This window comes from Carassius gibelio, chromosome A4 (assembly GCF_023724105.1).
Source record: "Carassius gibelio isolate Cgi1373 ecotype wild population from Czech Republic chromosome A4, carGib1.2-hapl.c, whole genome shotgun sequence".
Lineage (NCBI taxonomy): Eukaryota > Metazoa > Chordata > Actinopteri > Cypriniformes > Cyprinidae > Carassius > Carassius gibelio.
This window is the reverse complement of record NC_068374.1, coordinates 32,576,351-32,720,529: the sequence shown is the minus strand read 5'-3', so window position 1 is coordinate 32,720,529 and position 144,179 is coordinate 32,576,351. Positions and strand designations below refer to the sequence as shown.

At 37.6% G+C, this 144,179-nt stretch overlaps 5 protein-coding genes and 2 long non-coding RNA genes across 16 annotated transcripts in view; 2 read left to right on the top strand and 5 right to left on the bottom strand.

The window, feature by feature from the left end:
- LOC127977605 (small subunit processome component 20 homolog) overlaps positions 1-18,741 on the top strand; it is a 23,917-nt gene extending 5,176 nt beyond the window's left edge. Inside the window, exons 16-62 of the mRNA XM_052582567.1 lie at positions 1-142; positions 309-371; positions 451-609; positions 699-775; positions 903-982; positions 1,066-1,339; positions 1,419-1,598; positions 1,725-1,815; positions 1,908-1,993; positions 2,427-2,552; positions 2,663-2,829; positions 3,112-3,320; positions 3,471-3,614; positions 3,816-3,895; positions 4,283-4,515; positions 4,602-4,746; positions 4,914-5,001; positions 5,772-5,915; positions 6,001-6,054; positions 6,145-6,297; positions 6,407-6,562; positions 6,662-6,802; positions 7,299-7,436; positions 7,518-7,657; positions 7,746-7,834; positions 7,912-8,222; positions 8,654-8,793; positions 8,983-9,139; positions 10,083-10,181; positions 10,255-10,422; positions 10,492-10,658; positions 10,736-10,877; positions 11,478-11,594; positions 11,707-11,877; positions 11,957-12,085; positions 13,112-13,222; positions 13,316-13,395; positions 13,471-13,540; positions 14,595-14,777; positions 14,860-14,991; positions 15,073-15,205; positions 15,288-15,475; positions 15,561-15,632; positions 16,406-16,669; positions 16,828-16,954; positions 17,792-17,937; positions 18,398-18,741. The exon at positions 1-142 is cut by the window's left edge and continues 9 nt beyond it. Coding sequence (XP_052438527.1) covers positions 1-142; positions 309-371; positions 451-609; positions 699-775; positions 903-982; positions 1,066-1,339; positions 1,419-1,598; positions 1,725-1,815; positions 1,908-1,993; positions 2,427-2,552; positions 2,663-2,829; positions 3,112-3,320; positions 3,471-3,614; positions 3,816-3,895; positions 4,283-4,515; positions 4,602-4,746; positions 4,914-5,001; positions 5,772-5,915; positions 6,001-6,054; positions 6,145-6,297; positions 6,407-6,562; positions 6,662-6,802; positions 7,299-7,436; positions 7,518-7,657; positions 7,746-7,834; positions 7,912-8,222; positions 8,654-8,793; positions 8,983-9,139; positions 10,083-10,181; positions 10,255-10,422; positions 10,492-10,658; positions 10,736-10,877; positions 11,478-11,594; positions 11,707-11,877; positions 11,957-12,085; positions 13,112-13,222; positions 13,316-13,395; positions 13,471-13,540; positions 14,595-14,777; positions 14,860-14,991; positions 15,073-15,205; positions 15,288-15,475; positions 15,561-15,632; positions 16,406-16,669; positions 16,828-16,954; positions 17,792-17,937; positions 18,398-18,553 — 6,622 coding nt within the window. The 3' untranslated portion in view covers positions 18,554-18,741. The remainder of the gene's footprint in view (positions 143-308; positions 372-450; positions 610-698; positions 776-902; positions 983-1,065; positions 1,340-1,418; positions 1,599-1,724; positions 1,816-1,907; positions 1,994-2,426; positions 2,553-2,662; positions 2,830-3,111; positions 3,321-3,470; positions 3,615-3,815; positions 3,896-4,282; positions 4,516-4,601; positions 4,747-4,913; positions 5,002-5,771; positions 5,916-6,000; positions 6,055-6,144; positions 6,298-6,406; positions 6,563-6,661; positions 6,803-7,298; positions 7,437-7,517; positions 7,658-7,745; positions 7,835-7,911; positions 8,223-8,653; positions 8,794-8,982; positions 9,140-10,082; positions 10,182-10,254; positions 10,423-10,491; positions 10,659-10,735; positions 10,878-11,477; positions 11,595-11,706; positions 11,878-11,956; positions 12,086-13,111; positions 13,223-13,315; positions 13,396-13,470; positions 13,541-14,594; positions 14,778-14,859; positions 14,992-15,072; positions 15,206-15,287; positions 15,476-15,560; positions 15,633-16,405; positions 16,670-16,827; positions 16,955-17,791; positions 17,938-18,397) is intronic.
- Positions 18,536-21,143, bottom strand: LOC127977674 (ADP-ribosylation factor-like protein 1). Its single transcript, XM_052582666.1, has 6 exons — positions 20,991-21,143; positions 20,504-20,641; positions 20,343-20,424; positions 20,146-20,257; positions 19,288-19,466; positions 18,536-19,194 (listed from the first exon to the last, which is right to left on the bottom strand). Exons 1-6 carry the CDS (start codon positions 20,992-20,994, stop codon positions 19,164-19,166), a joined length of 546 nt encoding a protein of 181 aa, XP_052438626.1. The 5' UTR covers positions 20,995-21,143; the 3' UTR covers positions 18,536-19,163.
- A 2,973-nt stretch (positions 21,144-24,116) lies between these two features.
- On the bottom strand, positions 24,117-32,936 carry LOC127977653 (troponin T, cardiac muscle). 3 transcript variants are annotated; one of them, XM_052582640.1, is made up of 15 exons: positions 32,889-32,936; positions 30,468-31,701; positions 30,363-30,383; positions 29,929-29,946; positions 29,799-29,822; positions 29,247-29,273; positions 29,111-29,132; positions 28,944-29,001; positions 28,444-28,560; positions 28,285-28,362; positions 28,093-28,206; positions 27,890-28,002; positions 27,722-27,812; positions 26,152-26,192; positions 24,117-24,384 (listed from the first exon to the last, which is right to left on the bottom strand). In XM_052582640.1, the coding sequence occupies exons 8-15, from the start codon at positions 28,995-28,997 to the stop codon at positions 24,339-24,341; spliced, it is 654 nt and encodes a 217-aa protein (XP_052438600.1). In that variant the 5' UTR covers positions 28,998-29,001; positions 29,111-29,132; positions 29,247-29,273; positions 29,799-29,822; positions 29,929-29,946; positions 30,363-30,383; positions 30,468-31,701; positions 32,889-32,936; the 3' UTR covers positions 24,117-24,338. The 3 variants fall into 3 exon arrangements, with proteins under 3 accessions (XP_052438600.1, XP_052438606.1, XP_052438614.1); XM_052582646.1 differs by lacking the exon at positions 32,889-32,936 and having other exon boundaries at positions 30,468-31,971; XM_052582654.1 differs by lacking the exons at positions 26,152-26,192; positions 32,889-32,936 and adding an exon at positions 25,897-25,934.
- Positions 32,937-34,619: 1,683 nt separating this feature from the next.
- Positions 34,620-85,678, bottom strand: LOC127977609 (non-muscle caldesmon). 6 transcript variants are annotated; one of them, XR_008158269.1, is made up of 17 exons: positions 85,521-85,678; positions 62,225-62,321; positions 51,993-52,136; positions 50,275-50,581; positions 50,151-50,186; positions 49,824-50,057; positions 48,743-48,840; positions 47,545-47,815; positions 45,736-45,876; positions 43,755-43,798; positions 42,052-42,127; positions 41,807-41,938; positions 41,583-41,678; positions 39,892-39,960; positions 39,575-39,618; positions 37,917-37,953; positions 34,620-35,954 (listed from the first exon to the last, which is right to left on the bottom strand). XR_008158269.1 is itself a non-coding variant. In XM_052582581.1 (16 exons), exons 2-16 carry the CDS (start codon positions 62,296-62,298, stop codon positions 35,941-35,943), a joined length of 1,773 nt encoding a protein of 590 aa, XP_052438541.1. In that variant the 5' UTR covers positions 62,299-62,321; positions 85,521-85,678; the 3' UTR covers positions 34,620-35,940. The 6 variants fall into 6 exon arrangements, 4 of the variants coding, with proteins under 4 accessions (XP_052438541.1, XP_052438548.1, XP_052438562.1 ...); XR_008158270.1 differs by having other exon boundaries at positions 39,575-39,593; XM_052582581.1 differs by lacking the exon at positions 39,575-39,618.
- Positions 85,679-87,136: 1,458 nt separating this feature from the next.
- LOC127977599 (uncharacterized) lies at positions 87,137-89,584 on the top strand. The gene is made up of 2 exons (XR_008158266.1): positions 87,137-87,363; positions 89,229-89,584. It is a non-coding gene; the product is annotated as an uncharacterized LOC127977599 (long non-coding RNA).
- Positions 87,646-96,061, bottom strand: LOC127977580 (troponin I, slow skeletal muscle). Of its 3 annotated transcripts, XM_052582526.1 has the most exons (7): positions 94,404-96,061; positions 92,407-92,438; positions 91,125-91,172; positions 90,679-90,810; positions 90,434-90,523; positions 89,598-89,759; positions 87,646-89,335 (listed from the first exon to the last, which is right to left on the bottom strand). In XM_052582526.1, the coding sequence occupies exons 4-7, from the start codon at positions 90,682-90,684 to the stop codon at positions 89,249-89,251; spliced, it is 345 nt and encodes a 114-aa protein (XP_052438486.1). In that variant the 5' UTR covers positions 90,685-90,810; positions 91,125-91,172; positions 92,407-92,438; positions 94,404-96,061; the 3' UTR covers positions 87,646-89,248. The 3 variants fall into 3 exon arrangements, with proteins under 3 accessions (XP_052438486.1, XP_052438503.1, XP_052438495.1); XM_052582543.1 differs by lacking the exon at positions 94,404-96,061 and having other exon boundaries at positions 92,407-92,953; XM_052582535.1 differs by lacking the exons at positions 92,407-92,438; positions 94,404-96,061 and having other exon boundaries at positions 91,125-91,725.
- Positions 96,062-99,237: 3,176 nt separating this feature from the next.
- Positions 99,238-102,675, bottom strand: LOC127977596 (uncharacterized). Its single transcript, XR_008158262.1, has 2 exons — positions 102,464-102,675; positions 99,238-99,479 (listed from the first exon to the last, which is right to left on the bottom strand). It is a non-coding gene; the product is annotated as an uncharacterized LOC127977596 (long non-coding RNA).
- Between the last annotated feature and the right edge of the window lie 41,504 nt (positions 102,676-144,179).

Sequence of the window (144,179 nt, the reverse complement as noted above, 5' to 3'; positions counted from 1 at the left end):
TACGGATCTTTCAGCACTGCTGTTAGGAGATCTGTACTACACCAGACTGGCACTGAACGGCTGCTCAGCTCAGCTGTCCCATGATTCTCTGCTGGAATTATACCAGATACTTCATTCCAATTTTTCTTCCAACATCTCAAAGGTGTGAGGTTTAGCCTAATGAGGGTTGTTTTTGTTAAAGGCCCCGGGTATACTTCACTTTCTACTTTCAGATCTGTCTGGCGCAGATCTTTATTAAGAACGTCTGTGGACCTTGATGTTGTGAAAATACAGATTCTCAAGGTTCTGTTCATTTTTGCCCTCCACAGATCCGTTTGCTGACCCTCAGAATTATGTCAAACTTTGAGGCTGATCTTCCTAAACCAGCAGAGGTAACATTTTTATGAGATTTTTCTACAGCAGTGGCTGTGAAAAGCACATGCACATATTTATTATCTCGTTCCTTTTTAGGGAGAGGAGAGCTCAAATGCGCAGACGGTGTTCGCCGTGTGTCTGCAGGCGGAGCAGGTCCCGGCCACAGTCCAGGACTACAGGGAGAAACTACTACACCTTCGTAAACTCCGTCATGACCTGGTGCAGCCCTGTGTGCCTAAAGGACCTTTACATGAGGTAGATAATGCCTTTTACTCAATGTCAAATATAGAAATATCTTTGAAAGCCATTGTATAGATGTTTCAGTGTGTGTTTTTTTTTAATAGGTTCCTCTTCGTTATCTTATTGCAATGCTGTTTGTCAATTTCCGACCTCTCTGGGATGCAGTTATTGATCTGTTGGTGTAAGTTTTAATGTTTTATTTTTGATCTTCTGACTTTAAATCCTCATATCCTCACCCTGTATCTCCAACAATATTCTCTATTTCTCTATTATTTATGTCTTTGTTTAATATGCTTTCATCTGCTCAGGACCCACGCTAAAGAAATGGACAACAAGTCATTCTGGAAGGTCTATTATGAACACCTGGAGATGGTTGCTGGTCTAGCTGGTGAGTTGTCATTGAGTTGTTACATTACCTGTCACATTTTCCCCCAGTCTTCAATTTAAAGATGCTTGAATCTTTATTCTCAGAGGAAGAGCTTCAGGCAGATGATGAAGATGATGAGGAGGGAGGCAGTGAACAACAGCAAGCAGCAAAGCAGCTTCGAGGTTCGGGGACCAGTGTGATCGAAAGCGGGGATGTGGGAGTTTTGTTTCTGGAACAGCTGGACCAGATGTTGAGTCCCACTGAGCGGACTGATTTCACAAACTTCCGCAACCTGCTTTGGCGAGCAATGGCCCAGTTTCCCGACAGAGTGGAACCACGTAGTCGAGAGCTCAGCCCATTACTGCTACGCTTCATCAGGTGTGTACGAGATTTGTGTGATCAACCTATTTGTCTTTTTAGAAAGTTCTCCATAACAGCCTTTCCTCTGCCTTCACAGTAATGAGTTCTACCCAGCTGACCTGCAGGTGGCTCCAACACAGGACCTCATGAAGAAGAGCAGCTCTTCATCAGAGCAGGAAATGGATGAAGAGGTAGATGCTGACATGGAGGAAGATGAAGAGAAGGTGGAGGATTCCAAACAACCCAAGAAAAAGATCCCAAGAAAAGCAGCAGCGAAGTAACTCATCATCCATCTTTGTCGTCTAGTTACATACTCCCACAAACTAGTGATGTGTCCCAATTCGCCTACTTCTACTATGCCCTAAAAGTATGTCCTCATAAACATGCTTTTATTTCTTTCCAGGCAACTCATTGCTCACTTGAAGGTCTTCTCCAAATTCTCTAACCCGAGAGCTTTATTTATGGAGGCAAAATTAAGTGAACTGTATACCCAGGTATGGTTTCCCATCTTTCTATGAAAGCAAATTTTGTTCATTAAAACTTTGTGAATGGCCAGCTGAGACTAATTCTTTCTGTAAACCCAAAGCTTCTGTGCCATAAAGACCAACAAGTCCAGAAAATAGCACTGGACTGTTTGATGACATACAGAGACCCTAACATTCTCCCTTACAAGTAAGTCTTCTAACACAAAGCACCAAAATGCACTGTCCCTTCTCTTCTTGCTTTCCACATTAGATTTTTTTTCTGTAATAACTCCGTATTATACAGTAATTAGGTCAGTTTATGAATAGAATGCTTTATATCCAGAGCAGTGACTGATGGTATCTTCCAACAGACTTCTTTGGTTACCGTATAACTTTTACCTAGTTTTAAACCATTTATCAGAGCTTTTCTCCAACCTCAAACTTGCTGTGGGGATGCTTCAAACTAATTCAAACACTTTCTAGTTGTGTAGAATTTTTTTATTACTTATATTTGGGGGGTTTATTGAAATGATGGCTTAAAGCAGTACTGTGAAGTCTTTTTTAAACATTGCTGCAGTGGCTGTGTTCCCCAGGGCTTTGTTTTAGGTCCGTGATAATTGTTGATTTGCCATTATTTACAGAGAGAATCTGGAGAGACTTTTGGATGACAAGCATTTTAAAGATGAGATTGTCCATTTCAACATCTCAGAGGAAGGTTCCGTGGTACTTCCGGCACACAGACCCCAACTTATTCCCATGCTTATGAGGTGTGTTTAGATGCGCAATGCGTATTAATGATATCATTGAACCCCTGCTGTTTCTTCTCTGAATGTGAATGTTATGTGTATGCAATTAGTATTTTTATTTATTCTTGCAGGATACTATATGGGCGGATGTGCCCTAGGGTTGGTAATAGGTTTCAGGGTAAGGCGAACACAGCTTCACGCTCCTCCATAGTGCTGCGCTTCCTGGCAGGCTGTCAGCCAGAAGAGATGGGCATGTTTATAGATCTACTGCTGGAGCCTGTTTGTCATCATTCTGAAGGTACCGACTTGAATTTAAGCTTATTAAAATTATTACATCCTAATATACCCCTTTTATACACCTATTGGCAGTTCTTTAGATAGTAGAGCTATTATATTATTTGATTTAATAATGAGGACCATCTTTACAATATTTAGGATGTTTATAAATTAACTTTTTTATTGAAACAAGCTAAACTTTTTCAAGCTACTTTTTCAAAAAAGTGCAGACAGATAAAAAGCAAGCACTGATTTTGAAGATGCATCTACTTATAACAGAAAATGCATCATTTGTTGCTTGCAGGAGCGTGTCTGGCTGCAGTAGAACGAGCTGTAGCTGAGACGAACCTGTCTGCTGTTCTCCCTCTGGGTCGCCAGCACAGCCTTCTCAACACCATAGAAATGCTCATTCATAAAATGGGCCATCTCATCCACATGTACTTGCCCAAAGTTCTGCAGATCCTGCTGTGCATGACGGCCTCAGTGTCATTTATACTGGATCACAGAGAGCAGGTAAATATTAAATATTCCTGGAGTTCCTCTACAGAGTCAGCATGTTTTTTTTTTTTTTTTTAAACACTTTTCATTGTGTGGTGGTTGGATCTATTTTTGGGCGTGCTGATCTCAAGAGCTTACTGTTTTTGATTTTTGATGTTCCTTTAGCTCAAACCTGGTTGCATCAATCCTCTGAAGAACTTGCGGCGTCTGGGGATTCTGCGCATACAAGACTTCTTTGATGGATTTGAGTCTTACAGCTTCACTGCAGATGAGCTGGACGCTGTGTTTCAAGCCGTGGTGTGGCCTAAGGTGTGTATATAATAGAGAAAATGACTTCAGTAGCTTTAACAAGTCAGTTAAAATAAGAAAAAGTGTGGCTCGTTGTAAGTTAATTCAAAAGAGGCTTGGAAACTTGTGATTTTTTTTTATTTTTTTTACCATCAGTATTTGACACTTTTGAGATTCATAAATGAAGACTGGAGTCAGTAACCCAGCTGTTTTGTTCATTAGGTGTGTCTTCTGTCCACTGAAAGCCCGTATGCACCAACGCCCCTCTTGAAAGTCATCCGTGTGTGGGTCCAAAATCCTAGGTGAGTTCATTAACCACAGGTTTGTGGATTTGACACAGCCTACAGAAATCGTTTCTAGTTTTGAATAATATTTTCTTTATAGCTGGATGGAATTTGTTCTTTAATTTTTTGAGTTTTGTAACATCTGGTTGAATCGAACCAACACTGAACTGACTTACCCTGAATAATGTGAGCTTTCTTGAAAGTGAAGTCAGTTTTTATGACATTTCCTATTTATTTTTAAGCTGCTTTGTGACATTTTGTTTTTTATAAAGCATTATATAATCAAATGGGACTTGACTTGAGTAATAAGTGTTAAAACAATGCTATCATAGTTTGTAGCTGTTTTGAAATGTTATTGCAATGCAGTCTTATTATAATCTAAATGTTGCCTTTTCTCCCTGTCAGATATTTCCCTTTGCTTGCTAAGCAGAGACCTGGCCACCCTGAGTGTGATGTCCTGCTCAATGTGTTTGCTCTGTTATCCTCCAAAAACGTGTCTGCCATCACGACGGCTGTGGTGATGGACATAGCCGAGAGCTTGCTGACCACTCCAGACTATGAACTCAAGGAGAATGAATCAGAGCTGATTGTGAATAACTGTGTGATCCCCGATCCCATTCAGAGCTGTGACGTTTCAGGTAGACATCAGGGGTTTTAATGATTATTCTAAAGTATCCACTATTTTTTGTGTTATTTAACATCTCTGTTTCTCTTCTCCGGGTAGATTCTTTGACTATCGGCTGCCGTCTGCTCCTTCCTCACATCCCAGCACTGCTGCAGTACCTCAGCGGAGTCGTGCGTAACTCTGAACGCCTCAAGAAGAAGCAATTCAGATCTCAAGTCAGCAAAGAGCTCAACATCCTCTCAAAGTATGTCCCTATAATCTGTTTATACGCACACTTCTTAATCGGCCGTTCACACGAAGAACTATAATCATAAAGGTTTGGTAATCATTATTTTTCGAAGAAAAGAAGTCCACATCATGTGACGTAAACTAAAAAAAAAGTTTGATTTAATGGTTTTCATTCTGTTCCAGGATCAGTAGATTTGTGGCTGAAAAAGAACAGAGTTCAACACTCATTGGTTTGCTTCTGCCTTACCTTCACAAACCCAGTTCTGTTCAGGTACGTTATTAATAGGGTGACCATATGCGCGGTTCATACGGGACACGTCCCAGCCAGGATTTTAATAATGCCTAAAACATCTAGAGCAGTTTAACCAATAACATGCAGGTATTGTACATAATGGACCAATCGTGGGGCTGCGTGTGAGAAGGTGAGATCAAGACGGGAAAGATCAAAGCGATGCAAATATGCGCACATGTTTGTTCGTTCGGTCGATTGACTTGAAGCGTCGCTGCGCACAAATCCCCCCCAAAAAGTGCGCCACAATGCTTCAAGTCAAACGAATGAACAAACACGTGAAAGTGATTCGAAAGCATAAGTAGCCATCTGCTCTGCTCTTTATAGCTCTCATGAATGTTACACAATGATCAACCTGCACAGTGCAAATAGCCAAAACCTGGATATTTTAGGCAATATTAAAATCCTGGCTGGGACGTGTCCCGTATGAACGGCGCATATGGTCACCCTAGTTATTAATAATTCCAAATCTTTAACCTGTATCATACAATATTATGGTTTTTCTAATGTTTTTAACATTTCAAATAAATGCTGTTGAATTTTCTATTTATTAAAGAATTCTGAAAATCATTCGCGTTCACAGGCACAAATGATATTTTAAAATATATGCACATTAAAATGTTATTTTAAATGAATGCATAATAATATCTCACAAAATTAGTTTTTACTGTATTTTTGATCAAATAAATGCAGCCTCGGAAATCAAAAACATAATAAAATCTTTTATGTGTCATGTTTGTTTTTATTTTCAGGAAACGGAGCTGGACATCCTGGGTACGGTGAAGAATCTGTTGAGACAGTGTTCAGAGCCCAGCGTGTTCCTCAAACCTCTCAGCAAGCTTTTCTCCATCATCCACAACAGACTTCCCCGTCAGGCGCTGTGTGAAGCGTTTCTAGTCAGTTTCTGCATCTCTAGTCACTTTAGCACCACTTGAAATCTTTCCAAACTCTTCCTGACTGCCTGAATATGTCTCTCTCCAGACTCTGTCAGACATGGATGCTGAACTGAAGTACATCACAGATGTTGTGATTCAGGTGAGGGTTCATTGAAGCAATCAGACACAGATTTAGTTTTATTTCTTCCAGTCATGTTCAGATTTGACCGCCTCTTTGTTTCTTCTCCAGCTCAACGCGTTTGATAGCCGCCATCTGGACGAGGTTCACTTTGACGTGCGTCTCGTGGCGTTCCAGAAGGTCACCAAGCTCATTAAAGAGATGAGCACTCTGGATATGAGATACCTGACTGCTATCATGCACAACTGTTTCCATTCATTAGAGGTGACTGTTCTTGTGATGTTACTATTACTCTCTAAATATCTGTTTGTGTATATTTTAGTTTCTTGACTAGCATTGAGCTTTGAATGCCTCTGGTGTGTTTCCGAGACAGATCGGTGACATGTCTCTGGCAGACAGCGCCACCATGTGTTTGTCAGCTGTAATAACGCAGCTCTCTGAAGTCGGATGCCCAGAGGCAGAATACAAGGAGATCGTGCAGTACACCATACTGGATGCAATACGAAAGGGTTTGAAGAGCAAGACTGAGGTGAAAACCAGAGATATGTTAACTTACAATTGGTACTTCAACGCTGTGTGGCCATTTTATGTGAATTTCACACATTTATGCCTTTCTTTTTTTTCACAGAGTGTGAGAAATGATTACACTACGGTTCTGGCCTGCCTGGTGAAAACCTTCCCAAACCGATCTGAGTTTCATGATCTGGTGCAACTGACGGACTATAATGATCTCGAGTCCGATTTCTTCGAGCATATGAAGCACATACAGGTATAAAATATATATAATATATTATATATACATACATACATGCATACATACACATACATACATATACACATATATATATATATATATATATATATATATATATATATATATATATATATATATATATATATATATATATACACATATATACATACATACATACATACATACATAGTTATATATACATACATACATAGTTATATATACATATATACATATATATATACATACATACATACACACATACATACATATATATATATATATATGTATATATGTATATATATATATATATATATGTATATATATATATGTATATATATATATATATGTGTGTGTGTATAGATACATTTTAATAAAACATACTTGTTTTTTTTAAACATTTTTTTTATTCCTTTTTAATTGTTATTACAAAATCTGTGCCTTTATTTAACCCTCATTTGACATTGTCCCATCTCAAAACACAGAAAATGGAGAAGTCTGTTTGTTTTTTCAGGTTTACAGAAGGGGTCGAGCACTCAGGAAGTTCGCCAGGCAGCTGACGGAGGGCAAGATTGTGATGTCATCACGCTCCATGCAGAATTACATCATGCCCTATGCCATGATCGCTCTAGTTGATGAAAAACTGCTGAAGGTGGTTACCTAGTCAGGTCATATTTTGTTCTGTCAGTTCTGTTGACTGTGCTGAAAACAAATCAATTCTCTGTTCTCTCAGTATGAACCCATGACAACAGCCGCCGTGGAAGTTATTGGAGCCGTGTGCAGACGCTTGACCTGGTCCAAGTACTTATACTACCTCAAACACTTCGTCCATGTTCTACAAAGCGGAATAGCTGAGCAGAAACTGGCTGTCAGGTACACCTCCTGTGCATTTATGCTTTTTCTGTGATGTTTTTGTCATTATGACATTGAATGATTTTCCTGACTCTTTTCATTGGCATAGCTTGTTGCTGACTGTTCTTGATGCGTTCCACTTTGACCATGAGAGTCTCAGTAAAGAAATCGAGGCGGCCAAGAAAAAGAAGACGGAGGGTAAGAGTGCCACAACAGCCGCATTAAACTTCCTGTTCACCCACATAGAACTCAACATGACCAATATAATCTATTAGCTTCAGAGCCCAGTGTTGTGGAAGAGGCCGAGGACGAGGCAGTGGAAGCCATGGACACGGATGAGAGTGATGCTGAAGATGCCATGGAAACCGCTGAGGCTGGAGCGGCCGTTTCCACAGCAACAGATGCTGAGACGGAAGGCCCTGCCAAACCAAAAGAAGGCAAAAAGAGCCAGATGAAGAAAGTTCCCCCTGTGGTCAGCAGTGGTCTTCCACAGAGTGAAAGGGATCTAGAGACGCTCATTTCCACCATTCATCACACGGTCACTCAGAGCGTCCTGCCCAAACTTCACAAGTGCCTCACAGCAAAGGTCTGAGCTCATATACTTCGAGTTGAGTTTGAGGTAGAGCAAGACTGAAAGTTCTTAGTGAAGTGTATTGCTGTCTAAAGTTTACAACTAATATAACTAACAATTGAAGACTCACAGATGATTACATCAGGGTTCGGTATTCCCTTGTTCTGTGATGAATCAATAGCCCAAAAATAGATGGCACAGACAAGTATTGTGTGTTATACATGGTTTCTGTGGGTCTTCTAAAGCAGAAAGACTTAAATTCATGATGCCATGGCATTAAACATTGCATGCATTGCTAAGAAATTCTTCCTCAGTATTTTTGTCTTGTTTTCCAATATAAATATGCAAACATCCTTAAGTCAGAATATATTTACTTGAGATGCAAAATGAAGTAAAGAAGTCACTTTTTGAAATATTTATTGAATTATTGATGTTTGTTTCCGCAGGTTAAACGAGACGACGAGCACAAGATGGTGAAGTCTAAGGAAGTGAAAGATGAAGAAGTGGCCAGAGTGCCTATTGCATTCGCCATGATTCAGCTCATGAAGTCTCTGCCAAAGGATGTGATGGAAGCCAACTTGCCAGGGTTTGTTTGCACTACCGTTTTCGAAAATAAAAGCGAGTGTGTGAGGGATTGATCATCAGTTGCACTGCAAATATTCCACCATTTCTTTCATTTTGAGTGTGCATCACTGCAAAAACATTTTTAGTTAATGCAACCTCTGATCAGAACACACAGTTATTGTCAGTTTGGTGTTTATATATATTTATGCAGCATCTTCCTGAAAGTGTGCGTCCACCTGAGGAGCCGTTTCCAGGAGATCCGTGATGTGGCTCGAAATACTTTGATGAAGATCATAGAGTCGCTTGGGCATCAATATCTTCATTATCTGCTCAGCGAGTTGCAGGCGGTCTTAGTGAAGGGGTATCAGGTAAAATATTGTATTTATTAGCACTTGTATCATACATGTACATAGCAATCTATCATACAAGAAGAGAGTATTTCCCAAATGATAAGTGTGGATGACGAATATGGTTGAGGAGAAAGTTTTAAATTCTAGAGATTTAGAAAATGTAATACACAAGACATTAGTAATGTAATCTTTGGATATGTGATGCTGTTTTCAGACAGTTTGGAAATAGATTTATGTAAATATCTACTACTTTTACATTTTGTATCAAAAAGCAAAAAAAAAAAAAACTTAAATTTAAAGTAAAAAATAATAGATTCCTCTAACACTTTAAATGCACTTGAGTGTGTACAGTATATTTGAATCATTTTCTAAAATGTTTCAAAAATATTCTTTGAATTAAAACGTTATACTTTTATAAATATATTTAATCTTAAACTTTGATTTATTTTTGATTAACTAAACCTGTCTCTCACCAATAATATAGCATATATTAATATAACAATTGTGTTATAATATTTAAAAAATATTATATTTGAAAAAACATTTTTTTTATTGAAGTTCTATTTTTGTTACTTGATTTTGCATGAATGAACATGTCATAAATAAATTATCTATTTTAAAAATACTAAAAAGCTTTTTGCCAGAAAAACAATTTTATTAATATTATTTAAATTTTTATAAAATGTGATACATAAAAAAAAAAATCACAGCCTTTTATAAAAAAAAGTAAAAAAAAAAAGGTTATGCTATAATTGCTATGCTTATGACAAAGAATTTCAGCCTGCAAAATAAAATTGATATACAAACTTGAACTGCAAGACATATCGAACTGAATGCTGATCATAGAACATTTGTGTCTTTGTCTTTTTGAATTAAATTTGAAATGTGTTTTTGAATAACTTGAAAGACTTGAACCAAACGAGCACCATGTCTTTGACCCGTATATTATCTGTCCTTTCAGGTCCATGTTTTGACCTTCACCGTCTACCATTTGCTCACTGTCCTAAAACCTTCCTTGAATGGAGGGGATCTCGACCCATGCATGGACATGCTCATCACGGTAAACGGCACTTACATTTTCATATTTTCAAACAATCATGCTTTTATCCACTAACTCTCCGCACCCTTCCTAGATCTTCAACAACGAGTTGTTCGGGGCTGTAGCTGAGGAGAAGGACATCAGAGGAATCGTTTCCAAAGTGATGGAGGCCCGTCACAGCAAGAGCTCCGACTCGTACGAGCTTCTCGGCCAGTTCTGCAGTCAGGAGCGCGTCATTCACCTCATCCTGCCACTCAAAGAGGTACATAACCAATGAGCTGCATCTACACAAGGCTTTATCAAGAGACTAATCAGGTCTTCCGCTTTCTAGATGCTTGAAAACACGGCCAGTCTGAAGGTGTCAAGGCGAGTGCATGCTGTGCTCAGGAGGATTGTGGCGGGACTTTTGCTCAATGAGAGCATGAGCCCTCAGTCCATCCTACTGCTCAGCCATGGACTCGTCAGTGAGAGTCTGCCGCTCATCACCAGCAAAAACAAGTGCGACACACACACACACACACTCAGAGATGCATTAGAATTGGTTTGATCCGCTCTAATTTGAACAATTCACCCAGAGAGAAGCGACGTCCCCCTCCAGATCCCCGCCTGCCTCCTCCAAGCTGTTTACTGCTGCCGGCCAATCCTAAGAGAGGAGGAGCGAAAGCAGCCATCAGCAGCAGAACTAACATGCACATCCTGGTGGAAGCAGGGCTCAGTGTAAGAAAATAACACACTGGTTTCTGATTGAGCACTGGGAGAATGTATGAGGTTCAATCTCAAGCAGAAATTGCAATTGTACATGAATCTGTATTACCGGTAAACTGTTTGCCAAGTAACAAGCAGCCACTTTAGGTTGTGCTGTGAAAGACATCTCTTATGATCACTAAGGTTGCATTTATTTGATCAAAAATGCAGTAAAAACAGCATAATTGTGAAATATTATTTTAATTTAAAATAACCGTCTTCTGTTTTTATTTATTTTAAAATGTAATTTATTCCTGTGATACAAAGCTGTATTTTCAGCAGCATTACTCCATTCTTCAGCGATCCTCCAGAAATCAGTATAATATGCTGATCTGCTGCACAAGAAACATTTCTGATTATTATTAATGCTGAAATAATTTTTTCAGGATTCGTTTGATGAAAAGAACAGCATAGAAATCCTTTTCAAGTCTTTACAGTCACTTTTGATCAGTTTACTGCATTCTTTGCTCAATAAAAGTATTAATTTATTTAAAAAAAAATGTCTTACACACTTTTAAAACCACTGAATATTTCTCAGATATCGCTTTAAGCACCACAATGTCTCTTTCACAGTTGCTTCACTGTAGTCTGAAGAGTTCAAAGATCAACTCCTCTGTCCCGTCAGTAAAGGAGATGCTGGATCCTTTCGTACCTCTCCTCCTGGACTGTCTCAACTCCATGCATGTGAAGGTCTGTCCTGCCCGTCTTTTTGTTTTATTGTGCGTAAACGTTTTTCCTGCTCTGCTGTTTCTTTATATACCTGTGATTGCATGAATACAGCAAGCTGTCTTGTGCACATCAGGTGATAACCGAGGCTCTGCAGGCCTTCATCTGGATCCTGAAGTTTCCTCTGCCGGCGGTGGAGCAGAATTACGATCAGATGACCAAGCAGCTCTTTGTCCTGCTGAAGGACTACGCTAAAGCTGGAGCCGGCCGCGGAGAGAACTTCCACCTGGTTCAGAACTGCTTTAAGGTGCGAGAGACACTAATCTCACGTTCTCATTTTGAAGTCAAAATGTGAATCATCCAGCAAGAAATATTCTGTTTTATAGGCCATAACTGTGCTGGTGAAGAGCATGACAAAACCTGTAACGCAAACACAGCTGCAAGTGCTTCTGGGATATGCTGAGGAGGACATTTATGATAACTCGCGGCAAGCAACAGCGTTTGGCCTCCTGAGGGTAATTTCACCTGACTGAGGGGACTCCCATGGAGCCTGGAAATATATAAAAAGAAAAATACATTTCTATAGTGAATGCACATTTTAAGAGTTATGCTCAGGTTAATTATCGTTAGCTCAAAAACCAAAATCCTAAAAAATGTCTTACTTGAAATTACATAAATATGAACTGAAATAAAATATTTTAAACACTTATTTAAGCTTACAATTTCAGCTAGTTGCCAATCTAACTGAAACTGAAACCATAAACGCATTTCTATCCTAGAAATGAATTTTAACTGAAATATGAAAAATAAAAAATTTGTTGCCAAGGTCAACATTTCTTATTTTAATTTAGTTTCACTTGATGTCGTGATTGAACTAAAACAAAATGATTAAAATAAATGAATTTTATTATACAAATAAAATATATTTTATATAAAATTATATTAACCTCTTATTAAAAACTATAACCTCGAATAGTTATTAAAAACTACATTGACATAAAAAAAAAACCTCAAATAGAAAAATGAAAACAAAAGTAAAAACAAATGTAGAATATGAATAAAAACGAATATCTCGATTGTATTTAAATAAAATTTTTGCCAATGATTGTATAATTTTTATTTGGTTACAGTACTTAAATAACGACAACTAAATAAACAAAGTAAAAAATAACATTTAATAAAAACTACATAGATGTAGACTTTGAAAAAACAAACTAATAAAAATAACAAAAAAAACGCAACAAAATTACTAAAACTTTTGCCGGAATTAAATGAAATCTGTGAAAAAATACAAATACAATTAGAATTCAAAAAAATAAGGTGTAATAGTCTATCAGTGATACTAAAATAACTCTGCTAATGCTCTTCCATTAGGATCTCATTGGCTAGATATCGCTCTTGCTGTAAAGTAAAATTTGATGCAAGTTCTTTTTGTCAATGAGATTGATTAATGAATGAGTGTTAATCAGAAAGGTTTTTAGAAATGCTCCTCCAGTAGTCCTGGAAACAGCATGGCACTGAACGCTTTGTTCGTCTTGCAGGCGATCCTCTCCAGGAAACTGGTGGTGCCGGAGATGGAGGATGTGATGAAAAAAGTGGCCAAGTTTGCCATCGACGGCTCAAACGAGCAGGTCCGCATGCGCTGCAGACAGGTCAGTCGGGGTATCCACTCTTCATCATCATCATCATCATCATCCAGGATTCTGCTTGTCAGATCTAATGTCTGTCCTCTGCTGTGACCGCAGATCTATCTGAAGTACCTGATGGACTATCCACTGGGCAAGAAACTCAGGAATCATTTTGACTTCATAGTGTCTCAGCTCACGTAAGTCAAGAGCAGCTGATCTCTAACAGGCAGATGTCAACCGATCCTTTCATGTCAGGTTTGTTTTCCCCTCAGTTATGAATATGACACTGGGAGACAGTCTGCCCTGGAGCTGATGGCTTTCATTTTCCAGAAATTTCCTCAGGTACTGTAACAACAGACCAAAACGGTCGTGCAATTCTAATATTAACATTGTTGAGAGAAACCTTTACATTGTTATTTAGTATCATTGAGATATTATAGTAGGTTTTATTATTTTATATTAAACTTTTTTTTGTTATTGATATGTAATTATTATTTTTTTTTACTTTTTTTTGTAACTACACGAATATGAAAAACTTTGCCTTTTACTAGAATTTTTTTTTATTATTCATTATTTTAATTCCAAGGCACAAGTTTTTTATTTATAATTATTTTAAAGATCCTGAACATTTCATACATTAATGCACAGTCCTTATTGTGCAGAGGAAGTTATTTTAAATATAAAATATAAAACACTTGTTTTGTCTCTGGAAAGAGGTTCTTTGTCAATTAATCAGTTTAATTACTAATAAATTCCACTTTATTGTTCAATAAATAAATCCTCGGTCCATTCTGGCATGATTTGGTGTATTCCTGTTGGGTAACCCAGGTGAAAAACAAGTGCACTTCCATAATGTACTTAAAGTACTCTATTTTCGTGCACTAATTTTGTACTTAATATACTAAAAATGATACTTTAGTACTTCTTAAGATAAACTTAAGATCATCTAAGGGTTCTCAACAGTGCTATTTTGAGACACCATGCATATGAACTAAAATGCACTTTTAACATACTATATTTGTATTTAAAAAATATATTCGCTACCACTTGTAGTACACTTGAATGTACTAGTGTATGAAAGATACACTTTTAAAACACAAAGATAGTATGTTAAAAGCACATTTTAGTTTAAGGTGTCTCAAAATAGCACTGTTGAGTACACTTAGATGATCTTAAGTTTATCTTAAGAAGTACTAAAGTATCATTTTTAGTATATTAAGTACAGAATTTGTGCACGAAAACAGAGTACTTTAAGTACATTATGGAAGTGCACCTGTTTTTCATCTGGGAAATGAACCTCCCATTATATTTTTTTTCCCTGAATATCCTGTTTGACTTACATTATGCAAGTAAACATGCAAAAGATGATCCTATACTTGGTGTTGTTTGTTCACAGGCTCTCTTGCACGAGCACTGCGGTTTGTTTTTTGTGCCTCTGTCGCTGGCCATGTTAAACGACGATTCTGCAGCCTGTAAGAAAATGGTGGCTCTGGCCATCAAGTCTCTGCTGAATCAGCTGGATCTACAGCATCAGAACTCCATGTTTAACCTGGTCAACACCTGGCTTACCGGCGAGAAGGTGAGAAGAAAAACAAAAAGGTGTAAACGTTCTGCAGAAGAGTGTTTTGGTCTTAACGGTTTGCATCTTTGGGGTTTCGTAGCCGGCTCTGCGGCGACTCGGCGCTCAGGTTTGTGGGCTGTTTGTGGAAGTTGAAGGGGAGAAGTTCATCCGGAGACTGGATGTCCTGATACCTCTCATTGAGAAAGAGATCCACACTTCCAACTTTGAGGACGTGAGTGCAGAGCTTTATAGTATGTGGATGCATTTGTTCGAGTCTCTTTGCATTGATAATGACCACCACGTGATTGATCAGATTGAGGAAGAGGAGGATGAGAAGGCTGCAGACAGACTGCTGTTCTGTTACCTCACGCTCATCGTCAAACTCATCAAAGACTGCGGCTTTCTGGAGCTCCACAAACCTGCAGACCTGCTCAGCAACATCTGGAGTATGAACACATACAGATGGATAAAGTCAATTTTAATAAAGGATCCTGAGATGCATCATGTGCTCTCTCTCTCTCTCTCCAGGTCATATTGATTCCCATCTACGTTACCCTCACTGCTGGGTCTGGCTGACGGCGTCTCAGATCTTAGGTTTGCTGTTTGCTGCTCATAAACCAGAGGAGCTCTTGGCCTTATGGAGCTCTCAGGAGAGCACGAGTAAAACCACGCAGCCCGTGGCCAGCGCTTCTCTCACTGAAAACCTGTCTCAGAAGGCAAGAGTCCCAAGAACCCGCACTTCAAACGCTCATTTCATGAAGACAGACTGAAATAATGAATACTTTGTTTCTAAACTTGTAGATGAGAGAGCTGGTCCTGTCCTTCTGTTACCAACTGCAGTCCAAGTTCTTGGATATTTCTGCTGGAGAGCAGGTATGAAATACATTTGAATTATATGTATGTAATAATGTACATTTATTTAACTAAATATATTCTGTAAATATTTCTAATTTATAAAAAATTAAATCAGAAAATGTTGATCATGTTAGTGGATTAATTTGAAAGTTTTAGCTTTTTTTTCTTATTTTAATTTGTTTTCTAGACTTTCTGGGTAGCTTTTAATATTTAATAATATTAATCATAATAATATATATGATTTATTTACATGAAATTATATTAAAAAAAATTCATAAAATTATTAAATTACATTAAATTATATTTGTTTTCATTTTTTTATTACCTAAAACCCTATATGAAAGAATTATCATAAACATACTTGTTTTTGAAAAAAAAAAAAAAATTATAATAATTTTATGTTAATATCTCAGTATACCTTTATAACCTGCATTGATTAAACCATTTGTTTTCCTATTTTGTTTATTTTTTAGTTTTGTTATCAAATGTGTAAACGCATGGTTTCAAATTAACCTTTTTTTTTTTACATTTGAACTGTATAAAAATAAAATTTTATCAATTTTCAGGTTTCAAATTACATTTCTTGACAAGTAATGTTAGAGCTTGTGACTAAAAATGTGGGATTTGTTTCTCTTTGGTTTAATAAAATGTTCTGATTACCTGGCTTTGGATTGGCTGGCTCATCTTCAAAGGGCGGCGTCTTGGTGGGAGAGCATGTGATTCGTAGTTAACTGTTCAGAGCAGCTTCACTGGTGATTTGATGGAGCTGTTGTTATGTGTTCCTTGACCAGGTGGTGAAGAACTTACTTTACGTGGCTAAGGTGATCTACCTCCTCTCACCGGAGTCTGACACCGTGAATCCAGCTGAAGAACAAGAGGGTGAGGAGAAAGAAACGACTGATAACACGGAGGAGAACGAAGAGGAGGAAGATAAGAAGCAGAAGCTTGAGGATGAACAGAATGAGAACAAGCCTCCGTCTCTTCTCTGGGTGATGAAGAAGCTTTCATTACTGGCCAAAAGAGAAGCAGCAGACACACCCAAAGTGCCTTTGAAGGTGGGTTTAAATCAGCCTTTCTGTTTAAGACTTCATCTCTCTGAATGAGACAGATACATCCTCTGATTTGAGGATCTCCAGCTCAGGGATGAGAGAGGTAAGCAACTGTTTGCAAAGGTAAACAAGTTTCACCAGTTCCTTTTTTTTTTTTTTTTTAGAGAACTTGTGTTTTTAAGTTCTTGGGAGCCATAGCTGTGGATCTCGGGAAAGATTGCCTTGGGCCGTATCTGACCACTATCATCGCTCCTCTCTACAGAGAGCTGGACAGCACGTATGCAGACCAAGGTCAGTCCTCACACCAGAAACAGAAAAACCCTGTCTGGGAAGAAGAGGTTTTTTTCCCATCTAAAAAAACAAACAAACCAATGCTAAACAAATATATTTCTGTAAAAAAAAAAAAAAAAAGTTGTTGATGCACAGTATATTTCAGTATCACTTTAAATCGTTAACCATCAGCTGTATCATATTTGATATGCATAACTTATAAAACCCTTGTTATTAAATCTTGAAAATCCTGCTGTGCACAATCTACTACAGGCCTTCTGTCATTTGACTGATAGTTTATACTCGTCGGCACTTAAAAGGCCTTTTGGCATAATTGAAGCATCCACCTTCAGGTCGTAGTCTGAAAATCTTCACTGATTTTTCTGAAGTAAACGTGAACTTTTATATAATGTTACAACTTGGCTTTATTTGATTATACAGCAGTTTAAAACTACAGATCCTTAATCTATGCATATAAATAAAATCTAAGACACATAATAAAGATCTCCCTGAATAACATTACAAAGCAAAATTTAATTTGGTAAATTTTGCCCATATATGTATAAGCAACTGAGCACACTAGGGACCATTAGAGCCTGATGAATCAAACATGATACTCAACCAAGACACATGCAAACTTTTTATAATTATGAAAAGAAAAAAGATTAGATAAATGAGATCTATCTACCTAAAGACCTATTTCTTGTTTTTGCAAGGTTCAACTATTTCCTAATTCCATATAGCAAAACCGCTGACATTTTTGAAAGTAAAATTAGAATTTGACAACTTCCTCAACCATTGACTATGTGGCTGAAACTGACATTTGACTGATCTCTCATTCTGTCGGTCTTGTTTCAGACCCCACACTGAAGAATCTGGCTCAGGAGTTGATCGAGTTGTTGAAGAAGCTGGTCGGTCTGGAGCGATTCTCTCTGGCTTTCGCCGCAGTGCAGAAGGAAGCCTCTCAGAGACGAACCTCACGCAAAAAAGCCAAGGCCATGCAGGTAAGAAGCACTGAGATGCTCAAAACTGAAGTGTGTGATCGGTTCCTCTTCTAGTACCATATTTTTCAGACTATAAGTCACACTTTTTTTCATAGTTTGGCTGGTCCTGTGACTTATAGTCAGGTGCGACTTATTTATCAAAATTAATTTGACATGAACCGAGAGAAATTAACCAAGAGAAAACATTACCGTCTACAGCCGCCAGAGGGCGCTCTATGCTGCTCAGTGCTCCTGTAGTCTACACTGAAAACATAGAGCACCCTCTAGCGGCTGGAGACGGTAATGTTTTCTCTTGGTTCTAAATAAGTGCGACTTGTAGACCAAAAAATACGTATTTAGAAACAACTATTGTTAAATAAGCAATAATGTTTAATTTCCAAGTTACACATCTTTATAACAGAATTAAAAATGTTAACTTCTTAAAACATGCATTCTAACTTTTTTTTTCTTCCTTTTGAAGGCTGTTGTAAATCCTGACGTTGCTGCCAGAAAGAAGATAAAGAAGCAGTTCAAGAAAAACGAGGCCAAAAAGCGGAAAATCTTGTTTGTGCGCACAGGACATAAAGCAAAGAAACACAAAAGCACATCACTGAAAGACTTGGCTATAATCAGCTGATCCAGTTGCTGCCGTTTAATGTTTTTTTCTTTTGCTAATTAATACATAGCCAAATGTATACACAGCAGAGCTGGGAAGGTTTGTGCATGGGAGAGTAAGTGTTTCTTGTTCTCAGTGGTGACAGACTGAATGCATTTTTACAACTTGTGCAATGTTTTTAATAAATAAAAACATGCAAAAACAGCCCAGCCATTGTTTGAGGTTATGCATTATTCAATACATGTTGACTGCATATTTATTTCGCAGGCGTGCACATCCCCTGTACTTGTGCAAATATAAATGCCATTACAAATTCAATGCATTACAAATGACAGTTAGTCATAAATATCTACCCACATAATATCAAACAGAGCTGCAATGATTATTCCGAATCAGGCTAAATGTAAAAAGCTAACACCTCTGAAATTACAATTGTAGTGGATGGGGTTTACCGAAAACACAAGCATCAGTAGAGAGGGGGAGAGTTCATTCGATGCGCTCAACATCTCTGTACTAAAATGGGGAAAAAAGACGGCCTTCACAGAACAGGAAGAATGCAGTCACTGGTCCAAAAGACACCCAATAAGAAGTCTCTGAAGTTCCTATTTACAAGATGTTTCTGCGAATGCATTTACTGCCGGCTCTTCAGTGACTCAACCAACCTGAAATGTGAGGGAACATGGGAGTTATTAGTAAATATAACGCAAAGGATTTGTACTTAAATTTAAAAAAAAAAAAAAAAGAAGTAAACTCACCATTCCATTGCTTCGTCCAGGCCTGTGCCTTTAGTAGCAGACGTCTTGAAGATCTGCCACTTCCTGTCTTTGAGCGCAGGTAAACCAAGAGAGTTGGCCACTTCGGTCGGCGTCATGGCCTGCTCCATGTCCTGCTTGTTTGCAAACACCACCAGAATGGCTTTCTTCAGCTCCTCCTCCTGAAAGACAAGACAGATGACTTCATCCTTAAAAATTAAAGGGTTAGTTCACCCCAAAATTAAAATTATGTCATTAATGACTCGCCCTCATGTCGTGCCAAACCCATGAGACCTCAGTTCATCTTCAGAACACAGTTTAAGATATTTTGGATTTAGTCTGAGAGCTTTCTGTCCCCTCCATAGAAAACGTATGTACGGTCTACTGTCCATGTCCAGAAAGGTAAGAAAAACATCATCAAAGCAGTCCATGTGACATCAGAGTAAATACATTTTGGTCTAAAAATGACGACCTTATTCAGCTTTGTCTTCTCTTCCGGGATTGTATGCTTACAACAAATTCTAACGGACCCTCTGATGTCACATGGACTACTTTGAAGATGATTTTAACCTTTCTGGACATGGACAGTATACCGTACACACATTTCCAATGGAGGGTCAGAAAGCTCTCGGACTAAATCTAAAATATCTTAAACTGTGTGATGATGAATGGAGGTCTCACGGGTTTGGAACGACATGAGGGTGAGTCATTAATGACATAGTTTTGATTTTTGGGTGAACTATCCCTTTAAGGTTCTTTATTGGCATCTTTTGTTGCCATCCATTGAACATTTCCATTCCACAAAGGTACTTGAAACACAGCTTAATAATAGGAAGTTATGTAACAGAAACCACATCTGACCTCTAACATGGCCACCAGCTCAGATTTGGAAATGCCCATCCGATCACGGTCACTGCTGTCCACGACATAAATCACTGCGTCTGTGTTGGAGTAATAACACCGCCAGTACGGCCTGTGGAGGAAGAAGATATGAGTTATAGCTTGGTTTCTTTTTTTTTTCAATCTGTATAACACAAAGGAGAATGAAAACATCTTGCCTGATGCTCGTCTGTCCACCGAGGTCCCACACTTGAAACTTTAAGTTCTTGTAGGTCACAGTCTCCACATTAAAACCAATTGCTGTTTTGAAAAACAGAAGATTAGTTCCCGCTGCATCTCGTGTATGAAGCTGCTGACATAAATCATCATAAACACGTACTGGGAATTGTGGTGACCACTTCTCCCACTTGAAGTCTGTACAATATGGTGGTTTTTCCAGCTCCATCCAAACCTAGAATGAGGATCCTCATCTCTCTGGTGCCGAACAGGCCTGAGAAGAGGCTGGAAAAGAAGCCCCCTGTCAAAAGATTACAGAAGAAATTAATAAAGAAAAACATGGAGTAATGCAATTTACATCAGAATCATACTAGATGCGAATCAAATATTGAAATTGCATCAAAATACAACACTATTATCCAAATATAATCACAATGGTAAAAGTAAAACAAATAAACAAAATTGAGCTTTTCAATAAATTATTTTGTAATCTGTTATGCAAACAAACAGACTAGCATCACCAGTCGAACCAGTGCGTGATTAACAAATTTCACTTTGTAAGCACACAGAAAAGCGTTCGTGGTAATAACGTTTTAAAATGAGCTGTCCCTTATATCCAGCAAAATATAACTGAATTCACGCAGACATACCCATTGTTGATGAAATGCTTTAGAAGCGCTGTCTGTCGGATGGCAGATCCGTGAAAACACTTCCGTACTCGAGCTACTGAGTGACGTGTCACACATACACGTGAAAGAGCCGTCTGACTGTCGATCCACCGGGCGCACATTCGACACTCTTGAAATAACTTTTATCATCAAATAATGGATTGTAAAATAAATAGTTTTCGAAATATAAATGTATTATCCAAATATTTAGAATTTATTATTATATTTTTACGCACACAAGATCTATAAATAAGGGGAAAATGGGTCAAATATGCTTCGCAGGAACTATCGTGTTCTTCCGATTTGTTAAAGTAACATACATATACAGTGAATAAAATGTTAGTCAGAGAACTGAACTTACCGCCCTCCTGTGGTGAATTGCGTGAGTTATAAAACTGCGGCTATGACCAAATATACAGGGGAAAAGGCTGATTTAAATTTTATATTTTGCATTGATTCAAGTAGTAAAACAAATCATCTCTATCATCATGCAGTAAGACAATCATGCAGTAAAACAAATAATCTCTTTTGTTCAGTAGAAATATTTTATATACAATATTCTAATTTGCAATATATTTTCCATTCTCTAATATTTTTGCATCAATAACTCGAGCCAGGGCAAATAAATGATTGATTATCCTGTGCGACAACAAAAACCAACACTTTTTATCCTTCACAATAACATATTGAGAGGACTGTAAACTGAGGAAAAAAATACTTGTTAAGAATGTTGCTTTCTATCTTATGGCTAGTTTTATAAAATGTTTATAAAACTTGATAATAGTAGTTAGATGCTGTTTCTACTAGCCTACTTAGTGCAAGTATTGTAAAACAGTATGCAATATTCAGTGTAAATGATAATTTTTATTAAAATAATTAAATGGATGCTTTTGGACAATAAAGTCCTCTCTACATCTAACCCTACCCTTAACCAATAAACACCCGTGAAGGACGTTATTTTCCACTTTTTTAATATATGCTTTATTTTTATTGAAAAAAAGCTTTTAAATACACATATTAGATTGGTATTTTCTATTAGTAAAAATAAAATTTTCGAAATCAATGATTACATTTTAACTAAATTTTTACACTTTTAAAAATGATCTTTCTTGAAATCTGTAAATATATTTCAACATGTTACATTTGTTATTTCAGAACATTTCTGATATCAATAATTAGGAGATAGATTTCCGATATCTAAAATGACTTTTTCTTTTTACTAAAAATCACATTCATGATAATAGAAAATACTGTTGCTAGTGACATTTGAATTACTGATTTCAAAAATTTGCATTTGTACAAGTAGCAATTCAGTTGTTGGCAATTGAATGGCAGCCATGATGACATTTAACTAGGAGGACGCAAATCATTTCAGGACGGAACAAAATCACAAAAATATTATGGTACAATTATTACAACTTCTTAATAAAATGATCAAATAAATAAATTAATTCAACATATTTTTATCAGTTTTATATTTAAATAGACTCTTTCCTCATAAGTAAGAGGCAACGGATCACCAGTTATCAATCAATAAAACATTTATTGTTGAATGTTTAAAACATCAAATTGGGTGTGTGATTGATTCAGCCTATAAGTGATTAAAATCTCACTCCAACCAGGTGGAATACAGTAGACTATTACATTGTGAGTATAAAATATCAGCTGGTTCACAACAAGCACTAAGTGATTTAGAGTCAAGTTAACAAATAAAGGCAGTGTGCAAATAGGCACGATTTGTGTAGTTCTTCACCACTGATATATTATATTCATCACTATAATTTATTTAACTGACTGTGGCAAATATATGAAAAAAAAATTTGTAGCCTATTTGTGAAATATTTAGGGTTGCCACCTTCAGCGAGGCAAAATAAAGGTGAAAAAAAACCTTTAAGCAAGCATTCAGCTTACAACAGCACATATTAATATTGATATTTTAAAGTCGATTATTTATAATAATTGTTATTATTTAATAATGATTGAATGAATTATATTATTTGTAATTAATTTGCTCAAATTAGAGCTACATTTATTTGCCTCATTTTTATCTAAATAATTGTGCATAAAAAAAAATGTAAATGCAAAATTGTATATGACATTTTTGATTATTATGTATATATTTATAATTAATATCAATGATAACATAATTTCTAATCTATTAATAAATCTGTCTACTAATGTCTTAAATGTAATAATTATGTCTACCAAACTTATAATACTTATAAAACTATAAAACTTATGATAATGTATGGAATATTATATTACCAGACCATCCACATTTTTTATAAAACAATAGGCCTATACCTTGAAGCATCAATTAGTAAATCAGTCAAAGCACGGATGTGTCTGTCACCTCAAAGGTACATGGTTCACACAAAAAAGAATATTCTTTCATATTTTACCCAGGTTGGTCTAAACCTGCATAGTTTTCTTTCTTCTGTTGAGCACAAAAGAAAATACTTTGAAAAATGTGGGTAACCAAACACCTTCGGGACCTGGTAACTTTAAAATAATAATAAATAAATAAATTATATATATATACATATATACTATCAGTCATTGGGAACCAGAAACTCTTTGGTTATATACCCACATTCTTCAAGGTATCTTCTTTTATGTTAAACAGATTATTAAGGTTTATTAAGGTTTGGAACAACTTGTGTGTTTAAAAAAGATGACAACAATTTTATTTTTGGGTGAACTATCCAGTTCATTCAAAAAAAGAAAGTTTGATGTTTATTTGCTTACCCCCAGGCCATCCAAGATGTAGGTGAACATTATTTCTTCTGTAGACCACAAACTGAGATTTTTTATACTTTTTTAGGCATTGCTGTTTATCACTCTTATAATGAAAGCAGATGGGAACCAAGGCTAAAACATACAATAAAAGAAAAAACCATACACAAACAAAACCAAATTAAGCTCTGCGGCTCGTGACGATGCATTGATGTGTAAAGACACAAAACGATCGGTCTGTGCAAGAAACTGAACAGTATTTATATTTTTTTTTTTTTACCTCAAATTCATGCGATGTCCGAACTCTCCTGAGTGGTTTCGTTTAGTTTAGGAAAATAATGTAAAATAGGTATGTGAGAAACAGTCACCATAGGCAGTTTGGCTCTTTTAATGTTGCAGGGATAAAATGAATGATACAGTTTAATGATGAGTGCAGAATAATTGTGTGTCTAAGACAAAAAAGCAGAAATAAAACATGACGAACTTTACTATCTCTATATGTGCAATCAAACAGAAAGATGGTTTTGTAATGACTACTAATGCATATGTGACGAAGTCTTCTGGATCTCTGTATTGCCTCGATTCGCTGCACGTTTACCTCAGCCTGCCGCCAACCTTGCCCTTGCCACGACCTTTGGCACTGAAAAGAAAAAAAAGAATCATCAAACCATTCAAACTGGCTGCATATCAAAACAAACATCATCTACTAAATCAGAACATAACATTATGCTATTGAAGTTATTTACATGATTTTGCACATTTCTAATCATAATGCATTTCAGTTTTAACTTGCAAATTTCAGACTTGATTTCAGATCACAGACTCTGAGCATACCCTAATTAATATTCATCAGCTAATCCATGAATATTAATTAAAACAACATCAAATTAAAAATGATTCTTGTCCTTGCCACATTTGTGAAGTCAAAACAAAATAAAAGAAAACTTATCTGAATGTCAGTTTACAAGATTAGAAGAGACACGTTTCATAAACATGCAAGAAAAAAGCACCACTCATTCACATGCTGTCTATGTTTCAGTCTTGTTCTGGCCTAATGTGTTTCTTACCATCTCGTTCAGCCTACAGAGTCCATCTCAAGAGGTAGAATAATCATTTTGGACTTACCGTTCCATTGGAGACTCTCTCGTCTATGTCCAATCAATGTATTAAAGGAACAGTTCACCAAAAAATTTAAATTTGCTAAAAATATACGGTACTCACCCTCAGGTCTTCAAAGATGTAAATGAGCTTGTTTCTTTATGCAAACAGATTTGCAGAAATTTAGCATGGCATCACTTGTGCACCAATGGATCCTCTGCAGTGAATGGGTGCCGTCAAATTGAGAGTCCAGAAAGCTGATAAAAACATCCCAATAATCCACAACACAACTCTTTAACTTTAAACTGCTGCTTTCAGAAATAAAAGTCCTCTATTCATAACATTGCTTTCTCCAGTGAAAAAGTAATCTGGTCTGAATCAGGAGAGAAATAAGCAAATCCTTTTTTTTTAAGGATTTTGATGTGAGAGTGGATGGACTTTTTCACTGGAGAAAGACTGGTATTTTGGCTAGAAATGACGGTTTAAAGTTAAAATGTCTTGATGGATTTGTTGCATGCAGATTTTTGCTACACAAGACATTCGACTGGAGTGGTGTGGATTATCAAGATATTTTTTATCAGCTCTTGTTCTGACGGCACCCAGTCACTGCAGATGATCCATTGGTGAGCAAGTGATGTAATGCTTAATTTCTTTAATCAAATAATCTCATCTACATCTTGAATTTGGGTAAACATTTATTATCATATCAGTTTATGTGGGCAAATTTATTTACTGTGTGTGTTGGTGATGACAGTGAACTACGAACTGAAGGAGCCACTTGAACTGGTCCTATTAGGATTGAGTGTAAAAATCCTAAACGTTTCCCCATTTGACGCTGGGATTGAGCTGGACCACATGCTCCGACCTCGCTCTGGTCAATATGGTATGGTTTCATCAGGCTTGGGAACTGAAAGGAGCAGGGTCTGTTAAGCAGATCAAACCAAAACGGCTTCGTCTTGGTCTGTTTAACAGCAACACTTCCTCTGCTTCCTTCTTCCGAACCAGACCTCGGTGAAACCAGGGGAAAGTGACCAGTGTGGCTCAGGGTACTTACCTCTGGTGATCTCTGACTCGAGCCAGTAGCTGAGTGATCTGTAAGGGACACATACAAGCCTTGCTAAGCACAAAAGACAATTTCAACAGGACCAGCTGATGGGGAAACCTCCTGCTGCCTGATTACAGCCACCAGCATGTCACCTGCCTTCACCAACAGCATCGACCGACCGACCGATCGAGAGCCCAGACCCGACACAAATCTGACCGACAACAGTTACTGACAGCAGGCTACACAAAACCACCGGTTACTTACAACTTTTGTTGTTCAGTGATTCGGGTCTGGAGAACATTCATCTGGAAGCAAGTCACAGTTTTAGACAGGCAGGCCATGGACGCCTGTTTTCACAGCGCTCAAGTGGCAACTATTTTACCAGCTAAGTCTTTTAAAGTCAACATGAAATATTCACAAATTATTTTAATTCCATAATGTGAATATAGTGGTGGATTCAAAGTCCTCATGGGAAGTTCATTTTTATGAAGTCTTAATTACCGTATTTTCCGGACTATAAGTCGCACTTTTTTCATAGTTTGGCTGGTCCTGTGACTTATAGTCAGGTGCGACTTATTTATCAAAATTAATTTGACATGAACCAAGAGAAATGAACTAAGAGACATGAACCAAGAGAAAACATTACCGTCTCCAGCCACCAGAGGGCGCTCTATGCTGCTCTGTGCTCCTGTAGTCTACACTGAAGACATAGAGCGCCCTCTCACGGCTGGAGACGGTAATGTTTTCTCTTGGTTCTTGGTTCTAAATAAATGAGACTTATAGTCCAGTGCAACTTATATATGTTTTTTTCCTCATCATGATGTATGTTTGGACTGATGAGACTTATACTCGGGTGCGATTTATAGTCCGAAAAATACGGTATGTTGTGAGATGTTTACAAATAAATTTGGATTGTAGCAAGATGGCAATGCACTTTTTCTGCATAAAATTCAAACATTTTTAACTCTGCATATATGAAATTATTAATAAAGTATGCACATCTGGTGTTTTTTTTTTCACTTATTTTTTATCCAATTTAAGAAGGTGCTGTAAACTGAAAGATGCATTTTACTGTAGTTGTACAATAATATAATTTTGTATGCAAGTTAGTTTTACTGTGAAATTATGTAATTATTATTAAAACAATTAACATATTATATAATTTATTAAATTATAGAATTATTATAAAATCATTTAATACATGTTATCAAATTTGGCATTAATTCAGACGCTGCATCCATTGCACCTGACATTTTTTCTCAACTCAGAAACTCTGGGCTTAAAGAAAGTCCAAAGTTTAACACTTAGAATTACGACTGCTGATATTCATGTGCGTTCAGCTTGTAAATGCAATCTTTCCAACATGACTTGAACATGCCATATGGCATATTTCAGAGTAAAATTTATATTTACAAAGAAAACAGGTGTAAAGTACGACTTTTACCTCACAAAAGTATATATTTATTGGGAATTTCCTGAATTTTAAAAAAGTGATTTCTATATGATAGGGCTCGGATGTTGTCATTTTTTGTTCACAATAACACAAAAAAAGTGTATTAAAAAAGTAAATTAAAGTTAAAGTGATTTACATCTTGTCAAACTATCAGAATTTTTACAATATTTTATAATCCACTTTATGTCTCGTGCATAAAATATTTGTCCACGGCTGAAACCGACATAAATAAATATATATTTTTTTAAGTTAAGGCAATAGAGCAAAATAAAAGAATTGTTTGCAACCAAAATGCAATGTAAAAAAAAATATTGACACTGATTCAAATATGTAATTTAATAAGCATTTATGCTATATTTTTTAGGTCATGTCAGCACTTACGTCATATTTCTGTCTCTTCAGCTTCTCGCTGAGGTCGAACTTCTCGGCCTCCAGCTGCATCATCCACTGCCAGAGCTCACTGGCCTTCTCTCTGCGAGAACCAATCAGAAGCTTCGTCAGTGGCCATCTCTGATCTAACCAATGAGATCGTTCCCAGCGCCGACTTACTTCAGTTTATCTTCAGACAGGTGATCAATGTTGAGTGGCTTCCTCCTCTCGGCCAGGATCTTCTTCTTCTTCTCTCTCTCCGTCTGTTTCTTCGCCCCCTTGCGGCCCTCGCCCTGTTTGATTCACTTTTACTCGGTACTGCATCGGTAGTTTTGTATTTCATAATGCATGATGATAATGTAGGTTTCTAGTTTAATTCAAACCTTCTGCTGGATTCCTCCATACTGGTGCGTCATGTTGGTAAGTGCTTTCTTCTTCTTAGCATCATCATCTTGTTTCTTTCTCTGCTCCTCTTGCTCTCTTCTCTCCTTTTCTTCCTGAAGAGAAGCGATGGAAAGAGTTTCACTTATTTTCTCCTACATTTCAGTTGCAGGATTCAGAGTTACGGCACTCACGGCCAGACGGGCTTGTCTCTCCTTCTCCTTGTCTGCACGGATTCTCTGCTGCTCCGCTCTCTCGGTGCGACGCTTCTCCTGCACAGACACAACACTGTCAATCACAAGTCAGGACTCAACATAATTTAGCCGTTTAATGCTGTTCTAGAATAGACTTACGATTCTGTTGACCAGAGCGATCAGCTCCTCTTCATCTTTCTTCCTCTGGATGAAATGAGCCTCGATCAGAGACTGAAGCTCAGATAAATCCTTCTCCTGACGCTTTCTGTGGATGTCCTGTTATGCACGCACACACACACACACACACACACACACACACACACACACACACACAGTAAGGAAGAAAGAAACTTGTACAGGTTTGGAACAACTTAAGGGTGAGTAAATGATGACAGTATTTACATTTTTGCGTGAACTATTCCTTTAAGACATTTTAACACTAGATTGATTTCAAAATGGAAAATTAACTATTTAAATTTCGGACAATACTTTTTATGCAGAATTAAGCATTGACATAATAAAGTCGTGATGTCATATATAGCATACTATTGAAAATACTGTAGGTTTACAAAAGTTGTTGTAGTATGCAAGATGCTAGTATTCCATTCCAAACACTTGAAGCGAAAACAGGAAGTGATGTCATTCAAATTCAAACTCACATCAAAGTCCACCTTCTCTCCCTCAGGAATCTTTGGAGCACTGATATTTGGCATGAATCTGTAAAATAATGGTTACCAAATGAGGACTGAGTGTGTACAGTCTTTACATGTGAATACATGGAGATGAACACAACTTTAGAAAGAAAGATATTAAATGAAGAACATACTTTGGCTTTGGTTTTGTCTCATCTGGGGATACAAATAAACAAAATAGCTCATCGCTATTAATTTGACGCACAAAGTACATTACAGACTCACGGAGAATCAATCAAAGCGTACGTGTGTGATTTAAAAAGCAGTTACCTGTGGCCTCCTCCTCCACGGGAGCTTCTGTCAGATGACGAACAGACAAGATTTCACAATAAGACTACACATTTGAAATGTTTCAAAGAAAAATTGACAGTATTTGGGAATAAGAAACGATCCAGGACTAAAGAAATTTGATTCTTTTGAACAATTCTGATTTTGAAACAAATGCTCGGCTGAATGTGATGACCCGATGTTCTGACGCTCACAATCTTGCATGCGATTCAAATGAGCTGCTATATTGCATCATGACATACAAACCTTACAAATAAACATCGCTTCTGTCCTCCAGCCTTCACGATGACACATCATGCATTTGCAATAATGGTAAAATTATGATTCTGATCATCACAGTTTGAATTCATTAACAAGACAATGAGCCGTCCATCATTGGACACGTCATTTTAACACTTCTTACTGTTGAGCAGATCTTATTATACACTCGATGCATATTACAAAACCAGCTGCTAAGAATATCTGGAAACTCTTGCTAAATGATTTACTCATAATCTATATTGTATGAATGAATATAAACCTGAGGAGCTTTACCTTGTGGTTCAGGTTCTGGCTCCTCTGTTCAGATAAGAGATAGTTATAAGTGGTTAAAGACTGAAGATTTACAGACACTTGTATATAAGATATAAAAAACCATAATATGAATAAAAACTGAAATAATTACCTTCTACTTCCACAGGCTCTATTATAAGAACAGCACATCAGTTAGTTTATAAAGACTGGAGCTTGAGCTTGAGAAATTATAAACATACCATAATATACCTAAGACCTGGCATTTAGGGACAGATATTTTTTTTATTTGTATTTTTTTAATAAAAAGCATGAAATTTGGAGAAATCAAATGCCAGTTTATGACAAGAAATTATTTTAGCAATTGAATTGCTGTTAAAAATTTGTAACCGAAAGCCACGTTTGTTGGTAATAAACTTATGAGTTACCTGAATGCAGGTTTTGGTTCAAATGGTAGGTAATGAAATTGAGGAATTTGGTATCATGCAAATAAAAATTGTGTTAATGCAGTGGTTTAAAGATATTGTACCTATGATAATAATAATAAAACAATTACTGAATTAACAAATCAAACAGGGCAATATTTACCTTCCTCCTCAGGGGCTGGTTCTAATATGAAAATGTAACATGAAATATTAAACTGCAAATTTGTATGCAGAAAATCACAAAATAAAGGTCAGACTGATGCTTTACCTTCCTCTGATGGAGGCGGCACTATTGAAGAGAAATGATTAGTTAATGCAATGCATGTTTAATATCATGCAAGTTTATAATTATTATAATTTTACACAAAGGTGGATTTACACAAAAAATACTGATGAAGTTGCTTAACTATGGAAGCTCGTTTCTGCCACAGGATTGAATTTTTTTTTAAATTTAATCTCATATTATGAGTTCATATCTTTAAATTCTGACTTTTTTCTAATTATTAAAAAAAAATCTGAATTGTGACTATTTTAAGCTAATATATTTTAATTGTGAAATTTGTGTGTGGTGGCAAAGGCCTTCTATGGTGTAATATATCATTAAAACAATTTAAAAATGAGTGAACAATGATATCACGGGTGCATAAATACTGAATACAGTTAGTATATGTTGTGAAAAATTTACCTTCCACTTCAGGAGGAGGAATGATAGAATAAATGAAAGAAAGAAGGAAGAAATAAATAATAGCATAAATGAAGATGAGTAGCTGAATCAATTAACTGTGAAAATAAACTGCATGCATGCATGTGAAAGACTCTAGTCTATAAAGGAAAAATAAATGGGCTTTCTAATGGTTTTAGGTCACCAATATGATCTAATTCTAATCAAATTATATTTTGGAGTTAATCTTAAATTTAAACTCATGCAGGAAAAGCAACACAACACACAGCGAACACGGTTTTACCTTCCTCTTCGGTTTCCTCCACTACAGTGTGAACATAATAACGATTAGAAGCAAATACATTCAGAAGCATAAGAGGAACATTTGCATGATCAAGATGCTGAATCAAGTCGACAGATCAGCTTTAACATTTGTCAGAACATTGAGATCCACACAACAGCTTGTAAATGACATTTTGATAAAGTTCATATTCAGAATCTAATGGACCATATAATGCGTTAAAATAATTCAGTGTCATTTTTACACAATTTTATTTACAACGCACCAAAATATTAGATATTAGGAAACAGACATGTTTAATATCACTCTACACATACTAATATTAGTACTTGAGTAACTCAACTCCACTGGGCATGAAGCTGAGCACAAAAGCTATTCTAAAGTCAAACGCTCACAGGCTAAAATAGCACAATAGCACACAGAACTTCCTCAGGACCAAACTCAGATTTCCATGAGGACACAATTAGTGATTAGTACACGAATACGGCTAATGTTTAGGCTTTAAGCAGTACGTACTCATCTCATACTGGCTTACCTTCCCTATTACATGGTGAAGAGAGAAAAAGACAAGGATAAACAGTTGACATTGAGTTGGATAATCAATTAATAAAAAAGATGATTAAAAACAGAGTTACACTCTCAGAAATCAAAGCTGTCACCCCAATAGGGAACACTCTCACTTTCACTAGCATTTTTAGCAACTTAGAAATGTTAACTTCTTATAACATTATAAGTATTTGATATATATTCTTATAAGGTTCTAAAAATCAACATTTTCTGATGACCTTTTGATGTATTTTGTACTTGAACATTCTCATAATGTTGAGAAAATGTTTCCTCAGGATATATATATATATATATATATATATATATATATATATATATATATATATATATATATATATATATATATAATTATTTAGGTTATTTATTTTATTTATTTATTATTTATTATTTTTTTAGAATGTTTTAGGAACATTTAATTTGTGTTCTAATCACAACCAAATGATAATAATAATAATAATTTTTTTTTTTTTTTTTTATATTTTAACATTCTTAGAACATTAAAAATAAATGTTCACATAACATTATAATTACATTTACTTAAAACTAAAATGATATGTACAATTTAGGTTTTTACTTTTAAAATAAATTACTGATAATGTGACATTTAGTGCATGTGCATGCAGTATCAGGACAGAATTATCCCACAAAGCAATGTTAAATTGCTAACTGCAATTTCTACCATTTCTATTCCAACTATTACTATTACATGTTCAGACAATTCCACTTTAAGGGAATTTAGGATAAATAATTGATTAATATGTACTCATATGCACTGTATTGTTGTCATGTTGCAACATCACATAGGCTTCTCTTGTTTCAGTTATTTTAGTATACAGAGCACACTTGAAAATCAAGGTTTCAAAATGGGGTTTTCTCAGTGTTGCCTTAGAAGAACCTTTCAGAGAACATTTAATAATCAAAATAAACCTTTTACACTATAAAGCCCTTTTAAATGAATGTAAAGGTCTTATGGAAGAAAAGGTTCTTTGTTGAGATGCTTTTGAGGGGCTGATAACAGAAATAGCAGTGGAAAAGTGACCATAGATTCCAATAAATAACTTTTATTTTTAAGTTTAAACAGTCTGTACTTTGAAGCATTCAGTATTTCATGTGTAATACAATAAGTTAAAATGGTTTAAAAGTAATGAGTTCATACGTACTGAACTTCCTCCATGACTTCTTCCACGTCAGCCATGACTAGTTGATTTCTGATAAAGTAAATTTAGAGTTTAAGTTATAGGGACCTTACGTGCATGTCTAATGAGTTCATGCCTTTTCAATTTCTTTCAGCATGTACTGACGGCACAACAAATCCTGTTTAAACTTCTGCTAGTGACCCTGATCCCAGAGAGCAATAATCTTTGTTTCCAACATTGTTGGACCACAACATGTTCACTACCGTGTTTCACAAGATTTGAAAAAAGCAGCATGGCTGTTCTGAAAACTATCCACTGTGATAAATCACACTATTAAACTTAATGAGTGCAGGAGGCTATTTTTGCTTGTAATAAACTACGGTTTGGAACAGGTGCTCCAGACTTTTCCAGACAATGAACTTGGCTGAGCTCATCCAGGCCTGCCATTCATTCTCTGTGTAAACCAAGAGTGCATGTGTCCTTGGCATCTATTTTTAAAGTCTTTTGTTTGTGCAGAACATTGTTCCACAGCTTCTAATGACGCTAAAGACCCGTCTAGATTTAATTCAACTCATTAGGATTATATAGTCGTCCCAAAACACACACAGGGAACAAATCCACTCAAAAATTGCTGGTAAATGTCACAAATAATTACAAAGAAATAATCAGATTCGCATGAAATTAAACATTACATTTTTGAATCAGAAAGACTGAAATAGCATAGTATTTCTTGCAAAATATACTGCAATAATCATCATCATATTTACATTGTAAGTCACAATTAAAAATAGTGAATTACATTATTAGGCAACAACACATCAAGTAATATTGCACAAGCACTCTTTCAAGCAAAACATGTAAATACGTTTTTATGATTTCTATTTTAAGTAAAATAATGTTCACAATTGAGACAAAAACAGAGCATGCAATGTAAACATTTTTCTTCTAATACTTCAAAATTTCATGTTAACTAAATGTCACTTTATATCTTTGTAACTTATATTTACCAGTGATTTTTCTAAGCGAAAATTGTTTCTACACTCTTTTTTTTTTGTATTTTGTAATTTACCCTAACTAACCTAATGAATGACACCTTTAAGGAGAACTGCCCTCCTACTTTAAAAAAGTTACATTTAATTCAGTGTTACTTCTCATTTCTTTGCATTTATTTATGGAATGTACTAGCAATTTCTGAGTGAATTTTTGTTGTACTCCATCTGAAAGGCTGGAAAATCACAGGCTAACAGTGGCAGGAATGTTGCCATTGGTAGTCTGTATTAAGCAGCATTAATGCAAAAAGCCAAAGCATGCAAACCACCAGTCCCTCTGGCGAACAAGACGAGCATTGCATTGATGATTGCACAGACTACGGCATGCAAAGGAATGAAGAGGGACATCCTCAAACCTGATTCACATATTATGAGAAACTTGGCACAATCATTCTAATCCAGTGGGCATGCAACTGTCTGATTCTAGTTATAAAGAAACTGTAATTTGGTTTCCATGACACAATCTGAAACCTCTTACCTGAGATCTCACTAGGAAGAACGAGAGATGGGGTCTTATCTCGAGGGTCTGGGCAGCAGACAGTTTCAAACAAAGCCAAAGCTCACCTAATACAGAGCTGCCAGATCATGTGACCTCCCTGCTTTGCTCTGATTGGCTGTAGAAGCTGAGCCTATTGTCAGAGGGAGCGGAGCATTTCAGTTATGTGATGTATGGCTGCTGGAGTATTGAGAAGAACACAGACACAGCTGTTTTTCATTGGTCTCTTTATTGTGGTCACTGAGAGAGTGATACAAGTTGAAACATCTGCACTGTATGGAACTATTGGCTACAAACGGTCACGTTTGTAACTTAAGTTGGCACGACTTGCATGGTGTTAGTCGGAAACAATACATAAGTGTTGAAACATATAATAAAAAACTTGATTGTCAAACAATACAAGCAGAATACAGGATCTTTGAACATTTAGAGACATGAGCGATAAGCTACGGCGGCAGAACTGGATATTCTTTGTCTGACAAAAGACGTCAGAAATGATAATTTCATTTAAATGATGGCATCACAAACGCTCTAGCTCCGTACTGAAAGCCGACGACATCTGTGTTGCAGTTTAGTATGAATGATTGCAACAGAAAGATGAAAAATGAAACACTTGAACAATAAACATGAATTGACTTTGTCCTTCTCATTGTCCTTGCTGGATCTTTTCGGATATTATATTATTAAAATCTGTGAAATGTACTCATCGAATATGTGATTTAAGCCAAAAAGTGCACGTTCCCTTTCTTTTGAGTTCAACAGTTTCACTTAACCAATACTGATTATTTCACACGATTAACACTAACAAAAAGTTGGTCACACACAACTTCAGACCAGTGCTTCCAAAAGTAAAAAAGCCAGGGATAATGCAATAATGGTATGACTTTAAGGACTTCTGCTGAATTAAAACTCGCTTTGATATTTAAAATAATATTGAGAGCAAAGGCAAAGACCATTTTTGTATCAAGCAGTAAAATATATAGTTAATTACAAAAACTTACACTATGTGCTAACATATATTATTAAGACAATAAAAAAAAAGTGTCGTAATGACAAAAAGTACAAAATAACAGCTACTCTACGGGTGTTCATATTCGGTCTGGAACTGGCGAACAGACATGAAATGCAGGGTGAAGCTTTGCTTTAGCCATAAATTAACAGATGAGAAGGGTAACTCGTTTACAAAAATGTGATTTGACAAAAGACAAAGTGGAATGCTTCTCCTCGTCCTCTTTTTCAAGGCAGTTGGCTGCGGTTATAAAACAAAGTACTTGCTCTGGTTTTCACAGCCTTGATTTCAGTTTAACAGAAGTTACATGCAAAGGCATTGCGTTTATGCTATGATGGTGCCCTGTTAATACAGTGATAAAATATACTTATTTTTGTATTTTTCTCTCTTTTATACTATGTCTACTCACATAGATCTTCCTGGCAGTATAAAATGCTTGTATTTTTTTGGTATTAATAAAAGTTTAAAAAAAGGAATGTTGTGCATTCTCTTGGTCCCTGCCTCTCTGGCATCTTTGAAAGGTTAATGGCCCGTTCCTGTAAAAAGACAAAAGAAAAATTCATATTTAATACAAACTGAACGTGCAGTATTGCATGCATTAATGAATTGCATGCATTAATGTCATGAAGCTTAAATGGTGTGTGTTGGTTACATACTCAATAAGCCAATTCATTTTTGAGACAATTCAAAATCGTTGTACACTTAGCGGTGTGTATTTGTGATCTACAACCTTTAATTCTTGTGCTCCAGAGCTAAAAACAGTTCAAAGGATCTCTTAAATGCATGGCATCCGACCATTTTTAAGTGGTTGGAAGGATTGAAGTTTTCATGACATCTCTATACGGCATGCGGGCGTGCTAATCTTCTACCGCCCCATGCAGTAATGTGACAAACATGCAGCTTTAGCCCTGCTGGCACTGACAGACGCCCACAATCCCCGGCCTGATACTGAGACGAGGAGAGCTGGGTGGGGGAGTGTGGTTCAGGCCAGGCTAAAGCAACCGCTAGTCGCCCATTACCCAAAAACCGCTTGGAACCCCTGAAGGCCACCGCGTCCTCTTCTAGAGGAACAAATGGGTGGCATTCAAAATAGAAAACAATGCCAAAGAGGCATTTTAAAACCCTGCAGCCGGTGAACGACATCCCTGCAGCCATGATTTATCATTGGCAGGGATTTCTGGTCGAGGGACTGCCTTCACAGCAGGACTTTATTTTGACATCACTGACCCCTCAAGGACACAGACAGATGTATAGGAAAAAGAAACTAACTATAATGCAAACACACATGCACAATAGAACTAAAACAGTGTCCTAACCAAGCAAGCTTTGGGCTTTTTTACAGTCTCTTAAACTTAAAATCTCTTTCAGGTAGAATCTTTATACAAACTAGCAACTAGGACATAGTTTACGATTGCTTGGCATTTCTTTTCACATAGTTGGGTAAAATGTTATATTCGTAAACTGAAACTACAACAAATACAACTTCAACATTAACTGGTTTTCTGTAATTAAATACCAAATTAATAAAACGTATAATAACGCATAAAGTATAGTGTATATAACATAATAAAGTATAGTTCTATCCCTAGTGAATGTTTTTGAAATACCTTTATTTTGTGCAAAGTATTTACATATTTATATGCATAATAAAAATACCCTGCAATTGTACTTTTAGCATACTTGAGTCTACTAAAAACTCATTTTGTGAGTGCTGAGGTCCAACTAGAGATATACTTTGATTTGTTAAAGTGCAACTATTGCAAGATTCACTTTAAACATCTTGCATTTAAAGACTGATATTATATATTTTACTGTACTTTCTGATCATTCGGCAAAGAAGACTTCCTCAGTATTTCCTTTAATCTTGTTTTCCAATGCAAACTGAATCTTGAATCAAGATACATTTACTTGAGGACTAAAAAGACACCAGAAGTCTTGTATTACGATAAATTGATTAAAATGAAATGAGTTATGATAAGTTTTCATAACCAGTTGACAGATGTTTCTTCTTGTTTTAACCATTAACTCACTTAATATTATTCAATATCTCAGAAAACAAGACTTCATGTGTTCAATTCGCATCTAAATATATCCTGATTTAAGAATATTTCAATATTTGTATTGGAAAACAAAAACAAAACAAAAAAAGAGAAAGATATCATTTTCTGCAGTGCATGCATGCAACATTTAATGGCATGACTTCATGAATTTAGGACTTTCTCTCCTATTTAAGGCCTTTATTTGTAGAAGAGCGAATTAAGATGTTTTAAGACCTCTTTAAGAGTATTAAACAGAATTACCACAAACAGATTATTATTTAAAGAGATTATCAGAGTCACTGAAAATGATTCATTTCACTTGGCAGCCCCGCCCACTGTGAAATCTTATTGGTCTAAATCCTGGCTCGTCATAAATGTATATAAAACATCAAATGATTATGTCAAACGTGCAGCTGTTCTGAATTGACAAGTTGCTTTTCGTACACAAAAACAACTTACCATTGGTGACGGATTTGGTCTCTCCTCTGCTTGTGACCTGGGTGAGATATAAATCCATGGAAAACAAGAGAAAGAGAAAACAGAGAGAAATAATAAGATTAACATATACACAAGCTAATGTGCTAATCAGTGTTGCCGAGCCCTTCCCAGCTCAACCGTCTGCTATTCCACTCATGCCTTCACATTTCCTTTTTAACATACGTCTTTTGTGCCTATGTGCTCCAAAAAGTGAAAGTGCTTGTGGCCGACATGCTGCGTGTACAATGACAGAAACATGCTTAGCATGGTTTCATACAGCGCTCTTTTTCCAGATTCACAAACAAGTGAAACCCTCATTCCTTCCACTGCTGGTTTTGGTAACATCGGCGCGGTTACAACCACAGATTCCCTTCATTAGGCTTTTTACGTCACCCTTTACCGGTCCTTTAAGTGATCGGGGCCAGAACTGCAGTCTGTGGCTAACCGCAGCCTTGGCCTGATCTTGACGCCTCGCTGACAGTCCAGAAGTAGATTCTATTGTTCCAAAGATAGAGCCGAATGACTACCATTATTATCTGTTTGATCTGTGGATATAAAAATATGAAGGCCAGCACTCATGGGAATGCCTTTTCAGGTTCATACGCTGTGATGTGTGAGCGTCTGTGTGTGTGTGTGTGTGTGTGTGTGTGTGTGTGTGTGTGAGCATGACAGCCATGTTTGGTCAACTGGATCCCAGTCATGTCGGCGTTAAAATAGATCTTCTCCCAATAGGCAGAGTGCTTTGTTAAGGGGTTATGGATGTTAAACCCGTGTGTGACAGGAAAAAGAGAACGGATGAGAGAGGAGAGAATGAAATTGATCCTTTGCTAAGCTCCGCCCTGCTGACCAATCCAAGCTTTCGCTCATTTTTAATGAGTGTCTATGGAAGTCCTGTTTGTTTGGATATTTAAAATCCCATTTAAAACTATTTATTATATTTAAATGATATATTTAACTTAATTAAATACTTGCCAAGTTACTTATAATAGTGATACAAGCCACCCATTATTTTTTTTTACTTTTCCCAATGTTTAAATAAATTTTGACCTACATTCGCTTGAGGGTAAATAATGTTCATTTATTTACATATTGATTCAGGTCATAGCAGATGCAACAGTGACTAAGTTCACAGTACCACTGTGCGCTATTACATTAGTCATTACAAAAATGTTATAAAAGAGGTTTCTCTCTTTTCAATTTACTGTTTACTGACCAATTCTGATTCACAGTCTCCATAGTTTTTGATCACATGACTGCATGATTATATAATTTACGGTTTTCACTTGGAGGATTGCTACAATGGTATATACAAAGTGGCATATACAGGATGCTTTGCAGTATCACACTTTCTCCAGTTCATTCCTATTAGACACGTTAGAGGACTTGTCTGAGCAAGCAATGGAAGCTGAGGTGGGCGGAGCATAATGAAAAGCCAATTAGTGCCACAGTAGCTACTCCTGGGGACTTTAAAGCACCTTTTTCTTGCAAACCAACCACCTGCTCTCGTGGCAGTGAGCGAAAGTGCGAGAAAAGCTCTGTGAAGCAACGAGAAAAGCCAGTTCCTAAGCCATCCTGTGATAAGTGCATTATGTGTGACTCATCAATCACTGTGCATTCCTGTGCGATAGAATAACATTTACCTCCTCAAGGTGGTCAGATCTGTAGACAATTAGCAAGGGGACGGCTTTAAACACAAAACACACAGGCAACGTTATTGCAATGTTATTCATCGCGATTATACTGCAGATATCATGCTACTGCGGGTGTTATGACTTTAACTGTCTCCAGAGACCTAAGGGCATGCCTGAAGGGTTATAAAACCCACAGCCTGCTGTTTGGACAAATAAGTGCTTTATTAATCCATTCTTCAGGGGCTAATGAAAAAATGTTATGTGTATAAATAACTAAGAGAGAGGAAGCGAGTCGGGCTGATTGGGGGAAAAAAAAGTTTGGTCACCTTGGTAGCAGAGGACCCCTTGTTTTCCCAAAGACTGCGTTTGCTTGTCACGTCACCCGGTTTCAGGTCCTGCAGGAGGGGAAGGGGGTGTAATATCACTACTCAGCTCATATAAACACCCACACACACACACACACACACACATGCACATCAATCTGAGAAAAATGACATAATGGATGCCAGTGTCCTAAAGGCAGAGAAGGGGAGGGGTATTTGCATGTCATACCTGATCGTCAGCAGAGAGAGGGAGAGAGAGAGCAGAAGAGAGAGCAGAGGAAAGAAGCCCAGGGGAAGAAGCAAAGGGAAATCTAACAGTGGAAGAGAAAGAGAGAAAGACAGAAAAACTGTGAAGGTACAGGTGAGGTGCACCGTTTCATATGACAGAAGACAATACTACTTGACAAATATGACACGTATATGACATTTAAAATAAAGTAATAATGAAACAGTGTGTTTTATTTTGAAGCATCTGGAGCCATATTGTAGCATGTTGTAAAGTCATTTAATCCAATAAATGAAATCATAAAATAAAAATAACTGAATGTAAAAAATTTTAAGTAAATAATTAAAAAAATGAAAAAACAACAATAAAAGTGGCATTAAAAAAAATGCTTAAGTCAATTTTGTCCATTATCTGTCATTATTAAATTGTTGGAGTAAACACAACTGTTAAAGATAGCGAGACCAGCATGCACCCAGAGGTTTTGCACCTAAGAAACCGGTCAAAGGTCGGTTCCATTATCTTAAATGCTATAGGCAAGTGTAAAAAGAGGTGTAAACTCTGTGCCGTTTTTAGGCATAGGATCCTACCAGCTGGAGAGGGCGTCAATGAGTGCTTATCTGGCACTATATTTTAACACGGGTGTGTGTGTAAAGGCCACCCTCAAAATTTGATCGCCATACCCACTGGTTCCCCCGAAACTAATGGGCTAGAGTACTGTCAATCGGACAGTTCCTACATGCCATTGGATCAGAGTACTGTCAATTACTCTCAGACTGTTTCATGTAAAGTTTGCATTTGGAGCGCTCAACAACACCATTAGATCAAAGAGCTCAAGCAATGCTTTGGCACGGTAATGCTTTTTAACCACACAATTAGGGCTTAATTCAAAGGACAGTAAAAAAAAAACAGGTACAGTAAAAAGTGCACACATCTGTATTTTGTTAGGGTAATATTGGAAATATTTGTGGCAGTTGAGAAATCACGCTGTGAAGTGGACAGCGTAATATTGTATGTGTCTTTTGACTCCCATATCAACGTTCAAACTCTGAACTGCTGCACTAGACTTCTTTTCTAAGTGAACACAGATTTGCGCATTTAAATATATTTATAGCTTCTTTTCACATTACATCCATATTTGAACAATGAAGCCAGAGTTTTAAAATAAACAGCCAATCAGCGATGAAGGATTGCAGGCATGCTGGAGCAGACAGGACATAAGAGAAAGCCTGAATAAAACCACTCCTTTAATCACTTCTATGTGATTACATGACAGAAATAGTCATATGTACATATAAACATCTGAAATTACTCTGCAAATGCTCCCATGAATCTCTTTCTAATGTTTTCTTTAACATCTGGTTTAGTTCAGTGCTCTGTATTATTTCTCCTTGAATCCGTACCACTAGATGGCGTCACATAACAAGACTCACATAGAGCTCACACGTGTGATGGACAGTCCAATGCTTACCGCGGGTCTTCCTCCTGACATCTTGCCTGTCTCTGGAGTTTTATTCAACCAATCGTTGATGCGGCCGGCCACGCCCACCTTTATCCCAGCTGCATCCTGTACGGGGCGGAACAAAATACTCCCTTTAAGGTTAAAGTTCAGAATGTGACATTGGACAGGAAATGGGTCCAAGAAGAAAAGGGGGTCTGCTTCACCAGCCTTCAATGTGAATGAACATCACAAACCTTGTTGGTGGATGCTGGGCTCCCACCAGAGCTGAAGACATTCCCCTTCTCCCACATGCTCTTGATGTTGCGAATACCATCTGTCACCACGGGAAGATCTATGGCAGCAGATCTGGGAGATCTGACCTGGCCCTGAATGGAGAGAAAAGCAGAGATTACACTGTGCTGTCTTCTGGTGTCCTGTGTTTAATTTAGATTTATCTTTTGCTTACGTTCAGTTTGAGAGAGGATGATGTAGGACTCACCTGCACTGCGCTGGTGTACTGCTCTAATCGGTTATCAATCTTAGATACCACAGGACTGTGAGATGCCTTCACAGAACTGACACACACACACACACACACACACACACACACACAGATATCAGCACAAGCATCACTTTAACAATGAAAGATTATATATTGCAAATTAAAATGAATGAACAATTTATGTTTGACAAATAGTTTGCAATGGATGGATGGAGAGACAGACAGACAGATAGATAGATAGAGACAAACAGACACAAACAGACAGAGAAAACAGATAGACAGATAGATAGATAGATAGATAGATAGATAGATAGATAGATAGATAGATAGATAGATAGATAGAAAGAAAGAAAGAAAGAAAGAAAGAAAGAAACAGACAGACAGACAGACAGATAGATAGATAAATAGATAGATAGATATATGGATAGACAGACAGACACACAGACAGATAGATGGATAGACGACAGACAGAGGCAGACAGATAGATATAGATAGACAGACAGACAGATGGATAGACAGACAGAGATATATATATCGATAGACATACAGACAGATAGACAGAGACAGACAGACGGATAGACAGACAGACAGAGGCAGACAGAGATATATATATATCGATAGACAGACAAACAGACGGATAGACAGACAGACGGATAGACAGACATATATTGATAGACAGACAGACAGACGGATAGACAGACAGACAGACAGATAGATATAGATAGGTAGACAGACAGACAGACAGACAGACAGACAGAAAGAGAGACAGACAGACAGACAGAGATATATATATATCGATAGACAGACAGACAGACAGATATAGATAGATAGACAGACAGACAGATGGATAGACAGACAGACAGACAGACAGACAGACAGATATAGATAGATAGACAGACAGACAGATGGATAGACAGACAGACAGACAGACAGACAGAGAGAGATATATATATCGATAGACAGACAAACAGACAGATAGACAGACAGACGGATAGACAGACATATATCGATAGACAGAGAGACAGACAGACATAGATATATATATCGATAGACAGACAGACGGATAGACAGAGAGACAGACAGACAGAGATATATATATCGATCGATAGACAGACAGACAGATAGATATAGATGGATAGACAGACAGATGGACAGACAGACAGACAGATGGACAGACAGACAGTCCGATTTCCACTAATATATTTACTATATTAATATATTTTAGTATATTAACATTTCTTCAACAAAAAGGTATTTCAGATGCATTTGGTGATGGATAGACAGATTACCTCCTATTTTTGCTAAATATCTTTAATATTATTAAATAATAGTAATTATATGTGGTGTAAAGCTGTCTAAATAGTCCTGCAGCTGTTCTAGGTGAATGGTTATGTGTTGAATTTTCACAATGTAAGCAGTTGCTGTCCGATGTCATTGAATGTATCCTTGTTTTTATAAACTGAGGGACGAATCAACAGTTGTCTGTGGTTATCAACAACGTGCCACCAATGATGTCGAAAGAGCTGAACTTGTTTTGGAATCGGAACATTCTTTTAACCTGAAAGTGTTCTGAATACTTCAGATTATTAATTGATGTAATTAATCGTATTGTTTGGACCCTTTTGGACAAATTTGTGCATCGAAGTTGACTAACATGTTTTCATGATAGGTCTGCAAAGAGTAAAAATAGAAGTTATCACCTCTTCTGTGCTGATCTGTTGAGAAATTCTGCCCTCTCGCCGATCTGGGAAGAGAAATCAAACAATGGATAGATAAAAGAAAGGTCACTGCTTTGTTCATGAGGAACACACACAGAAAAACGTACACACACACACAGATGCGAGATGCCTGTTCATTTCAGTATGAAACTGTCACAGGGCCAGGAAAAGCAGGGCCCTTTTCAGTCCTCTCTCTCTCTCTCTGTGGGATCTGTGTTTATGATATATGACAACAGGGCTAAGAGGGGGGAAAGTGTTCCTGTGAAGCAACAACAAAAACCACACAGACAACACACATACACAGCCCAAAAGCATCTCCAAAAAAAAAAAAAATCCACTTCCCCCCCTCAACCGAATGTGGGAGTTCCTAAAATACTTCTCAGCAGGAAATTCCCCATTCTCAGGCGCTTGAAGCAGCTCCGTTAGAATGTGGTTACAGTAATCCTATTAGTCTAATGGTCTTTCTGTGTCCTCCCAGAGTTCACGTTTTGACTAGCGCAGCTCGGCTTTATCTCACAAAAACACAACTGCGCCATTTTGTGTTTTTGCTAAAAGATGGATTCCAAAGAGAAGAGAAGAAAAAGAACTTTCTTCGAAACCACTGACAGCAGGAAACCCGTATTCAAACATGTGAGAACAAGGAAAAGAATTTGGTAATGAGATGTTTGCCAAAAAAAACAAAACAACTACAATACAGTGATGTGATACAAAGCCAATTCTTATTTTGATATAACCCATAACCTATATTATGGCTGAAATTACAGCGATTTAATATCATACTAATCTGTCTACCCACAAAATAGGAGTTTAAATCACACAGCATGCAATACATACAGTGTACATGATGACAAAGCAGATCTGTGAACGTATCATCTGCGCATGATCAGCACAGATATTACAAAATAGATAAAAATGTATGTCCCTTACAAAAAACAAAACAAACAAAAAAAACACTTATGCACAGTTTCTACTAAAATACCACAGTTACTATATTTATTAATTCATTAATAAATAAATCAGATTGAAATCTGTCAGAGACATGGCCTTATAGTTAGTGCATGCATATTTTTATGTTTACAAGAGAAAGTTAATTACTTGTTCAAGAATTAAAATGATGAAATTATGTTAATTATATTATATTGTATAGACAAGAATAATAATATAATATTATATAATTATTGTACATTTAAAAATACATTATTCAAGAATGGAAAAAATGTTTTCTATACATCATTACAATTATATAAATCATAAAATGTATAAAAATCAAAAAAAAAATCTCATTCAGCAGGTTTTTATGCTTAACTACTTTTTCTGAAATCAGAGGTGGTTAACATCAAATTACCTTTTTTTTCACAACACTTTACAATAAGGTTCAATATGTTAACATTAGTTATTAGTTAAACTAAAAATGAAAAATACTTCCAAAGCTTTTAATAATCATAGTTAATGTTGATTACAACATTTACTAATACATTATAAAAATCAAAAGTTGCATCTTTTTATCCTATTCACCAGACCTAACAATAAACAGCTTTAATCATCTAAGTTAACAAAGATGAATAAATACTGTAACAAATCTATTGCTCAATTGTTAGCTAATGTTAGTTAATGCATTAAATACAGTTAACAAATTGAACCTTATTGTAAAGCGTTACCTTTCTTTCTTTTTTGTTTTTGTTTGTATAAACAGTAACTCTAGTAACTATGTTACTTTGACGGAAAAATGTAACAAATGGGGTTATGTCTGAAAACTAGCACATACAAGCTTCAGTGCTGCATTAATGCACAATCATCAAGTTGTTCTCCTTCTCATTATGTTGGCAGATAATTGCTTTTTCATAGGGACAGCGTGTTCCTATGAATCAGCTGACGCTGTGCTGCCGGGTGATTGACAGCTGTGGAGAGAGAGAGGGAAAGAGAGAGAGAGAGAGAGAGAGAGGGAGTGAGGGTGATGACTGACCTTCAGGGAGGATCCTCTGGGACTGACACACTTAAAGGGCTTCCTGCCCTCTCCTTCCTCTGAATCCTCCACTTTTTGCCTCTTCTCAGCCGCCTCTGCTCTTCTCTTCTCGATCTCCTCCTTCATCCTCCTCTTTTCCTCCTGAAAAATAAAATAAGCACACAATCATCACCTCAGACAGATTAGACGGCACGTACAAAAACACCACCGGCAGATAAACCTGGGATCTTCATGTTCTGAAGAATGTTCTTTTTGCAATAAACGAGGATGATAATGAGACAAAAGAACAACAAAATCAAGACGGTCTCTCTGCGGAAGCATAACGTGAACTGGCAGCTGCTCACATTCCACAGCAGCTGGGAAATCATAAAGAAGCCTTTTTATTTACACCACAGATTTTGGCACGGCCCGCTAGCATCAGCTCGGGGCCCTCTAATCTCTAATTAGTCCTTTTTCATTTACTGCTTCTATTCATTAGGAACAAGGAACATATTTGCATTACAATGCTAGGAGCGGGCCTCCACGAGGAGGGACGCCTGTGTTTCTTACCCGCTGCTGGGAAAGCCGGGTCTGAAACTCATGTGCAGTCATGTGGAACCCACACTATCGCGCTAATGTTAATGTAAATGATGTGAAATTCGTTTAAATTAAACGGGGGGTTCAATAACGATACTGTGAGTACAACAGTTTCATAATTGACACAACAGCCACAGATTGCCTAATATAAAGAAGAAAAGAAAGTGAATGACGTGTGGCCAAGTATGGTGACCCATACTTGAAATTGACTTCTGGATTTAACCCATCCAAGTGCACACACACAGCAGTGAACACACACACACCATGAACACACACTCGCGGTTACAGTGCCTTACCTCTAGACTCTCTAACCATTAGGCCATGACTGCCCACAATATCAAATATCAAATTACTCTCAAAGCTAAGCTAACGATACGAAACTCTTAGCATGAATGCACACAGAACTCACAGACTCTGGGTAAAACACTACATTCTTTCTGTTAGACTTTTTTTTCAGTTAATGACTGAAATATAGTCATTTAAACACTAATGTTGAAAACGATTTTTTTTATTTCATTCATATGATCAAAAATACAGTAAAACAGCAACATTGTGAAATATCATTACGGTTTAAAACCGTTTTCTTATTTCATACATTTTAAAATGTAACTGATTCCTTTGATGTAAAGCTGAATCATCAATCATCATTACTCCAGTGTCACATGATCCTTCAGAAATCATTATAATATGCTGATTTAAACTAACAATGTAACATCTAATATGCTATGTTAAAGTAACGTATTATTATTATCAATGTTGAAAAGAGTTGTGCCGCTTAATATTCTTTGTGGAAAGCGTGACACATTTTTTCAGGATTAAAACAGATAAATGTCTTTACGGTCTCATTTGATCATTTTAAATCATCCTGACTGAGTAAAAGCATTAATATAGTTAAGTCTCTTTTTAACCTTTTTTTTTCTGTTAACAAACTTGTCACAATGCACTATGATGTTTACCTTTTCTGTGAAGCATTTGCAAGATTGCGGCCTTAAAATTTGTTACGAAATAGGAGGCTAATATCTTCGATTAGCCACACAATTAAGATCAGTTTACTGTTTGTAAGTTTTAAATTCTCAAAGAACATTCATAAATCATCCAAGCATTTAATATGTAATGTTTACAGAAGTGAGCTAATTTTGCTGACAGGACCTTCATCAAGATTTCGCTCGCAGAAAAGCTATGCGAAGCAATTTCCTGTCCGAGAAGTGAATCATTGACCCTTAGCGTACACACCTCCTCTCTGGCTTTCATCTCGGCCTCTTCCTGCTTCCTCCGCCGCTCCTCCTCTTCCAGCACCTTCCTCCTCTCCTCCCTCTTCTTCTTCAGCTCCTCCAGCTCCACTTCGGCCTCCTGCTGTTTCTGCCTCATCCTCTCGAACTCCTCAATCTCCATCTCATCTCTTCTTCTCTTCAGTTCCTCCAGCTTTCTCTCGGCCTCCAAGCGAGCATCCTCGCCGTCTGCATCGTCTGCCTCCGGCGCCTCAGGAGAGCGCACGCTGCCTCGGCTGTCGCAAAGACAAACAAATAAACAGTGCACCCTTAGTTACTTACAAGGGTTAATCAATCGGTCAACAGCTTTACACGTCCATGTTCCTTGCATGTAAACGAAACCCAACCTGTTCACACACAGACTTAGTGAATCAGCACAGGCCTGTCTAAGGTAACACAGTCTCCAGTTACAGCTGAGAACAGCCCTCAGGACACGGCAGATCAGGTGACTAGAGTCAAATACTCCAGCACGCAAAGCAAATATAGCTAAACACATATAAATGACCTACTTTACCTCAACAAAGGCCAAAATCAGACAAACACAGACTGTGGAATGTGATTATTTTGTCTGTATATTCACTCCAACATCCTGTAATTACATTAGATAAATATTTAGATGTGACCACAGAGATTTACTTGATAAAAAAAAAAAAAAAAAAAAATTTCAAGGATATATGGTAACGTATATTTTGGTCAAAGTGCTGAATATTTTTATGAAAAAAAAGGAAAACCTGAAAAAAAAAAAATGAAAAACATGGAATATAGTTTCTACATTATACACAACAATACACAATAAAGCGCTATATAAAAGCATTATTCAATTCATTCACATATTAGAGAGAGAACTACTGTATGTAAATGTGATTATGTTGTAAATATTAACTTGGTATTATCTAAAAAGATCTGATGCTAATGTGAAGACAAATGTGCGAGAAATTAGGAAAATGTGGAGAGAATGTAATATGATTTATGTGGTCAACCTGCTACAACAAAAATACATATATGGAAATACTAAAATAAAAGAAAATAATAAAACCAAAACACTTCCTAGACATTTTCATGCTGTGACAAACAGATTACAGGCTGTCAAATGTTGAATTGTTTGGGAGAAGAAAGCCTGGACCATCCTAACACAATCGTTAGTTGTTTATATGAGCACTGACCTGAAAGTCCTCTCAGCTTTCTTGTGTTTGGGAGCGCTGTCCTCGCACACTCCTCCATTGGGCTGTTTATTCTTCCTCACCACATCCTCATCTTCCATCTGCAGAAACACAATCAGAACTGAGTGATGTGTGGACGTGACGCGCACTGGTGTGTGTGTGTGTGTGTGTGTGAGAGAGTGAGAGAGAGAGACAGAGTGCTTGAAGAGTTTTGAAAGAAAAAAATGTTGGTGCTGTTGGATAAATGATGAAAACCACACATGTGGGATGCAGAAAGCAGTGAACACACGGTGTGTAACCGCTAACCATCGATAACACTGAATGTGAAATACACTCTGGTGCAAACACTATACACTGTGCCCAAACTAGTGCCTGGAGTGATTTAGGATTTTGGGGAGGAAACCTTTAAAGCTCCAATGACAACAGTCAGTTATGAATCAAACTGTCTATCCAAAGCTGTTAAAGACCCCATGAAAAGGCGTAATGAATGCGTTTTTTTTGTCATATTTCCAACTGAAACAGGAAGTTGAAGGGTTGGTCTTTTTTATTTGAATAGCCAATAATCTTTCATTTAAGTTTATGATTTGCTATTTGCTACCGGAGACAGGTTGCATGAGGTTTATCCAAAATATCAATGCCTGTGAGAACAAAATCATATAATCATCATTAAGAGTCTGTAAATAGAAATGCAGCTTTCCATTCAACTTGGAACGTTCCCAACTACCCATTGCACAAAAAAATCCTTGAAGTTGGACTTTCAACTTGGAAATCAAACTTGGAAGGCGAACATCTTTGAACCTGACCTTATGATGTCATGAGAACATGGTGGGCACTTTTAAGCGAATAATGACATTTGATTTTGACTGAAAGGCAGCAAAAGACTCAGATTTAAATGCATATATATGCTAAAAGTTTACTTTGTCAAGTTCACTATGCTTTAAAGTAAAAGCACGTGGCTTAAATGTCACAAAAAGCAACTTTGCATTTCATGAGGTCTTTGCAAATGATCATTTCTGGTGATTTCTCACCCAAAATCTAAACCATCCATCCTTGTGCAGTCCTTCAAGTGCAACTAAACTCTTACCAAAGACTCGTCATTTTCTGAAACCTCATATTTCTCAAAGTTTAATGCCTCTCTTCTTTCATCCACTTCATTCTCTGTCAATCCCACTATCTCACTCTTTTCCTCCCGTACACCTGCAGTGAGCTCTGCGGTGCCAGTTTCCGTCTCCAAAAAAAATGCAGAATCATCTACGTCTTCATTTACAACCAGCTCATATAGTTCAGAAGAAGGCACAGCATCTGGCTCATTACTGTCCTATGAATGGAACTGCAGTCACATGCTTTGTTGTGTTAAATGAGAGAAACAAACGCTGTATTAAAATAAAAAAAACACTCATCATCACCATACCTCCTCAGGTATTTTAGATACTTCCTCAGCAGATTCCTACAGGTGAATAAAGTTAGATGCCATAAACAAACCTTGTACGCAAGTTCTTGAGGTCTAACAAGGCATAAAAACTAGAAATGCGAACCTGTTCTCTCAAATAAGACCTCCGTGGCTTTTCCACCACCACCTCCTCCTCCTCCTCTCTAGGGATGACCTCTTCCTCTTCCTCCTCCACCTGTTTCTCCTCCTCCTCAGGCTCGTAGCTCCGGCTCTCCTCCAGGGTTTGGTTGCTCTCCAGCTCCTGCTGTCTGTCCAGCGCTTCCATCATCCTCTTCTGCCTGCGCTCCTCTCTTTTGGCCAGGCGCTCCAGCAGGGCCTGTTCCTCATCGTCTCCTTCTCCTGTCCCGCTGGAGGACACCACTGAGGTGGATACACTCTCTGTCACCGTCACGCTACAAGAAGCAGCATAAGAAGATAAGATGACAAAATATATAACACCACAAATTATATCTTTGCATATATGCCTAGTACTCGATTGATATTAGAAATGGTGGCTAATATAATGCCTAAATATAAAAATATTATTCATTATTATTCATTTTACACAGTATTTTTTTTAAAATAGTTTTTAGTTTTTAGTCTTTTGATGAAAATGGTCCTATATATTTAGTCAACATATTGTTATGTTTCTGAAATTTAGAAATTTTGAAAAAAACTTAACATTGTCAACATTTTTAGCTGATGATGATGTGCAAAATGACAAAAAACATCCGTTTTACTGCAGCAGGCCACACTATTATTTACATTTTTAAAATAATGTATACATATTTCTTACTTTACGTGTAAAGATGCACTATCATTCAAAAACTGGGGTTGGAAATGTTTACTTTTATTCAGCGGGGATGCATCAAATTGATCAAAAGTAAAAGTGAATTATTTTGAATTGATGCAACAGCTTTTGGTTTCAAATAAATGCTGTTCTTTTGCAATGTTTAATCATCAAATAATCCTATACAAATCCAACTAAATATTTAGCAGCCCAGCTTTTTTTCAACCTTAATAATAATAATAATAAGAAATGTTTCATAAAGCAGCAAATCATCAGATTAGAATGTTTTCTGAAGGATCATGTGACACTGAAGACTGGAGTAATACTACTGAAAATGCAGCTTTGATCACAGGAATAAATTACATTTTACAATATATTCAAACATAAAACACTTATTTTAAATCATAATAATATTTCACAATATTACTGTTTTGATTGTATTTTTGATCAAATAAATGCAGCCTTGGTGAGCAAGAAAAAAAAAACGTAAAGAATCTTTACATAGTAGTGTATAAATTGCATATAATAACCAAACTGAAGTATTAGCTACAACATTAACACCAGGGACAAATAAAAAACTAATATTTACACAACATTACAACTCTAAAGAACGTAAATTCCTCTCTTATCCAAAGTGTCAGCAAACCTGAACATGCAAAATGATTTATGATTTAAAGTGGATCTGCACTCCCTTTTCCTTTCTCTAGACTGCCATATGCCTGCACTTGTAGGTTAATGTAGTCTGACCGCACAGCTTGGCAAACGTTTACCCTGCGTCAGCTCTACGGACAATACCCGGAGCTATGTCTGCTCACACATCGAACACAATTCAGGTCTTGTTTGACCATCTTCTGTGTCCACTCACTGCACAAAGCCTCAGTGTCTGAATATGTCACAGTTTCCGCAATGCTGACCTGTTACAGGAAGTTATTTATCAGTGCTGCCCACTAAAGCTTTGGGTTACAGAGAAAACATTAGTTAGCCTACATATCAAAAGTACCTGTCACGTAATATTCCAAAAGTATCTGTTTTACCTGTGGCTGTTGTTGAGCTCCGGGGTCTCGGGTTGGTAGGCCACGTCCTCGCCGTCCTTACCGCGCAGTCTCTCCTGTCGCGCTCTTCGTCTGCGCTCACGAGCGGCCTCCTCTTCATCCTCCTCATTCCGGCGATTCGCCATCCTACACACAGACAGTGTTAGATGTTACGCTGGTAACAGATGATAAGAGTGAGGACTTTTGTCACCTTGGCACACACAGTCACAGTTGCTACTGCTGGTGTTGTTGATGTTGAGGATGAACTTCCACTGGCTGTCAGCTGTGTGTGTGTGTGTGTGTGTGTGTGTGTGTGTGTGTGTCAGCTTTTGCAGCTGATAATAGGATTCAGACAGCAGTATGTATTAGGGGTGTAACGGTTCACAAAATTCACGGTTCGGTTCGATACGATACACTGATGTCACGGTTCGGTTCGGTTCGGTTCGATACGTTTTAGATACAGCAAAATGTAAAAACATCTCAACTTTTCAGAATGCCGCAAGCGCACCGCGGGTCATGTGAAAAGAACCAACCAATCAGCTTCATCCTTTCCCGTAACAACGTTGAGAGCTCAGCCAAGATGAAGGAACAGCTGATCATAGTTGTATATGGATTGCAATTTTGAAATAAATTCAGTAGCACAGCTACTGCAAGCGATTTTTAGAGCTGCAAATCCATTTATCCTTCGCTGAAATTTCTGCGTCTCATGGAGAGAGCACGTCATTGTTGCTTAGCAAAGACAGACGCCTCATGAGCGCTTCTGCCCGAGCGCTTTGGAAAGGAGGAGAAAGACGCGCTTAGCGTTTTCCATGCGTTTTTAGGCACGATATGTGAACGGCCCCTAAGGCGCTCGCTCACTCAGCACGCGCTGAAGGCTCGTTGCAAAATGTCTAATGCATTTAACAGACCAGAAATATAAGATCCTAAAATAACCAACAGGTCTGGTGTTTGGGTTGGATTCCCTGTAAGCTATAGTGTCTAAATGCTGCAGGGATAGTTTGCTGCGTGCATGTTTCTCCTTTTTTTCGTCTTTTCCCAGATAGTACTGACGCATATATCCCAGATATTCCCGCTGGTTTTTTTTTTTTTTTTTTTTTGTATTCCCGCTGGTGTACCCTGTCATGTTGCAGATGCGACATACCGTTGTTTTTTTATCCACCACTCTCTTGCCATCACCATTATAGCTTAAAGGGAATCCAAAGTGCACCCAAACACCAGACCTGTTGGTTATTGGAGGATCTTCTCATTTCTAGTCTGTTAAACGCATTGAATATTTTGCAACGAGCCTTCAGCGCGTACTGAGTGAGCGAGCGCCTGCTGAGTAGCCTAACATATAAGATGGTGTTTTTTTCTTCTTCGGGAGTGTCAGGGGCGTTGCCTGTTACGTTGTTTGGGTTATTGGGCTACCTTGTTGAACGCATATCATTATATTTCTTTCTCTCTCTCTTTTTTTTTTTCAAATATAATTAATTACTCCAACGAACCGTTCGGTATACATAATGCGTACCGCGTACCGAACCGAAAGCGCCGTACCGAACGGTTCAATACGAATACGCGTATCGTTACACCCCTAGTATGTATGTATGTATGTTCCTGTGCCTCAGTGGTAGAGCAGTGCATTAGCACTGCAAAAGGTTGTGGGTTCGATTCCCAGGGAGCACATATTAGGTAGTTTTTAGCCAGAATGCACTGTAAGTCGCTTTGTAAAAAAGCATCTGCTAAATGCATAAATTCAATTATATATAGTGAAAACATACAGATCAATAGACAGATAGATAGCGAGATACAGAATACATAGAATATTATGTTTGTAAAGAACATGTTCAGATCATATTTTAATACAAAATGCAAAAACTTGCTTATTTTCTTAAACCAAAATATACTCTCTTTTCCATTTTGATTTTAGAATGAAAGACTTGATCTCAACAAAAAGCCCTTCCTCAGCTTGTGCTGTGATCAGGAATGTGTTCGGCTCTGCTAACGCCCATGGAAAACCTTGGGGAGAGTGAAATCATATAGAGAGCCGGATTCCTGCTGATCCTGCTGACGAACAAAAAAAAAAAAGGGTCTTTTTGGACCAGGTTTCAGACCAAGCTTAGAGTATGTCTTCACAACACATCAAACTTTTATTTCAACAGATTAAGAAAAAAGTGAATTCAGCAGAGAATGGCTTCAAATCCGCTTTAACATTCCAGCCCATCGAGTCCGGACTCTCTCTGATCTGATGTCCATCCGGGGAACACCGCCTACTGTATCTTGCATTGACTTGTGTGAAGCTTCCCTGGTTCCATAACCACAAAAATAAATCAGAAAACAAACTTACTGACTTCCTGCTGCAATAACATTCGCTAGGGTCTCTACAGTAAAGATAACATTCTGGCATGTCTTTGGTAACTGCAGCGATATGGGATGAAAACCAAGACATCAGGAGAACATATTTTCCATATGCACCACATCTTTCAGCCATGTAGCATTAATTATTTTATAGTGTGTGTGGTGAGAGCTACACAGAGAGAAACATGTTTTATTGGATTCATAAAGATTGTAAAGGAAGCAGTATGGGAAATTAAATTGATATGCAGTTAATGTTGCAGCTTATTTGCTCTCAAAGCATGCCGAGCCCATTCGGACACAATCAGACAACGGATATATCAAGCTGACAAGTATTTTCTTGTGGTCCAAACATCTAAGAAATGTCAGTGCAAACATTGCGCACAGGGCAAAGGCTCTGGAGAGCAATCATAGACACTCCACAAGGGTAACTTGGGAGAGAGAAATATATGGACCTTGCCAAATAACAGTTCCCACGCTCTGCCTTCTCTATTCCTCCACCTACTGACCCCACAGTCGCCTTCAACGCCACAGATCCATCCATTCCTTATTTGACCACAGCAGAAGATCATCTGCTCTTATTTCTGCCTATAACCTTGAAGCTTTCTGTAACAGCATCCCTCAAACACATGTATATCCTCAAGCGGGCCTTTCTTTTACCATCCAGAGAGAGTGTGTTTGGAATGGGCCATTCGATGAGAATGGGTGTTATTTCCTGAACTCTTCCTGGACTCTCATGGGAACAACACAGATGTGTGGTGCCAATATGGCCGCCGCTCCATGGAGAAAACTACATGGAAGCAGCTAAAACTGCTCAAAAGAGAATAAGTTTTCTATTTTAATATACTTTAAAATGTCATTTATTCTTGTGATGCATAGTTGAATTTACAGTTCCATTACTCCAGTCTTCAGTGTCACATGATCCTTAGGAAACATTTCTTATTATTATAAATGTTGTAAACCGCTACTAAATATTGTTGTGGAATTTTGTGGAAACCACAATCCATATTTTAAGGGATTCTTTCAGCATTTTTTAGGCAATAAGTCAAAATAAAATAAAATAAATAAAAGAAAAATATTCTGGATGGAAACACCAAGATGAAATATAAAAAGCTTAATTTAAAGAAAAGTTCAAAACAATGCGGCCCAATGTACAGGGACTTAACCATATTTTAATTATGCCTTGTTTTAGGGTGAGCAAGGGTTAGTATAAATGTATCTATAAATAATTTTCTTACAGCATTGCTTTAGGTGGATTTTTTTTATGTATTTGTGAATAAACTATGATGGAAACACAAGTCAGGTGACTGAATAAGCTCAGATGATTGACTATTATTACCTCCCAGATCTGTCTGACATGCTCGAGCCCAGACATAAAGCATCAGCCAGCGATCACTGGCATTTCCATTTCTACAGCAGTTTCTCCAGAAGTGACGAATTTGTTCTTTTGAACAATGCAGCTGGAAATGCTGCTTAAATCACAAATTGCTTCAAAATGCAATGTTCCAAATTTTCCAGCATAAATTAAATTCTCAGCTTGGATGGAAACGCGGCTAATGTCAAAAACATGAGTTCATTCGGCAGCTGATGCTAAAATAGAACCCGTGGACTGGACAGGAATGGCAGGTTTGGGTAATCATTAGTCAGAACATTCCGTCAGCATGGTGAATGAGGACACGGAGCCAGCAGTCAAAACATTCCTGTGTGTGTATGTGGAGTATCAGTGACCCGAACTGGAACACATCAACCTGTCTCGGGAAAGGCCAATGAAGTGTGTGTGTGTGTGTGTGTGTGTGTATACATAGTGCTTTAAAAACAGTACAAATCCTCTGACCCTTTAACCGTGCCAGTCTTCTCAGAAGCGGCTCTGACCAGCTATTCACTAAACACAAAGCAGACCTGATCTATGATCTAGTCGTTATAGTCTCAAAGAGCCAGATGTTTGACTATCGGCAAAGTCTTATTCACTTTGCGGCTTATTCCGGCCATGAACCGCCCACTTAAACAGGAAGGGCTCTTTTGACCTTCATGTAAAATGAATAACCGCATTTCATTCTTTATGGATGATGTTTTGGGGCAGATAAATTGGAAATGGGTGATACCACAATAGACCAGCGTACAGCAAAAAAGGCAGTAATTCAAATAGTGGGTGTGCAGTTTCTACAAAACAGATGGCTTCTAAGAAATTAGCAGATATTTGGGGTGTGCTAAATTTATGTCCATTCAAAAGTAATAAGTATTGGTTATGTGATAGATATAACAAGGCAGGATACATCGTTGAGTTGCTACTAAATGATTGAAAGTTTCACTGTAAACTTAGCCTTAAATGGTCAAAAGGCTCACAGATATTCCAATCAACTGATGTTTAATATCCGGGCTACAAAAGCATTAATAAGATGACTATTTTGTTTTCACCTCCGGTTAACTCTCTCTCTAGACAAACAAAATTGTTTGGGGTTTATTGGGTTAAACATGTTGGACATACATCAACATACATTTACTTATTTGCTAACTTATCCAAATACAATGACAAATATGTTCCTTTGAAATGCTCTTTTTTTTTGCAGTTACGTTTTCAAAAAACATGTTGAAATTAAATAGCAATCAGCCAATCAGTCTGAAGCTTGTGATTTTGAGAAATTTATTTTCTATGCAATACAGTTTTGTCTATGGGAATGATATGGAAGCCAGTTTCCCTTACAGGAAAAAAAAAAAAAGTCTCATAATTAATCCTTGCATTTCTAAGTTTATAGCTTTCATTTCTGAAATTATTATTATGATTTAAATGCAGAATTGTAGTATACAAACTTAGTTGCGAGAAAAAAAAAAGTCAGAATTTTTAGGTAAAATGTTGCAATTACCTTTTATTTATTTTGTCATGAAAAAAAAAAGAAATGTGAGAAACTTAATTTTTTTAAAACTTGTCATTGTGTGATAAAACTTAGAATTCTGAGACAAACTCAGAATTCTGACAAAAAAAAAAAAAAAAAAAAAAACTTGTGAGATGTAAACTTAACAGGTAAAACAAACAAACAAGAATTTCTGAATTGTGAGATATAATATTTTTTTTCTGTTTAAAATGGGCTTTCGTGCAACGCTGTGGACATTATCAAATATATAAAGGTGAGCATTTTATCTAAAGAAAAAGAGTGCCACATTTTAGATTGTCAGCAATGTCCAGTAATACATACAGACAAAAGACAGAGCACACAGCTTCCTTCTCTCACACACTTTCCCTCTCCTGTCATTTTCAGCAGTTGAAATGTTGGCAAGTCTTCCAGATGAAAAGGACTGGCGCACATCAAGCCATCATCACCTGATATAAATGCAGCTGGATTCGGATGTCAAGCTGCTCCTGCGTGCATGAACTTTATCAGACTCGCGTTGTTTTTCTGCATCAGCGCCGAGCCAACATCTGCCCGGCTGTTGTCCCGCTGCTTGCACAGAGGACGGGGAGCTTCACAAATCTCTGCCAGTAAACACTTCTAATGCACAGCCATTTGGCAGAGTGACAGCGCTCATCATATGTACACCGAAAACTTACTTGTGTCCGCCATGCATCACGGTGACGACCGAAATAAACGGGGACAGCGAGAAAACAGATGGTTTTCACTAGTTCAATTACAGGCAAAGAGTAAATATTGATTGTTACAGCATCTTTGCATAATTCCAGCTATTTAATAGAGCGATTTAATCTTTTATCACTAACTCGAGCAGGAGAAGAAGAGCGGGCCAAACTGAATCGACTCCACAAGAACATAAACACAAGATCACATTGTGTCGCACAGCTGAACGGGTTGCATTAGTAGCTTCCATCCAAATGTGATACTTGGCATAGAAAACACAATTCCAGCCTTTCAGGCGTTTATAACATATAGCCAAAAAAAGCATTCGTTTTACGCTATGCTGTAAAATATAATGGCCCCTAATCTGTGCGTCATTGGCTTTGCACTTCCGCCGTACGATTAGGTGAAAAAGATCCCATATATCTTAAATCATGAAAAAGAAAAGCATTCCTGCTTCATGGTAACATGTTTGGAGGAAACAGGAAGGCCATTGTAGACAGGAAGCTGACACTCAGAACGAACTGTACACCATGTAACTCTGGTCTAGCATCCTAGCCAATGATAATAGAAATAACGGTTGCTGAAAGACCGATTTAGAGCTGATTCATACCATCCAATGCTCTGTTGGAATGATAATAAGCTTGATTTGTATGTTCATCAGCCATTACCCATAATTCTTTTTGACAGAAGCATAAATGTTCAAGAAACAGCTGTCAGTGCCTCCAGTGTTTATAGGAGTGTCGCTTTGCCTTAAATGGTCAAGCAGTTCGCAAATGTGCCACTGATGTTTAACATTTGTTACTTTAACACCAGCTTTCTGCTTTAATAGCAGACTCCATCATCACAGAAAAAGAAAAACGAGCTGAAAGTGCAAGCTTCAAACCACAAAAGCATTAAAACAGTAATTTCTTTGTTTTCACCTCTGGCTCAAAATTCTGCAGGCAGTTTTTTATTCTAATTTCTCCACAATGGGAAACATTCATTATCTCTTTAGAAACATTGGTCTGGAGCTAATTGAACAAAAGTTAAAAAGTTAAGAATACTGGAAATACATCAACTTTTAAGTAACTTTTAACATTAAAGACAGCGCAGTAATAGCAATTTATCAAAGCCATGGATGTTTGAGTGCCCCAATACAATAATAACCAATAGTTTGCCATCTAAGTTGTTAGTAAGTGTGAACAGTGTGTAAAAAGGGGCAGAATGGGGCGCAATAATTTTTTATCTCGATTATTGTATTTTCATAATCGTTGGACGCCGAAATCGAAACCGTTTTTCAATTTTCAATTGCACAGCCCTATGTTGTACAATAGATGTTAATAGTAAAGTGAATTGCTTGATGGAAGAAACATTCTTATGCCTTGCCGTTCTGGTGCTCAGTGCTCTCTGTAAAGCCGACCAGACGTCAATAGTTCAAATAGAAAAAGGGTTTGAGAGTTTAAGCATGATTTTGCCAGCTCTTTTACTCACTTTGGATGAGTACAGTTCTAGGAGAAAAGGGGAGGGTTGTACCAGTGATTTGCTCAGCAGTCCAGACTATCTGCTCTACAGGTCAGTTTTGGTAGCTGAGCTGAACCAGATGGTTATTGAAGTGCAGAGGATTGATTCAATGGTTGCAGATTAGAACCGTTTCAGCAACTCCTGTTGAAGGTTGAACTTCCTCAGCTTGCGAAGGAAGTACGTACAGCCTCTTCTGTTCCTTTTTTACAATCAGGTCTGTGTGGAACTCCCCCTTCAGGTCCTGAAAGATGGTGATGCTCAGTAATCTGAATGACTCCACTGTTGTTACATTGCTGTCTATGATAGTAAGTTGGGGGAAAAACCAGGGGGGTTTCTCCTGAAGTCCACAATCATCTCCACTGTTTTGAGTGTGTTCAGCCCCAGGTTGTTAAGACTTTACCAGACAGACAGCTATTCAACCTCCTGTCTGTAAGCAGACCCGTTACTGATAGTTGTGGTGTCATCCACAAACTTCAGGAGCTTGACAGAGGGGTTCTTTGCAGTGCAGTTGTTGGTGTACAGGCAGAAGAGCAGTGGGGAGAGAACAGATCCCTGGGGGACACCAGTGCTGACGGTGTGGGTCCTGGATGAGAATTTCCCCAGCCTCAATAGCTGCTGGTGCCTATCTGTAAAGACACTGGTGAACCACTGACAGATGGAGGAGGGCAAGGAGAGCTGTGTTAATTTGGACTAGAGGGGTTTGGGATGATAAGAGTTGACGGTTGGGCTGAAGTCCACAATCAAGATTCTCACAGAAGTCCCTGGTTTGTCTAGATGTTGTATGATATAATGCAGTTCCATGTTGACTGCATTATCCACAGACCTTTTTGCTCTGGAAGCAAACTGCAAAGGGTCCAGCGATATCCTTCAGGAAGGCCAACACCAGTCTGATCTTTCAAAGGACTTCATGACCACAGAAGTTAAAGCAACAGGTCTGTAATCATTTTGGGTTTCTTTGGGATGGGGATGTCTGTGGAGCATTTGAAGCAGTAAGGGACTTTGCATAGCTCCAGCGATCTGATGAAAATTTGTGTGAAGATAGTGGCTAGCTGGTCAGCACAGGATTTCAGATAGGCTGGTATAACATTCTCTACGCCTGGTACTCTTCTTGTTTTTCTTGTCTTCTTTTTTTTTTTTTTTGAACACCTGACACACATCATCTTCACTGATCCAAAGTACAGGAGCGGGGAGAGGGAGGTTGCTGGAGGTGTAAATGGATCCATGGACAGAAGGTCAGAATGGGTGTGGGGTGTGAGACAGGGTTTTTCAAACCTGATAGAGAACTCAGTCAAATTGCTGGCCAGTTGTTGCCTCAACACAGTGTACATTACAGTCTCTGTCAGGACATGAAACACGCCGTCTGATTTTTGGGAGAGATTTGCTTTATTGAAGTCACTGAGAATGATTATAACAGAGTCTGTGTTGTTCTGTGTCTGTGATCTGATCAGCCAGCTGTTGTAACACTGCGTTCACACACGCTTTACAAAGGAATGTAGACACTTATGAGAATGAACGAGGAAAACTCCTGCAGCAAGTAGAAAGCAATACAGTTGATCATTAGCACATCTTCTTCAACGCTGTTACATCTGTACACCACCTTTGGTTGATGTGGAAGTATGTCCCACCGCCACAGGATTTCCCTGTTGATTCTACATTGCAATCCACTTCCGCTAGAGTCATTTGCAGCACACTGTCTGGAATGGCTTCATTCAGCCAGGTTTCCTTGAAACACAGAGCACCAGAGTTCGAAAAGTCCTTGTTTATCCGGGAGAGCATAAGTATTTCGTCTGTTTTGTTGGGTAGACAAAAAAAGTTCTAGTTCCAAAATTTAGTTCTAAAGCTGCACTGGATGAGCTTGACGAGTGTACCGGCTCGCTTCCCATGTTTGCGTGTCTTAAAGTGCTTGAACAGTGCTTCTGTTCTGTCCAGTAAAACATCAGAATAGTCAAAAAACTGGGAAATATTGGGTGGTGTGTACTAGGGCTGGGACGATAAATCGATGCTTAGATTTTCATAATGCATCGCGATTCCTCTGGAATCTATTCTGAGCTTAGATTTTAACAGCAGATGGCGCTCTAATCTAGTTTTTATCGGCACACTCAAATACTCATGAAGAAGAGTGCTTAAGAGTGCTTGTGCGTTCGGCTGAGTCATGTAATTTCACTTCATCTTAAAATGTTTTTATGATTCAAGAACACCTTTGTAATTCGCTTCAACGTTTTAAAATTTTATGAATGATTATTTTAGGTTGAAGTGTCTGTAATGATTTGGAAATAAGCAGAGTACGGGTGTTTCTAAAGCATGCAGTGCCATCTGCTGTTCAAAACTAAGCTCAGAATCGATTCAAAAAGAATTGCGATGCATTCGGAAAATCTCATAATCGATGCCGAATTATTTCTCGATTCGCGATGCATCAATTTATTTTCCCAGCCCTAGTGTGTACTGCCAAATGTTCAGCAATTCATCCCTGGTGAAACTGATTGTAGGAATATAACTAAAAACAGGACAAACTAACAAAAACATTAAAACAACTTTGGAGCTCCATACCAAGGTGGCCACCTATGGCGCCTTCTTGGAGAAATATGGAGAATTTGTCACCATAACCAATTCCTTGTATTTGTAAACATACCAGGCAAGCATTTTTTAATCCTGCACAAAGACCCATTTGGCCACACAGTAATGGACAATTTGCAAGCTGTCATGTTTTTACAAGTGGAATAATCTTCACCAGCAATGGCTGTGCAATGGATCTGATGATCTCTCCCTATTAACAGCCCTCGGTTTACGGAGCAAAACGGCTGAAGAAGAAAGAGTGAGCGTTAATGATGCCCACATTACCTCTCGGCTTCCAGACGCATCTCCTCCCGCTTCTGTCTCCTGAGCTCCCTGCGTCGCTCAAAATCATCATCCATGCTTCAATCCTGAGAGCGTGACCCTGGAAAACAACAGAACATGTGTGTCCTTTAGTCTCACGCGTGAACCTTACATAAACTCAAAGAATCCCCTCCGTTACTAGATATTGTCTGGATTCCACAGCTGCTGTGAGCATTTGGTTAACCTTTACACAAAAATCGCGCATTCCCATATGCAAGACATTTACAGTCTATCTTTTCTCAGCCCGACATCAAACAGATCACAAGTTTGTTTTCATAATACCACTTAAAATGGAAATTGTGGGGGAGAGAGAGGGAAGAATGAAGAAAAAAAAGACAGAGAATGGGTGAGGAAAGGATGTTAGCACAGGATGTCCACTCAGTCAAGCAGAAAGACTCTGACTAAATATACTGCGGGGTATTCGGCGGAGGAACCGAGCCCACCCAGGAGATACAGAGCTGTTGTCATTAATCTCAGGACTGTGCAGCTTCAGATGGGCCGTTTCGAGACCGCCCTACCTTCACTTCAGTGATGATAACCTCTGGAACGTTTTAGCTTTCACAACATAGCAGAAATTCGCTCTCTAGTCTCGATTACGCTCCAACACAAAAAGTATTTCGGGCGCTTTCTCTTTCTCGCTGCAGCTGGAGCTACCAGAAAGGGCCAGAGCCGGCCTCTTCCTTTCCTATTTTTTCACCCTCCCTACTTTCCTCCATTTTTCTCCCTCCCATTATGGTGAAAACTCTCAATCACGGCCGACGGGTCTGCCTCCTCCCTCTCTCCCCCTTTTCCTCTCTCTCTCTCCTGTTCTGACACGGTCCCACTCTCTCTCTTTCCTTCCCAACTTCCAATTATTGCCCATTCCATTCCATTTCTTTTTTTTGCTAGTTCCCTCCCTCTCTTTTGTGATCATGGAGTTGTTGCTGGTTAGTTTGAATATAATTGTATGGTTTTCACAGCAATGCCACAGAAGAACCATTTTTCTTTCCCCATAGAAGAACCATTTTTGGTTCACCGAAGAAACTTTCATTGAAAAATTCTTAATATAACCCTTCAAATAAAGTTCTTAAAATAACCTTTATTTATTTATTAATTAAAATTAATTAAGTAAATAAATAAATCAGATATATTAGGGTGACATCAAACTAGAATGGATAAATTTACATTAAATGCAAAAACATTACAAACACACACACACACACGCACGTATATCACTTCATTTACATGAATGAACCAGCAAAAACACTACATGAATGACAAAATGTTTGATCATTGCTTCAGCTCAAAACCAACAATTTAACATTCTTCTTGTGGGAATAAGCAATTGCTGGAAAACCAACACACAGCTTAGCTACTGTCCTGCTACTGAAAAAGTGAAAAAACAAAAAAACACTTCACTTTTTCTTGGTTTCCTAACACTGATGGACATACAAATATACACACACAAAATGTGCAAGAATGGAGAGGGAAAGAAGCTCTCAGACACAAGAGAACAGGAAACAGTTCTCCTAAACCCCTCCTCCATATTCACATAACTCTGACAAGGATGAAGACAGAGAGAGAGAGAGAGAGAGAGAGAGACAGAGAAAAATGGACAAAACAAAAACAACAGCGGGAGAGGGGAAACAAGGAATGTGAGCAAGAAACAGCAAGCGAGAGATCGGGCCGATCTTCCTTATCAGGCAGAAGCGCTGCGCCCGCATTCACAAACCGCAGGAATGTGGTCTATCTTTAGCTGGATCTTCTGTTTGCAGGAGCATGGCTGCCCTTCATATCTGAGCCCTTGAGCAAACAGCACTGACTCAGCTCAATATAACTGTCACAACTGTGTACGATCAACTCAAATTGAATCATGCTCTCGCAGCGATGACTACACATGCTGACCACGCTAAATTTAGGATTGAAATTCAGGTTGTGTTGAAAAGTGATAACTGACAATAAGGCTGTGTGTTCTGAGAAAGAATATAGAAATGGATTTGTCTCTTCCTCTTTTGGACCACCCGTGTGCCTAGATTCATGTCGTAGCACTTTTACCCTCTTGAATGTTTCATAACGGGGGTCTGGCTTCTCCAGCGAGCAGGGAGACGCCTCCTGTCTAGAGAGCACGCGCTGTAATGGCTGTAATAACACATTTACCTGCTAAATTACTATGTTCCTCGTAAGTAGTGCTTAACCCTTCATCAAAGCTCATCACTGCAATGACCCATGGGAATGCAGTCTCAGAGCCTCCGTCTGTGATGTTCTCTAGGTCGTGAATGTACAAACGGATGCCTGTGCCAAACCACGCAAACGATTCAGATTTTGGCTCCCTTTAAACCCTGTAGGGAAATAGGAGCAGCTGATGAAGAAAACTAAAAACGATGACAGATGGAAAATTGTCCTTAGTCTAGTTTACATGGGGTTTTGTTCAATTGGCTCTTTGTTCAATATAAGATGGTAACATTTAAGATGGTAACACCCATTTGACTTCTGTTTTCCTGAATAAAACTGCATATCCAATAAGACAAAAGAGAATTTATTGCATATTGCGTATTTATCCATAATTGACTGGATTGTGAAAGGAGTGAGGTTAAAGATAAAAATAAATGTAAAATAATTTGTGCTGATGTATCATTAATGTAATAAATGCTATTATATAATACTAAACTAAAATAAAGTACAAATGAAAATGTATGAGGCGATCACACCAACAACTATTTTTGCTAAAGCGCATAATTGCACTTGAATTCTCATTAAAAATTATATATTTATATAAAATGAAATAAATATAATCATTAGTGGTGATGTCGCTGATAAATAAATAATTTTTTTAAATTGTATAATATTTTGTGCTTATGAATCATTAATGTTACACATAACGTAGCAGTTTTCACAGTCTGAAACGTAACCACAGGCAATTCCTTGTACAAACAGAAAATAATTACAAACTCATTAATGTCAACACACTTAGACTGAACAATCTACCACTAGCGAGATGCTCGTAGTTCGCCGAGATAAATGTTGAGTTAAAGAGTGTTCTTTATAACCAGAGCCAAAGCTGATGTGATCCACAACCCCTTCTGACAAAAGGATTAAATAACTAAATGTTTGGATCTACCACCCACCGTCTTTTGGACCTCAGCCACTCTGGACAACTTGAGAGAAACTACATTTACGGCTCAAGAAGAGAGTGGAGCATTGCCAACATAAACCATCGCCCTTATTTGCATGTCTGTCAATAAAGGTCCATTAACATAGAATGGCTTCGCTATCAGAGTTTATGCTAACACACTCTCCGCGGCCGCAGCAGGAGTCTGGCGTAGGAGGACGATTCAGAGCGTCTTCTCTGGCCAAGATTTTAACAAATGGATGAGCCGTGCAGACATGTTGCATTAAAAAGCATTTTACTGTAATGTGGTGTATATTTCACCATGAAACAACGTGATATTAAGTATCACATAAAATGGCCTTTTCCCTACAGGAAGAAGTAAAGTAAATCTATGTGTAACCATCAAAATGTGATGATGTGCACTTACACTGACTGCACTATTAGTTCATAATGGGAAGATGTTTATACAGTGCAGCCAAGGTAAACAAACAAATGGGACAATTCCAAATGGATTTCAACGTCAACATGGCTTTCACAGCCCGTTCTGTAATGTTACGTATTTCCAAGTGAAATGTGTGAGAAAATTAGGTTCTGGATTTTTGGATTCCTATGCAAAGAAAACTTTTTTTTCTTCTTATTTCTGTGGAATAATGTACTGCAGCAAGCATTAAGACTCGACATTTGCATTGCATCAACATTTCTAGCAAAATTCGAAATCAAGGCAGAATAAATCATCAGAAATGTTCTCAGGTTTGATAAAAAGCGGGCAAGGTTTTTGAGGTTGTGCAACTGTAGCCAGGTGCAGAATGGCATCCCAGAAATCTGCAGCGTCAGCAGCCTATCAGAGCCTCAGACATGCATCTCATTAAAGACGCTGCAGGTATGCCAGATATGTGCAGTCGGCCTGTCCATCTGGATTCACTGACAGCTGCTCAACAATTTCAATGGAAATCCAAATCTTTAGTTCGATACTAAAAGAAATGCTACATACTAAAGTGATTTTTAGGTCCGACTTTGTTTCTTGAAATGTTTAGCCAATTTTTAACACGTATAGTATATAAGCACATCATTTGAACTGTGAATACTGTGAATTACATTAGTCTTGATGATCATTTGATGTGTATCTATACCAATTTATGTATCATTAGATCTGTCAAGTCTGGACATGTCAAGATGATCGTGAAAGTCCTAGAAGATTCAATTTAAGACTTTTAAAAGACATTTTCAATGCCAAATAAAGAAAATGTAAGGAATACATCAAAGGGAACACAAAATGTGTCAATATGGTCTGTATGTCTAAAAAGAATGAGTAGCATTAACAGTTAAAAAATACAACTTCTAACAGATTTTCTTTGCTTTTTAATTTAACCATAATATGGAAACTCACATAAACCCTGCTGTCTGTGGTAAACTGAGGGAGTTTAAGTTGAATTTATTCCTCAATATTCCTAATGCTCTTAAAAATCACCCAAATACACATCCTTAGAAATTCAAGCGGACAGGAACAAACCAAGACAGACAAGAGGACAGAGAATCTAATTCACTTTCTATCCTCCGTGTTCACTCTAAAACATAAAGAAATAAAGAGATCTCGTACCTGAGCCAGATCAATGAAATCCACACTACTGCAGTCAGTACACCTCTGTCTGTCTGTCTGCATCCGTGATGACAAACATACAGAGCCACTGCTGAATTATGGGACTGTGTGCTCGGTGAGAAGTGCAGGAAATTGAGAGCACCAATAAAAGTGACTGGAGGCCAGCCGGAGTTGTCCCATAAAGCCAGCTGATTGATTGGGCGGCACACAACCACAGATCTCAGGACAGTAACGGCAGGAGTCCAGCACCAGGTCTGCTTCATGTACAACATAACAACACTATGTGATGGGCCAACAATCCCCATGTTTATGTGCTGAAGGTCAGACAACATGCTGTGCTTAAGATTTTAAAGGGGGAAAAAATGGTTTGGAGTCTCTGTCATCAAGCTTATTTTTGACTATTATATTGGATATCATTTAGCATTTTCTTTAATATTTGACATGAATGCTTGTTAGCCTTGAAATTTTGAGAGTTCATAGAGGAACTTTCTCTGAAGTACAGGCCTAATGGTGCATTTATTTATAAATCAAATCCAGATTAGACAGAGTGTGCGATTTATGGGGGATTTGCGAGGTACGGCCTCTCTAATTAAAGCTAGATAAAAGAAGTCAGGTTGAGGGGGTCTTTAAAGTACATATAATTTTTATATATACATTCAGCAGCATTTCCAAACAACATCTAACCACAAAACTTAGTCAGAATACAAAATGGCCAATAAATATATGCTTAGTCCTAGCTAGTGTTAAGCAAACAACATATTTTTGCATTAGCCGATTTTTAGACAATTTGGGTTGAGTAAAACAAACTTAAACGCGCTGTAAACTAAAAATGTATTTATAAAACATCAATCCCACTTCAAGCCACTGTAAAATTTGCATTCCGATAAAACTGTTAATTTCTCGTAAAACTACCTATACAGTGATTTTAAGTATGAGAATTCAACTACAAACATATATTTCTCAAAATCTTTACCTTAATCATAAACATGGACTCTAGCCCTAAAATGCCAACAATACCAATAGTAATCCTAATGGAAAGTTTGCTGTATTAGTCACAAATGCTGCTTAGATTTCTTAATTGATGTATTATTTGATGGCTTATTGAAGTAACGAAAGCTTGATTTGGACTCTCCAATGCATTAGCACATTTATGACTCTAGGACCTTAAAGAGGAAAATGAGAGAGTATGCAAGGGAGACAGAGAAAGAGCAAGATGTGCCGCTATAAATCCAGTAGAGATTTTTGCAGGAATAGCAGCAACTGCTTTTCATGGCTGTCACTGGAAAAAGAGGAGAGAGAAGAGAAATGGTTGGTACACTACCTACCTAACCGAGGTTTGGACACTGAATTTATTGGTCATGATGAATCTCATGACACTGACACGTATAATGATGCATACATGCATGTCCACTGCACTCAAACATTGACAATGCCCTAGATTCGATTTCCCGGGAATGCATGATCTTGTTCAAAAATACATATTTACCTTGAATGAAAAGTAAATTGCTTTGCATTAAATAAAATATTGTAAGCAAGATAAATGTCAGGATATATCAGCGAGTCAGTATCACAAAATAAACCCTTTCAGGGTGATGCAAGGCACCTAGGTTTTGTGTCAGGAACCCGATCACCACATCAGAGATAATGACTCAATGACTGTACAATATACCTAAAGTTTTTAAAATGGGAAGAAGGGGATCAAAAATTCAAGCAAGGGCAAAAATAGGCCTCAGTCATTGAATTTCCACTTGAGGTTGGAAAAGGAGATTCTTGCATTCCCAGACAATGGATCGCATTCCCCGACACGTCTGCATGTCCTGTGAATCACTCTCAGTTTGCCTACAGTAACCTGCTCAAACACCAAATATGTCTTAAACTGCTCAATTACCCACAATGCCATGCAATTACAGGCTCTAGGATACGGAGTAAATGTCAATAGCTGTAATAAGCAAAAGACATAGTCTGATGTATGATCTAACTTAATTGGTGGAAAATACACAAGCTGGGTATAATAATAATAATATAATATATCATTATTTATACAGTGCTTTTTAGAATCCATATTGTTTAAAATAATTTCTTACTTCTACTTAATATTGTATGTCCCGATCAGTTTTTTTGCCATCGAGTCTGAGCCTGAGTCATTTGATTTTGAGTATCTGCCGATACCGAGTCCCGATCCAATACTTCTATAATACATAAAAAAAAGAATAAAGGAGCGAAAAAACAGTTTCAGGATGTTCAATAAATTACATTTTGAAATATATTCAAATATAAAACAGCTATTTTAAATAGGCTAGTGAAAATATTTTAAACATTTTACTTTTTTGCTGTACTTTGGATCAAATAAATGCAGGCTTGGTGAACAGAAGAGACTTGCTTACTCTCACCTGCTGGAGAAGACTTAAAAAACAATTTATTGTCGTGATAGTATATTAATGTCTTCATGTTTGCATAAGTTTCTGTTTTCCTGTGAGCACCACAGCGATAGCTGGACGCTTTTGTCCATATTAGGAATTTCCTGATATGACTATCAGTGCGAGAACGCGCTCATGCTTCTAGTACGAATGAAACACACACTGCATGAGAGTTTAGCGCTCTGTGATGTTCATCTCGATGTATTCTGGGTCCGAATGAAATATCAGGTCATGCGCAGACTATCATGTCTCTTTGATTTTGAATCTATATTTATTCACACCAGCTCTTCAAAACAAAGTGATGTCATGCCGCACGCGTTGCTGTTTCTGTGTGGAGTCAAAAGGGTCTAACTCCGTGCCACCACATAACTAAAGAAGTTTAAAAAAATAATGAGAATATATATATATATCTGAGTCCTGATCGGGATGTAACGTCCGATTCCGATCGAGTCTGAAACCACGCGATCGGATCTGGACATCAATACTTAATATAAATACCTAGTGTTTTATTTATTATTAATGTATAATTATTATTATATATGTAGATTAACAGATGTAAAATTATGCATTATTTATAATTCATTTATTATATATACATGCATATTTACATTTGTAAAATGAATTAGTTTGCCACACTAAAAATAATTTGTCTCAAATGTTCCCTTTCTTTTTCCAGCACAGAGCTGAACAACAGAAACACAGGCACATGGTTTTAGGATGTCGGGAAAACGTTTTTTCTTCCATTTTCGAATGGGAAGTTTTCAGAGGTATTAACTCATTAAACCTAGGGCCATTTATTTCTGCACAACAGCAGTTGCGCTTCTGCAAATGCATTTCAGGTGCAGAGATGCTTTCATGCTATGCGTTTGAAAAAATGCTGATTTTAAATGGTCCTCTCATGCATGTCCAAACATCGCACCACTATCAGCTGGCATGAAAGGTCCTAAAAAAAAAAAAAAAGAGCAAGAGGGAAAAGGCCAAATTGAGATGCTTGTACGGCATCAAACGTCTGCTGCCTATTGGCTTGGCTCCACATGACCAAATATGGTAGGAAAAAAGCTCTCTTTCCCGTAAGCAACATGCACAAAAAAAGAAAAACCCAAGGGTTTCACATGCTGTGTAGACAGATAGAGCCTCATATTCAAACACACTGACCACAGAGAGAGAGTGAAGGGACTTCTATCTGCACTCCGCAGAGCGAATGATAGCACTATGTGACGTCTGAGTAGCATCGCACAAATTTAATCACAGAAACAACCAAACATACCTAGCATACTAGCTGTCCCAAACCACATACAATCCCTCTCCTACACTATTCTCAGCTTATTGAAGAAACAAAAAATGGCACAAAAGAAAAAAAAAAACTTTTCCCTCCCAGCTATTTTATCCAAGATTGAGTGGTTTTAGCTTTGAGCGGTCTCTTCTTACATAACTGTGAGAGACCAGAGTGGAAAAAAAAGAGTGGATTCGTGTTCAAATAACCAGCCATGGAGATGGCCGTGACAGAAAACGCCTTGAAGCAGAACATATCACATCAAGCTTTTGATGAGTGCTTCACAGTATACGCTTGCATGTGATGCAAAAGAAATTAAGCAAAACGCATTTAGCATCCTTATCATGACACGTAATGTTTTTCATGACCTGCTTAGATCACGAAAGCACACAAGAAGACGCCTGCCAGCGCTTAAGTGTCTAAGCATTCATTCATCCAGGTTTGGATCTGATGAGCTCAGTGTGATGTCATGTAAGATACCATTCTATAAAAGTGAGTGTACATTACATCATATGTTGACAACTGAAAAATTGTTGCAAGAAAAATGATCTCATCCCCATATAATTAAAAACCCTTATGGCTTTCTGCCCTGGAACACAAAAGGAGAATTTCTGAAGAAACTGGCTGCTCTTTTCTGTGTAAGTGAATGGGGACTTGGTCTGTCATGCAAAAAAATTTAATAAAATAAAAATGTTAAAATAAAACTAGTCCATACTTTTGTGCATTGCAAGTCTTCTGAAGTTGTATGACAACTTTGTTGCATGAATCAACCCAAAATTGTATTTGTTATTCTTTTATAATTTTGCCCTCCACAGAAGATATAAACTATTAAGTTCTTAACAACAAAGATGTCAAAGGGTCAAAGACGAGGAGTCCCATTTTGAAAGGGAAAGCAAAATAAATGCAAGTAAAGGGTCTATTTTAATGCGTCACATACCTTTCTGAAAATAAAATGTCAAAATATGGGTGAAATTATGTTCCTTTGTGATTCAGCGTAACACATATTTATGTAAAAATAAAACATAATTATGCTGACCTGTACTTTAAAAAAAAAAAATTTATGGAAAACATTTTAATGTATGAAAAACAAAAACGGTATTAAATGTATTGTTTTGATGCTTGAAAACCCCTTTTTTGTCTTTAATCCCAATGCATTCATTTTTATTTGAGAGGAGAATTGAAGTTTTGCTCTATTCATCACGGCATGCTGTTGTATGGCTTCAGAAGACTTATAACACACAAGCCCTTCAGACTACTTTTGTGGTTTTAAATGTGCTTTTCTTTTTACGGATCCAATTAGCTTCAATTTCCATAGAGTAGCACATAATTACATTTTTGGGTGTAATTATCCTTTAAAGCTTGTTTCTGCATATAGGCAATCTACTGAACACCAAACTGAGGTATTCGAAACATCAGGCTTTGCTAAATATCAATTACATACTACATCTGACCTAACATGAGGGCCTCATTTAGGACGAGGCTGCATTTAGCTGCTCACTTTTTCTCTCACAATTAACATAACCAAACTCTCCTGTATATATTGTATATATATTACAGCTGGAACATTTAAATGGAACATAAAAATGTATTTCTCATAGAGCTAAGAAGTTCCTGATGTGTCTCGTAAAATGTGTCTTTCAAACCCTGCGCACAAGAAAGGCAAAAAAAACTAAACCAAAAAAAATATGAGTGATTTAAGGCTTTGTTCAATAGGAATTCGGGAGAAATATCTTCACATTGTGCTTACGAGGTAGCAGTGCAAGCCAAAAGCATGACGTTTACACTCAATGCGTGTGTGCAACATGTTCCCCTTGTCCTCCGTCATCAGAAACAGCTTCTGTTATGTTATTTGTTTATGCCCTCGTAAGTCTCGGTGCGAAAACATTGACTCCCCGGGGCGTTATCGGCACGGCTAGTGACATTCTCCCATCCAGTTTTCCATTCCATCAGAATTAATCTTGCTCAATGTGGCTGTTTTATAGCCCAGAACTCAGACAATGGAATGTGCTTTTCTTCAGTGCACAAGATTTTAAGAGTATTAATTGACAAGAAATTTCTGAAAAATGAAGGGCGTTGCATTCCTCAGGAGAGATAGCAGAAATAAGATTATAAGACGGGCTGGATGACCTCCCTGGCAGGCATTACTCAAGGGTGCATCATTCGGGGGTTAGAGAGAGGGAACCGTATTTTGTGAGCAAACACGCAGAACACAAGCTCTGACGTTTAAACAAATGGTCCTAAGAGTGTTTGTCAGTGTACATCAAGATTTGGGGAGGGAGTAATTACTAAAAGCTCTCTGACAGAGATAACGTGCTTGAATCACTGCCATCAGTATATCATATACTATACATATAAATTTAATATAATTTGTATTTTATTATTCGAATTTTTTCTTTATAATTATTTTTCAATAATGGCAACCAAGCTATTATATGTGATGATTATGATAATAATAATAATAATATATATATACACGCACACACACACACACACATACACAATTCGAAATAAATATTATTTATTAATTACCTTATTTTAAAAAGATATATGTGTGTGTGTGTGTGTGCGTGCGTGCATGGGGGTGTGTGTGTGAATAACATTTTATATATATGTGTTGAAATATTGCAATATTTATTGTCTTCATTATTACATTATTGACATATTCTTTTTCTGTTTCCCACTGTAAAGCTGATTTGACACAAACTGTATTGTATAAAGTGCAATCACACACACACACACACACACACATATATATTTAAATAACTTTATATATGATAGATAATATATATCATGAGTACTAAAATATGCATGTTATGGCAGACTACTTTGAGACTCCTTAGATGACACATTCCTGTGAGTGCAGAACCCTTTCCCGTGCCCCTCTCCTCTCTACGCTACCAGATCTCCCCTCTTCTGTGCATATTTCTGCTGGCTGTTATTATTAGCATGGCTTCAGGCCAGCGTTGTCAGGGGCTGAGCACTGTGTGGCCCCCACAGAGACTTAAGAGACACAGGTATATCACACACGCACACTGAGCATCACTCATACCGGCCACGTCTCTGTGTATAGGACAATGTCTGCTGAATTCACCGTGGCTATGTTTAGTGCCACAGGGCTGAGCAGTTAGTTCAGGAAAAACTCAAAAAAATCTTTCTTTCTGTGGCTGCAACTGCCAGTTCCAAGACAAACCTCTCTTTTTCTTTCTTTCTCTCTCTCAAGCAAACACGCAGTCACTTCTATTTACTTGGCTTTGGACGATTTTGTGAGCTTTATGATAAATTCCTCTATTTTAGTCGAGTGAAATATTACAGCAGTTAAGACTAGAAATGTTTGAGTGCAAGCACTCCTTCATGCAGCTCAACCCAATGTACCCTTCCACTCCGCAACAGCGTACAAAGCCTTTTAAGGGAAAAAAACCTGCATAAATCATTACCTCAGAGTTCAACATAAAGGACTCCTGCTGCATAATCTTTACATTTACAAGAAAAACACCAATCTCAGGCAGGCATGAAATTGTAAATAATTGAATATTGGAGCTATGGGGTGGTTTCAGGCTCCCAGGTTGAGCTAATAGCCGAACTGGAAATAAGATTAATCCACGAACCCAAGCGCCGCTGGAGCCACTCCAAGACACTTTGGCCCCTCCTCACTTTTACACACCTGTGCTACACACAAGCATCCATTCAGGCTGCTGACATTGGTTAGGTTGAAACAGATCGCGAATGACTCGCTACTGCGTTTCAGAAGCACCCGGGCGACCGCAACCCAATTCCTGATCATTAAGTCTAACCTGAACTAATGGAGGCCCGTTATTATCCATGGTGGTCTTTCAGATGCCTGTCAGAGAATTGAGTGGCACTGCAGCCTGCACACACACACACACACACACACACACACGCACGCACGCACGCACACAGCAGACCGTCAGACGTGATCGCAACAAGTGCCCATTGTTCTTGTTACTGAGGCTGTGTTCATTAAAACAAACCTTAATGAGGCCTTACATACACACACACACACACTCAAGACCTCCATCACATTCATCAAAACCTCTCAAGTATTTCATCACTCAAAAAGACACGCACAACTGATTTTACCCATTTTTTAAGACATGTTTGAATGCTCTGTGCGTCAGTGATTAACAATAACGAGTCTGTAATTACGGCCGACTCCCTATCAATTTGCGTCCCCTATTTTGTTTGCATCAGGCCGGTAAGAAATAAACAAAGGGCTTGTTTGCTGCTGCTATTGTTTTGGCCTCAGTGTCACTGAATGCTAATTTCTTGCAATTTGGTTGGTGACCCTGTTCCAACACATGCCTTGTTGTAGACTGTCTATATAGGTACTTGCTTTTAAGGCAGCATCTTAACTGAAACTGAACCTCTTAAGCGACCAACGGCGCTTTATATTAGCATGTTGCTAAGCTAACCATTTTTTATGTTACTGATTTTTGACACTGAATGAAATCTTGCAGGTTTTCTTTTCATAACAATGACAATAAATAACAATTTTTGATTCCCAAAAGAACATTTCATTGAATATTATTTTCCTACACTTTTAAAATTAAATGTTCTTTATTGGCATCGATGAACCTTTAACATCCACGGAACATTTTCACTGCGGAAAAGGTTCTTTATAGTGGAAAAAAGATCTCTCACACACACACAAAACAAAGGTTATTTTAAGACAAATATTTTGTTCATTCTGTCCCCATAAACTGGCCTGTCAATCATTTTGTCACAGTAATGCCCTGATACACACACTCCACATTTCAGTTTATTTAATTTGCACTACTTTCTGCAATTTACAATTCTTCCTACCATACTGAAAAGAAAAAGAAGTAGCACGATGATCTTCTAGTCATGAGTCCTTCATGTAAAGAACTTGTCTAATGTTTTTGCATGATGCATTTAAAAGTTGAATTCATTGACGAACGTTTATGTGAACTTTTATAAAAGTTCACTATGGAAGCCTGTTTCCGCTACTGAAAAAGGTAATTGCAACTTTTTATCTGTCAATTTTGACTTATTTTCCTCAAAATTGCAAGATTTAAACTTAGTTTAAGTCAGAATTGTTGTAAAGTCAGCATTTCGAGAAACAAACGTTTTTTGCAGTATTGCGTCTTATAAACTCGCAATTCTGGGAGATGAAGTCAGAATTGCGATATATAAACTGACAATCCTGTTTTGTTTTTTTTTCGCAGAATTCTTTTCTTAAAATTTACATCTCGCAACTCTGACTTAACAATTAAAAGTTTACTGTATATCTTACGATTGAAAATAGTTTTTTGCGTGTTGCGTGATTTCACATAGAGCAGCTGTAATTACACAGAGCCATTGTTAACTGAGAAGATGCACAAATCCACGTTCATTTTCATTGTTTATTTGCGCATCGGCCGATCGTGATCGGAGCTCCCCTAGAATTTAGTCAAATTGTGGCCTTTTAAGAGCCTTGAGATGCTGTCTATGCAGGCAGCTCACTTGGACTTGGAGCAGAGCTACTATTAAAAAAACAATGCAAATGACTGTATTTAAATGCAGTGTATATTTTTATGATTAGCACCTCTCAATCACATAAGGTCCATTCTGAATACATTTATTGACTATTGGGATGTGTATCCCTGGCTTTTCATCTTACTTAGAACCACTAGCCCTGCAAAATACAGCAGGCAAGCATCTCCGCTAGTTTGGATGCCAACTGAAGGGTAATAAAATCTGCTTTAAAAAACCCAGACCTGAGATGTTTATTAATAGCATGAGCGATTGTAATGGGGAATCGTTAATAACACATTTCTTATGAGGTAAGTCTCTCGAATGCCAGTTTGTCTCCGCGTAGAGCATTGCCAATTAAAAACTCTCACCACGAGAGCGCGTTTCTGCATCGGACTCACTGCCAGCTGTCTGCCAATGAAGAAATTAACTAATTCGGCAGTGCTTCTCAACTTACAAATACAAACCAGGCCGCAATACCGCAGAGTGATGTACAGTTCCGCTTATGTAAAGCAGTCAGGATGCATTTCATTTAACACGCACAGGTAAATATACATTCGAAGAGGGAATCCTGAGTGATAGCCATGTCAGTGGCTTTGATCTCCGGCTTTAATCAGCTTTAATTGGCTCTCTCAGAAGGACGCAATGACATGTGAAGTGGAAAGAAAAGGAGGCGTGTGTGCATGCGGGTGTGCGTGCCTCCGAGGCGAGTGCACTAGTACGTAAATATGCTTCTGATTAGAAGGAAAGAGTTTACTCCATAAAGGCTCTCTTAAACAATTATCACTGCTACCATTACCAGACGCACACATAAAGACTGAGGTCTATTAAAGAATTAACAGACAGGGAAACAAGACTAGCATTGAATCGTACCACTGAGGTGTTCAGGTGGTTATGCTCTGTTTTTTATTTTTTATAAATCATTCCAACATCATCAGTCAGCTTTTGTCTTTGGCAACCTGTGTAGGTCATCTGTTACTCGATACCGCTCAACTTCATCATGCTAGCAGTAACATCGTCTCATAAGATGACGGCTTTTTCTTTGACCCAGCTTGGCTCCTGATAAGGATGCATGTACGATCTGACCATGTAAGGCTGAAAGAGCAAACAAAGCGAGCTGGCAAAGAGGAGCGTGCTTGTTTTCTTAGGTCAGGAGGTCAGGACAGTTTGACTAGCAGCTCGCTTAAGCGCTCCTTACCTCAGCAGAATCGGCATTTGTCAAATCAAAGCTCGCTGGCTCTCCCTCAACACCTTTATGGGAGCGTTGGCACGCATTCGTGCTCACAACACTGGCCTCAACTAAGCCGCTACATCGACATGACTTCATGCTAGAGTCAATTTTCATGCGTTCTTTCACTTCTGCATCATGGCCGACCCTAAATATGTCTCCAAAATTCAGTGATTTCTGATGGAATGCGTTAGACATCTCTTGATTAGTTTTGTTTGTTTAGTGGTCGGCTGAGGCAGAGGACTGGGAAAATGGGCTCGCCGAGACATTTCCTGTGCATGTTTTTGCAGATGAGAATCAGCTCACTAACTCAGATTGGCTACACGTTACCATTATGGTCATTTTGAAAACTTGATGCCACATGGTTTTTGAAGGACGGCATGTAAAACAGGGATGTAAAAAGGATATAAAAATGGGAAAAATTGGTCATCATTTAACTCATCCTCATGCTAAAATCAAAAGTTTTTTTATTTTATTTTTCATCAGTAAGTCAAAGAGGTTTGAAACAGAATGATTTTTAATTTTTCTGGGTGAATTAGTTCTTTAAAATCACACCTTTATATGAATAGGCTACAGTTATTTTCTTTGCATTGCAGCCAAGCAAAAATAACGATTATGTCCCTAAAACTTTAAGCATTCCCTTATTCTAAAATTGTCCATATTCTGACAATTAATCAATATTTCATTGTTATCTTTATTCCCAACTGAAGCGTTATCCCTCAAGTTCACATTCAATTCTTTCCATGACAGAAGAGAGGAGAAGCAAAAACATCCATCAGCCTTCATAACCCCTGAAAAATCCTGACAAATAAGCGGTCTGAGTGCAAGCCTAGTGCACTTAAGATCTCCTTAAAATCCAAGGCCAGGCACCATTAGACTTTTCCACTGAAACCTGTCGGCTCAATAAAGGACAACAAACAGACCACAAAGTCAAATTACAGCAAAAAAACAAAAAAAAACAAAAAGGAATCCTGCTGCAGATTGACTTAATGTAAAAGGCGGAAGGAATTTCTGATTTCTATATTACTAACAAAACATCTGGGTCACTTATGGCATATTTGCGGGGACCTAAATAAACACAAGCTAAAGTTTCAGATGGTTCTGACTTCACAACCGAGGAATGACTCCATTTGCCGCGTTTCCCGATCGTCACCGTCCGTTTGGAGCTCGGCAGATACAGCAGTTCTGAGAACGCTCAGAAACGCTGCAGCGTTACACAACTGCGGTTCCTGGATCCAGTGCTTTAAAATTACAGGCTATCAGATTCATAGCGGCATAGGAATAACTGAACATCTGAATGGGGCAGGGTTAGAAATCTGCATCTCTCGAGTTTTCTGCTGCACGTCAATCATCCTAACAAAAGTAAACTGAACACCTCACAGGAGTCATCTAAAAAAAATCATTATTTCTGATCTAGTTTATGTAATGACTTTGAGGATGCTCTGTATTTCCAAAGTGTAAGAACAAATGAGCTATAAAAACAGAAAGAGAATGCATGACGCATGTGCATAAATCTTTTCGTGGATAACCAAAAGTGATTTCAGTACAGTCATGGGAGTTTCAAATCTAGAAAATGGTTTTTCACATTTAATGAGAACCTCTATAATGCAAACTCGCAAATTAAATTGTCAGCTCAACTCAATATAATTACATGTTTTGATGCATTTGAGGGATCCAAATAGAGCTTTGGCAAATGTTCTTCACTTGATAAAACAAGGCTGTGAATGTAAACCAGATAAGAAGCAGAAGGACATCAATCTAGAGTGTCCGACTGCCCAAATAGGGCAGGGCTGTATGAGACTGTAAACCATGTAACACCAAACAGAAAACTATACTCTAATGATGGGAGTCTCCAATGTAGACCGCTTCATCAATTATTGTGGGAGCGATGTAGTTTTTCCACTCAGATGCCACTCACATCTGGTGATCCAGTCGTATTTATACTATATTACTATTTCATTATTATTATATTATATATGTTAAGCACCTATTTCTGAGGTAACATTCAACGTATTACTTTGTTATAAATAATTTTATAAGTTGCTTACCAAATATATATGCTGCTGTTTAAAAGATTTTTAATGTTTCTTATGCATTTTTTTTTTATTACAAATACAGAAAATAACCCCAATAATATTGAAACATATTATTACAATTTCAGGGTTCCCACACCTTGATTGAATTTCAATTCATGGACCTTCCAGGTCCAGTACCCTCAAATCCAAGGACTTGATGTGGGAACACATTTCAAGTGAGAGCAAAGTTACACTGTGTTATCATTATTATGTGTTATTATCAAGATTTTTATTCATCATATATACGATTATATAGACTAGAGCATATAAAACCAGCAGTGATATAAAAGGTACATCTTGTAAGATACATTGTTACAGTTTTTATTTCTCAAACACAACTATGCAAAAAAGTTTTTTTTTTTTTTTTGCCATGGCAGAGAGCTTATATTCTATTTGTTGCTTTTTGGTTTTGCATAAAACTGAAAAATATTCAGTACATCCTATACTGTATTCTAAAAGTATCTGATATTAACTTTTGCATGGATTTTATTGTAAAGAGTTTAGGATTATGTAACCAGAAGTTTTAAGATATATGAATATGCTCAAGTTTTTCATACCTCATGGGTTTACATTAACAAGCAAAGCAATTCAACATTAATTTCACGCTGTGTCTGTAAACGTTGAGGTGTGCATGGACGTCATGTAGGATGACCACATTTTAGTTTTTCAAAAAGAAGACATTGGGTTCGGGCAGGGCGGGGGGCTGGGGCGAGGTTGTTTGGTGGTTAAAGTAGTGTGAAAATATGTCATTTCCATACCTAAAATACACTTTTTACATTTGTTATGCATACTGATCATAAACACAGATAAAAAATAAAAAAAACTTACTACCAGTGGCCCTCCTTCACAAAACTTAACATCTACTGTAGCACAGTTTTATCATAGGCAGAATGTTTCAATACAAGCATTTCAGTCAAATGTAATTTAAGCAACATTTCAAATCTTTAACCCATGGGGGAAAATCAACCCATTAACAGTTTTATAGTAGCCATAGGAAGAAAAAAAAAGGCAGACTTGGCAACCCTGCATTCAAGACGAGCTGTAGGAGTCAGATTTGTCAGACTGATCATGAGCTGAGGAGAGAGAGATCATGCTGGAGGATTTGCTGCTCAACAGATCCTGAGCTTATTAGCAAATATCTGATCTTACTTTACACAAGGCGTGCATGATCGCTTAAACAGAAGTGAAAGTGAACAGTGAGTGCTTATTTAAAAGAGATTTAAATACTTTGCGCATCGATAGGTGCTCCCCAGATGCACAAAAATGATGCAATATTAGAAAGTTTGCAGGAGCGGGAGGGACTGGACACAAAAATCACAGGAGCGGGCAATAATGGTCAGAAATTCAGTGGGAACTGTCCCTTGCAGCATCTAATGCAAAAAGTCACACAATCTTTGAGGCCTGTAGAAAGCAAAAGCCGAATCCCAGACGTTTTGGGCACTTCAGAAATGTTTTTGATCCAAAAAGAGGTCAGAGTAAAAGAGGAAATATGGTCACTCTAATGTCATGACAATGTACAACACAAAGTACCTCACATGAGAAACAATTAACTCAACGCGTAAATGTGTAACTTATGTAAATAAAGCAAGCTAGTATGCACAGGCCACAGTGTTGGTGAAATAACACATTAGTGGACCAGAGGGAATAATATGGAATTTTTTCCATATAAAGCTTCTTGCACGAAACAAATTCAAGCACTTTCAAGGACCTGTGTCAGTGTATGCTTATTCTCAAAAACTGTCCAGGGCCTTGAAAAATGTTGTATAGATTTACAAACTTTCAAGAATTTCAAGGACCCGTGGGAACCCTGCAATTTAAAATAACAGTTTTCTATTTTTATTTAATTTAAAATATAATTTATTCCTGTGATGCAAAGTTGAATTTTCATCAGCCATTACTCCAGTCTTCAGTGTCACATGATCCTTCAGAAATCATTCTATTATGCTGATATATCAATGTTGGAAACAGTTGTGCTGGTTAATATATATCTATATATATTTTTTTGAAAGTCTAGCTGAAAGTCTTAACCTCTTAAGCACAAATGCTATTTTGGGGATTTCCGTTTTTCATTTTCCTACCTAATTTTGAATGCCTGCCTATACTAATACTACAGTGTAAGCTCAGAAAGTTTGGTATAATTTCAAAGGAAACCCTTTGAAATTACATAAAACACTGTTGAAATTGATAAAAATGACAATATATGCTGTCTGTGTTATAATAAATAGGGAAAAAAACAAGGCGCTTTTTTATTTTATTTGTGTAAACTGAAGTTTGAAATGTTATAACTCAGGCATTGAAGGGGCTGGCAACTTCAGACAAATGTCTTGTGATTCTTCCAACTGTCTGCTATTAGAGGAAAACAGAAATTTCTTTCTATCCTAATCTATGCAAAAGTTATTCTATTCCAACTGAAGGAAGGAATAATAGCATTTTTGTATAAAATTTTTGTCTAAATAAGTATGAAGTCATCTTTTGCACACTTGCAGTATGGAATAATGTGATCTCTGTATATTATTTGACAGAAAACACTCAGAAGTTACATAAAAAGCTGCTGTTTGTGACAAATAGTATTATTTATGTTGTTTCACATATGATGAACCATCTCAATACATTGTGCTTTTTTTGTGTGTGGGTTTTCTGAACAGTCTTTGAAAGAAAATAATTCATATTTCACAATAGCAGCATGCATAAAATTATAAAAAATATCTGGTCTATCACAATCTAAAATAGAATCCACAATCTCCAGATTTATATCGTTTCATTTATGTCTATTCTGCATCGTGTAGAGATTGAGAGACCTCGCCGTCTCTTTCATATTTCATATTTTGATTTTTTATCAGCGTGTATTTTGGTTTCGGTTTCAATATAACGTAAACAAGCTCCCCGAAGCTTTTGCGCGAACTTCGGAGCGTCAGCAAACTAATTTATGTTTATTCCCCCAGTACTGTACGGATTACTGTACATTCACTGAGATGCGGTCGAACACTGCACAGTTATGAAAATAAACATATTAGCTTATTGCTAGCGAAGCTTCCAAGCCTCAGAATAAAGAATCAAATGTATGAAAGCGAGTAGCACGCGTATAGGCTTACCAGATGCGCGTCCTGACCTCTCCACGGCGAAGGTGGCCACCCAGAACTTGTTTTATGAATATTATGCATTATAAATCCGTAGCGTCGGCCATTAGTAGTTTTTTCCTCGCGTGTCCTTTGTTTAGAAGCAGCCAAAGACTCAGTTTCCCAGAGACCATTGCGTCTCCACAAGCGGAAAAGAGTGGGCAGTCGCTGTCCAGTTCCAGCACCCCCGCGGTGCTGAATTCACACCTTCGATTGGAGGAACGACTTGTGAATGACAGCCATCATGACAAATAGCGCTTCACAAAAGAGGTCAGACGTCTATACCAGAAGAAAGGCTTTTAGACCCATCAATATGAGTAAGAGATCTTGTCAATCATACAGCTCTTGGAGCGCTTTTGCGCACTTGTACAAAACGCTTTATATCTCAGCAATGGAAGCACGCAGAAACGTAAAAATGGTCTTGTTTGAAAGAAGAGATTCTAATCTAAAAGATTATATCGAGTATATAGGTATGCGTGGCTGTTTGCGGCTGACTGAAGCGGTGCAAAATGTATAAATAATAAGGTGAGAAATTTTACATCGCGATTCTGTTGAAGATCATTCGATCTGTGATTGTCACACAATAAAATGATCTACATCATCAGATTCCTGAGAATGAGAGCTTTCTTGTGATATATGACTTGACTGTTTTGTGAAAAATATTTTAAATACACATTCTTACGAAAACGTATTCGCAATCGTTAGATGGAAATTTATGGGGGGGGAAAATATATTTCTTAGCTTAATTTGACTACTTTATGTATCATAAAACCCCAATTAATGGTATTCTTTGTAAAGAAAACACTCTAAGCTTTCAAATGAACCCATTTTTGGGCAAATGCCATATAAGGAAGGATATGCAAATGAGACACAAACATGTGGCATGCTATTTTCGGACCCGGTACCGGGTCTGCAGAGTTTCAAAAAATAACTATAAAATTACTTATATAATATCATACTATTACTAATGCACATTAGCAGGTGAAAAAAATTGTAATAATATATTAAAATAACCATGGAGAATTAATCTCTCTAACACTTGTCATAAACACTGCAATCATCTACTGCCAAAAGATTGGCACCATAATTCAAGACGACAATGTTTTTGACATTTTATGACAACAGTTGCTTAATGTTTAAGTGACAAAGACTTTATCTTCAACATTAGTGGTCAAAACGTGTCTATAGAGAAAAGAAAGACCCCATAATCCCACAATTTACAGTTTGGTCCCTTATTGTACACCATTATAAATATTTACATAGTTTAATGTGCACTGAAACACCATATTTCATTTACATCTCATATTTTTCCCATAGAGGAACAACCAATGTCTTTGGGTTTCTAATCGGAGGAAAACACTTCTCCTTGGATTACGGTGTCACCTTTTGGCAGTAGATAGTGTTTATGACAAGGGAATAATTTTAGTTCTCTCAAGTCATTTGTGACTTTATTCAACATGATTTATATGAGTGGCTCTTAACAGGTCTTCTGTAAGAGACCCTGTATACCCCAATAGGCAGCCTGTTCCCTTAACCCAACAAAGAGGGAGCCAAAACTGAGAAAAAGTGCAAAATGGGGGAAAACGGTGCTGTTTTGCATTCTTTGCATTCCAGAGACTATTCCAATCATATATCACCATGTTCAGTCTGTTCCTTTTAAGGCGGGGGCATTCCCCACATATTTTCCAAACACCAGACTGTTATCAGATCCCGTTTCATGGCCCATTATTGGCCTGCAGTGTTGCGAGCACCACGCTCCACCGTCCGGGCTGCTACTCTGACAGCACATCCCTCCCATCATCTGCGTTCAGATCTTCCCTCATGCTCTTACTCGTACAACTAAAGGTCAAAGCAATAAAACAAGGTCCCAAATCACAATCTGACAGATTATATCACAGACATTGAAAGCTGAATTGGCTGAATACGCAGCTGCCGCAGAAGCCTGACCTGTGCAGTTGTGTTAATCAATCGGAGGCCACAACATTTATTTAATACTTTGCAATAAGTACAAATCTTGCATTCTTTGTCAGACGGGATTTATGGGTTCGCTGCCAAAATGCAAACAGCATCGCTTTAGTTAAACAAGCACTCAATGGTTCCCAGAAGAGAAATTTCCCAAAGCATCCACTCGAAAACCCTCCCACCTCCTCAGCAATGTCCCAAATCCCACAACAGATATAATTTAAACAATATAAAAATGTTCATGGCCGGTGATTCCACTTCACAAATATTTTGAGACGAGAGTGTAGAGATGCTGCCAGCCAGAGAAAATGCCAAATCCGTTTTGGACGGTAACAAAGAGAAACTTAATGGGTTACAGCATCCCTTAACCTAGGTATGGGACAGTAGTGCCCTGTTTATAGAAACTGCAGGGTGCTGAAGGACACTTAAGAGGTTACTTAACAGAATCCATCAAAAAGATGCAATATTAAGACTCCTAAAAGAGTTCAATGCAATAAAAGGTTTAATACAGCAAATAAACCTATGAGCAAAGCACACTTAAAACCAATTCAATCAGGTCAACAGAGTATCAAAAAGCCTTTGAAGACAGTTTTCTACTTTTTCTAGAGTTACTGGCTTGTGAAAGATATCCAGGCTGATTCGTAAATAAGATAAAGAAGTATGCAAAATTGTGGATGTGAAAAGAAAGGGGCCAAGAAATAAGATTAAGAGATTATTAATCTCAAACTGTCAAATATCAATGAACATGCATCAGTACAAAAATAGGGCGTTTTGTTTGTATCCCTAAACTGAATGACAGATTTAGAGCTAGAACTTTCTGAAAGTGCAAACTAATATATAATATTCAACATACTAAAAATGCATGCAATTTAAGCCACGCTTTTCAACAAAGACTTCAGTGAGACTGACGCAAAATGGTTAATGTTTAATCAAGCAAGGAGGAAGAGTGTGTAAAAAACGCGTAAAGTAGCCTAAACTCGCATCCAAACACCTGGCAGTGACGGTAAAACTCACCGAGGTATGCGTCCTTTAGATGTGCGAAGAAACCTGCAAAGAGAAAATGACTCGAGCTGTTCCTTCACTCCCAAAATCTCCGGCGTTCAGTAACAGGACTCTGAGTTTGTGTGAAGCTCCTCCCTTTCAGCAGCCATTCAGTGCATCCGCCCTCCGCCTTCTCGAGTACCTCACGAGGGCACTGGTGATTCAATAACACTATTGTATTATTCTATTTAAATAATTATTAAATGTAGAAAGTTAATTCATAAATATGATATATAAGTTTCTTACTTAAAACTCAACACATCCCGTTTTATTATGTACTGTATGACTGCAGTAAAAAAAAAAAAAAAAAAAAAAAGCTACCTTCAATGGTCACGTCACCCTGAAGGGGTTTATTTTGCTATAAAGACCAGTATATTATAAAGCTTATTAAATTGACACTTAATAAATAAATACATAGCCTATGTTGAAAACTGATTTGAGTTTTAATTACTTACCTGTATAAAGCTACCTTAACGCTCCGTGAAGAAAAGTAGTCCATTACAGTGAACAAAACGATCGGTTTTAGCTACAAGAGGAAAACTACAAGGATGTTATTTACAATAATGTTAATACTGACGTCATCTGAGGCAATTTGAATGTAATGTTGAAAGAGACTCTATTTGAGAGCGTGAGCGCGGCGTGATACGAGAGACATTAAAGTAACGCCGGTTTCAATTAACCTGATGAAAATAGTAACGTTAGTTAGTAACATTACGTTACACATTTACCGGACTACTTTTTGATAGATTAATTTTGACTTAACTCGTTTCTCACAGTAAATAGAATAATCATATAAGCTACCATATTAATTGTTCAGTAATTCAAATCATAAATAAATAATCATATAATCTATAAAAAGTAACTGTAGTCTGACTAAGTGAATTGTATTTACATTTTATTTAGTGCTGTCCATTTTGAATGTGATTAATCGCGATTAATCGTTTGACAGCACTAATTGTATTATTTATTCGATGAGGTCATTTAGTAATAGCCTCAATAAATAAATAAATAAATATGATAACCAAATTAAAATGCTGAGCCCCTGTACTGTGGCACATTCAATTCAAAGATGTTGTGGCCAAAAATGTGTGTGTAAGTGTATTGTGTGAGAATCAGACCAGAGTATTAGACCTGAGGTCGGTGTGTTTATGTGTCTCTTGGCAACATTAAAAAGAATGGCAGAAAATTGTGTTCTTGAACTCTGGCAAATAAATCAAGCAAACCCCAATGAAGGAAAACAAGGATTTATTTGTTCTACGGATATGACTCGAGTGAAACAGAAGTGCTTAAGTGCTTCACCTCAAATTGCGAGCAAAATATCTCCTATAGTATTTTCCCACGAATCGGAAACTGAGAGCAGTCAAATGTCGATCGCTTTGCCTGTAATTTGGTAACACAGTAGAAGCTGCCAGACATTTTCGGCCTTTTGATCTAAAGGGCTTTGCCTGCACCATATTTGCCTGAGCATCTCAGATGTTTACTTTTACAATGTGCTTTGGTTTTTAACTTCAGGCAAAGACCTCAGTTGACCTCAGATATTAATATGAGTTCCTGAAAATATTAGCCGCTTGCCTTAACTTGCTCTTAGAAAGGGAATATCTGAAGATTGTCTCTCTCTATGGGAGTACATGAACTTGATTTAACCAGGACATCTGAAGCATCGAGAGTTTAACATCACAGAGAATTGTAGGTGAACCCCAGGGTGCTAATATCTGCTCTGCTTTATATCTTTCAGGATGTGATTTCACATGACTGTTCATCTCCAATCGCCTCGTGATTGTGGAGACTAAGGATTTACACTGCAGTAACTTACCAAGTAAGACACTTTTACATTTTCTGCTATAAATAATGAACTGTACAATGTATCACCTGTTGATTTTAATATACAGAAGAAGTATGCAGAACCTCTGTTATCAACTATGGACTGGAGACGTTACAGAACAACCTGATAATTCTCCTTGACCTCTGAACTTCTCTCACATTGATCCTAAACCTTCCTGACATTAAAAAGAACGTGGCAGGAGACAATAAACCTTTGGAAGTCATTTTCCAGGAAAAAAAAAACAAACAATGTGTGTCTAACATTACTAAATAGAAAGCACCTGTATCCAATCTAAAACAAATCTGCTAATCATAAAAAACAGAAACCTGCATTAATAGAATAGTAAAAAAAAAAATACTGCAGGCTTTAAGATTATGCACAAAGGTTTTAAATTAACTTTGATCCCCTTGAAATTTGTTTTAATAAGTTAGGTTTATGTTTAGTAGGCTAATACTTCATGTTAACTACTCATATCAACATATACAATTAATAATTATCCCCAAGTTTGAATGCACACTTAACTATTCATTGATCTAGTTCAGCTGAATTCATAGATTTACATTGCTCTGCTGATTTAAAGAGTCTGTTATGACCTAAAGCTGTTTGCTGTGTTGAAGTGGACGTGCTGATGTTCTTATATCTGTGCAGGTTTGCCATCTGTCTAGTAATAGAGGATACAGTGCCACCCAAATTCCTTCCCTTCACCTCCCTGTACTTCCTTCTCGAAACACCACTTCATGTTGTATTTCTGATAAAAAGTAGAACAGTTGATGCATATCTTTTTATACAATGCTGTTCGTGTGACTGATACAAGGCTCCATTTGAGGCCTGCTGAGAAGTCACACAGACTTTGTTTCCCCCTGGTGGTTGATTTAATGCCAGTTCAGTCAATGTAGTATAAATGCAGAGCGCCATCTGTAGGTCAACGCCTAAAACTGCTTTCAACTGGGTATTCAACACGCAGTTCCTGTGCCATTGACATTACAGCATGTTTTAATCAAATATTTGATCTTTTAATGAAGGAGTCCAACTTTCTAATTCACCCAACAAGCTTTTATTAAAAATTAAACTATTTTCTGTTTGTAAACCACAAACAGGCAATAAAATAATCCATATCTTCAGTAGCTTGACTGACTACGAAGCAAATATTTGATATGATATGATATGACTATGAGGTTGTTCTATTATTTAATCCCTCTCTATGGACAGCACAGCTCTTACACATTTTAATCGCAGCAAATCACAATTTAATATCACGTGCAAGCCACAGCTGGCTGACTATTAAATTAATAATTTTCCATAAAATAATGTTCAAGATGATTCAAATTCAAACATGAGCTTAAAAATATACATTCAAATATAAAACGGTTATTTTAAATGTATTATTTTGCAATATGACTGTTTTACTGCATTTTTGATCAAATAAAGTGAGCCTTAGTGAGCATAAGCGACTTCTTTTTCATTTCAAGAATTGTACCAACCCCAAATTTTTGAACCGCAAATCGCTATTTATAGAAAGAGTTCACCCAAAAAATTTAAATGTGCCAAAACATTTGTAGATGAGTTTGTTTCTCCATCAGAACAGATTTGGATAAATGTAGCATTGTATCACTTGTACTGGAGACGTGTGTATTATTGTGATGTTTTTATCAGCCGTTTGGACTCTCATTCTGACGGCACCCATTCACTGCAGAGGATCCATTGGTGAGCAATTGATATAATGCTACATTTCTCCTCATCTACCTTGGATGCCTGACGGTGAGTAATTTACCATACAATGTTGAATGTGATTAAAATTCAAACTAACAACATGAGCTTTGTATCACAATAACACTTTATCCTTTGCAACCTCTTTTCAGCTGAAAAGACTTGCTGCTGTCTACTGTCCGGCATTGAAAAGCTTCTTCCTGCCCTCCATGCCTGACATGGCCTCCACGTTTTTCCTCCAGTCGGTGACCTCCTCCTTCTGATGGAGAGAAAATGCTTCAGTGAGACAAAGACAGAGATGAGAGTAACTCAAATGGTTGCACAGCCGCGGTGAACCGTGCACGCATCAGACAGACAGACGGGGCGGTTCAAATGCCAGCATTTCATCAGCACCGGGCACTTGATTTCTAAAATAACTCATCTCTTCAGACACAGCACATCTGAGCAAATGAGCTGAAAACAGCCAGATGGGCTCCTGGTGTCTCAAATACACGTGTTATAGCATTGAGCCGGAGTGTTACCTTTTCTTCTTCCTTTTTAACTGTTTTGAGGTTGGCTTTGAAGTCGACTCTGGTGTCTGAGAGCGATCCCAGCATGGCATCTGCCGACTTCTTCACCCTTTTCAAGTTCGGCCGTTTCGTTTTTCCTTTCAGTTCATAGATCTTCTGGGTTAATGAGAGAATCTGCAAATGAACACATACATCATGCTTTTGTTAATAAATCTTTAAAGTTCAATTTTTTTTTTTAATTTTCTTAAGAATATACAATTTTATTTTATTTTTTTAAAGAAATGAATGACTTTTATTCAGCAAAAGGCACATTAAATTGACCAAAAGTGACAGTAAAAACATTTATAAAATTACAAAAGAATTCTATTTTAAATATTTGATGTTTTCAAAATTTAGAATAATCAGAAATGTTTCTTGAGCAGCCCATCAGTACATTAGAATGATTTCTGAAGGATCATGTGACAATGAAAACTGAAGTAATGATGCTGAAAATCCGGCTTTGCATTAGATTTCACAATATATTCAAATAGAAAACAGCTTTTTCTATTGTAATAATATTTCACAATATTAAAATTTTTACTGTATTTTTGACCAAATGCAGACTTGGTTACAGACTGCTTTCAAAAGCATCAAAAAATATGGTACCATCCAACCAACAAACAAACATCAATTAAAACATGAATAAATGAGAGAAATGTATAGCACTGATATTATTTATGAGTTTAAGAAAGACTAAAGGTCTAAACCCAGAAAGATTTAAAATCTGGGAAAATAAAATCCCCCCTCCTCCAACCCCATTCTTTTGAATAGTATATCATTTCGTCATACCTTGTTTCTCATTTACATACCTCTGCATCATTTCTGGCAACTTTTATATTGAGGTCATATCGTGCTTCATCCACTATGTCAATCTTGTGGTGCAAATCTCTACAAAGCTCCTGCAAAGGCCAGTGATGATACATCAACTCAAATCACTAATGCAAACACCATGAACACGAGTGCTTATGATATGTTGAGAGATGTTTTGGGATGCGGCCATCTGGCTGCAGAAACAGCTCCTATTGTAAACATCTGCCTTAGTAAAGTGTTGCACCTGCATTTCTTGGACAGACAGGCCCGAGAGGTTGAGGGGCGGCGCTCTCTCCCTCAGGGTGTTTTCTCTCTCCAATTCCTTCTCCTCTTTTTCTTTCACCAGCAAGCTTTCTGCCTTTTTCAGCAGTTTGCTCTGAGGGTCAGCCGAGGAAAGGGAGAGAGAGGTGTAAGGTAAGTACAAAATACAGCATTCTTCACTTGTGTCCACTGACACACTGAACATTAGCACAAGATTTCAGTGTTATTTTAGCACCTGATTCACTAATGCAAATCACTAATGATGGCACAAAAGCACACATAAAAACAGTGCAGAGTCACAATTGTTATTTACCGCACATAGTATATATACAGTATATTGAACATTGGTTTTCATTGCGTTTATGTCACTTTAATTAGTACTTGGTCTTTTTTTCATACTGGAAATATTCAGCTTTGTTTCTGACCCACCTTCAGCAGAAGTCTGCGTGTTGCGGAGTACTTGGATCTGGCCTTTTTCTGCAAGAACAGTAAGAGTTAAGCCGAGCTCATTATAGTCTAGTGCTAGTGCTGCGCGTGGGTCTAATCTACACGCGCCGTGGTGCATGCATTAACTGCCTGACCTGATTACTGTTGGAATTTCCAAATTGAGGGCTCAGTGTAGCTCAGTGTAGGTTTAAGCAGAGCAGAGCAAACGTACAGTGCAGATTAGTTTTTAACATGCTGTTCGATGTCCTTACAGAATTACTGAGCGATTTAGCACCATTTAGAGCTGGATTAGGGTCATCGATTCCAGCGTTCACTGGACTTATAATATATAGAGACACATGCACTGGTACTTTTAATTGCTGCTAATCATCATGTAAACTTTTAAAAGGGAAACAATTAGGAGCAAAGTGAGGCTTATTATAAAACTTATAAGAAATGCAATTGGAATTCACTTACCGGTCTGTGATGATGTCATTGCATGTATACATATACAAAAATATCACCCATTAAACAGCATCTAGACTTGTGTATTTTACAGAAAATGTGAGTGTAGCTTAAAATTAATTTTAGATGTTGCCAGGTCTATATATGTTTTTATCACATTGCTATGCAGTTGCTATGACGTTTTGAGTGGTTGCCAGGGCACAAATGTTTTATTAATTTAATTTAATTTAATTACATTTTTTTAAATTTCATAAACAAGCAAAAAAAAAAAAAAAGTTTTCCATGGTAAATAAATAAATGAGATTGTAATATTTCAGAAATGTGCATTATTTATATTATTTCTGAGTTAAAAAAAAAAAATTAAATTCTAGGAAAAATAACAGAAAAACAGAAAAATAATTTAGTTAGTTTCTTTATATATATTTTATTAATATTTTAAACCAGTTTTATATTTATATTTTATTTTCCCATTTTCATTTCAGTTAAAAGTTTAGTTTTACAGTTTTCTAAATATGTCTATATAGTTTTTTTTTCTTTCAGTTATTTTAGTACATCAAGTAAATTAAAATGAGAAATGTTGCCTAGGCATCTAGCAGAAATAACACCGTTGTTCTATATCTAATTTTATTTTAAGTTATCATTTAAGTAACATTTTTTATAGTTTACATTTTTTTAATTTCTCAGATTTGGTGGCGGTTTTAGTTTTAGTTAACTATAATAACCCTGACTCACAGTTTATAATCATAACCTGGTGTAAATAAGCTATTTTGGATAATTATGACATTGACAGGGTCAACAGTCTAATAAAGATAACACTTACCCTTCAGACATTGCTGCAATACGCTATGTGATCTGAAAGAGAGCCAAAATAATTGTAGTCACTATTCAGCACTTCATCATTCATTCCTGCACACGTCAGGCATAACTAGTCAAATGCCAAACAACTGTCATGGATTAAGAGTGCTCCCAAAAAAGCATGTTTAAATGCATTAAATAAATCCGCCTTCCTTTGACATCTAAAGCTACGGATCCACTAATGCAATTCCAATATGCAGACGGTTCACCGCACTGGGTTCAGGGTTCCTGGACACTGGGTTTGGCTTTAATACCGATCATCGCCGCGACTCAAACACTGAAGAACTATGACCTTTACACTGCCAATATAACAAACCATTTATCTGTGTGCATCAACCATTTCTCTCAGCATCTTCAGATACGTTAATTACAGCTTGCAGTTCAAAGAGATCGGGTCTCGACATTTTGGCCCTTTGGAGAAAACAGTGACCTTGACGTTCTCATTGAACGCTGTGAGCAGGGTTTAATGGGTTTCCTCTTGGAAAATGGTGATAGGAAGTGTGGACAAAACACACTGTGTTTTAATGTGAATTCAAACCTGTGATGGGAGACACTGACAACACTAAGTCTGAAAACTATCATCTAGTGAGGATAAATCTGGCTTTACCCACTCACAAAGTGCATGGAATGAATCAGATGCAAGACACCGAAGAAGGATCCATCGAATCTGGATTTCACTATATAAAGTGAAATACTGTATGTCATCTGAATTGTATAATCTGAAGGGGAACAAAGGCACTTTGAATATTGGCAGTAAATGACAAACACTCAACAGATCGTTGGCTTTGGTCCAGCTAATGTTAACGTCCTTGATATAACTGAAACAGTCGAGTCATTGACCTGACATCTATGTTTGTCATTTTTCAAGACTTACAATTTTACAGATAAAATACAGATAAAATACCGATTAAAATTCTTGTCGCCGTGTTTTAAATATTTCCTGCTACAATACTTACTTGGATTACAAATCAAATTATGTTCCTGTGAATTTTACTTAAAATTAATTTTTTTAACTTAGTCCATTCCAATGTGAAACGATATTAGCCACCATTATAGTCAGTTTCATCAACCACCACAGATTTAATTTTAATTGTAATTTTAATTTTACCTTCATTGTTTAATTAGACAATATATCCTGCATTAAAATAAATGGGATAGTTTTTTTTTATTTAAATAAATGCATACACACATTTACATTTTGCCTAACATTATTTATTTTAATTATTTTTATATTATTTTTATTTTTTATTTTTTATAAAGACCTCTTAAATAAGAAATTAAGTGTCATTTGCCACCATATGGTCAGTCACCAAAACTGTAATTTTAATTAATAATTTATTTCATAATTTAAAATTCATAATAAATGTTAATTAACTACTATTTAATTTCTAAATAGTCACCCCTGACAATTTATGCATTACAATAATTAAGATACATTTCTAAATAAATACATTTAAGCAAATTATAAATAAATACATTTAATAAATAAACTGAATAATACCTTCACTTTTTATATAGACTTCCCTGACAACATATTTTGCATTAAATATTTTAATTAAAGAAATTTGCATCTTGCCTAACAATAAATAAGTAAATAAGCAAGTTTGTGATGGTGTAAAGCCCTAACACCTGGTTATTTCTAAAAGACAAATGTGAAGATACACTGGCAGCATCTCAAACAATATATAGTTACCATTCCAGTCATGACTAAACATACCCTGTCATTCACCTCATAGTATACTATTAGACGGCATCTCCTAGTGTCATTAATCATGTCGAAAACATGCACAAATAAACAAACACTCAAGAAAAGGAAGTGAACAACTCTTCCATTTGCTCAAATCAAAAGACTCTTCAACCGCTCTTTGCTCTCTAACATAAAAGACCTCTGAAGTGGACCTTTGATTTCCACGGCAGACTGTTAGACATGATTAAAAAAAAGCATCGATACAGGGCCCTTACCTTTGAAGAGGAGACCAGGAGCTTGAAAAGAGGAGTAATGGTACAGAGAGAGACGGTGTAGTGTGATTTTCAGTGATTGATCCGTGCCTCTCCTCTCACATGTGAATGGTCAACCAAAATAACTCAGTGCAGCGCCTCCCATGAATGCCAGCTTTTGCCACACCATTGTTCCAGAATTGGAAAAACGAAATGAATGGCTGATCTAGCACAGAGAATGCTTTTTCAGGTTTTACAAATTCCCATAAGTTGTAATTCATATATTCAGGTGATTAAGATTCTCACGGCCACCCCAAAGACAACAAAGGCTCCGGGTGTCCTACGGTCAAATATAAATGCACGTAATTGGTTAATTGAGCATTTTATGGTCTCCCGCTATAATTCACAAATGCTCGGAGGTCTGAATTTCAAATGAGAGTCCTAGTGTTCAGTCGAGTGTGGCATTAATTACAGGTGAATATCACCTCGAGACTGCTGGGAAGAATGTGAAAATGGATCATAGCATTTAAGTCATAAAAACAGGGGGGAAGAGCCACACTGAGAACATTTATCTCCATATCGGGTTTGAGGCAGGTTCAGAGGGCAACTTTTGGTCTAAAAGCCTCAGATCGATAAACGCATGACCGCATAATGAATTGAAAAGGGTTTTTATGGTTCGGCAACGGACTACATGGCAAACCTGGTTTGGCTTTTGCGTACATAAAGAGGGGATGGTAGAAGGACATCCACCTTTAGTGGAATCTGGAGTATGAAAGTGGCAGCTGTCGACAGGCACTGAGAGATGGAGTGGACACAAGCGTCCCATGACACATCACTCATGCGCTTTTGTTTGTGGTGTTGTGAATACATGTGTGCCACGTTTATTTTTAGGAGGACTGGTTTTCACGCTCTTCACTGTCATGACTGATAACACGACCCCAGCCCTGAAACTAGGAGGATAATACAGGTTAATGACCTAAGCTGGCAACTGAAAGATTGTGGGTTTAAACAATGCAAACGAATAATCCAGAAAACGAGAATGTGTCAAGAAAAAGCTTGAATGTTGGCTTCAAATCCTTGATTGGACTTGAGATCAGATTGACAAAAATGCATTTTAAAAGCAGGTGTAAACAGGGCCTTAGTTAAGTTTTAGTTGTAGCAGCTGGGTGGTTGTAAAAGTGGTTTGGATGACTGCTATGGAATTTCTAGGCAATGGCTAAGGTAGAAATATACATATTCACAGTCAGTTCTGCTGCTGTATATTGAATGATTTTCTAAACAAACCCAGAGGAGAATAGTATGACTCAGAAGTTGGCTGTATGACTGAAACTTCTTAAAGGGTTAGTTCACCCAAAAATAAAAATTAGGCTGTGTTTTACTCACCCCAAAGGCATCCTAGGTGTATATGACTTTTTTCTTTCAGATGAATCCAGTTGGAGTTACTTAATCTTTCAAGCTGTTTAATGTCACTCATCGGGTGTTTCAGTTCAAAAGTCCAAAAGAAGTTTAATTAAAAGCGCCCATCCATTAAAAAAAGTGTCTCACATGGCCCTGGGGGGTGGGGTGGGGTGGTGGTGAACAAAGGCCTCCTGTAGCGAATCAATGTGTTTTTATGAGAAAAATATACCTATTCAAAACGTAATAATCACTTTAATCTAGTTTGCGCTCACTGTTGTAAACGAAGCAGTAAAGTAACGCATAACCCTAATATTATTGGTAACTACACTACTTTACTAAACTTTAGGAACGTGCTTTCCTGCGCTACACAAACCATGTTTGCCTGTGTGTGAAGTTATGTGCCGGGTTTGCCAATAGCGATTGATCTTAGCACTTAAGAGCGTTTCCGACGAGTAATTATACGATCGTTCGTTATTGTTTCACGTGCGTTTCCCAACAATCACGTAGCTGTGCTTAAAGTGCTGCTTAGAGGAGTCGCTGTCCGTTTGTCAAGTGCTGAAATGTCACCTTATAGAATGACTCGTAATTGTAGTACACGCTCGTTTATTGACGTTAACCTAATGCTGCGTTCCAGACAGACAACTTGGATATAATAACTATAATACAATACTATATTATATTATAGTGTGTAATATTATACTTTACATAATAATATATAATGTACTTTTTATACAGTAGAGAGAGAGAGAGAGAGAGAGAGAGAGAGACAGAGAGATGTTATTTCCGGGTCTAATACATACATAGCTGGTTTTCATGCACTTCAGCAAGTCATTGACATATTTACATACATAAAAACAACTTAATTCTTTCAATTATTTCTTAAAATAGCCTTATGAAATGTTTTTTCCCCTCCAGAACTGCACTGAGAGTCATGCTGCGTTCACTTCATGAGCATTTGAACGTTTGATTGGAGTAAAACTAGCGTCACATCACATAAACGGAACTGTAAAGGTATTCCGGAATTTGGAAAAAAATAAAATGGAATTTGGGAAAAAATTAAACGGATTTCATAGGGCCCTAAATAAATAAAGTAAAGTAATGAGTAGTGAAGTTACTTTTCAAATGCAGTAACTAGTAATCTCATTACAATTTACAGAAGGTAACTAGTAATTAGTAACTCATTTATTTTTTTGAGTAACTACCCCAACACTTCTTTAGCAAAGGAAGACCAGTCTCCTCTTGGCTAATATTGAAATCTTCTGAAATACTTCTTTACAAGTCCTCATTTTGAACTTCTAATTAGTGACCATTGCTTTGTTTTGATCTCTCTACTTTATTTCCATGTGCGTCTTTTCTGAGTGGTGTATGCGCAAAGCCGAGCTCATACGACAATTTCTTAGAAGAGCTAAAATATACAGTCAGAATATAGAGTTGCAAAATGAATGTAAATAGCATACCTCAGATGATCTGGTGAAAAATGGAGTTAATTTTGAGAGATTTCTGACCTTTGACTGCAGATTCTCTCTTGGCAAATATGGCAAACATCATTTGAGATCTCTCTGGGAACTTAAGAGGAGACAAATGCGAAATAACTGCAGCTTTCAAGAAAACAGAAGCATTGGACTTGAACAAAAGTACATTTGCTCTCCATCTCACTGCTGTCAAGAAGAAACAATTAGAACATCTCATTTGCGATGTTTCTTTCCTATGAGAATATACAAACCCGAGATCTGTTTACATTCATTTATCAGCTCTTATATGCATTTTCCTGGATTTTCCTTTTCGCAAAAGCCATCGTGTTTTTCATTTACAAAACAACAGAAAACCTCAGCAGTGAACGGATCTGCAGCAGAAACAATATTGTGCTCCAGGAAATGTTGTTATGGTGCATTAACGTGATTTCTTACCCCTGGTTTGTGTAATAATGTCAATACAAGCCCTCTATGGGATTGCCCCCCTCATTATGATCATTTTGTGCGTGGCTTCTTAACCAACAGCATAATAACCCATCCAAACTGTCATTAATGCATGAAATAATTCTCTTTTAAGTGACTCCAAAATAAGGGCCCTTTCAATGCCAAGTATATTTCACAAATAATGTTCAGCTTGAATGTCCTGGAATTGTTATGGCCCTTTTTTACCCCCACCAACACATTATCAGACATGAACCTAAAATAATCAGCTGCTCATTCTGTCTATTGCTAATTTGCCTGCTTAATGATGTAAATTAACACACATACACACACACACTAGTTTCTGACTCATGTGGTTCCCATTTTAATTACATTGGATTTGCATAACGATTTCCCAGTAAGCAATTCCACAGCGACCCTACGCAGATCTGGAAAATTGCTCTCAAATGCCCACCTTATTAGCAATGAGGCTGACGTCACTCCCCGTCCATCAACCCCGGCATCAACTTGCCGAAAACATGCCTATCCAGAGTGATGGAGTGGCTCATGGGTAATGAAGTCGCTAATCACTTGTAAGCGAACGGGTTTAGATGTGGATGGGACGGGAGGGTTTTCATGCTCCAAAATGTCAGCATGCAGGAGGTCTTCATAAATCCACTTCCAATGTGTGTGCCTTTACAAATCGTTTGCAAAATCCCGAACAGCCTGTAAATCAAAGCAACAGCAGCAGTGAGTCCATAGGCTTGCATATTAAACATCTGAGTCTGGCCTTCTGCCAAGAAATTGCCACCCAGTAGTGTTTATACAGCATAAAAAAATATATATATTTTCCAAGTTTTTCAAAGCGCATTTTTGAATAAAAAAAAGTGCTTTTTTTAAGTTTCACGTTTAACTCAATGTGTTATTTGCACATATTTGTGATATTTACTAGTAATTTATAAGCGAAAATTGTTGACTACTACTACTAGCATGTATTATACAGTATAGTTAACTAAAACTGTAAATAAAACCACAAATAAGTAATTACTTGAAATAAAATGAAACAACTGAAATAAAATAAAATATAAAAAAAAACTTATTTCACTTGAGCTATTTTCCCATGCAAAATTTCTAATTTGTATTTAATTTATTGTGAAACACTAAAATTACTAAAACTGAAAATGTATAAAAAAAAAAGACAAAAACACAAATTACGAAACTAAAATAAAAATAAAAACAGAAATCATAAAATAAACAAAAAAATATTAATAAAAAAATGATAATAGTATCCCAGTGACACTAAAACAACACTGGTACTTAAATAAAATAAAAATTAAACAAATTTTATTTGATAGTTGCCAAAGCAACATTTCTGATTATCACATAGATTAACATACTAAAATGATAATATTAATAATATAAAATAATAAAAAAAAATAATAAAACTTTCAATTTAAAATGAAAACAAAATCTAAAAAGGAAAAAATTAAAAAATATCAAGAAAAACTATAATAGTATCTGAATCATACAAAAAACTATGTAACGACAGATAAAAGAGGAGGAAGCAATTGCAGGCAATCAGATGTTGTTTATTGATAAAGAGTGTCCAGAGTGTTGGCAATGGCAAGGAAGGTCTACGGTGGCGTGAGAAGAGCGGGATGGTGAAGTCAGCGGTGCAGGTGAAGGTGGTCAATGGTTGGAACCAGGAACAGACCGGAACACTGACACGCGGACGACAACACGAATCCAAACCAGCACACAAACACGGAGGACGGTAATCCAGCTAGTGCATGGAGACATAAGAGAGGATCTGACAACAGAGAGAGAGCGAGGTGAGTATAAGTAGCAGAGGTATGATGATGATCAGCTGGAGCGAGACAATCAACACCCAGGTGATGACAATCAACTAAACGAGCACATGGAGACAACGTAAGTACAAAAACAATAACAAAACATGACACGGAGGAAACACTGGATTTCCTACCGTGACAGTACCCTCTCCCCTAGGACGTCACCTGACGTTCCCAGCCTGCTTTACCTGTAGATTGTAATCATCTATAAGGTGGTGATCCAATATGTCCCGAGCAGGAACCCAGCTCCTCTCCTCCGGACCGTAACCTTCCCAATCCACCAAGTACTGAAAACCGCGTCCCCTCCGTCTAGAGTCCAGAATACGATTAACCAAATAGGTGGTTTCCCCATTAACGAGACGAGGCGGGGGGGGAACCGGAGCAGGCGGATTAAGACGGGAAGAAATCACCGATTTAATTTTGGAGACGTGGAACACGGGATGAATCCTCCTGTACGCCGGAGGAAGGCTAAGACGCACGGTTACCGGATTAATAATCTTGGTAATAGAAAACGGGCCAATAAATTTGGGAGCAAGTTTGTTAGAAACGGACCGCATAGGAATATTCTGGGTAGAAAGCCACACTCTTTGACCGACGACGTAACGGGGAGGCTTCGACCGGTGGCGATCGGCCTTAGCCTTGGTGCGCGACCTAGCCTGGAGCAGAGCTCTGCGAGCTCTGGTCCAGGTGCGGTGACACCTCTGGACTAATGCGTGTGCGGAGGGGACCGAAACCTCGGATTCCGTACTGACAAAATTAGGTGGTTGGTACCCTAAACTACACTTAAATGGAGACATGCCCGTAGATGACACTGGCAAAGAATTGTGTGCGTACTCCACAACTGAGAGTTGCTGACACCAGGACGAAGGATTATTGGAAACCAAACATCGCAAAACCCTCTCGACATCCTGATTGGCTCGTTCGGTTTGACCATTGCTCTGGGGATGGAACCCGGAAGAAAGACTAACAGTCGCTCCTAACAATTTACAAAATTCTCGCCAAAATTTGGACACAAATTGGGGACCCCTGTCAGAAACCACGTCTGTCGGGAGGCCATGTATGCGGAAGACGTGGTCAATGACAGCTACCGCTGTTTCCTTGGCTGAAGGTAATTTGGGCAAGGGAATAAAATGAGTCGCCTTCGAGAACCGGTCCACTACGGTTAAAATCACCGTATTGCCTTTAGAGGGCGGGAGGGCGGTGATAAAATCTAGCGAAATGTGGGACCAGGGTCTTGAAGGGACAGACAGCGGTAAGAGTAACCCATCTGGAGGTCGATTGGAAGTCTTACCAATAGCGCAAACTGAACAAGCCAAGACGAAATCGTGGACGTCACGAGCCATACCAGGCCACCAAAATCGTTGCTTGACCAGAAATCTAGTTCTACTAACCCCTGGGTGACAAGCAACACTGGAACAATGACCCCACTGGAGAACGTCTGACCGTAACCTCTCCGGCACAAACAATCGGTTCGGTGGGCAACGAGCCGGGGGCGTTACCCCTTCTAAGGCGGTCAACACCTTCGATTCGACCTCCCACCTGAGCGCGGAGATAATGATGGTCCCCGGTAAAATGGGCTCGGGAGTAGCAGTACGATCGGAACGCTCAAAAAGACGGGATAAAGCATCGGGTTTGATGTTTTTGGAACCCGGCCGGTAAGAAAGTGTAAAATCGAAACGACCGAAAAACAATGCCCACCGAGCCTGCCTGGAGTTAAGTCTTTTGGCGGTTCTAATGTATTCGAGATTCTTATGGTCCGTCCATACAATGAAAGGTACACCCGACCCCTCAAGCCAGTGACGCCATTCTTCCAGTGCAAGTTTGACTGCCAACAACTCTCGATTGCCAATGTCATAATTAACTTCTGCAGGAGATAAACGGTGAGAATAATACGCGCACGGATGCACCTTTCCGTCTGAGGATGCGCGTTGGGATAACACTGCTCCTACCCCCACCTCTGACGCGTCGACCTCCACTATGAATTGACGTGAGCGATCAGGGGTGACGAGAATGGGAGCTGAAACAAAGCAGCTTTTCAGTTTGGCAAACGCAGCCTCAGCTGCGTCTGACCACCTGAACGTCAAACTAGGGGAGGTCAAGGCGGTCAGAGGAGCGGCTAGTTGGCTGAAATTGCGAATGAAACGCCGGTAAAAATTGGCGAACCCCAGAAATCTCTGCAGGGCCTTGCGAGACTCTGGGGATGGCCAATTTACCACAGCCTTAACCTTCTCAGGATCCATGCGAACACCCTCAGTCGAAATGATGTGTCCTAGAAAAGAAACAGACTGTGCATGAAAAACGCATTTCTCCGCCTTGACAAACAATCCATTCTCTAGCAACCGCAGAAGCACTCGTCGTACGTGTTGCACGTGTTCCTGGAGAGACGAAGAAAAAATCAATATGTCATCCAGGTAAACATATATGAACAGATCGACCATGTCTCGCAACACGTCATTAACGAGTGCTTGAAAGACTGCCGGCGAGTTGGTTAGCCCGAACGGCATAACGCAGTACTCAAAATGGCCTCTAGGGGTGTTAAAGGCAGTCTTCCACTCATCCCCCTCCCTGATGCGGACCAAATGATAAGCATTACGTAAGTCCAATTTAGTGAAAATGGACGCTCCCTGTAACCTCTCAAAAGCTGAAGACATAAGCGGCAAAGGATAGGTATTCTTTACCGTTATGTTGTTCAGCCCTCGGTAGTCAATGCAAGGTCGCAAGGATCCGTCCTTCTTTCCCACAAAAAAGAACCCTGCCCCCGCTGGAGAAGAGGAAGGGCGGATAAACCCCGTTGCTAGAGAACTGGATATATATTTCTCCATGGCCGCCGTCTCTGGAACAGACAAAGAATATAACTTGCCCTTAGGCGGAGAAGTACCTGGCAATAACTCTATCGCACAGTCATAGGGACGATGAGGAGGAAGAGAATCAGCACGAGACTTACTGAACACCTCCTTCAGGTCGTGGTACTCCGCGGGCACGCTAGCCAAATCCACTGCTTCCCCCTGAAACACAGACTCAGAAACATTAACACCAGCAGACAAAAGACAAGACAAATGACATTCCTCGCTCCAGCTAACCACAGATCCAAGGCGCCAATTGATGCTGGGGTTGTGTTTCTGAAGCCAGGTGTGACCGAGAACGATGGGGGATTGAGGTGAGTCCGTAATGTAGAATGATATCTCCTCAGTATGATTGCCGGATGTGGTGAGGGAAACAGGTAAGGTGGTCTGAGTGATGACTGGTAGTCTGTGTCCATTGAGAGCAAAGGGTGCAATGGGGTGTTTGAGGGAGGTGAGAGGAATGTTAAGCTTATTAGCGAACTGGAAGTCCATGAAATTACCCTCTGCCCCAGAATCCAACAAGGCGAGATGCTCGAGTGCGTGGGTGGACCACCGTAGACTCACCGGAAGGAGTGTCGATGTAGATGAGGTCTTTCTGGCAGAGATCCCACCCGATAGTAGCCTCCGTCTTACTATCGGGCTTGGTCTTTTACCGGACAACGCTGGATGTGATGTTCTTGACTGCCGCAGTATAAACATAGTCCCAGGGATCTCCGCCTGATCCTCTCCTCCCGGGAGAGCCGAGCTCGCCCCACCTGCATGGGTTCAAGATCTCCCGGTGGGCTGACCGCAACATCTGAGCGCTGATACTGAGCCTCCGGTCTGTTCGCGAGAACTGCTCTCCCCCTCCGTCTGGTGGCTTGATCGAGTCGATTCTCCACTCTGATGGTTAGGTCAATCAGACTGTTGAGAGAAGTGGGGAGCTCGACGGCGCGGATCTCCTGTTGGATGCGGTCAGCCAACCCATGCAGGAAGTGATCCCACTGCGCCTCCTCGTTCCACTTACACTCCGCCGCCAGGGTGCGGAACTCAATCGAATAATCGGAAACGGACCTTTCCCCCTGACGTAGGTCCGTGAGAAGCCAAGCCGCTTCCCTCCCGGCGGCGGAGCGGTCGAAGACCCGTCTCATCTCTTCCGAAAGTGCGTGGAACGAGGCACAGCAGCTGTCTTGGTTCTCCCACACCGCCGTCCCCCAGAGGGCAGCCCTTCCCGTAAGTAGAGATAAGACGAATGCCACCTTCATTTCCTCGGTGTAGAACGTGCGGGGCTGCAGGGCGAAGTGCAGAGAACAATGAGACAGAAATGATCGACAGAACTCTGGCTCACCCGCATATTTCTCCGGGATGGGGAGGCGTGGTTCGGGCTGGGAAATCCCCCCGGAGACGATCGGCGGTGTGGGTGGCGTGGGAGGCGCAGCGGGTGACGATTGTTGTTGTTGTTGCGTCTGGAGAACGAGCTCGGACACCTTCGTCACCATTGCTTGGAAGGCTCGACCCATCTCATCTATCGCCTTGTCTTGGCGATCCATACGACCCACAGCTCGTTGCAGAAATTCTTCGAGATGAGATGGGGAGCGATCGCCTGCTGCTTCCATGATGGTCAGATCCTACTGTAACGACAGATAAAAGAGGAGGAAGCAATTGCAGGCAATCAGATGTTGTTTATTGATAAAGAGTGTCCAGAGTGTTGGCAATGGCAAGGAAGGTCTACGGTGGCGTGAGAAGAGCGGGATGGTGAAGTCAGCGGTGCAGGTGAAGGTGGTCAATGGTTGGAACCAGGAACAGACCGGAACACTGACACGCGGACGACAACACGAATCCAAACCAGCACACAAACACGGAGGACGGTAATCCAGCTAGTGCATGGAGACATAAGAGAGGATCTGACAACAGAGAGAGAGCGAGGTGAGTATAAGTAGCAGAGGTATGATGACGATCAGCTGGAGCGAGACAATCAACACCCAGGTGATGACAATCAACTAAATGAGCACATGGAGACAACGTAAGTACAAAAACAATAACAAAACATGACACGGAGGAAACACTGGATTTCCTACCGTGACAAACTATTTCTAAACTGCTATTTAGTGTGCGCTAAATATAGTGCACTACATTTTGAAATGTAGCATTTTTGTTTTTCCATAGGATACAACTTACACTTTTATACTAGTATGTACCTAAAATGTACTATTTCCAAATTTTTACTAAATCTTGACTAATATTGACTACAACAATGGTTTTCAAAGGATAGCCTACAACTTATACTTTTCAGTATTTACAGTATGTAGCTAAAATGTACTATTTCGAATATTGCCTACAACCATATTACAAAACTATTTAGAAACTAGAATCTATTACAATTTAGTACATTGTAGTATTGACTCCTATTTAGTGGGCACTACAAATATCTTGCATTATTCCAGCAAATACATAGGCTATTACTTGTAAGTATTACACCTAACATGTCACTGACCTCCCGGCATGCATGAGGTCTTGATAAATGACCTCATAACGCCTGTGCTGTTACAAATCACTAGCAAAATCCTGAACAGGCTGTAGAGGGTGGAACTCCCGAACAGCAGCAAAGAAGTCAATATGCATATCAAACACCCAAGGTGAGCATTCGGCCAAGGAAAAGCCACCCAGCGGTATCGTTTAGCTCAGGAGCGCCGCTGAAAAACGGGTTACGGTTAGTGAGATCCAATGCATTCCGCTCGAGTGATCAGAGAAACCTTCGTCGTTGCTCTGCGGGACACTAGCGAGTGGTTATCCTTCGGGATACTCGCTCGGTTTCTGTCTTCACCCCAGCTCTCAGGAGGGAGTCGACTGTTTAACACGGATGACAGCACCCATTCCCGGGGCAGAGAGAACATGTTTTTCTTGATAGGAGACAGAGAAGCGAGAACTAGTTGCAGTGTTTTGACATGCTTTTTTTTGTAACTCATATTCAGGGTGTTTATCTGAACTGAGGCTTTTTCAGACAATCTCCCGGCCTATCGTGATGAGCATCCGGGGTTGTGTTTTCCCTCTTGTGGAATTAGGAACAGCCTTTATCTGACCTCAAACAGCCCCAGTGTGACAGTAGTGGCTAGAAGTGATGCAGCTCCAACCGGAAACTAACAATTCATTTTTATTTTAAACCTATTAGATTGTGTTTTATAAATGTCTACCACAACCCTAAACCTACCCCTTACAATAATGAAAAAAATGGTAATTATTGTTGTACAGTGTGATAAAAATTACACTGTATTGATGAGCGCATGCCCAGTAGCACCATACGAATCACTTGTAGCCAGTGGGACAGGACCGAAACAAACATCCAGCGCACACATTTACACACACTGGGCCCGACTATAAAATATTTAGCTGGAGCCGCACTTGATCATTAAGCTAAAGGGATGTGAGCTATGGAGAAACACATCTGCCTTTGATCCACTACTGCTGTTAAGAGTAACTTTTAGAAAAATGTGGATAGAAAATTAACTTTTCCCTTCTGAAACCTGCAAATACACATCAGGTCTTCTTCAATGGCTTTTTATAATACAGTAAGTGGGAGTGTTAAACCTCAAGAACTGAAGGTTGGTGACTTGATTTCTAAAATGCTAAATACTGTGAACTATGGTATATGTGGTTATACTCCTCTAAACATATTTAATTTTCAGCACACACATCTCAACACTCTTATTTCCCTTAAACCAAGGCTTGTTGCCAGAAAATAATGTTAGCGCACATTGAGAATAGTCACATTTAATATGATATTAATCTGCTTCCTTCACATTTTGTGGCGACAACTTTAAACAACAATTACATTAGCTGAAACATAATCTCAAAATGAGCCTGAAATTCAAAATAATATGTATAATTAGGGTTAATAAAGGTCAATTTAAAAAAAAAAGTAAATCTGTACACTGAAAAGAATCCCACCTAATCCTGCAGAAGTCATTTGAATTTAAATTATATTATACTTACCAGAAACAATGGAGCTGAATTGATGAGTTAAAATATTGAAACAAAAAAAAAGTTACTATAACTTATTGTTAGTGTTCCTGTGGCTCAAGTGGTAGAGCAATGGGGTTCAATTCCCAAGGAACATACATTAGGTAAAAACTGATAGCCTGAATGCACTTTAAGTCACTTTGGATAAAAGTGTCTGCTAAATGAATAAATGTAATAAAAACTTTTTATCACAGCATTTTTACAATGTATTTAGATTGTAAAATCGAAAATATTAAATACAATTAGCTAATTTAATTTTTATTGTTAAATACAGTTTTATTTGTCATGTGCTTATTTTTCAGTTATTATCTTTTGTAATGTCATCATTTTTATAATTAATATAACACTGTTTTGATCTGTGTGCTATTTGCAATGTTTAATACTTAATATTTTTCAAAGTGTATTTTTTGGCGTATATGTCACATGAATTATTAATTATAATACCAGCATATCAGTAATTATTATTATTTTTAGTAAAAATAATAATTATTAATTAAAATAAATCTGCATAATAATAATTGTTATTATTATTGAACAAAGACTTTCAAAAGTGTTTTTTTTTTAAATTAATTAATAGACAGTAATAAGTTGGATTTTTAGTGATATTTTGACCACTGAATAGGAAATGTCACCGATTTCCTTTTTATTTTTTTCCTTTTATTTTTTTAATCTGGTCACCATAACATTTGTTTACTAATAATTAGGGCCTGACCTCACTGTGCAATATTGCATGGAGTTTGGGGGGTGTGGGATCAAACAAAACAAAAAGCACAAATGATAACAAAAAGCAATATAGTGTCAAGGTTTGTCTTGTAAAGCAATCAGACGAACTGCTTTAAATTACAAAACATTCTACAGCAGTGAAAGTGAACCATTCTCTTCTCAAACATTAACACCTATATCACAGTCCACCACTAGGGGTCAGAGTTTGACATAAACAGCGCACTGAGGACAACAACTTCTATAATAAAACCTCTATACTGCATATCTACTGCAAAACATTTCCATTGATCTCAGTCTCATCCCAAGCCCTTCACTACCAACTATCCGGAAGTGTGACATCAAATATAAGTTGTCTACTAAACTATAAAGAAATTATGATTTATATGTTTACTGGGCAAAATATTTAATATTGTAAGAATGCATGGCTAGTTTATGAATTGGTTGTGGACACATACTAGCTCATCAGCTGGAAACTGATACATAAAAAAAAAAATTCAGTGATTAGCAATGAAAATAACATCTGTATGCAACCAAGATTCAGTGTACAGTAAAATGCAGCTGTATGCCCCAAGAATGGTATTAGAAAAGGGATCAGAACTGAAATAGAAAGCATTCATTTACAAAGCAAACAGCTGAAAAAACAGTGCGAGAATTAATTGTGTGCAGATTGTTGCATCAGTTCATTTGAGATTTCTTGAGCCATTGAACCTTGTGGCATGTGGTCTACTATCTTGGATTTCCATGGCAACTGTACCCAGCATCACCCGGCTGTCTTCAGCAGGAGCTGATGGTAGAATGACTCCTGTTCCCTGCACTGCAAACCATTTAGGATCTGTCAAAGAAACCGCAATTACATTCACATCTTTAGTCGAATATCCATATACTGCATATACACCATTTTGAATGCGCACTTTAGTATCTTTGTATCATGCATTACAACTAGTATGTGCTGTATATAACTAGTATGAAACACTGAAAGTGATTCCAACTATATTGTTTCTCTGTGCCTTCATCATTATAGCTTTGGTGTGAATGCTGCTATTCTTTAATACTGAGAACGATTATCATTATCCTTACAGTTATCATTCTTGGTGTGAACAGGCCTTTAATGTACTAACACTACAATTTAGTACATACTAGTGTGGACTGCTGTTTAGTCGGCACTACAAATAGCTTGCATTAATAAATACACTATATTATGAAGTACTACAAGAATGCATACTTTCAAGAATGCAATGCACAACAAGTAGCATGTACTGCTATCTAATTTGTGATTAAAATAGTATGCACAACTTTTTTTGATTTGAATGGATATTTTGCATTACCTTTTGATTAAACCTGTCCTTGTATATAATGCCAAGCGAAAGGACATCAAGGGAGTCTTTATATCATGAGTGCATCCAGAATTACCAGGGTGACTCTAGGTGCTGGATGACCCCAGGGTTGACCCTTAGACCAGAGGGGTGAGCTAGGCTGTCGGATCGGGTTGACTTCAGCATCGCTTATTTCCATGCAGGTCCGATCTGGTGCACAGAAAAGAAAGTTCCATGTTCACAAAACTCATGGGACAAATCCTGGCTCTTCCTATTTCACTTTACAGAACCCCCTTAAAAGCAGGTTACTAAAATAGTGCTCATACTAACACTTCATAATAAGGTTCCTTTTGTTAACATGTATTAGGTATAATCAATAAATAATGAACAATTATTATAATAATACCGTATTTTTCGGACTATAAGTCACACCTGAGTATAAGTCGCATCAGTCCAAATGATGAGGAAAAAAACATATATAAGTCGCACTGGATTATAAGTCTCATTTATTTAGAACCAAGTACCAAGAGAAAACATTACCATCTGCAGCCTCGAGAGGGCGCTCTATGTCTTCAGTGTAGACTACAGGAGCACTGAGCAGCATAGAGCGCCCTCTCGCGGCTGTAGACGGTAATGTTTTCTCGTGGTTCATGTCAAATTAATCTTGATAAATAAGTCGCAACTGACTATAAGTCGCAGGACCAGCCAAACTATGAAAAAAAGTGTGACTTCTAGTCTGGAAAATACGGTAAATGCATTTAAAACAATTCTTGCAAAATCTGTTTAAACAGATGTTTTCAGACAGTTTTGTTTGGAGGCAGCAAACACAAAGTGCAATAACAGGCCTTACCTATGATTTGAACAATACTGTACAAACAAAACATGAATATGATTTATTTATTTTTTGTATAAACAGCCTATATTGAAAAAGCTCATTATGTGCATTAACTCATTTGACATATTATCAACCACTAAACAACTACACTGGTTTAAATCTCAACATAGTAAGATGTAAGCTATATGTGTTTGATTAACAAAAAACCCCAAAAAAACTATAACTGACTCATTAGAATTATTCATGAGATTAGTTATGCTGTTTGCTTTTTAATCACTAAAAAGAATTGGTGCTAAAGAATCATTCATTCAGGGAATCGGACTACACAGGTTGCACTGTATGTAGTTGATAAAGATCATAAACTCAAGCATTATCTGATCAGAGAACCTGTGTTCCACTGGATTGCTCAAAACCAATTTTATTTCTGCCAGTATATTGTCCACACAGCTGTGCAGTGCCGTTTCCGCATTTGCGGGCTCCCTCTGGCATCGATACGTCTTATAGAGCATTTTCTTTTATCACCCAGCACTTATTTCACCATGGAGAAATACACCTCAGGGGACAAGTGTGACGTAGTGACACTTACGAGCAATTCCAATAAAGTCAGGGCCCTGAACCGGGACAGTTTTTCACCCATAATGACTGCCTTGGTTCCACATCCTGGGCCACGGTGCCAAAGGAAATGTGTCTTAAAAGAAGACGACTTAACTTTTTTTATCACGCCAATGTATATCTTTAGCTGTCACCTTTATCTTCTTACTGTGGTTGAGCAACACGAATCTGGAGCAGTGGCATAATGTGCTGTTTCGCTGTCTGTTCTTCATTAAACTAAGTGCAATTTTGTGTTAACCTCCATATTACCTTCCTCTTTTTCAGGACTGAAAACAGTTTTTGCTCCCAATAGCTAACTATAGTACTTAAACGGTTTGAGAAAAAACATTAAAAAAGGATGGTGCTTCAAGCAGTGGGCATCTTGGGATTTCTTCGTCTTTTTGACACAATGCAATTGAATTTCAGATCGGCATCAAAGCCATTTAAATGAGCTTCGTTCTCTCTGAACACTTTTAGGAGACAGCTTCATGAGGCTTTGTAATAAACTGTGTGCACTGTAGCAGAACTCTATATGAGATATGAGCCGATGATGAATTTGACTGCTATCTGGCTCTCCCGACTGAAAGAGACAGGATTTTTTTTTTTTTTTTACCGTGGTCTTTTGGTTTGTCCCTTTTGCAGTGATAATCATGTCTCATAATGGACCATAGTGTGGGAAACACTGACACAATCGGTTGTACAAAAAAGAATTCCCTGGGGTTATTTCCACATTAAAAGCTCATTCAGATGATAATTCACATCACAAGATAAGCATGGTCAATGAACTGATATAATATTGATACCCTGTACATACCCTGTACGTCAAAAATATGTCTATTTACTCACCATCATGACTTTCCGGAAGACTAACAGGATTACTTCATGATGAACAAAGCAAAACATAAGAGGCTATCGTTTTCAAAACAAAATAAAAACTTTGAAATCATTTCATTTATGACAACTCTTGGAATAGCATGTTAACATAATTGGTTTTGAGGGACTAGATATATTTGCTGCTGCTGGTTGGACTTGCTACTGCCAACAGATACACAGACGTGCTGCTGTGAGCATGTAAATCATGCTGCTGCTGCATGAACAAACAATAAACAAATCCTGTAGCAGAACTAGACAGGTGGTGCTGGGGGAGGTGGAAGGCCGGATTACCACGAACACTGGAACAGACTATATAAACATTGACCAAGCGAGCTCATTGGCTGCAGAATCAGCTGAATCAGCCCAATCAGCTTGTGCCGTGTAGTAAATGGTATGACTGCTAACATATTTACATTTATACGTTTAGCAGGTGTTTAATCCAAAGAGACTTCGAAAAGAGAAACAAAACAATCAATATTTATCACATACAATTCCAGGATGCACATGTCGCAAATTTTGACCAAAAATTTGGAAACATTACTATTTTTAATGTTTTGAAAGAAGTTTCTTCTGCTCATCAAGCCTGCATTTATTTGATCAAAAATACAGAAAAAAATTCTAATAATATATATTCTAATAATATATTTTCTTTACTATCACTTTTTATCAATTTAACACATCCTTGCTGAATAAAAGTATTGCTTTTATAAAAAAAAAAAAATAATAATTACTGACCTGTTTTGTTATTACTAAATATTTATATTTTAAAAACATAGCATTTTTAAAAACTTTTTTTTTTTACTTTTTATTCATCAAAGTATCCTAAAAAAGTATCACGTTCTGAAAAAAATATTAAGCAGCAGAACTGTTTCCAACTTTGATAATGAATCATCATATTAGAATGATTTCTAAAGGATCATGTGATAATGATCCTAAAAATTCAGCTTTGCATCACAGAAATAAATGATAATTTAAAGTATAATAAATTTAAAAACAATTATTTTTAATATATAATATATAATATAATATATCAAAATATATATAAAAATTTTTTTTTTTTTTTAATCAAATAAATGCAGGCTTGATGAGCAGAAGAAACTTCTTTCAAAAACATTAAAAATAGAAATGTTTCCAAACTTTTGGTCTGTACTGTATATAAGATCAAATTCAAATTTGGCAGCATATCAACAACCAAACCTCATTGGTTCTTGCGTGGCTACAACACATAATGATGAGTCGCCATATTTTATTATCTGTTAAAAAAAGTTAAAATATCTCTATTTATTTTAGAAATGCCACACACTGAATTGCATGCTTTACAGCACTACACAAAAGCATTGCATTCTGAACACGGCAATAGTCAGCTATAGTTTTAATGAAGCTGGGATATTCAGAGATTAATCTGTAATAAGAAGGATTGGATATTGATCCCCCAAAACCGCATGATCCGGCAGACATAGAAAAGAGGCCACAGGACAAGCCGAACATGTTTTGATGAGCAAGGATATTTTTAACCTTTAATCTCTGCATTTTAGTTCACCGTGTTTTGCGGGGAACAAACACAGGTGGTTCATTAACCGACAGAACATCAGGATTAACATTTATGTCATTATTCGAACTAAACATCTCCTGTAGATGCCTTTTCAGGATCGCAAGGGACCAGTACATCATGTGAATGTCTCTCTGACCAACTCATGAATAATGAGTAATTATGAGACGCTGATCCACCGGCAGAGCTCCGCGGTGATGTGATTATAGATAAAGGGGGTGACCTTCGCATCCCTGCTCTCTTCTGCCCTCAGTTCAACCTTAATCAACACAGATCAGTTCAATTTACTCCGGGTGCCATCTCTGGGAGCTACGTAGGCAGGAACAGACAGACTGAAAGCGAGTCTGACACCCACAGCTAGTCTTTAGTTTTGTACCGCTGAGTAAATGATATCCATAGTACTTCCAGGGCTATACGATTTTAAAGACACTGAGAGTTTTTTTGAAAATGCTTCGGGCAAAGCATCTCAACTTAGTCAAATCCTATTTAAGGTGTCCACCCCATAGGAAAGAAAAATTGCGAATTAGATCTTTTTAATATCAACCGTTTCTCCTAGACAATGACGTTAAATGGAAAGCAACTGGAGACTTGTCTCTCCCGCTTCTTTGATTTCTTCGTAAGGTAAAGAGCCCTGGCAAACTCAAATACGTCTCCTGTGAAGTTTCAGGAGACATCTCAACGGTGTCCTAAACCAAGAACAGAGATTTCAGCATGAAACTTTTCTAAACTAAATTTGCCTGTCTGATGGGACACAATCACAGCCGATCAGATGATGTTTGATGTTTAATAATATACACCTACAGTATGTGGAGTGAGATTTTGGACCAATGGGATTTCACCGTGACCAGGGCTACTCAGCACAACACTGCATAAAACTGTCCTTGTACTATACCGACAATTTTATTTCTATTTACTACTATTTTTTATTTGTCCAAATAATTTTAAGTGAAAATTACGTTCCCTCAGCTATGAAAAAGCAATCTCTGAGCAATATACAGTACTATGCCTCTCCATTTCTCTATGCAGTGCTGGACATTTAAGTGGGTGACACTTCAAATGATAAAAAGGCAATATTTTTTTAGACATGCAAAAAGGCTTTGAGCACAGCCTTGAGCCATTTGGAATTTTAAAGGCTATATGAACGAACTTCTATTTGTAACAAACTCGTTTGTGCTCAAAATCAAGATGAGCATTTTTCCTCCTTCCTTGTTCTCCTGTTAGTAAACAGATCAGAGCAATGATACATGAGCCAGACGCGGCATATGAAGGCGCAAACGTGTTTGAAGCACTGAAGTCATGTCTGCACACACCTGTTTGTGTGTGTCTGTGCGTGATTCCTTCCTTTGTCACAGATAAAGTCATGCCATACGTCTGCTGCCACAGCTGCTGACAAAATACTCACAAATAACTCGCCTTCCTGAAGCTGTCAGAAGCCTCTGATCTGATATTGCTTTCTTCTCACAATAAAAGCTAAATCTAGCTCATCTGAATTCATGGAAGAAAAGAGTAGAGGTAACAGAAATGAGGTACACAGTGAGCTAGAACAGCGTCCGCTAACAAATTTCTGCTAATGCATTTCTGCACACACCTTTTAAAAAGGTCACATGACACGTACCTGGCACTGATAGCCAGCTGACCTTTTGAAAATGCTTATTACTTAAATAAGATTTGATATTAGCGCTCTCGTCGTCTTAACACCTCGCCTCGAGGCACAGAATCTTTTCTGCTTACAATCCGCGACCAATTAGCTGTGTGGCAGGAAAGCTAATTAAAATAAGCTAAGCATAATGAATCTCCTGTGCTGACAGCCAACTGCCACCGGTGATGAATGCTGCCGATTGACGCTATCGGCTTTAGCGTGAATCATTGTTACCTTTATCTGTGGATGTTAATGGTGGGATTTAAAAGAGGTGCTCTGAGGCTTCCTGGACGGGTTTAGCGTTTAAAGCTACTCTTTTCAGTCGAGAAGTTGGACGGCTCTTTCAATGAGTTGAACTTGAATACTCACCTCACTTTGCTGGCCAGCTTGCCAAAGGTCTGTAATTTGATAGATGACAACTAGCACTGAAATCCTGAGTCAATGTTTCAGTGTTTGGCTGTGTATATTTATGTGTAGCTGCATAAGTTTCTTTAAGAGTCTTGGAGACATTGTCACAGTTCTGCGGGATTTAGTCTGTCTCAGTTTGTTCTGTTTCTTCATGTTATCCCAGACGGACTGGATCACGATGAGATCAGATTTCTGTGTGGAGCACTGGCTGCTGTCAGGCTCATTGTGCAAACAAAAATCTCACTGCATTATCACAATTAATGCCAATGTAAGCTGATATTTTCTACTGACCCATTACACCAAAAGATAGAAATAATCGGTTAAAATGGTTGTGAAAATACTACTGGCCTAAGACTTTTGCACAGTAGTGTGTGTGTATATATATATATATATATATATATATATATATATATATATATATATATAGAGAGAGAGAGAGAGAGAGAGAGAGAGAGAGATAGAGAGAGAGAGACTTGGCTTTTACATTTATTAAATCAAGTATATTTGGGATTTATTAATACACACACACACACACACATATACACACACACAAACACACACATACATATCCCAATATATACAACAAACAAATAAATTGGGGAAGAGATAACGAGAGAGAGGGAGAGAGAGAGAGTCTATATATATGATTTTTTTTATGACTACATAATGTAAAAAATTTTTTTTTGTGTATAACATTATATAATTATACATTACGTTTTATCTATCTATCTATCTATCTATCTATCTATCTATCTATCTATCTATCTATCTATCTATCTATCTATCTATCTATATCTATATATATATATATATATATATATATATATAACATTTATTTTGCATTTATTTTACTTTTTTACATTTATTTATTTAAGCATTTATCACTTCAGCAAAAAAGCTAATTTATTTTATATTAATCCCAAAAAGTAGCAAGTCGGAAGTATTCTGACAGGGTTTAGGACAGCAGGGGAAATAAACAATGCTAAACGCTGATAATAAATGATAACTAGCTGTATAACCATGCATGGTAATGATAACAAAATAAATAGACTTATTAACGGTGGGGGAGGCTCTCCATTTCTTTTCCCGTTGGAGTCAAAGGCTGCATTTCTGATGCAAATTCATTTGTTACAAGGCCGAGCCTAGTCAATGTAGCCGAATGCTGCTGTGGTCAGGTCGTAACATGCCTTCATCAAATGAATTCATCCTGCAAAACAGGAAAACAAAACCACAAGTTAAAAGAAACCAAATCACAGATCACAGACAAAGACCACAATTTGTTTTTGTGACAAATTAGTTGCTGCCACGCCAGAGGCATGAAACTATTGAAATTCAATTCTGGATGATGTTGGTGCAATGTCTAAAACAAGTAAAATCTTCATTCATCTCAAAGGAAAAGCCAGGGGTTTTGAATTTTCCTCAATTAAATGTTGAATTTGACTCCTGTGAAAGATAATAGACTGCCTAAGCAACATGTGTACAGCAAAGCCCAATCGTGTCTTAATATAAATTTTGGATGCTTTTTTTTCCTCTTTTTGATATTACATCCTTTTTTAATGGCCTGACCTCAGCTTATGTGCAGGGTGCATCTCTACAGCATATCAAGAGTCCTGTTGATGATACATCAAGTTCCCCAGAGCACAATGATTACTCTGACTCTGTTCGAGCGGGGTGACATATCACCAAAGCACAAGATCACATTCATCTAAATGCCTGTCACAACAGGAAATGATTGGTCATTCCTGAAAGGAGACTGGACAAATGCCACGATATCACGGGGGAACTCAAGGGAATTACCTTGCCAAGAGACATCCTGCATAAAGACAGATCACTCTTATGTGCGCCGCGATTATCATGTTAACATGCTTAGAGAGAAGACTTGAGGAGAGCAGGAGAAATGTGATAAAAGCACAGCTCAGATTTCTAAATCTGTCAGATTCCCGGGATGCTTTCTCCTCAAGTCTGTCTACAGATGCCAGTGCTTTTTTCACTTATGTAACATCTGGTGCGTTAGGATAAAGATATGATTAATTCTGTAGAGACTTTTTCTAGATATAGAGATGGAATAAGATATCTCTGTAGAGATACTGTATGATTCATTTAAGTTTTGTTAACCCAATAAACTCGATTAGACTGATGATGGGTATCCAATGACAGATACATTTCATTCATAATTTTTCATCATGGGAGAAATCAAGCAAGAGGCATTTGATTTATATGATTGTATGTATATGCACAGAATTATATCTTCTTACTTTACAAAGTTATAAACACCTTCAAAGTGGGTTAAGGTACTCTGTGACCTTCTTTTTGCACACTTTTCATGTTCAATGCAGAATTTAATCAATCCTCTCTCACTCTCATCTGCACAAAGGAAATAGCCATCACTAATGAGTGGGAACAAAAAATGACTAAGTTAGTTTTTAAGCCAAAATAAACACTGTTTAATTTCTCAGTTAGATTAAGGGGAAGTGCGGACCTGCATTATAATGGAAAAGTGACTGACGTGATCTTAAAACCCAGTGCATAATACACTCTCAGAACAAAAGGTACAAAAGCTGTCACTGGGGAGGTACCTTTTTAAAAAAGGTAAAAAAAAAGGTGTGCATTTTGAAAAGGTACTGTCCCAGTGACAGCTTTTGTACCTTTTTATATGAGAGTGTACTAATAGTGCCTGGTTTTCAGATTTATCAGATTTTAGAATATGAATTTCTAGACTGGTATTGTATGTGCATATGATTTTATTAAGAGAATTAACTCTGCAATGTCAAGCAGTGACATTATTTTAAATTATAAGAGTGAATTTAGGTAAAATAGGAAACTTTTAGACAATCATCTCATTTAAAAAGTGTCACAAAATAACCAAATGCACCCTATTAAATTTTTTTTCATGCTTTTTTATGACCTCATATTAATTGAAGGTCTACATGAACATTTTTTTTGCTACAGACAATTCATTTAAATTAATCTGTCACACTGCAAGAGTAATTAAGAACTACAAAGAAGTAATAAGATGATTAAAAATAGGTAATGGTCTGGAAACTAAACACATGACTAAAAATAGTGACCATATTTTAGCATCTAAAATATACACACAAAATCAAAAATATCATCTTTTCACATAAGAAATAAGAAATTAATATTAAATTAATAAAAACAATTCTTAACCTTAAAATTAATTAAATACAAAATGGATTTATTATCTAAAATAAAATCTTAGATAAAACATATAATAGAGACAGAATGAAGGAAAAAAAGAGAGAGGAAAATAGAGGGATAATAGAGAAAAATCTAGAAAAATCCTGGAAATAGAACACGGCTAAAAAAAAGTGACCTCTTATGTTTGTTTTAATTTAAAATTCTGTTGTTAACTAAAATTAAATAAAAAAATATATGCATAAATAAAAATGCAGAATTTAACCATTTGACAGATGCTATAATGCACATTATGTATGTTGGCAAAAAAATATAAATGCCCGTATTTTAGTCCCTTAAATATACAGATCATATGTTTATAAATTAGTGCTGTCAAATCGTTTAATTGCGATTAATCACATCCAAAATAAAAGTTTGTGTTTGTACAAACACAAAAAAATGTTTGTATAAATACAAACATATACATTTAAATATTTAAGAAATATGTTGGATGCGATAAATTTGACAGCTCTATTATACATTTCAATTTAAAATTCTGGTGTAAATAAAAATAAATAATTATAAAAATAAATACTTTATAAAAAGTTCATGTCCATATCAACTACCCTTTAACATTTTACAACAGGAGATTTGACTATGATTTTTGATCTCTGATCTTTACATTGTCTTACATTAACATTTTTGGCGATCTGCCAATTATTGTTTTATCTCACTATAATTTCTATGACAATAAAAACGAAAAGCGTTTTTTCTCACCCATGTCATAATCAGTACAATCATCCTCATGCTAATTAAAATCCACTCAAGCTTCAACAGGGACAGAGAGTCCAAACATCTCCAGCGCTCATTTGACTAGCGGCGCTCTCCTTTCTCAATTCGGATTAATCAGTTAATTAACACAGAATACAGATGTTGAAACTCGCCGAGAGTGTTGAGGAGGCGAGGAAGTGTTCGGCATGTTTCTCACGACTGTCAGTTTGTGTGCTTGGTTCTGCTTCACCTTTTAACCCATCGACGTGCTTGATTTCAGACGCGGCAGAGTAAAAAAGCATAAGAAGAGCCTACGGATCCTACATTTGAGATCTGAGATCAGACAGTCCATCAGTAAACAGATTTTGTTTTCATGTGTGCAAGTTAAAACAGAGGAGGAAGCTTCAAATGCCTTTAATGCTACTCCAATTCATCGAACCTCAGATGCCAGCGTTACAGCATCTGTCACTCAGCAGTAACCTAAAGCATCATGGGTATCAGCGACGTCCCTCCAGCTGAGCTTGGCAAGGGTAAGGACAGTTTGTTCTGCCTGTCATTTGCAGTAGTTGAGCTGCAGAGAAAAACAATTTGGGGGTGAAATGGTGAACTGGAACGCAAGTCAAACATTGTTAAAACAATCTGAAGTGACTGCAGAAAATAGTGTTGAATTCAAGCATATTAAAGGCCCGCTAATGCAAACTGAGCTCAACTGAATGCACTTGTAGCACAGTGTTGAATTAGAAAATAATGTCTTGTTGCTTAATAAAATAACTACATTAATTGATAGCCTCAAAATTACATATTAAAAAACAAAAAGTGTTAGCATGAGATATACAGTACGTACACAAAATATAACATGAAAATTAATATCACATTTTATTATATTATAAATATTGTTTATAATAAATAAATTACTGTCAAGATTGAATGTTATATTATATATTATATACATTATGGCCTCAAGATTAAATATCATATATTTGCGCATTACCATGAGACTAGTGACTAGTGTGTGTGTGAATTTGTGACAAAATATACATTTTAAATGGACAAAAAATTTAATGTAAAATGATATTAACATTAAAATTACATATTATTATACAAATATTATTTAGAAACATACTTCTAATTAAATATAACATTAAATATGATTAATATTAAATATTATATTAAACATTATGTTAGTGTTAACATGAGACAATTGTTTGTATACATTTCTACACAAAATATAAAATATTAACATTATACTTATATTAGATAATATAAATATTATTATATCATTTTTAATAAGTAAATTATAGTCTCAAGCTTAAATATCATGAATTTATGACACACACACCCCCCCCCACACACACAATAAAATAAAGTTTAATTAATCAAAAAATCCAATTAAATAAAAATAAAATCAATATTATGTCTAACCACACACACACACACACACTACAGCAAATAGTCAAAATAAAATCTATAATATATTACAATACATTATATTTTATGAAACATTATGCAAGTGCTGTGAGTTGAGCTCAACTTGTATTGAAACTGGAGCGTTTCTTTTAAAAGTTTGTTTTTCTGTGTTTCTTTAAAAGTCATGGTTGCACTAGTTGCACTACATAAAATCTATTAAACAATTTCTCCATTTTTGTTCTCCATTTCAGTTGGTTAATATTTACTGGCCATGAACCTACCCCCTGCCCCCAGTAACTCCACCACAGAGTAAAAAAAAAAGATTTATAGATAGAGACTATTTATATACAAAAGGTCCACACAGGATTATAGGTACAATCGTCCCTCATATGAGAGCAAGATGTCCCTTCAAAGGTGAAATGGACATTTCTAAAGTTAAAGTCCAGGTCTCTGGCCAAAATACAACTGAGAAAAGACTCAGAGAGAGGACAGAGCTGTTTACTCAAACATCCACTAAGCTAATTTACGCATCTACGCTTTGTTAGATATGCTGCTTTCATTCAAAAACGGTCAAAGAAAAAACAAATCACATTAAATTAGTTTCCCGCACCTTATCTATAGAAAATGCTTGCGGATCATGAAATACCGTCATAAGCAATTTCCTTCTGGCTCTAACTTATGCTGTACTCTTTATAAAGTAATTTAGACGATATTGACTTTAATGTAAGCATTGTGCTGTGTATATCTCAAAGCCTGAAAGCGAACAGCAGAATCCGAGTGCCTGGGTCTGTTCTATAAAGAATCAGTGTATTCTCAAGCTCCCACAGCAGATGTGAAGCTCAGACACAGTTTCAAAAAATGAGATGGAAAAAACAAAACAACAAAATACATGAAAAGCTAATTTCAACAGAAATATAGAACAAAACAAACATACTGCCGTGAAGCCACATCTGCCCATCTGTCTTGCTGGAGTCTGTCCATCCATCACTGATCTTGTGCTAAAAAAAACCCTGCTCTCGGATCCATGAGTGTTACAGCAGTTCTAAAGAAACTGAAGAGCATAAAATGAAATTAAACAAAAAAATTCAACATGACGGAGTCTACTGAGCACTATGTCGTTCTGTTATTCTCAGGTGTTCTGACAAGGTGTGTTGCAATAAAATATCATGTGGTAAATCACTCTTAATTTCATGTCCAAATCATGCTTGACTGCCAGGAAAGTCATGCATCAACACATTTTGACAGATATTTGGTTTCATTCCAAGCACTGTCACACCTATAATACACAGGACGAGATGTTGTATTAAATGAAAATTGATTTCAGGAAAAGTAGTTTTATTTTTGTAAGAACCATATATATAGATATTAGCAAAAACTTGTGACTGTGAACATCATATCTCACAATTCTAATTTCATGTTTCAAATTTCTTGCAGTCGTGACTTTAATTATCAAATATGTGCATTTATATCTCAAAATTTGCTATTTTATATTTCCCAACTGTGATTTTATTACTTATTATTTGCTGTTGACAAACCCGACATACTGAAATCCTATTTAAGATTAACATGATAGCTATGTGCTAAAATATGTTAAAAATATCAATATGTTAAAACATTACAAACATGCTTAAAACTAACTAACTTATGCTAGCAACATGTTAGACATGTTAACAGTGTTAAAACACAATAGCAACATCGTAACCATGACTTACTTATTTTTTGTTTTTATTTGTAGTAACTTTTGTAAGGTTAAAACATGTTAACAACACATTAAAATATGCTAGAAACTTAAATTATTCTAATCCATGCTAGCATCATGGAAAATCGTGATAGCAATGTGCTAAATCCTTGTAGCAAAATGGTAGCTTTGTATTTATCATGCTAGAAACATGCTTGTAATGTATTAAATCATGCTAGCAAAGTGCTAAATCAGGCTTAAGTATCTTCTTCTATGACTTATTTGAGTAATACCTTCAAACATAAAGTTTTTCAAAGCTATTTTAAACGTTCAGACCTAGTTTTAAACGTTCAGACCTAGGCAACATCAACATTTGTCATCACACTATTTATCTTGTTTCATCTTAAATGTTATCTTACAATCTCTCTCTCTCTCTCTCTCTCTCTCTCTCTCTATATATATATATATATATATATATATCTCAGAATGCAGACACATCTCACAGAACCACAAATGCAAACATACTAGATAATTGCTTCGATTGTCAATAGTTCCCATGCAACTGCATCACAAATTCGTCCATATTAAAAACCGCCACTTGATGCTTCAAAGTCATCGGGTTTAACATCCTGCTATGAATGGTCCATCTTACAGTAAGGTATAAATACATCATACATCTGCAGCAACTCAAATATTTAAATAATGTCAAACAAACAGCAGGCGTAATGTCTTACACACGAGAAACTTTGAGACATGGCTTTCATTAGCGCCATCCTGCTGCGATATAATCAAGAAATGGTACATGAAGACATCTCCATTGACAGCATTTGTGTTGCATGTGATTAATGCATTTATACTTGAAAGCTCAGAGTTTGTATTTGTAATGGGAAGCGAACAGACTGCGATGATCAACACTGCTCCATCTGGCCATTAGTTATTCTTACCACAGTGCTCTGATTCAGTCACACTAACGGGAGTTAAACTCGGTGAGTGAATATCAGATAACAGCGAGCTGTCACCGGCCTTGTTTTGCTGTCTGAATATTCCTCATTTGCTCTCATCGTGAATTGTTACATGTCTGCGAGTAACAAAGGCCAGTTGCTATGGAGAACCTCCTCAAGGGAACCACGCTGCAGTACAGGCAAGACCTTTAGCAGGTGAAATTACAGTGGACTGTTGGCTGCTACCATCTGTAAGCTTCTTCATTCAAATAACAAGGATATTATGCTCTTCTAACACCAGCCATAAAATTATCGGTCTGAATAGGCTGTGTGTAATCCGACAATGTAGAAAACCTGCCAAGAATAGGTGCGGATGTCAGTCATAGCTTTGTGGGAAGCACCTCTTTTAGCACTTTGAGTGACCTGAGTTTTACAAAGATATCCAGGCTTTTATAGTGTGAGCTAACCACGCTAATGAGACACAGGTGCAAACAATGAGTTCAAACAATGCACATACATTTTCATGAAAAAACACAATCCAAATTAAAAAAAGGATTTTATATATGTATATACAGTATTGTTCAAAATAATAGCAGTACAATGTGACTAACCAGAATAATCAAGGTTTTTAGTATATTTTTTATTGCTACGTGGCAAACAAGTTACCAGTAGGTTCAGTAGATTGTCAGAAAACAAACAAGACCCAGCATTCATGATATGCACGCTCTTAAGGCTGTGCAATTGGGCAATTAGTTGAAAGGGGTGTGTTCAAAAAAATAGCAGTGTCTACCTTTGACTGTACAAACTCAAAACTATTTTGTACAAACATTTTTTTTTTTTCTGGGATTTAGCAATCCTGTGAATCACTAAACTAATATTTAGTTGTATGACCACAGTTTTTTAAAACTGCTTGACATCTGTGTGGCATGGAGTCAACCAACTTGTGGCACCTCTCAGCTGTTATTCCACTCCATGATTCTTTAACAACATTCCACAATTCATTCACATTTCTTGGTTTTGCTTCAGAAACAGCATTTTTGATATCACCCCACAAGTTCTCAATTGGATTAAGGTCTGGAGATTGGGCTGGCCACTCCATAACATTAATTTTGTTGGTTTGGAACCAAGACTTTGCCCGTTTACTAGTGTGTTTTGGGTCATTGTCTTGTTGAAACAACCATTTCAAGGGCATGTCCTCTTCAGCATAGGGCAACATGACCTCTTCAAGTATTTTAACATATGCAAACTTATCCATGATCCCTGGTATGCAATAAATAGGCCCAACACCATAGTAGGAGAAACATGCCCATATCATGATGCTTGCACCTCCATGCTTCACTGTCTTCACTCTGTACTGTGGCTTGAATTCAGAGTTTGGGGGTCGTCTCACAAACTGCCTGTGGCCCTTGGACCCAAAAAGAACAATTTTACTCTCATCAGTCCACAAAATGTTCCTCCATTTCTCTTTAGGCCAGTTGATGTGTTCTTTGGCAAATTGTAACCTCTTCTGCACATGCCTTTTTTTTAACAGAGGGACTTTGCGGGGGATTCTTGAAAATAGATTAGCTTCACACAGACGTCTTCTAACTGTCACAGTACTTACAGGTAACTCCAGACTGTCTTTGATCATCCTGGAGGTGATCATTGGCTGAGCCTTTGCCATTCTGGTTATTCTTCTATCCATTTTGATGGTTGTCTTCCGTTTTCTTCCACGTCTCTCTGGTTTTGCTCTCCATTTTAAGGCATTGGAGATCATTTTAGCTGAACAGCCTATCATTTTTTGCACCTCTTTATGGGTTTTCCCCTCTCTAATCAACTTTTTAATCAAAGTACGCTGTTCTTCTGAACAATGTCTTGAACGACCCATTTTCCTCAGCTTTCAAATGCATGTTCAACAAGTGTTGGCTTCATCCTTAAATAGGGGCCACCTGATTCACACCTGTTTCTTCACAAAATTGATGACCTCAGTGATTGAATGCCACACTGCTATTTTTTTGAACACACCCCTTTCAACTAATTCAACTAATTGCCCAATTGCACAGCCTTAAGAGCGTGCATATCATGAATGCTGGGTCTCATTTGTTTTCTGAGAATCTACTGAACCTACTGGTAACTTGTTTGCCACGTAGCAATAAAAAAATATACGAAAAACCTTGATTATTCTGGTTAGTCACATTGTACTGCTATTATTTTGAACAATACTGTATATATATATATATATATATATATATATATATATATATATATATATATATATATATATATATATATAAAAAATATTTAAATTATGAAGTATTAATAAATAGCAAAGTGTTTGTGGTAGCAAAAGGGAAAGTAAAGGGAATTATAATTAAACAAAAAGAGGGTAAGGAAGGACGAAACAACAACAAAAACAAATAAATAAATAAATAAATATAAAAAAGGGGAAAAAAGCAAATAAAGGGAATCACAAATAATTCTATAAGGCATATAATATGTAATATATAAAGCATAACATTTTTTTTTTTTTTTTTTTTTTGGATGGTCTCTTATTTTACATGGTTTATAAGGTTTTGGGCACTTTTGAGTTGGTCACCTTGGAAGACCAGCTGGACCAGCTTTAACCACTTTTAACCAGGTTTTAACTACTTTTTAATAAAGACATTTTACTGTACTGCTCCTATGGTTGGATACTATCAGAAATGGGCTACATGCTTGTTTACAATTTGATGGATTTTTTTTTTAGTGCTGGATAGTGAATTTGGTGATTTTACTCAACATTTTGTTTACTAACACAATTAACTTATCAGGACAGAAGCTGTGGGAAGCGACTTCAAGGTGTTGCCTAGCAACTTGTGCGCTGTGGTCTGGGTTCATGCTTGATGTGTGCGACTTACTGCAGCAGTAAAACTGTCTCCTCAACATCTCTGATTTGTGCCTCTCCAGGCCTTATGAGTGTTTGCAGTTCATAACAGCACACACAGCAAACAGTTCGGAAGCACACTCTTAAATCCAGTAGCTCAACACACACATATACACGTGTACTAACTCGCCATTGTCACAATTTTCCAGATTCAGCTCTGACCTTTGCTTTAATAATAAGAAACAAAGAGACAGCTCGAGCCGAGATGATGTCCTCATATCCTGGTGAATGATTTCAGTAAGCAGCACATAATTCTGTGTTATGGAGCATAAAAAATAAAGAGCTATCACTGCATTCCCCGCAAGCCATAATCACATTTACTGAGCTTCATTCGAAGTTGGACTTGCTTACAATGCTATATGTTCAAATTAATGAGCGACTGCAGAATCAAATGATCTGTAGATAGATGAGGCCTCAGTGCTCGGTTAAATGGCTCGTAATAAATAACCCAATCCTACAGGTTAACTGAGAATTTAAGGGCCTTGTTATTGCATTTGGACATTATGGCTGCTTCTGTCAATAGAAAACTCTTAAGTGATGCACTGTTGACCTTAACGCTACCCGAGTACGTTTGGATCCAGTAAGGTCACTTCATCTAACTGAATCTCTTCTGAGAACATTTGTGGTTGCCATTTCCCTTAGTTTACCGAAGAAAGAGAATGAAAGCCCCTCGAGGGTATGGTGATTAATTTGGAAGTTTTTATTAAGTAAGAGCTAGAGAAAATAATGATTCGGATCCATGTGGTTCGAACCCTCTGTTTCCTGTCTACAAGTTTCTCTTCGATGGGCGTCCCTGCTGCGACCGGCACTGTGCATGGACTGACAAATGGGAGTCGCTCGAGAAATTCCTTCTGGCTTTATCCACAGTCAGCCTCGGCTGCTTTATTTGGAGATTACAGCGCTTGTTGATGGGATACTCTTTTCCGACATCCAAGTTTGAATGATCTTGGAGGCATCGTTGAAATCATCCTGTTAAAAAACGTTCAAAAGCTCATTGCTCCGGCCGTAAGGTCTCAGGTGGTTTTGCACCTTCTTTTCTTTTGAGGTGTTCCCATGTGATCAAACATCTCATATTTGATGATAACAATTATGAGCAGATGGCAGAACTCACAGACAATAGCAAAATGATAAGTGAGAAGATAAGAATTTGCCAGTGAATAGTTTGATTCACACTCCCACGGGGCAGTCATTTTGTATAGAATCATGAATGTTGTACACCACAATGCCAAAGAACAGAAGAAGAACTGCAATGCCAACAGCACCTCCTGTCACCAATGAATTCATCTGTACAAGAAGTCCAAAACTCTCTAAAGAGAGTGAATTTCTCTGAATATCTCAGTTGATTCTCCTAGACAGGAAATCAAGATTTTGACCAAACTCTTAGAAATAATGTTTCCAAGAGAGGTTTTTCTTAGCAATGCCACAGAAGAACCATTTTGGGTTCCCAAAGAAACTTTTATTGAACAGCTCTTAAAAGAACCATTATGAAAAACATTTTAATAATCTAATCAAACTTTTCCCACTATAAAGAACCTTCTATGCATCTGAAAGGTTCTATGGATGTTAAAGCTTCTTCATGGACCCATTGATTCCAATAAAGAACCTTTATTTTTTTAAGTGTATGGCTCCTACTTCTTGGATGGCATTACAAGAACATTTGCATTCTTCACTTCCTCTAGAGTTTCAGAAGAGACCTCAAAAGTGTCTCACACCGTGCCCATATTCACCAAAAGACAGCAAAGTCTTCAATAAAAATGCATAATCTCCTCAAAACATTCTCATCCAGTTCTATAAATTACAAACGATCTGAGGTATACAAGATTTTTTATTTATACATTCTGTGACGAGTCAGCTGCCTCCTCCCTGATTGTCACCGGCACCCCGTCCTAAATCGCCGCCCTTCACCAGGCTCCCGACTGGAGTGGGTGTGTGAGAGGAGGGGCGCTGGACGAGTTAGGGCTGGCGGCGTGTGATGGGGCACACCTGAAGGAAGTGGAGCCTCATTACCGCCGCTGTTTAAAAGCCCAACGCGCCTCTCCTCAGGAGACCGGTCTCTTCCCCGTGCATGCACACTGGTGTCCTCGTGGGTCCAGGAAGGGTGCGTTGAGGGACTCCCGCGCCACCAAGACGTGAGCTGCCGGACCCGCGATCCGGATGGGAACCGCACCCGTATACACGGCCGACGGGCCAGGATGCCGGGCCGTCCATCCCCTACCAGCGCCGCGGCCAACGAGAGAGACGCGGCCGCTAGGAGAAGCCGCCGCCCCTCGCGCCCCGGACCAAGGAGGGGAGCGCGTGCGGCCGCCGGACTCCGCCCCTTGCCTGGACCCTTCCTTGATGAACACTGCCCGACCTTCACGAACCCCGCAGCACGACGAGGACACCAGATTCCCTGTTATTTTGGACACTTTCCCCCTTTTGGCCACTTTTATTCCCTTTGTTTTATGATTTCTGTTAATAAAAGCCTCTCCGAGGCCTGACGCCACGCCCACTGTGTCTGTCTTGTGCTCCTCCCGTGACAATTCTTAATATCAACTGTCTCATTTGAAATTTTGGAGAAATTGTATTATTTTTTGTTCATCTCTGAAACACAATAACAAGATACTGAAGAACGTTTCAACAGTTTTTGTCACACACTGGAAGGCAAAGGAGTCCAAAACAACATTGGACCCCATTGCCATTCCTAGCATGGGCTGACACTGAGACATTTTTCAAAATATCTTCTTTTAGTTATATTTGTGAGTAAATTTGGGCAATTTTTAGAACAACTATCCCACTGAACAGAACATAACTAGGAATCACATAACAACTCCTGAGCCATGAAAGAAAAACCTCTGAGCAAATAAAATCACTTCAGAATTGAGTGTCATATGATGTTAATTGCGTCTTTAACCCAACAGCCCAGTATCAAGTGTTTCCTTGCAGCTGAATTACAACACAGAGAAGATTACATGCTTGTTGATCCTCCTCATTATTGCTAATCCCAACAAATGCTGATACGATCACCTTGCCGCGATCACTTCAAAAATCAAAGCTGACTTATCTTTCTGTGGCCTTACGTGGAGGATCAGGGGTCTGTTTTTGAAATAGTCAAAAGAATGGTTGTGTAAAACAATGACCGATGCATGTCTGAGACGAGTCCCGTTACAGTCCAGGTTTGACATGGGTCATACCTCTCGCACTCTCCTCTTGTGTCCATAGCAACCAAGCACATCGTAGGATCGACTGCGGCGCTTACAGCTGATTGGTGATAGCTCTTTGATGTTCATGATTTGAACCTGAGAATTGATTATCATCATTGAAGTGGAAGGAGAACATCAGTTGTCAGATTTTTTTACCGCATTGAAAAATGATGTTTTCAAATGCAGGTCCTCCTCAGAGGTTATAAATACGTTTGCTTGCGGTCAAGACGGTTTCCAAAACGTGGCAAAACATTTTAAGACACCTTTTAAAATGCTCCATTAAATTCTAATGAAATCAATGATGTTAAGGTCAGATTTTGAGTTAACTAACACTATCTATGAAATACTGATGCTTAACTCCCAGCTATCTTAAACCCACAAAGAACACCCTAGCAAGCTATAGCTAATTGCAAAAAAATATTCAGAACACCTTAGTGACCACAAAGCAATTCCCTGCCAACACCATCACTGTGGCAGAGAGATTTGTGCAGGCAAGCGCCAATTATATTTTGGCTAGGAAATGTACAAGTCTAGTTAATTATACAGAAATTCAAACAAGAGGCCAAATGCCAGCCCTTTCCTCTGAGATATGACCTGTGGTCTGCAGCAGACCACTATTTTTACATCATTTTCAATTATCATCTAAAACAGGCCAGAGCCCTTGAGGAAAGGAGCCCAATTTTCATGCCAAGTCATTTTTATGGAGACACACTGCAGTTTTACACGTTCCCCCCTTTTTTCAGTGACTGATGCAAGGGGACAGCATAGCATTCATGAATGTGAAAATTAAGAATGTTATAGGGTTATATTTAGTAGTATTTAGCCAATATTTAGCCATTACTATTTAGTCCACAAACGGTCACCATCAAACATAACAGAACTTGAGTAGCTCGGCAAAGAAGAGTGAGTAAATATTGATGTCCAAAGTTAGTAGAGACATATCCCAACAGACTGAAGGCTGTAATTAAAGCAAAAGGTGGTTCAACAAAATATTGACACAAGCGGGTGATCCTTTTTCCAACTCAATGATTCTGGTGTTTTTATTTTAGTCTTATATCTTTCACTTGGATGTTATAAGTTGCATTGAGTAAATAAAGCAGGATTTTTTTTTTTATTATTTTGAAGGGGGTGATTCTTTTCTATAAAGCATTTCTGTAGCTCAAACAGTAAAGCATGACTGTATGCCAAGGTCATGGGTTGATTCCCAGGCAATGCATGAAGAGATAAAATGTATACCGTGAATGCAATGCAAGTTGCTTTGAGCAAAAGTGTCTGTCAACTGCAGAAATGTAAATGTTATACTAACTATTGACTAACTAGTGAGTAACTGAAACAGTTGGACTTAAGATTTATCAAAATATAGTAAAAAAAAATAAAAAAAAATAAAAAGGAACAGAGACACTTGACACTAGCCCTTGATTAGCACAACTAGCATGTGACTAGCTTTAGTCACATGGGACTAGGAATAATGATAAGTTCAATAAGCAACCACCTGAAAAAACACCAAGAGCAGCCTACACTTTTAGAAACAAAGGTTTTTTTTTGCAGTGATGCCGTTAAACCAATTTTGGTTCCCCAAAGAACCTTTAAACGAAGAGTTCTTAAAATAATCATTGTTTACTTAGTGTGAAGAATATTTTCATAATCTATACTCTTTAAAATTTGTATTGGCATTGATGGTTCATTGAAGAACGTTCCACAAATTTCTTTATAGTGGAAAAAGGTTCTTTAGATTAATAAATTATTCTTCACATTTAGAAAAATAAAAACGGATCGCTGAAAGGTTCTTTGTGGAGCCAAAAAGGGTTCTTCTATGCTGCAAAAACCACCTTTAAAGTTTGTAGTTTTTAAGAATGTTAAGAACCATTTTGCACTATAAAGATCTTTCGTAGAATGTAAAGTTTCTATGAAGGTACTGAAGACTTTTACATTGCAACGCAACAAATGGGAAACAAAGCTTACAAATTCATAACGACCATACGACAAGTAATATACAACTTGTAAATGATTAATTCTTTCGTAATCAGATCTTTTCAATGAGTTCACAACACAATTCTGAATGATTCGTTCATGAATCAGACCGCACTATAAAGATTCATTTGTGGAATGGAAGGATTCCATGGATGTTAAAGATTTTTCACGGAACCAGTTAAGAACCCTTTATTTCTAAGAGTGTAACAGCTATATTTATTAACTTATATATTTAATATTTAAACATTTTAGTTGGGCTGCTAGATGGTAGTATGTAATTACCTACTGTAACAACTGCATGGAAAAAGCAACATTCTGGCAAGAGCAACATAATAATCTAGTTCTGAATTTGTAGTATTCGCATACATTATGCTTAATTTATTTGCTGTATATCTAACACGGTCGAAAGGTGAGTGTGGAGGGGATGGACCCTCAAATTCCTTCTGCTAAGTGTTTTTGAATGCGTAATTGCATAAAGGCATGATAAAGTGCCATTGTCCAGGATAATTACTTTAGAGATGTGCTCTTGTTATGCACTAAATGCTGCAAAGTTTAGTGTGACACTGCCGTAATGATTTGAGACTCAGAGGTTCATCAAAGTGGCTTGGGCTCCTGCGATGACTGACAGATAAATTAATGTTGTCAAGTCTAGATGAATGATACAATCCCTTTTGAGCCATCGCTGCAGGGCTGAAGGATGAGACAGCCCTCTTCTCTGAGGTTTTGGCCTTTCATCCCATCAACTCGACATACGTGGAACTCGCTCAAAGACAGAAACAATGCTTAAAAACCAACACAAGGGAAAAGGGACTTAAGAGGTTTTAGAAGGTTTTGCGGAAAGACCTCTGAAGTGGAGCCGCAGCTATTAAGACGCAACAGACTGACTTTTAGAAAAAAACACTCATACATAAAAAAAGAAATTACGCTAGCAGGCACGGATAGGTCTATGCACCTTTATTAACATTCTGCAGCTTTCTCAGATGGAATACTAAGCAGCTACACATGGGAAATCAGATTGTGAGAGGTTCCTTTAAAGAGAATAGCTGTGAAGATAATCCCAGTAGCTTCGAACACGGCTGGAAGAGTTCATCAGCTACATGCTACATGCTAGTTGTGCTAATCAAAGTTCTGGCTGCCACATCTCTCTTCTTAGTTTTTGCATTCATTTCTCTAACTACATTGCGCTTGATTTTTAGATTTGGACTTCCTTTCTTAAAACTTTCATAAGAAGCTTGGTAGCAAGGCTATACAGTATAATAGTGTGCATGTTATTCTAGTCCATCTTAAAGAAACTGTTACCCTTAAAATAAATAATTGATGTGCTTCTAAGTCTATTTTCATGCAGTGCATAAAAAAAGCCTTCACAAAAGGATGTCATCATTAAAGCGGTCCATGTGACTTATGCATTCAATGTCATATTTGTGAATTATTCTTCTAAGTCAGATCTTTTCAAAACAATTCTGAATAATTCATTCATGAATCAGACTGCTCTGGCTGACAAATTCTGGTTGTCCTAACACTGGCAAAAACATAGGATACTTTTTGGTATGTTTGGATTTATCCTGAAATGTACAATATGAATGCATTATTGACAACATCTCAAATGGAAACATTATTGCTATTGTGGTCACTACTGAATGAAAAGAGAAGAAGAAAGACTTGAATTTTGGTATTTTTCTCATAAAAAAGCAATCTCATGGATTCTGAAGATTTGAATTACAGTGCATGGATGAAAAATGGACTGTTTTTTGTTGTATTTTATTTTTTTAAAAGTCACAGCATATTGGGAAAATAATGTTGTGCCCTACAGCTAACAAATGAAAAATTGCATGACAAGTAATGGTTAAATGATTACAGAGAAGTTATTGATTTTAAGGTTTTAAACTGTGGTTTTGTTTAACATGCTACAATTGCAGTATAGCAAAGTAAATAAGTCAACTGTGACTGAAAAAAAATCTCAATTATCAAATACAATAGTATCAAGCAAATATTCCATTAATTCAATATTTTTTAATAAGGAAATTGTGTACATCTGTAAAGTCGTTCAAATGCTGTCAGTAACTCACTTTGTATGTTATACTCTCTTTGCAAAATAGTAAATGTACACTAAGTGTGGAAAAATCACATTTTATGATAAAATGATGTTGCAAATTCAATTTAAAGACTCAATAATCTAGTGGAAAGATAGATTACTGCTTTATATGCTGCTATTACCTGCATTGTTAGCTACAGAAGCATTGTTGGTGTCTGTTTGGAGTGAGACTACCTGTTTTGAGCAATGGCAGAATTGGGAAGTGTTTTTGAAATCTAAAAGAAGAGTACAGCTGAATTCTAAGCCGTGATTTGCCTGCATGCATGAAAAACATTTTCATTCCTCCAAGCTGAGAGTTCGTATTCTCCAGCACCAAGGTGGATGAGCAACAGTGCATTACTAATGCAATCCAGTAAAACACTTTATCAGATGAAGTACACATTTCTCCAGACACACCGCATGCCTGGTGCTTTCCTTCAACAACAAACCATTCTAATCCAGCGAGAAACCCAGAGGGCTCCATTTTAGATTTAGCACAAACTCAGCGGCCGTTCTCCGGATGCTCCATTCGTCCCAGATGGCTGGAGACTTCCTTGGCGCTCCCCGTGAGCCATATGTGATCTTTTTCTAATTGCCAGTTTATGTTTTAACACTTGAGCCGGTCACAGCTCATTCCAAATGGCTTCGCCTCTAATGACTTTACACCCCGCGATGACGACTGAGTTACACTGCGTCATAAATCACAGTTATTAAACGTACTCATCATTGCTGATGAGATGGAGATGGGGGTTCAGGAGATGGAGAAATGGCCATCATTTGTTGGAGGTTGGTGTCTGATTTATGGGATGTTAAATGTAAAATTGCGTGTTGATGATGCTGTGTCGAATGCAATCGAGTGTCCATTACCTCACTATAAACATAATAAAGGAGGTAACACAAGAAAATGGCTCTTGAGATGGAAACATAACAATCAGTCATGGTTAAATGGCCTCGTACAGTCATGCTCTCTGTGTGCATTAAATTACGGAATATTTATCCATCTGTATATAGTGAGATTTCATCAGGATTGGTGTTTGGGCGCTCTCAAAGACTGTTCAGCTCTCTACAGCTGTGCTGAAGCCCAATATTGAAGTCCAATTGGCTCTTGGCAGGCTGGAGAGCACTTGAGGCTAAATCCTTCCCTGGGTGACCACCTTGCCCTCAGCTTGACCTGGGATGTCATGGCCATAATCCCCTCATATGTCTACTGCAAAGGGAACTCGTTCCTTCTAGTCCCAAAAGAGTGTCTGGTAAATTCGCACTTGGTTACTCATTCCAAACTAGAGTTCAATTCCATCTGCTTCTCCCGAACCAGCCTCGTTTCACATCCAATAAAAGTTCCAAAAGCAGGATTTCACAACAAAGCCACAGGAGAATCATGAAGCAGACTTATGCTAACATGGAACATTCTCAGAACTTTGGCTAACGTTCTGGCAATGTTCTCTCAAAATAAAATAAAAATAAAAAAAAATTCCTCACTTAATAGAACGTTCTTTCAGAGTTATTTGTTCTTTAATAATGTTCTCAAAAACAGTATTTAGAATTTTTTTTTATGGAACATTTTATTTCTGAAACATTTTAGTTGGATGTTCCTTTTTTTTAAATGTTGCACATATGTTTTCAAAATAATAAAGTAGAATTTTACTTAAAAGTGTACACCCCCCCACACCAATATAATAACAATGTTTTATTTCTGGAGCTATATATTATCTCAAATGCATTTTTGACTTTAATACACAACCTGGTTAATGCATATTCAATAATCTCCAGAGTGACAACTCATGTAAATGCTAAATTATTAGCACAGTAATTACATGTGAGAAGAGGCTGTAAGAGCACATACTGAAGACGTGAAATTTAACTAGCTACTTCAGCCCAAATTAAATGAACACAGCGACGCCAGGGGCAATTTAATCAAAGCGAAATGAATGACAACTCATTTCTCGCATTGCACAAACGCTAGCAATTTGTCCTGCCACCAACAACATTAAACCTCACATCAGCAAACCAAGCCTAGCAGAACGGACAGATGAAAGTGACGTAAAATGAAATCGAGTTAAGTAGCCTTTGCAGTTACACAAGTTTCTGGATCTCATTAGCTCCAACCAGTCAGCGAGTATAAAAGTTAGCTCGAGTCTTGTAAAGTTAAGCTGCTTTATTGGCATTTCTCATTGGCTGCTGAGGATTTCCTCTCAGCAATGTCACTTCTATTGAGGGTAAAGTGAGGACGACTTCGCTAATAAGATTTTATCTGGGCTTCACTCTTGAACTGCTAGATCACATCTTACAGTCTTTACTAAGGCAGAGTACATGAACCTATATATAAAATACAAAGTGAGAGAGGAAGGGAGAGGATCAAGAAATGAGCGCCATAAACTGAGAATTACACTTTGAGTTGTCCTTCCAGTGTCCTCAACGTTATGGCTGGTGGTGCCTCTGAAAGAGCGTGCTTGTAAAAACTGAGGAAACATTCATAGTATGCATGTCTACTTATAATTTTAATTATAATTTGACATACTTACCATTTAATATAATTGGAGTGTAATTATATTGTGTTGGTACGTTTAATATAAGTGACAAAGTTACTTTCACATTATTTTCTGACTATAACATTCCCTCTCTTCCAAAAAAAAAATCTTCAAAGTTAGTTTTTTGGTGTTGACAAGCATTTGTTTACCAAGAAAATTAACATGCAATGACAAAATGACAAAATAAAGCTGCCATGTTGCTCGCAGTGTAGACAGCTTAATACAGTAGAATGGGAGTTATCTTTTAATGTACCACTCGCTTGCAGAGCAGACATGGTGTCTAGTAAATTAAATAAACAGAAAATTGAATTAGTTTTTGTAAAATAAATCATACAGAGTCAATTTAAAAATACAAAAGATTATCTGTTGTTCATGGTATATTTATATTAACAATAAGTGTATATGAGTGCAATGATAAAAATAATAATAAGTATTATTATTATTATATAATTTAATAGTTTTAATAATTAAATATTAAGTTCCCAGACACAGTTCTTTTAGATATTCAAATCATAAAATATTGTTATGGTATATTTATTTTACATCAATCTATGTAGTAATAATAATAACAAATATTAATAATGATGGTGACAACAATAAATAATTACAATTAATTAAAGCTAGAAGATGAAGTAATATAGTTTTAATTAATTGTAATTATTTATTATTGTTGTCACCATCATTATTAATATTTTTTATTATTATTACATAGATTGATGTAAAATAAATGTACCATAACAATATTTTATGATTTCATATATTATTATTATTAAACAATATATCATTTTAAAAAGTTTCTCTACCCATTATATAAAAAAATAAAATAAAATAAAAACATATTCAAACATTTTAGATAATTATTTTAGATAATTGAAGGAACAATCCAATGAAACTAAGACCCCAGACTGTGTGTGACCTACTGAAGCATCATCATCATTTTCCTGATTATGCTTTGGTCTGCCAAATTATTTGTCCTCACATCTCCAGATGGCATTATGCTTTCGGTCCACTGAACAAAAAAAAAAAGCTTGACCGAGGGCACATCATCTTCCTCCACTTCAGCTTAACACTTCAGTCTACAGTAAACCTTCAAAGATGATCACACTACTCTTGAATCCTCCTGATCTAAGATCACTCACAGTCTTGTCAGGCAGTTGAAGCGATGACAAAACCTAGCGCTGTCTTTTAATTGCCACCATCTGCGTTTTCAGGCTTCATTAGAATGCCGTTCGATCTGACCGTGCTACGCCGTATCTGGCTTCTCTCGCAGGGAAATGCACAAGCCTTCCACTTTTAGCCTGCTTTCAGGGTCGTGGATATCATATCAAATTAAATTCCATAATTAACATCCTTCGGGGGTGAACAATTAAACATTATTTCAGAATCGACCTCAGTTGACTTAGCAGGAAAAACACAACGCCAAGAGCTCGAGCGCAGCCTGCTGTGTTGTACCCATATATTTCAACACGCTAAGACTCAAACAGCGATAGCGGTGCGGTTTTGGCTGGCTGTGGAGGTTTGTCTGGTGTGACACGCTGCTCTATTATCCCAGAATAGAACACTTGAAGCTAATTATCGCTGTGTGAGCACAGTGGGTCCTAAGGGGGCCGGTTCCTCTACTTTAGATGTGTGAATAATGTAGAGGAAGGCTATGGCTAATCTCTAAAGAACTGACACTCCGCTACAGAACAGCCGTGTTTTGTGATGCTCAGCACAGCTGAACTGGGCCACAGACAGGCTGAGCACTGAAATTAGAATAAATATTTGTTCTCTTGCACTTATTGTAACTAATTACTCAAGCCACAAGATAAAGCAGGTTATAAAAAACAGAGAAACCAGTAATTCATGAACATTATTGGAGCTCAACAACTGAAAAAAAGACGATTTAACTACATAAACTGAGCTTGAGCTTGAGGTGGGAATATTTGGAAACATGTGGCACTAGTGGTGGAGAATGTACACACTTCCAGGGTTCAAGACTAACATTTACTCTTCATACAGTATTGTTCAAAATAATAGCAGTACAATGTGACTAACCAGAATAATCAAGGTTTTTAGTATATTTTTTATTGCTACGTGGCAAACAAGTTACCAGTAGGTTCAGTAGATTGTCAGAAAACAAACAAGACCCAGCATTCATGATATGCACGCTCTTAAGGCTGTGCAATTGGGCAATTAGTTGAAAGGGGTGTGTTCAAAAAAATAGCAGTGTCTACCTTTGACTGTACAAACTCAAAACTATTTTGTAAAAACATTTTTTTTTCTGGGATTTAGCAATCCTGTGAATCACTAAACTAATATTTAGTTGTATGACCACAGTTTTTTAAAACTGCTTGACATTTGTGTGGCATGGAGTCAACCAACTTGTGGCACCTCTCAGCTGTTATTCCACTCCATGATTCTTTAACAACATTCCACAATTCATTCACATTTCTTGGTTTTGCTTCAGAAACAGCATTTTTGATATCACCCCACAAGTTCTCAATTGGATTAAGGTCTGGAGATTGGGCTGACCACTCCATAACATTAATTTTGTTGGTTTGGAACCAAGACTTTGCCCGTTTACTAGTGTGTTTTGGGTCATTGTCTTGTTGAAACAACCATTTCAAGGGCATGTCCTCTTCAGCATAGGGCAACATGACCTCTTCAAGTATTTTAACATATGCAAACTGATCCATGATCCCTGGTATGCGATAAATAGGCCCAACACCATAGTAGGAGAAACATGCCCATATCATGATGCTTGCACCTCCATGCTTCACTGTCTTCACTGTGTACTGTGGCTTGAATTCAGAGTTTGGGGCTCGTCTCACAAACTGCCTGTGGCCCTTGGACCCAAAAAGAACAATTTTACTCTCACCAGTCCACAAAATGTTCCTCCATTTCTCTTTAGGCCAGTTGATGTGTTCTTTGGCAAATTGTAACCTCTTCTGCACATGCCTTTTTTTTAACAGAGGGACTTTGCGGGGGATTCTTGAAAATAGATTAGCTTCACACAGACGTCTTCTAACTGTCACAGTACTTACAGGTAACTCCAGACTGTCTTTGATCATCCTGGAGGTGATCATTGGCTGAGCCTTTGCCATTCTGGTTATTCTTCTATCCATTTTGATGGTTGTCTTCCGTTTTCTTCCACGTCTCTCTGGTTTTGCTCTCCATTTTAAGGCATTGGAGATCATTTTAGCTGAACAGCCTATCATTTTTTGCACCTCTTTATGGGTTTTCCCCTCTCTAATCAACTTTTTAATCAAAGTACGCTGTTCTTCTGAACAATGTCTTGAACGACCCATTTTCCTCAGCTTTCAAATGCATGTTCAACAAGTGTTGGCTTCATCCTTAAATAGGGGCCACCTGATTCACACCTGTTTCTTCACAAAATTGATGACCTCAGTGATTGAATGCCACACTGCTATTTTTTTGAACACACCCCTTTCAACTAATTCAACTAATTGCCCAATTGCACAGCCTTAAGAGCGTGCATATCATGAATGCTGGGTCTCATTTGTTTTCTGAGAATCTACTGAACCTACTGGTAACTTGTTTGCCACGTAGCAATAAAAAAATATACGAAAAACCTTGATTATTCTGGTTAGTCACATTGTACTGCTATTATTTTGAACAATACTGTATGTCCAGTTACACTCTTTAAAGCACTCGTGTCACTTCATAAAATTTAGGTTAAACCACTGGAGTCACATGGAGTACTTTAAGGATGTTTTTCCTACTGTTCTGGATCTTGATTGTGGTAGTCCCAATGGGGGCAGAAAATGCTTTTGGATTTAATAAAAAATACGTTCCGAAGATGAACTTACAGCTGTGGAAAGACATGAGGGTGAATAATTTTTGGCTGACTATATAAACTCTTTATCCCTGTAAAATAAAGTTTGCTAGTGGCGTTGGTATTTCGATGAAGAACATTTAACATCCATTGAACCTTTCAATTGCAAAAAGGTTCTTTAGATAATTAAAATGTTTTTCACACTCAGATAAAAATGGTTCTTTTAAGAACTGTTCACTGAAAGGTTCTTTCAGGAACCAAAAATGGTTCTAATGCATCACTAAAAACCCCTTTTGGAACCTTTATTTTGTATAGTGTGTATCTATGCCTCTTCACTCCATATACACCTCTAACTGGTAAATTTTTTCAAAAGCTCTCTGTTCAACATAGGACTTGCCAACTGTCCACCTCACATCTATTAAAGATCGGGGATGGTATGCTTTTAAGCCTCATTACTCCAAGGGTGAAGAGCATTCACGGAGTAGTGCCGCGCTGACCCTCAACTCCACTTCCATTAGCATAATGGCATTTCAAACGATCGGGATGTCCAAGAGATGAAACTATCAAAACGCTTAGATGCGTCAGAGAGTGTTCGGCTCACCTTCACAAGTAACATCTGAAGACGAGAAGGAGAAATGAGAAATGGCAGTGGTCGCCCAAAATAACAGAGACTCCTCCATCTGATGCAGTTGCAGGCTTCCTGCACTTCTGATACTCTTCGTCTGCTAGTGTTTCTATATCCATCTGTCCATTTGTGTTCCCTGTCCAAACTGTCTCTCCAATAGAGTGTTCTTTCCCACCAACTGTCCAATTATCTCCCAGCCTCCCTCTGTGATGCCCTCCTGCCGACCAGTCACAGTTTTGTCCATAGAGCACTGTCTCATTTTTTTTTTTTTTTTCAGATGCCTCCATCTTTCTGTGAGTGATTGTGATAAATGGATCCAGAGGCATTTCTGTGGGTAGGGCCGTGTTTTCCCTAGTGCTCTCAGCCATCAATCAGTCTTGTCTCCTGAGTCCAGGTGTCCATAAACATGTGCATTAAATAGGATTTCTTTTTCAGCAGGTGGTAGTCTGTCCTTGGGAAAAGAAGAAAGTCAAATAGGCATAGAGTATATTACAAACCCGTCCCTTATGTCCCACAGTGTTTACAGTTATCTGACAGTAGCTTAAAGACCAGCACAGTCCATCATTTGTTTTGAAATTGTGTTGAAGGCAAGCCGTTTACAATATGGCCATTATGCACAAGCCTCATTTTGTGCAGAAATGCAAGTGTGATTTGCTGGGAATATTGTCCGAAAGGAGCAAGCCGTAAATAAAAGCCCAACGACGTTGTTGCAGAACAGTTTTGTGCACTGTTGACTCTGACATTTCAGTCAAAACCGAATCTGTAAACTTTACGGCTTTGTTCCAGGGAAAGGGCAGCTGGTTTTGAAACTGCTCATCAACAACATATGCTGCGAACAATCCCGGACACCCTAGAGGCAAATCTAACCTTGAGGCTCTGAGGCAGATGTTGGAATAGAAAATGCGGGAGAAAACCTGATCATAGCCATAGAAATATGAAGCATGGCATCTAACAGCAAACATGTTTCTTCGGTGGTAAGAGTAAAGCGAACAGGTCATGTCCTTTCTGAAATGCAAATCAATCTGGTGTATCCACTGATGTGCCTTAAAACATGCAGCTTTATTCTGTAGCCTTGGTCAGACTGTCAGTCCAAATCCATTTTTTGTGCATATCTGATTGGAATCCAATCTATATGACTGACTTGCCACACTCTGCGTTGCAACTGTTCAAATCCAATTTGTGTGTTTCGTTTTATTAAATATCTGCTTTGGTTTCTATGGCAATGCCGTTGCATTGTTATGCCTACGCTAAGACAACAATAATAGCAATACAGATTGCAATGCAGATGTGGGCATGACAACATGTAGTCGTCGTGCTGGATTATTTTGAGGAAGTGGTGAATGCAGGAAGCTGGATTGCGCGGGGTTTATTCCGTGCTGCCATCTCTGCTGGTTTCAAAACTCAAAGAGGTGCTTGTACTAGCAGCATATTGTCTTTTTCCCGCTTGACTTGCACTTCGCAATAACACAAGCTTGTTTCTGCAAAGACGTTCAGCATGCTTACTACAAAAATGATGACAGAAATTTCATTTTTGAGTGTAATATCCTTTAAAGCAAATACATTCATACTAAAACCCCAAAATTGTCAATATTGATTTCATGGGGACTTCAGAAAAAGTTTTATTATCAATTCTAAAAACAGTTGTGCTGCTTAAAGGGATTGTTCATCCAAAAATGAAAATTGTGTCATCATTTACTCATTCTCCCCTTTAATTTTTTTTTTTTTATAAAATAAAAAATCTAACTGATGCCAATAGAAAATACTGACGGGGAAAAAACAAACATCATACCCACTTATATGCATGTGAAGCATGCCATCCTTCAACAAACATGTTTCTCCAGTGGTAAAAGTGAAGTGTACAGGTCTATACGTTGTGAATTTTTAATAAACCTTTCCAGAGGGTTTTGTCTTATTGTAGGATGTTAAAATTTCATATCACGTTATTACAGCTTTCAACTGACAATTTCAGCTGAAAACAATGCATTTTTAATGGAAATTCTTGTGCTGCAAAGGAGGCATTAGGGTGTAAACATACTTGTGCAGAGAGTAGAAATTATGATATATACAGAAGTGTAAAATATACGAGCCTTCAGTTTAAAACACATTTATATAAATCATATGAAGCACTGAAAGAAAAGCTGATTGAAGGTCAGCAGCAAGAGTGAGTCTGTGGTTTATATCTCAGCTGGTGTGTGCAATATCAAACTTAAATAGACTGCTTGAGTATATTCACTGTGAAGGTGAAACCTCCCCTCAATGCCAGAGACGTGATAGATGGATAATGACAGATCTAATGCAAGAAACCTACTCAAAACAACAGCACAGCACTGAGTGGCTCAGGTCCAAGTCTCTAAACCCACAATTTCATTCAGACTCCACCTATATTTATACTATAAATGATATATAAAGAACAAACCCATGGTTTGGCATATGCTTTTTTAACAATACTGTATATGGACCATTTTAAAAGCCTATTAACCTCACCAAGGTTTTACTTATCTGATTAAAAACTACAGTAAAAACACTTATATTGTGAAATATTATTATAATTTCAAATAGCTTTTTTCTTTTTAGTATACATCCTAAAATGTAATTTATTCCTGTGATGCAGTTTAATTTTCAGCATCATAACTCATATAGTCTTCAATGTCACATGATCCTTCAGAAATCATTCTGTAATTTTATACGAATGTTTATGTTTATATGAATGTTCATGCAGTATATGATTTAACACTATTGAAAGAAGCATTAATACTTAGTATATACTGACAAATCTTGGGACTAGCATTCAGAGCTAACACACTATAAATGGCACTGTCGTCTTTGGTCATTTGTATAATTAGGTTGCTTTCTCATTCAGAGGCCAGGAGAAGGAAAAAGTGAATCTACCATCATCAGACAACTCTTAGTACTCCATATGCAAATGTAATCTTGAAAAGCAGCGTATTTATATTTCTCTGTAGAGCTTTTGTTCATCTCAGCAGGTGTTTAAAAGGGCTCTGTTTAGAAAGGTACGGACACATCGAAAGATATTCAGCGCACCATTACAAAGCCTCAGACTGCTTTACCTCTACATACCAACCTTGTTCAATTTCAAGCTTCTGGATCTGCTATGTACTGCCCTGTCGTGATCAAAAACTGCTTGGTTTGTTGTGTGAGTAAACAGTGTTGCACAAGGAAGTTAGCTTCTCCTCAGACATGGTCATTTATCCACAGCTTGATGGATGCAAATCAGCTCTGAACCCTGATTTACGGCTTTGCAGAATCCACCCATGTACAGTAGTTGAGGAATAACATCCTCCGTCTTGTGTTGTCTGAATGCCAGGCTGTTTGGCCTGCAGCGATGTATTAAATAGTATATTGATAATTGAAGTCTTTTCGGCTGACTCTGTATTGCTGACGGAGCTCTTCGGAAGCAGATGGCCTCCATTACTCAAGGGTGTAGGTTGCTGAGCGGGGACACAGATGCAACCTGTTCCTCAACTCTGATACTCACTCAAATGTGGACGCTGAGAGGAAAGAGGAACAAACTAATTAAATGGCCAGTCGTGTGAAAAAGAACAGAAAGCTCTCATACTGCAGAACATCATTTTAGTTGGTACTTAATAGAGCCTCCACAGAAAATATTCACAATATGTCAAGTTGATATTAGAATTGAAGTTTGTGTGCAGTTTATTTCATATTAGAACTTATGGTGGAAATACAAGTTTTGTTGTCAGAGGTTGACTTATTTGGGTGATTGAAATCAGTTTTCCAAACCCACCTGAATCCACTACAAATAAGTGTTCTGGAGTCCAGTAAAATGACTGAAACTGAAATAATAGTACCGGTAATAAATATATATAATTGCTAAAACTTACAATTAAAATACAAAACACAAATGCAAAACATGTTTTATGAATGCACAAGTGTTTCCAGATATTTTTTAATTTTTACATTTTCAAATCTCCAATCCATTCATAATGCAAAAATTAAGAAGTTTAACACTTATGAATTCTTTTTTTTATGTGAAGTTGTTTACACATTTGTGAATCATATTTAAATAAATGTATTCATTTTGTAAATGTTTATTGGGTTATGTTTCATATCTAGTATTTGTTTTTATATGTGAACACAAGGAATGCTAAATTGAAAAAGTGAAATTAATTCTTCCATTGTTATCTAGTAAAAAATGGTTAACAGCTGCCACCATTGATCACTCATTATGACAACCAACGTATCAGCTCCGGATCTAAAAGCACAATATGAAAAGAGAACAACAGTAAAGTTTCTGTTCAGGCCAAACAACTTCAGATTCCCCTCTAATTCAACTTCACCCAAAAATAAACTATTTAAAACAGCAAAATAACTTTTACTAGCCATTTATTTGATTTACAGTTTCTCCTTTAGCACTGCACTGGATGCAGTAAAAACTGAGATAAAGAAACTGTTTCTGAAGGACAAACATCAACAACCTATTTACCTACCTGAATGTACCCAAACCATCTGCCAAAACAATCCCAGCAGCCATTTCACCTTTGCCCTGAATCACAATGTTGGGTGACGAGATCAGAAAAAAACAGGGCAGGCATGACTATCATAGACCTCGAATCTGGAAATGAACACAAGCCTGCAGCAACGGCTGTCCCAAATTACATCCTCCAAACAAATTTGCCGTTCATATTGTTTGAAGCACTGGTGTGATGAGCAGCAATAACGGATTCTTCTGGTTATAATGAGCATCTACTCGCTGTCACGCGACACTCACTCAAAGGCAGGAAATTAAGTTACATCACACAGCTTATGATTACAGCTCAGTACAGTACACTAATTGGTCAGCTTTTCCTCTTGTACCTTAGTGACACCCACTTTAAAACCTCTTCTCCAGGAAGACGTAAACATGCCATGTTTGGCACTTTATA

Excerpts from the sequence above, each read along its gene's own strand:
- LOC127977674 (XM_052582666.1), bottom strand. Across the intron at positions 20,258-20,342 it reads GGTGGACAGACGAGCATCAG|GCCGTACTGGCGGTGTTATT; the intron begins GCAAGATGTTTT and ends CTTCCTCCACAG. Across the intron at positions 19,467-20,145 it reads AGCTGGTGGCCATGTTAGAG|GAGGAGGAGCTGAAGAAAGC; the intron begins GTCAGATGTGGT and ends CTTGTCTTTCAG.
- LOC127977653 (XM_052582640.1), bottom strand. The coding sequence starts at position 28,997 with ATGCCAAATATCAGTGCTCCAAAGATTCCTGAGGGAGAGAAGGTGGAC. Across the intron at positions 27,813-27,889 it reads CTGTCTGAAGATAAACTGAA|AGAGAAGGCCAGTGAGCTCT; the intron begins GTAAGTCGGCGC and ends TGGTTCTCGCAG. Across the intron at positions 26,193-27,721 it reads TGAAGAGACAGAAATATGAC|ATGAATGTTCTCCAGACCCG; the intron begins GTAAGTGCTGAC and ends ACTTGCTTCCAG.
- LOC127977609 (XM_052582581.1), bottom strand. The coding sequence starts at position 62,298 with ATGGATGATGATTTTGAGCGACGCAGGGAGCTCAGGAGACAGAAGCGG. Across the intron at positions 48,841-49,823 it reads CAGAAAATGACGAGTCTTTG|ATGGAAGATGAGGATGTGGT; the intron begins GTAAGAGTTTAG and ends GTGTTTCTGCAG. Across the intron at positions 41,679-41,806 it reads GCCCAGCATCCACCAACAAG|GATGCAGCTGGGATAAAGGT; the intron begins GTTTGTGATGTT and ends CGCCCCGTACAG.
- LOC127977580 (XM_052582526.1), bottom strand. Across the intron at positions 89,760-90,433 it reads TTGCCAGAAATGATGCAGAG|ATTCTCTCATTAACCCAGAA; the intron begins GTATGTAAATGA and ends GTTCATTTGCAG. Across the intron at positions 89,336-89,597 it reads TTAAAAAGGAAGAAGAAAAG|AAGGAGGAGGTCACCGACTG; the intron begins GTAACACTCCGG and ends TCTCTCCATCAG.